At 38.5% G+C, this 118351-nt stretch overlaps 13 protein-coding genes and 3 long non-coding RNA genes across 26 annotated transcripts in view; 11 read left to right on the top strand and 5 right to left on the bottom strand.

Moving 5' to 3' along the window:
- LOC135607194 (uncharacterized) overlaps nucleotides 1-800 on the top strand; it is a 2387-nt gene extending 1587 nt beyond the window's left edge. The window contains exon 2 of the long non-coding RNA XR_010485109.1: nucleotides 533-800. This is a non-coding gene — a long non-coding RNA (uncharacterized LOC135607194). The remainder of the gene's footprint in view (nucleotides 1-532) is intronic.
- Nucleotides 801-3058: 2258 nt separating this feature from the next.
- LOC135607182 (phosphatidylinositol 4-phosphate 5-kinase 2-like) lies at nucleotides 3059-10107 on the bottom strand. The gene is made up of 8 exons (XM_065098788.1): nucleotides 10008-10107; nucleotides 8869-9020; nucleotides 8211-8376; nucleotides 7500-7610; nucleotides 6160-6326; nucleotides 5207-5340; nucleotides 3838-3943; nucleotides 3059-3572 (listed from the first exon to the last, which is right to left on the bottom strand). The coding sequence occupies exons 2-8, from the start codon at nucleotides 9012-9014 to the stop codon at nucleotides 3269-3271; spliced, it is 1134 nt and encodes a 377-aa protein (XP_064954860.1). The 5' UTR covers nucleotides 9015-9020; nucleotides 10008-10107; the 3' UTR covers nucleotides 3059-3268.
- A 2706-nt stretch (nucleotides 10108-12813) lies between these two features.
- On the top strand, nucleotides 12814-17604 carry LOC135607187 (serine/threonine-protein phosphatase PP1). Its single transcript, XM_065098792.1, has 4 exons — nucleotides 12814-13265; nucleotides 15297-15856; nucleotides 16133-16339; nucleotides 17344-17604. The coding sequence occupies exons 1-4, from the start codon at nucleotides 13082-13084 to the stop codon at nucleotides 17356-17358; spliced, it is 966 nt and encodes a 321-aa protein (XP_064954864.1). The 5' UTR covers nucleotides 12814-13081; the 3' UTR covers nucleotides 17359-17604.
- Nucleotides 17605-17922: 318 nt separating this feature from the next.
- LOC135607189 (large ribosomal subunit protein eL37z-like) lies at nucleotides 17923-18870 on the top strand. The gene is made up of 4 exons (XM_065098801.1): nucleotides 17923-18076; nucleotides 18181-18316; nucleotides 18417-18518; nucleotides 18617-18870. The coding sequence occupies exons 1-4, from the start codon at nucleotides 18074-18076 to the stop codon at nucleotides 18658-18660; spliced, it is 285 nt and encodes a 94-aa protein (XP_064954873.1). The 5' UTR covers nucleotides 17923-18073; the 3' UTR covers nucleotides 18661-18870.
- A 2304-nt stretch (nucleotides 18871-21174) lies between these two features.
- On the top strand, nucleotides 21175-23431 carry LOC135613068 (uncharacterized). Its single transcript, XR_010487182.1, has 3 exons — nucleotides 21175-22074; nucleotides 22201-22279; nucleotides 22359-23431. It is a non-coding gene; the product is annotated as an uncharacterized LOC135613068 (long non-coding RNA).
- A 3639-nt stretch (nucleotides 23432-27070) lies between these two features.
- Nucleotides 27071-30332, top strand: LOC135607176 (sulfite exporter TauE/SafE family protein 3-like). The gene is made up of 12 exons (XM_065098782.1): nucleotides 27071-27425; nucleotides 27512-27671; nucleotides 27828-28028; nucleotides 28121-28185; nucleotides 28267-28294; nucleotides 28381-28463; nucleotides 28537-28623; nucleotides 28713-28766; nucleotides 28865-29086; nucleotides 29499-29592; nucleotides 29702-29842; nucleotides 29964-30332. Exons 1-12 carry the CDS (start codon nucleotides 27213-27215, stop codon nucleotides 30047-30049), a joined length of 1434 nt encoding a protein of 477 aa, XP_064954854.1. The 5' UTR covers nucleotides 27071-27212; the 3' UTR covers nucleotides 30050-30332.
- A 2009-nt stretch (nucleotides 30333-32341) lies between these two features.
- Nucleotides 32342-35032, bottom strand: LOC103975471 (transcription factor bHLH68). 3 transcript variants are annotated; one of them, XM_065098771.1, is made up of 8 exons: nucleotides 34604-35032; nucleotides 34025-34325; nucleotides 33754-33837; nucleotides 33534-33599; nucleotides 33331-33396; nucleotides 33042-33092; nucleotides 32914-32964; nucleotides 32342-32829 (listed from the first exon to the last, which is right to left on the bottom strand). In XM_065098771.1, the coding sequence occupies exons 1-8, from the start codon at nucleotides 34816-34818 to the stop codon at nucleotides 32803-32805; spliced, it is 861 nt and encodes a 286-aa protein (XP_064954843.1). In that variant the 5' UTR covers nucleotides 34819-35032; the 3' UTR covers nucleotides 32342-32802. The 3 variants fall into 3 exon arrangements, with proteins under 3 accessions (XP_064954843.1, XP_009388717.2, XP_018677094.2); XM_009390442.3 differs by having other exon boundaries at nucleotides 32342-32833; nucleotides 34604-35027; XM_018821549.2 differs by lacking the exon at nucleotides 33754-33837 and having other exon boundaries at nucleotides 32342-32833; nucleotides 34604-35029.
- Nucleotides 35033-39772: 4740 nt separating this feature from the next.
- LOC135607161 (auxin-responsive protein IAA17-like) lies at nucleotides 39773-43759 on the top strand. The gene is made up of 5 exons (XM_065098751.1): nucleotides 39773-40569; nucleotides 41421-41650; nucleotides 42480-42621; nucleotides 42964-43025; nucleotides 43430-43759. Exons 1-5 carry the CDS (start codon nucleotides 40109-40111, stop codon nucleotides 43477-43479), a joined length of 945 nt encoding a protein of 314 aa, XP_064954823.1. The 5' UTR covers nucleotides 39773-40108; the 3' UTR covers nucleotides 43480-43759.
- Nucleotides 43760-49727: 5968 nt separating this feature from the next.
- On the top strand, nucleotides 49728-51239 carry LOC135613059 (protein SPEAR1-like). Of its 2 annotated transcripts, none has more exons than XM_065110011.1 (4): nucleotides 49728-50213; nucleotides 50302-50403; nucleotides 50482-50637; nucleotides 50731-51239. In XM_065110011.1, the coding sequence occupies exons 1-4, from the start codon at nucleotides 50013-50015 to the stop codon at nucleotides 50824-50826; spliced, it is 555 nt and encodes a 184-aa protein (XP_064966083.1). In that variant the 5' UTR covers nucleotides 49728-50012; the 3' UTR covers nucleotides 50827-51239. The 2 variants fall into 2 exon arrangements, with proteins under 2 accessions (XP_064966083.1, XP_064966090.1); XM_065110018.1 differs by having other exon boundaries at nucleotides 49752-50213; nucleotides 50524-50637.
- A 107-nt stretch (nucleotides 51240-51346) lies between these two features.
- On the bottom strand, nucleotides 51347-53628 carry LOC135613054 (uncharacterized). Its single transcript, XR_010487179.1, has 3 exons — nucleotides 53411-53628; nucleotides 51909-52212; nucleotides 51347-51715 (listed from the first exon to the last, which is right to left on the bottom strand). It is a non-coding gene; the product is annotated as an uncharacterized LOC135613054 (long non-coding RNA).
- Nucleotides 53629-53872: 244 nt separating this feature from the next.
- LOC135607141 (tRNase Z TRZ3, mitochondrial-like) lies at nucleotides 53873-63522 on the top strand. 3 transcript variants are annotated; one of them, XM_065098718.1, is made up of 14 exons: nucleotides 54251-54403; nucleotides 55182-55353; nucleotides 55662-55710; nucleotides 56332-56376; nucleotides 56670-56724; nucleotides 56889-56932; nucleotides 57061-57286; nucleotides 57399-57568; nucleotides 57848-58116; nucleotides 59163-59310; nucleotides 59409-59459; nucleotides 61022-61530; nucleotides 61620-62283; nucleotides 63041-63522. In XM_065098718.1, exons 1-14 carry the CDS (start codon nucleotides 54391-54393, stop codon nucleotides 63350-63352), a joined length of 2727 nt encoding a protein of 908 aa, XP_064954790.1. In that variant the 5' UTR covers nucleotides 54251-54390; the 3' UTR covers nucleotides 63353-63522. The 3 variants fall into 3 exon arrangements, with proteins under 3 accessions (XP_064954784.1, XP_064954790.1, XP_064954797.1); XM_065098725.1 differs by having other exon boundaries at nucleotides 54264-54403; nucleotides 55264-55353; XM_065098712.1 differs by lacking the exon at nucleotides 55662-55710 and having other exon boundaries at nucleotides 53873-54403; nucleotides 55264-55353.
- A 749-nt stretch (nucleotides 63523-64271) lies between these two features.
- LOC103976246 (cellulose synthase-like protein D5) lies at nucleotides 64272-67857 on the top strand. 2 transcript variants are annotated; one of them, XM_065110000.1, is made up of 4 exons: nucleotides 64388-64870; nucleotides 64954-66322; nucleotides 66365-66570; nucleotides 66658-67857. In XM_065110000.1, the coding sequence occupies exons 1-4, from the start codon at nucleotides 64419-64421 to the stop codon at nucleotides 67610-67612; spliced, it is 2982 nt and encodes a 993-aa protein (XP_064966072.1). In that variant the 5' UTR covers nucleotides 64388-64418; the 3' UTR covers nucleotides 67613-67857. The 2 variants fall into 2 exon arrangements, with proteins under 2 accessions (XP_064966069.1, XP_064966072.1); XM_065109997.1 differs by having other exon boundaries at nucleotides 64272-64870; nucleotides 64954-66570.
- Nucleotides 67858-68421: 564 nt separating this feature from the next.
- LOC135607152 (zinc finger protein CONSTANS-LIKE 1-like) lies at nucleotides 68422-78074 on the bottom strand. 2 transcript variants are annotated; one of them, XM_065098740.1, is made up of 4 exons: nucleotides 77699-78074; nucleotides 70165-70665; nucleotides 69620-69706; nucleotides 68422-68743 (listed from the first exon to the last, which is right to left on the bottom strand). In XM_065098740.1, exons 1-4 carry the CDS (start codon nucleotides 77999-78001, stop codon nucleotides 68654-68656), a joined length of 981 nt encoding a protein of 326 aa, XP_064954812.1. In that variant the 5' UTR covers nucleotides 78002-78074; the 3' UTR covers nucleotides 68422-68653. The 2 variants fall into 2 exon arrangements, with proteins under 2 accessions (XP_064954812.1, XP_064954806.1); XM_065098734.1 differs by having other exon boundaries at nucleotides 69620-69787; nucleotides 77699-78048.
- A 4222-nt stretch (nucleotides 78075-82296) lies between these two features.
- On the bottom strand, nucleotides 82297-93146 carry LOC103975477 (uncharacterized). 2 transcript variants are annotated; one of them, XM_065098697.1, is made up of 10 exons: nucleotides 92992-93146; nucleotides 92686-92832; nucleotides 90612-90882; nucleotides 90256-90409; nucleotides 88562-88784; nucleotides 86608-86699; nucleotides 86342-86477; nucleotides 84115-84446; nucleotides 82794-83047; nucleotides 82297-82693 (listed from the first exon to the last, which is right to left on the bottom strand). In XM_065098697.1, the coding sequence occupies exons 1-9, from the start codon at nucleotides 93039-93041 to the stop codon at nucleotides 82797-82799; spliced, it is 1656 nt and encodes a 551-aa protein (XP_064954769.1). In that variant the 5' UTR covers nucleotides 93042-93146; the 3' UTR covers nucleotides 82297-82693; nucleotides 82794-82796. The 2 variants fall into 2 exon arrangements, with proteins under 2 accessions (XP_064954769.1, XP_064954775.1); XM_065098703.1 differs by having other exon boundaries at nucleotides 90256-90406.
- A 725-nt stretch (nucleotides 93147-93871) lies between these two features.
- Nucleotides 93872-101618, top strand: LOC135607122 (RNA-binding KH domain-containing protein RCF3-like). The gene is made up of 9 exons (XM_065098671.1): nucleotides 93872-94768; nucleotides 95512-95976; nucleotides 96465-96713; nucleotides 96861-97121; nucleotides 98472-98554; nucleotides 98708-98816; nucleotides 98899-99025; nucleotides 99120-99264; nucleotides 101344-101618. Exons 1-8 carry the CDS (start codon nucleotides 94010-94012, stop codon nucleotides 99152-99154), a joined length of 2088 nt encoding a protein of 695 aa, XP_064954743.1. The 5' UTR covers nucleotides 93872-94009; the 3' UTR covers nucleotides 99155-99264; nucleotides 101344-101618.
- Nucleotides 101619-101763: 145 nt separating this feature from the next.
- LOC135607128 (uncharacterized) lies at nucleotides 101764-108947 on the top strand. Of its 3 annotated transcripts, none has more exons than XM_065098678.1 (9): nucleotides 101764-102678; nucleotides 102783-103442; nucleotides 103836-103976; nucleotides 104326-104418; nucleotides 104516-104642; nucleotides 105227-105333; nucleotides 107467-107547; nucleotides 108157-108242; nucleotides 108339-108947. In XM_065098678.1, exons 2-9 carry the CDS (start codon nucleotides 103248-103250, stop codon nucleotides 108553-108555), a joined length of 1047 nt encoding a protein of 348 aa, XP_064954750.1. In that variant the 5' UTR covers nucleotides 101764-102678; nucleotides 102783-103247; the 3' UTR covers nucleotides 108556-108947. The 3 variants fall into 3 exon arrangements, with proteins under 3 accessions (XP_064954750.1, XP_064954762.1, XP_064954756.1); XM_065098690.1 differs by having other exon boundaries at nucleotides 108132-108242; nucleotides 108339-108480; XM_065098684.1 differs by lacking the exon at nucleotides 103836-103976.
- Nucleotides 108948-118351: the final 9404 nt, after the last annotated feature.

The following is a 118351-nucleotide window of genomic DNA, read 5'->3' as shown; positions in this document are numbered from 1 at the left end:
CTTTAAGGTAGATGATTGCACTAACCAACCTCACTCGTTTACGGAAACATCATCACATATGTGAGCTTACCAAGAGAATTGGAAGGGCAGTTGATTTCTACTCTCTAAATAAGAACTTGAACTTGCACTTTCACTGACCAATAAAGTCACTATACCATCGTCTTCTTTCTTTGGTTGTTTCCATGTTTTATCGAGCAAGTAATTGATCCATTGCCATGATTTTTTCCTTTTCTTTTCTTTTCGTTACTTGTATCAATCAATTTGCATTCTCTTCTCTTTTAAACGAATCACTGAATTATGGACTGGTTAGCAGCACAGCATCTGTTGGCTTCTCTTAGTGCTGCCATATGGGGAGATCTTGTGCTTGTCAGATGATGCTTTAAGCTCAATGTCTGCTGCTTTTTCTTTCTATAGAATGGCAATTCTAGTCAGTCAATTAAAAGTCAGCACTTCGGTTTTGCGTCTTAATCTAGTGTTGCACATCCTTGTTCTCCTCTGAAATGGTGTCAAATTTTGGCTGGTCTTCCTACAGGTAAATCTATCTCCATCATACTGCGATTTGAAATTTCTCCAGCTATGAAGCATTGGTGAACTTGAATTGCACTACCGATATCTTAAATCTAGAAGGAAGATCCCAGCTGACAGTAGAATTTGACGAACCAAGAGAACGTGCTCATAGTTTGATGCTTGCTCACATACAGACTTTTTGTTCTTCTCCAAATGATGGTAATAATGTATTCGGAGCTTATGTTAATGTGTATATATATATATACAAGTCATGATCCTAGTTTTATTGTGAACATTACTCCACATTTCAACTTTTCTTGCCTGCTTGTTTCTGGCTATTGAATCCTGTTGGTTATGCTTGCTGCTATATTTCTCGTCTATCCATTGTATTGTTGTGCTCAAACCTTTGGTGCTTCGAGGATCAGTTGTTCTTTGCCTATGTTCTTCCGCCTACTGAGGGAAAAGTGGGGGATGTATATAGCCTTCCCTCTTTAGCTTGACAAACGATTACAGGTAAATGTTCTAAAAGGTTACGTGGGGTTAACCTTGCAGCCAGTTCTACATGATGCACTGTGCACACCTACAGTATCTGCCCTTCCTCTTCTGTACGCAACTCGATGCAGACTGTAATAACCTACTCTGACGTGTTCTTATGAAGAACATGAACATAGGCATCGCCTTGTCATCCTACAGCAAGGTCAGCTGTAGTCTCTCATGTTGCGCTGGTAGCTGTCATCAATGGCATCGCGTGCTAAGTGCTACCCCTCCATTCACTGAATTGAAATGACCGGCGCAAAACAAGGCAAGCCTTCTACCAAAAAGCGTTGCCTTTTGAATTTTGAGTAGCCCACATCATTATCTTCCACGCAGCAGCAGCAGCTGCATCACCACTCCAGAAAAAACCCTAACCCTAACCCTAACCCTAATGCCTCAAGTGGGCGTTTCGGCTTCCCTACACGTGCTAAAGCTGTTGCCCACGTTTGAATCGATTCTCTTCGTCATCCTCTCTCGCTCTGTTTATATATCCACGCAATTAACTGAGCTTTTGTTCGCAATTAGGCATTTGTCCCACTGGTCGGCACTCCGCAAATTCCAACGCCCCCTTCCTTTCCCGATGCATGCCATCGATGTTGCACAGTCGAAGAGTGATAAAACAGCCATCGGTACCCAATCTGGAGTTGGCGTTGGCGTTGGGAAAAGATGTCTACGTCCATGCGTCACAACCCTAATGGGGCGAGCTTAGAGTTCCAAGTAACAAGGCGGATGCACTGACACACCCATTCTGAAAGCTAGCTCTCCTCGCAGCTCTTCCACTGTTCTTTAATGCAAAAGTATAGAAGAATAAAGCTGGACCTGCGCACACAGTCGCTCAAAGAAAGGATATCTTTCAGCCAGGAACGAGGGTTTCAGAATGGTGGCAGCAGAACCTGAGGATTATTCTGCTGCACACGATACAGTTGTGTGTACTTTGTTGTTGGGGTTTGGATCATCCACAACTTAAACAAGCAGTGGGAATGGAACACAACAAAGCTGCACACAAGTTCCCATTGGTTCTCACTGCCAGCAAGTACAGTTTAGGAGTTCTTAGCGGTGGGAACATCGCACGGCTCCCACATGGGAAAAGGTTGTTTAGGCTAATCCTCACTCGCATCAACTCTTTCGTAGAGTTGGATTATTTTTATTGTGCTCGGTACTGTGTTTTACATTTTCTGGAAATGTGTGTGCGGCTGCTCTTTCTTCCACATATTAATATTAATCTTTACAAGTATTATATATATATATATATATATATATATATATATATATATTATTTACATATTAATTACGGTGAAATTATGATATTCTATTTAAAAAAAAAAATAAAAATAATTTTATCCTTTTTGTTTTTTAACCTAAAAGAAAGTAAGTTAATAGGAAATTCAAATTATATTTTGATTTCATAACCAGAACATCATTCTAAACCTCATCCCAGCAGTCAATTGCAGTCTCAAGGAAGACGATCAACAAGAAAGACGGTAATGCTTGATGGGAGATTTCTCCAATCAAGCATTCAAAATTTCTGAATTTAAATGGCTTAATTTCTATTGTTGTCTGTGCCAAAAAAATGGTCATCAAGCGGAAAACTAACTAATAATCAAAATATGTAGAAAAGAAATAATAGAAGAGGCACGTATTATTATGTTTTCTTCCGCAGTTCACATCGTGCAGTCACTCTCAGTCCGTTGGACTGCAGAGCTTTGTTTCACTGTCCATACACTAATAGATCTCCACCGACATGAGATCTAATCCTGAAACAGCTAAGAGCAAAAGAGATCCTCACATTTAACATGTTCAACCTTTGTGATTCTGCAGACTCAAAATAGGTCATTGTGAAAAGACCAAAACCGACAGTTTGATTAGATTTCGACGTTCGACTCTGATATCACAATGTTCATCTGACTGCACCGAGTTTGACAAGTACTATTGTTATCAATTTCTACTTTTGTGGATGATTCATAAGTCATAACAACAAATCCAAAACATGTTATCTCCAAGATCTCATACCAGTTCGTCCAGAGGCATAAATAAAGCTCAGCCATATTGTAAACCGATTACATGCAGCGTTAATGACCTAACACAGTTTATTATTATGAATAGATCCTCCAGTGCCATATACATGTGCATAAAATAATTTTCAAAGTAAAATTTGTCCACATGTAATGAAGGCTGTTGTAGCATTGTATATACTTTCTCCATCTCGTGGTTGTCTCAGATAGATCATCTATAGCATGTTGATATCAAAATCATTTTCTGGAAATATTTTGGAGACGCATTCCTGAAAATGAGTCGAATACCCTTTGGGATTTACTCCTGAGACTGATGGATGGTCCGTTTGCAGAGACTTCAAAACGTGTTCTATGTGCTTACGCACGCTGTAATGTTGAAGAATATCAGTTATCCCAAAGAATAGGTTCACATTGTTGGGTTGCACTGTCCCTGCCGTATGAGTTGATACCACATTGCTTTCCCTTTTCCGGAAGCCAACTGCCCGGGCTGCCATCTTGACACCAAGTCTATCTTCAGTTCTGCAACAAAATCACAGCTAACATTAGAGAGAGCCTAGCACAAGTAGAGCTTAGATACACCAGAAACAAATCCATCTAACCAGTAGGCCACAAAATCCATCCAATTCCAATAAATAGCTTGCATGCTCTAAAATGCTCAAAGAGAAAGAAAATTATCACATAATCAACAAACAATCTTCCTAGTCCAGAAAAAGAATGCTCGACTTGAATTGAAGAACTCATCGATATATTCCCTTGAAGGAAAAGAGTGGCAAAGATAATTTACTCTGTAGAGCAGGATGATGTTGTATCATCATCAGATGACAAATCTTGATCTGCATCACCATGCTCCGATTCAGGTCCATCTGAACTCTCACTGCAATCAGCTGAACCTGCATAGAGTATCCGCTGGACCTCTTATTTCAACTGTTTATGACTACAATATGATTATGCATGGTTATAATTCCCCCATCAAAGTACCAAACTAACATTAATCTGCACAAAATGGAAACTTGTAAAGATAAGCAATCAACAATTATCCAAGTTAAAAAGTTAACTGCAACTAAGAATTCCAGATACCGATCAACAAGGACAGGGAAGTGGCCCAGCCAAAAACGGATTTGACAGCTGCCAAATATTGAACTTGATAGTTACAAACGTGATTCGTATCATTTGAGCTAATATAACTGAACACTTTTATAATTCTTTGATTTTTTTTTTTTTAGATTTTTAGGATGTCCAACTCTTTTTAAGTTTCTATTACTGTTTTACCATATGGTTCATTTCTTTCTTGTTTCCTCTCAGTGTTTTCTTTGCTTATTTCCTTTCATTTGTTTCAGTCATTATACTTTAACACCTAGATTATTTGAAATATTTGGTAACAAGGACTTGGTACAAGATTTATACTTCAAATATGGACCAAATCTAAACCATGGTCAACTTGAAACCAATGTTTTATAATCCAAACTTTTATCTGTTTTGATGACCTATGAAGCTGATACCTATATGCTAGATGGTACACCAACTCATACCATCTGATATCGTTGAATACAGTAAAAAAATAAAAATGTGTACATGTACCACTACTGTTCAGACTGGTAATTAAATACTGGTCAGCACATATGGGAACATTTGATATTTAATCTTGCTTGAAACTAAAGGCAAATCTAGCCCATTGACTCAATCTGACATAAAATGGTTGGTCTATGTTAAACTCCATGCTCATGATTCGATATGGGTATTTTTAAATGATACCTAAACCCAACTAGGAGTGACATCATCACTTGCATATGAATTTAACCCAGTTGTGTGCATATTGCTAAGCCAAAAAGACATCAAAGACTCCGGCATTGGGCTATAGTATCTGCTCATATTAAAAGGATTGAGGTCACTAGCTATAACCACTCTATTCAAGACAGTTAACTCATTTCACTAGACCACTGATTTCTCACCAATAAAGGTGGTCCAGATGAAGTTAACCACATTTCAAAGAGCTAACCATACCCTTTTGTTCTGCCCTTTGCTTGGCAAAATCATAATGCCCTTGCATGATCTTTTGAGAAAGTCCACTCAGAACAAAGGTTACCCTTCCAACTTCTTTTTCTTTTTTCTTTCCCTTTTTGTTTTGTGAAAGAGAACATACAACATAAGTTTACCTGTTGAATATCGCGGAGAGTGGCGAACTTGAAGAGCAGCTTCAAAAGGTGTTGAACAAATATGCATTCCCAGCAAAAGAGAGTAATGTGTGATGCCTGCTTCTTCCAAAAAATTGCAGTCATGCTTTAATTGCCTGAAAATGGGAAACTAGATGGTAAGCAAATTAAGAAACACCACATATAGCAGAAGATCGGTGAATTTTATGAGCTGGGTGTGCAAGTGAGACACATCTTCAGTCAGTTCAAGCGAATAACTGGATAGCACATGCGTTCTAGTTGTGAGTTAATGGAATGACTGCTTAATGATGATGTAGCACTATATCACAATAAGACTTAACAAATGTTTTCCCTTCATAAATGCAACATAATGATCAACCTGATAAACTTAACAAAAGGCTTCATATCTAAGGATCAGAGTTCTCATAAGAGGCAAGTCTCATTATTGTCCAAGCCAATAATATCCTGGTTATAGAAACGGATACATGGGGGATTCGAGGACAGATGGGTTAGAGGTCTGTGCAATAAGAATAGCCTGACACATTGGACATTATGATGATAGGTCATGACCTATAAAATCCAAGAGCTTCTAAATGGTGGAAAAAGTACCATTTTGAGGACCCTATCATACTAGTTGAAACTCAAAAGCACAAAGAAGGATACTGTCATACTCATCCATGCGAAAGTTGACAAACATGACCAAGAGGATATTTAAAGGATAGAAAAATAAATAGCTATTCATCCAATAAAAAGGAATCACTTCATCTAAAATAAGTAGACTTACAATATCTTGTCTCTTTCTTAATCACTACCATTTATCAGAGGAAGAAATATAATCAATTACAAAAGGTCAACTTATCAGGAAATCGAAGATCATAATCTCTCTTAAAGGAATAACAAGAATTTTTTGGTCAAGAAAAGATATGTTTCAATTCATAAACAGCTAAGGAACTTACATCAGAATTTTATTCCGATGAGATGTATGTAGATGGAAAGTCATGTTCAGATCTTCCTCATCTCCAGCTTTGTTCACATGGTAGCTATGTGGTGAACCTCTGATAACAAAATGCTTGTGAATTCTTGAATCTGACTGAAGAACGTTTCTGGTTACTATAAAGCGAACCTGATGAGGTTAGCATGTCAGATAATTGACCTATTAATATCAAAAATTTGTACAAAACATAGATAGTATAGGCCAATAAAATGTTTAACAAGAAGAAGAGTTTAACCCTTCAAACGTCCAGAGAAAAAAAAGATTAATTTTTGTATAAAAAACTAAAACAATACAACAAAGAGGTCTGGTTATACTGCCAATCTGCCAAGTTCACTATAACGAGAAGACTTTTAATTTGTGGCATCTTGCTCTCAGTGCTAATGAATTTTAATGTTTATGAGAAATAGTTGATGCTACACTATAGCCCTTTTTCTTTTTTCTTTTTTTTTTGCATATTTGAGCTACTGAGTGATTTTTTTAGTCAGATTACTAGAATGAGTAATGACCAGCCCCCGCACAACACAACAACAACAACAACAACAACAACAACAAAAACAATAAAGCCGTAAGTCCCAATTATTTGGGGTTGACTATATGAATATTTTACCGTCATTGAGATTTATAAAAAATCATATGCCTAGTTAAGTTCAGAGTACTTAAATCCTTATTTATAGTTTCTATTAAAGTTTTTTTAGATCTTTAATTATTTTAACTCTTCTGACTATCGTATCGAGAGGTCTCCTTAACATATGCCCATACCATCTTAAATGATTTTTTCTTAACTTATCCTCTATCGAAACGATACCTAGTTATTCATGAATAAGAGTACTTCTTTCCTATCTTTCTTAGTAACTCCACATATCCATTTCAACATTCTCATCTCGGCAATACAAACTTTTTATATAAGTTTTTTTCTTAACTGCTCAACACTCAGATCCATAAAACAAAACCTTAACAAACAAAAACAAAAGGAAATGTTTACAGATTTCTACTTTACTCTCTTTCACCAGTCCAAGTTATCTTCCCCATTACTGCTTTACTTTTTGCAATATGCTTGCTACAGTAAATATCGGGACCATTAAGCTTATACATAGATATTTCATGTTATTTTCTGAGTATGGATCACTTTACTAAATATCATGATAATAAATTAGCCAAGCGGAAAAGATAGATTCTAGGGTATTTGTTATATAGATATGAGAACAACTGCAAGCCAAAAGAATCAAATAAAAAAAGAGCTAGATACTTTTACTATTACATGAGGCCAAAGGTTGTAATTATGTCAGATATATAATGGGCTACCTTTTGTCCACCACGTGGCTTCACAACATGAATCCCATAGAAGTTTGCAATTAAAGTGTTCATGTATGACTTCACATGTTGATAATATTTTGGTAGCATTTCCAAGAAGACCTGCAAGAATGGTGAATATAAAAAATATCATTTATACAGCTACAAGAAAACTTAAACACATACTAGATGAACCTTGTATTGAGGCTTATGATAATGTCAATGAGCAACATGTTGATCTACAAAATGCCTGTAAAAGTGCCAACTAGCATGAAAATTGCCATTGGAAAAGAATTCATGTAAATGATTTACAACTAATATGCAATAGTAACTATGGTCGAGTACAATATAACAAAAAATCAAAGCGCTCTATTCTTCTCCACAGGTTTTATTAGTACATTCTCATATTTTACTTACTTTCACAAACTTGTCCTTTTCTTTTCTCCATCTACTCCCAATTTCAAGTACCATTTCCTAGTCAAGTGCCTGAATTAATTTCCCGTCATAACTTTGAGGTGAAGTACTCTGTGATGAAATCATGTGTTTCTTTCCAATCATTAGATTGATCAAAAGCTGGTTTGGAAGGTTATTGAATGTTTTAATAGAAAATAGTATTTTAGCAACCTTTATCTGTTCTAACAACTGTTGTACAGTTCAAATGATTGGTAACAAACAGATAAAGCAACAAATATGAGGAAAGAATAACGGAGATCATGAAAGTACCTTCATTTGTGATTTGCTTATGATCTTCAAGATGAACCTATCATCATGGGGTAAACGGAGAGAAGTGACATTCTTTTTATTTGAAAAAAGAAGCTTTAAGGTTTCACGACGACGCATTGAATCCGAATAGTCATCAAAATTAATTTCATCAAACTCTTGAAGATTCCTACAAAATTTTCCAAAAAGAGTACGTAAAACAGTAAGTTTATAGAAAAACAACAACCTAGGCAACTAAATGGTAAAGTGTGCATTCAACATTATACGGTGTCCTAAGATGACAACAAACGTCTGTTACAATCATAGCTAGCCAAGAAAGCTTATTCAATAAAAATAAATTTCCCCTTGTGTTTGCAGATATAAGCGAAGAATATAGAACCATGAAGATATAGTGAATGTTGTACCCTGCACTTGATATGCCGTGGCCTCTTACATTCAACAATTTCACATTAGAAAATGAAGATAAGTTGCATATTTGGTCTATTTTTCTTTATAAATGTTATATTTGAATTACAACAGACATAATATTTCTGAATGCAGTATTTAAGTATCTGATTGCAATTATTGCAAAGAAAGGACTCATCAGTATTTATTCAGAAAAGGAAAATTAGCATGCCCTGCTTAATAAGAAGAAAACATTTCGGTAGGAGTCACTTTAAACCTGAAAACTGCAGCACTATAATCAGTCCACTGAAACTCAGTATGTGTGCCTTCAGAATCAATAGAGCACCATAGCAAAAGAGATGAAGTGGAAGTGAAATCAAGATATGAAGGTTCCTGCTCTGAAAGCACCAGTTTTCGCTCCATGTGTTCCTACAAGCCATATAACTTATGCATAAGGTAACATGCTGTGCAATGCAAAGGCAAAAGGTAAACAAGGAGTCTGAGACTAGAATCATATGGCTTGCAAGGTTCAGCTTGAAACGTTGATTTACATGAACTGATAACAGGTTTCCAAATTTTCAGTTGATTTGTGAATAACCAGTTTCAATTGATCTATCACCTCAACATGTGATTCAAGAATGGAATCATCCCAAGAAATTTACTTCAATAGTTGGTAGTTGCATTTTGGTTATCTTTGCGAGCCAAATATTCCATACTAGCAATTTATTATTCCAATGTGTATCCCTGTTTGATAGCCAAGGTTAATATCCCCTTACAATTATTACTAGCAGCAAATTCAGAAGTACAATGTGTATGTTACATCGTACCAAAAATTATAGAAACCAAAGGAATCAGATGCAGCTTATTTTGTCCGAGTTTGGTGAATTATCTGTCTATTTTAACATGGAACATAGAAGTCACAATATGCACAGTCATTATAAGAACAAACTAAAGTAAGACTTAAATAAAAGAATTGGCATGAAAATCTTTCTTTTAAGTTGGTTTTATGTGCTTGGTGCAGTCCATCTTTGATGCATTTGTATAATTTCTTCTCTCAGAAAAATAGGAGAAAAAATTAGTTAGAGATTTATCCATCTTACGGGTTCACTTTTGCAGGGAACAAACATATACCGAGGATCTTCGATTGAACAACCAAATTTCATTTGGACTTGCCCTCCCATTCTATCAACTCGATACCTCACCCGCCGGATCAAAGAACCTACAGCACTCCCGACTCAAAGGAGGACCAAATCCAAGCTACGCCCATCGAATCCGAGGAAACCCCGGCGAAACCATCGAGCCCGTATTGGGATCGTCCAATCGGCACTTCAAGATCCAGTACCGGACGTAGGGAAGCGAGGTTGCAACGCGGGAAACGAAGGGAAAGGAAAAGAAACAGAGTGGGCAGGGACGTACCGGTGGCTGCGGCGTCGTCCGGGATCGCGAGGGGGAGCAGAGGCAGGAGGCAGGAGGCGAAGACTTGGCTTGCTTAGCCGAACAGTGTGCAACAGTTTTTAGTTTCGGAAAAGACAAATAATTTCTAGTATAAATAAATATACACACTCGATATTTTTCTTTTTTGGACTTTTCAAAGGATGCCGCTTTGTTATTATAATCCATTAAATATCGTCTTGACAAAGGTGGCTACAGCAATTTCTATTGGACACAATTATAATATTTTTTTAAATAATTTTTAAATAGTTTAATAATTATCAAAATATATTATAAATCTATTCAAAAAAAATGTAATCGATATAATGATAAACTTATGATGATAGATACCTCAATATCACGAAGATATCGACATCTAATCGCAATGTGATCGATATCTCATCCACATGTGGCTATCGATGCTTTAGCATAATAAGATTGACACCTCAGTATTATATAGTCGATACCTCGATATCATATGACTGATACCTCAATATAAGATTGAATGAATTAAATATTATTATATTCTAAATTTGATATATTATGATAATATTTGAATGTCATTGTTCCTAAGTGATACATATTTAAAATTTTATTTTTTTATTTAAGCTAATCTCTATTGATTTTGAGTTTATTTGTATCCATTGTAATATTTTTTAGTGCCACAAACAGTATATAGAAGCCTACTATTCAGTTGTTCTTGTTCCTAAGCTAATAAGCATACCTATTTGAAACATTATTTTGTTAGATAGATTGGTTTTTATTGAATTATGAGTCCCAATTATAATATTTTTTAAATACGCTTATAATATTTTGATGGGGCGTTAAAAACACCATATGCCCATTCAAAAATTCTAATTAACAATATAAATATTATATGTAGGGGATTAGATCGATTCACCCTATGAACTAATTCATACATGATAATAAGTTACTATTCTTATATATATATATATATATATATATATATATATATTCGAAATATATACTGTAATAAACTTATTTTTTATTTCTTATATAACATAAATAGAATATTAAAATAACTACCTCATTTGGCAAACATGTTGATCGTTGATATCATATCAATTTCTATCTTCCTCATTTCTCTTTGTAAAAAAAATATATTTATAATTAAAAAATAAAAGAATACAACATATTGTAGATGGAGAAGGCAAATAACATGATAATGGGTATTGAAGTATACCTTCAAGGTTGATGGTATTTCTTAACAAGAAAAAGGGGAATATAATTAAATAATAATAATTTGTAGCTCATTGGGTTCTTTGCCTCATCTGTTATTCATTATGGAACCTATGACTAAATAGAAATGATGCTAATCAGCCCTATTATTTTCTTTGAAAAGGCATTGGCTTTAGTTAGATCGATGAATAATCCTGATATTAATTATGATTACTTCGATTTCACATCATATTAGAATGCGATGGTTCTAATAAAGGGCATTAATGCACAGCTTGTTAGCAGTCGTGTAAAGGGCACCATTTTTGTCTCTTGATTTTTACTTGACTTAATTTCTTATATAAGGGTTTTATTGTTTCAAATTTTAATTTCTGCTCTATGTATAATATACATAGGATCTGGAACCGATTAATTTAAAAGATGAACTAATTTTGGAAGAACTTTGCTACTTGATAGGACATATTTTAGCGTAACGTGCTAACGGGCGAAAGTCATCTCATGGTCGACGTGGTGCACGTGTGCTAACAAAGCACCTTGGAACCAGGGGCGGTGGGAGCCATACTCGTGCCGTTTGGATCTGTATGAGGTGGCGCTGCTCTACCTCGAACCATCTATGATAACGCAAGGCGATGCAGAGCCGTGTAAGTCAGCCCGCATCACGCGAAAAGCATGAATCGACCTCCCGAGGTATCATGGATCATTAACGAGCCTCGTACGATCGATCATTCGACAAACATATATAAAAGTTAATCCTCTCATTAAGAATAAGGAGGAAGAAAAGTAGAAAAATACCACATGAAGCTAACTTAAGCTTTGGATGGGTTAAGTCAGAAATCCTACTCCTGATGTCGACCTTTTTTTTCGTATGGAGGAGTAGAAATCGAAGGTCTACCTCGACTCGACTGATGAGGCTTCTCCCCAACTCGATCCGGTCCTCGTGCGAGTTATCCTGCACATACGGGATGGAATCTAGTCGTATCGACTCCTATGCCACGACCTTTAAATTCTACGACCCTACTAATTTTAGAAGAACCCAGAAGTTATTTATTTGGTTGGAAATTTTGAAACTGTAGCGGTAATTTTTAGCATGTAATCTATGCATCGAAATATAATGATATTAAAAAGAAAGAAAGAAAGAAAGATTATGATAAGGTTGTAATTGTCGTGATGACTTGGAACCATATATCAATGTTCTCATCCTTTTGTTTATATCTTTTATTCTTTGGATATATATGGCTATTATTTTGAAGCGACTGCATGACAAAGAAGGGTCACTTTCTCTTGTTTATCCTCCACGCCGATGATTGCCATCACAGCAGTTATTGTACAGCAGAAAATAATTATTAAATGCGCTAAAACGAGTAAATTATATCGTTTTTTATACTTTCCACATTGAGATACTAATATTTTGGAAGCATCGTAAACAAATGTAATATAACGGTTTGGAGGGATACGGTATTTAGAGCGACTTATCACATTGTAACTGTTTCAATACAATATAACGGTTCAATGGTTCTCCTGATACCCACTACAAGTAACGATATGTAACGCAGTTATATAGTTATATAACGCATGCGGTGAGCGATACAAAGGGGAGGAGGAAAGAACGGTGTTAATTAGGGCTTCAGAGACGGGTCGCCCCTCTTCTCTCCCTCCGGTCGATCGATGAACAGATTGGCAGACGCGGGAAGATGTCTCTCTTTCGGCCCCCTACCCCACCCTCTCCAAACCCCCTCTCGTGTCGTCTCAATTCATTGCTTCTCTGACCATACGAGACTCCGATAGGGTTTGATTGTCCCTGGACTGAAGCGAGGTCAAGCTCGTATCTATTCTCGATCCCCTTCTTCCTTCTTTTGCAATTGATGCCGATGGATGCGGCAGTGCTGGATGACATCATACGGCGGCTTTTGGAGGTCAAGGGCGGTCGGACTGTCAAGAACGCGCAGCTGACGGACGCAGATATCCGGCAGCTCTGTGGTGCGTCGAAGGAGATCTTTGTCAGCCAGCCCAATCTGCTGGAGCTTGAGGCGCCCATCAAGATATGCGGTGAAGTGGCAAATAATATGATTTTTTTGCTGTGGTTTCGACTTTGGAGTAGGAAAAAAGTTATCTTTTTCTTCTATCATATCTGTTTTCTCGCCTATTCCGCTTTCTTGCGTTTTCGAATCGGAGCACTTTTTTGTTAGGGCTTGCAATACACCGAGCACCAAGATTGATTGACCCTGATAGCCGAAGTCGTAGTTGGTATGCTAATGCTATGATTGTCACTCTCGCTTAACGCGTGTTTAGATTGTTTGTTATCGGTAGCTTTGCCATGTCAACTTTAGTTTTGTTCTTTACGATCGAGCGCCTTTTGAGTGGAAGAATGACTCTTGACCAAACTCATTTCTTTTATTTGACACGTGTTGTTTGGCTGATGGCTGGAAGTTTGACTTGCTGGTGCTAATGGTTCGAGAATCTTGATGAGTCTAGATCAGTCACAGTAATTAGGTGTTAATGGATGTAACGCATCATGGTACGTACTGTATACATGAAGTCTGTAAGCTAGTGTCTTTGTGGTCGTTTCGTCTTCTACTGCTGCTTTCAAACTGCAGCAAAATGTGACTGACACCATGTCTTATCTCGGTGCCTAGTTCCTACTGCTGCTTCCGAAGCATGTTCCTACAAATAATACTCCATCATTTACCATAGGAACATTTCTTTTTTGTGCACATCTGGGAGCATTTATAGAACAAAGTTTTGCCATGAACGTGACTTGCAATGTATTCTACTTTTCAACTGGTTAGGCTAAAATAGAAGCACTGATCACAAGCAATATGCCTGTCCAGGTGCATGAATCTCTGGGTATGACAATTGGTGATTCAAGATTACAAATAGATGTCTCTGTTAAAAATTAAAAATCTGACGGTATGTAGTCTTAATGATGTAAAAATGCAAGGGATTCCAAAGTTCGGGCTTTCAGAATTCGATGCTGGTAGTCAAAGGTGTTAATTGTTAGAACCAATCAGGTTTGATTATTTTTGTGACATAGTTAGGAGCTTTAGATAGACTTAATAATAGACACATAGCTGAATGACCTGCGTGCTCTTTTCCTCTCTTTGTTGTGCCATAAGAGTTCTCTCTCCTCACTTGGCTTGTATGCCAAGATAACCAATATCCTGTCACCTGGTGTGTAGCTCCTACTTTCTCCGAGTAAGATTCTAGTCTAATATTATTCAATCTAAAGAAGATGGGCCTAAGTGTGTTAATTGTAGGATAGCAATGCCAAACTTATTTTAATGTATTCTTATGACATGCTATTATTTTTGTAAATTGAATTATTCTAGATAGGTCTTTACTGGTCTTAGTTGACACAAAGTTGGAAACTTTATTCATCTACATCATAATAAAAGGATTTATATGTGGTGGCAGTCTGTCTGATAATTTTAAAATTAGAAGTTTATTATCAAAGGTGGGAGCATAAACCATTTTGAATAAAAAAAAATTTCAAAGCCAAAATTAGCATGAAACTGTGAGATGCTCTTTGATGATTCTGTTGATACAGGAGCCATCGTAATTGTGAGAACTTACAATGGTAATAACAACCTTTCTTTTGTTATGTGACGGAGAAGATATGGTCTACTCACAATTAATATGTGGTGGCTAAACATTCAACAGCACCTTAGAGTGGAAAGATTCTAAGTGATCATTTGCTACTTTTTCAGTATGTTTGATCCATTTCAGTATTGATTTGACTTAGTTAACTTGGGGTGCTAAAACTTGTAACTGTATCAGTCTTTTTCATGATGATGAATTTGAGGTCTGCATAATTTTGTCCTAGTTGGAATTAATAAGACGTCATGGTTTGCCCTTTTTTGCTTCATTCTAATTAGGATATTTTTTCTTATGTGTTGGCTATTGGTGCTATTACCATACAAAATGTTCATGTCACAAGAAGTTGCACGCTCATCCTGATCGAGCTGTATTTGTGTAGTGTGTCTTACGATGCCATTTAGATCTATAGAATGAATAGTTGCCTGTCTAAGGACTTTGAGTATAAATTATAATATACTAATTTGTACTTTCTTCTTGCTGCAGGAGATATTCATGGCCAATATACTGATCTTCTACGGCTTTTTGAATATGGTGGGTACCCACCTGAAGCAAATTATTTGTTCCTTGGGGACTATGTTGATCGTGGTAAGCAGAGCATAGAAACCATATGTCTACTCCTTGCATACAAGATTAAGTACCCAGAGAACTTCTTCCTTCTAAGGGGTAATCATGAATGTGCTTCGATTAATCGTATATATGGGTTTTATGATGAGTGCAAGAGAAGATATAATGTTCGTTTGTGGAAGGTTTTTACGGATTGTTTCAACTGCCTTCCGGTTGCTGCACTTGTTGATGACAAAATATTATGTATGCATGGGGGTCTATCTCCTGAATTAAATAGTTTGGACCAGATCCGAAATATTGCTCGTCCAATAGATGTTCCAGACCAAGGTCTTCTTTGTGATTTGTTATGGTCAGACCCTGACAAAGATATTGAGGGATGGGGAGAAAACGATAGAGGCGTCTCTTATACTTTTGGGCCTGACATAGTAGCTGAGTTTCTTCAGAAGCATGATCTAGATCTCGTCTGTCGAGCTCACCAGGTTAGCTGTGCTATCTTGAAACTTCATTTTATTTTATTTTTTACCATTTTTTGTTGAAATAAATACGAATTGATGTTTGATATAAGCTACACATGTTTTGCTGTCTTTTCAATCTAGTATCTTTAGCAATGTGATCCTGATGGCATATTGCTATATGTTGACGCAACTGAATCCTAGGATAATGATTTTCAGTAAATGACCACTTGTTTTGAACTTGCTCTTTCGAGTTAACAAAACTAGATAATTGTAATTCATAAAGCGTTTCTTGTTTGGCAGGTTGTGGAAGATGGTTATGAATTCTTTGCAAAGCGGCAGCTGGTGACGATATTCTCTGCCCCAAACTATTGTGGGGAATTCGATAATGCTGGTGCTATGATGAGCGTAGATGACACTCTGACATGTTCATTTCAAATTCTTAAACCAGCCGACAAGAAAAAGGGGTTTGGGAATAATCTGTTAAAACCAGGAACACCTCCCAGAAAGGTATAAATTAGAAATTTTAATTGGCCTTTCACAAAGTCATGACTTCATGCTGTATTTATTGATGGATGATCATGCCTGTGAGAGCATGATATTTTGTTTTAATTGTTATTTGTCGGATATTATTTGGTTTTGAGTGGAATTTTCTCTTGCACATGTTACTGTTTTGTTTCTTACATTCTGCATAATTGTTGATGACGGAGACTCCTAGTGGTAATGCGATCATGATCATTCATGCATCAAAATCCATCATTGGTGAAGTGTCTTAGATAAAGCTGTTGAAAGAATGCAATCTTCACTCATTAGATCCATTATCTTCGGCTATCTTTATATGTCAACTGTCATATAAGATATTTTTGTTTTTCATTTTTCTTCCCGCTATATGATAGGTTTGGGCTCTTAACATTTTGGGAATTTGAATTTAAAGCGGGTGCCAAAGTTGAATGATTCTAAGGCAAGCTGACTTAATAATATACAGTGATTATATGTATCAGGTGTCCTAAATATGAATCTTATGAATGAGAAAATCTTACATTGTCTTCTGATTATCATCTAGGTTGGCAGAAGGTTACTGCTATTTGGACTAATTTATATGGAATAGACTTGGAACTTTTTAAGGCCTGATCTATAAAATTTGTTTCTGATCCAACCTGTTCTTAGAATACCTTTGGCATTCATTTGTTTTCTGAAAGCTGGATTAGTTTGTTGCTTCATCTGCTTATCCTAGTACTAGTGTATAATATTCCTTACATAGAACACACTCCACACCATGCATTCATCCATGCCTTATGAAATGTCATTGCAGGTGGAGCTTAATTGAATCTTCAAAAGGCCTTAGTATTTACGAAAACATTGTTCATTATTTATGCCCCCAAAATTTTATTTTGGTGCTACTTATGTCTATTTCTTTATGTGAACCATTGTGGTTAATTAGAACTGGAATCTGGGTTTGGATTAAAAACCTTTGCGACCTTTTAGATGCTTATATCTATCTCTGGGTTGTTCAGGGAGGGAAAGGTTGAGATATGAGGTCATTCAACGTGGGTTCTACGTTTGGGATCCCCAGAAGCTTTGCCGGAGGAGACGACTGCGTGCCACTCGTGGAGGTGGGAATTGGATGACAGATCTGATACATTTTATGATTGTTATGACTTGCCCGAGTGCTAAACGTGTAAAGTTATTTGTTTGTGTTAGCACATGTGCTTTTTACTACTGTTGTTACGACTCATCAACATGCCAATCATCAGCATCTGATGTTGAATTCTCCATTTGTTTCGGTGTACTCTGATATCTGAATGCTTTTTTTTATTTGTCGAAAAAATATCCGGAATTCTTTGATTTCGAAAAATTTTGATGTCCTCTGAAATGAGGCATCCTTTGTTCGTTCCCTTTTTAGTCGTCATCCAAGTGGAGGCGCAACCGTGGCCTGCCGTTCCCGCCATTCGTATGTCATCTGCTGCAGCAATTTTTCCCCTCAGATGTCTCCCGCACGTCGATCGAAATGGGGAGCGGGACCTACCCGCGTAGCCTGCTCCAAGTACGACGGGATGGTCACAAACGGGTAGATGAAAGAAGGGTCCGGCCCATTAAAGAAAGCCCAATAGGAATCGAGGCTCCACAGCGTCGGTTTGGTGTGGAAGGACTCACACCTGAAATCTCCCTATATAAACCCCCCGAAGCAAATGCCCACGCTTCGGTCTTTAACTCGCGGCTAGGGTTTTATCGAGGGCAACTGCGATGGTGAACGCCTCCGCCTCTTCTCATCTCTCCTCTTCCTTCCCCTCCGTCAATTCCTCTCTAACCTTTGCTGATCTGTGGAATTTGTTCTTCTTTCTCGATTGCAGGGGAAGGGAACCGGGAGCTTCGGCAAGCGGCGGAACAAGACCCACACCCTCTGCATCCGTTGCGGCCGCCGCAGCTTTCACCTTCAGAAGAGCCGCTGCGGAGCCTGTGGCTATCCTTCCAGCCGGATCCGCAAATGTGCTCCATTCACCCTTCGATTTTTTCTTTCCTTGTTAACTTTAGAAACCCTTTCTGTGATTTGGGCTCTTATTGTGAGTCATTGGTACGATTGGATTAGATAATTGGAGTGTGAAGGCGATCCGGAGGAAGACGACGGGAACTGGGAGGATGAGGTACCTCCGCCATGTCCCACGCCGCTTCAAGAGCAACTTCCGCGAAGGTTATCTTTTAGATCATTTCATAAAATTCCTCTTTAATTGCTTTCGTTGTGTTATGCCTGCAATTTGTTTGATGTCTTCCTGTTCTTGATTGTGTTAGGTACTCAAGCGGCTCCCAGGAAGAAGGCAGTGACTGCAGCGTAGTCATAAGACGTGGGGAAGAGTTAATTTCTATTTATGATATTTTGCTTCTACTACAAACTTTAGATATTTGTTTTGGATGCTGGAAATGAATTCTGTAGTTCTATTGTTTATGGGAGATCTTTGAAATTTTGCGTTTGATACTCAAAAAGTTTTGTCTGTGGATTTACAACTTTCCTAATAGTAATGTGGTTGAAATTTCATGTTTCTTGATATCAGTGTCATTCGCTGTGCTATTTTCTGTTAGTTGTGAACGTACAAACTTGTTACCAACAAGTACTTTCTGCTTTCAGATGATTGAGTTTGTAGTTGTTGGCTCCTTCTGATAATTTTTTGACAAATATTAAGATACTATATGATTTCTTTTCGTGGAATGAACCATTACTTTTTTGGGAGACTTAAATTGCTTTAATTTCTGTTATCTTTGATAATTCTTATAGTCATTGGTGTTTGGACTGAAGGTATTTCTGCCATTCTGTAGTGGGGACTGAAATAGCATAAAGCATGATTCCATTATCACTAATGCATCAAATAGTTAAAGGTTGTTAACAAGTGAAGGTGGATGGTTTGGTGATATGTGACATTTATTATGTGGCTGATAGTTCCGAAGAGTATGATCACATGGTATTGGGGATGAGTTCATGAATATAGGATAATCAGACATCAACCATCTCGTGTTATGGTTATACGCTTGATAAGTTAAAATACGGGTTGCTTGAGATTTTATAGTTTTAAGGTACATTGGTACAAAGATAAGATCACAGATGAATGATGGCTGAGAAAGTATGTAGTTGTTTTGACTTATAATATGCCTCAGTTAAATACATATCATGACCTGCAAGAAGTTTTAGGGTTTTGTTGATTGTGGGAACAACTGGTTGACATTGTTTCTTGAGTTTTTCAATATAATTGTTGAAATTCATTGAAATTAGAATGAACACAACTGTCTTTGAAATGTATCTGTGATCTTGCTTTCCTGTAAGGACTAATGGAGAATCTAATTATTAAGGGATTTGGTCTTCTTTGTGTTGGTATTGACAGTCCATGTGGGGCAGTAATCCAGTGTTTTGTTTTCTAGATTCATCTGTTCTATAGTTGTAACTTTGTTCAGCTTTATCGAGCAGGATTCTTAATATGGTTTCACATTTGGGTTTAAATTTGAGTATGTTAATCATCTTCTATTTGCAGTGAGTCACTTGATCTTTAGTAGAACTGATGATATCAGAATCTACTTCCTGAGCCAAAATTGTTAAACCTATTTGTGCGCTTCAAAATATATTTCTTAGTGTAGTGCTTTAAATAGCCATGGCTGTGGTGCATTTTGCTCACCATTGGTACATGTCAATTAGCTCAAGGGTGTGCCTGGCTCTTATATTGCTGGTGTCTTCTATTGATCTTTGATCTTTAAAACTCTTGAATTTTTTTATAAAAATGTTTCAATGTTCATATTTTGTTATTATTCTGTAAAAATCTTACACGTGGTGCATATCATTCTTTCTGCCTATTCAAAAATTTAATGGTAGGTATAAGGCAAATGTGGAGTTGAAATTACTCTCGTACTTAAAATCAGACACTTGGAATGAGTAAGATATCACCATGTGAACTTTCAAATATTCTAAAAGATAGATTCTTCAAGAACTTGAGACTCGGATAGCCAAAAACAAGCAAATAATGAATATAATGAGAGATCCTTTGAGTATTAGAAAGATTGGGCTAAGCCTTCACTAGAGTGGTAACGATAATAGGATTCTTGTAGAGTTGGCTAAGATTTTGAAGTTCTTGGAGGGTCAATATTGGATGTTGCTATTTTTGAGCTATTTGATGGGATTACTAGGATGGAAGTGTGGTTGTCGAAAAAAAGTGTCCATTAAAAAAAATGTTGCCATTTATTTTGATCTTTGCAACATAGGGTAAAGATTCTTAAAGCTCTAATAGTGTCCATAAAAAAAAGTGTCCATCAAAAGAATCTTGCTCTTAATAGTGTACGTGTTAACAATGGAGACTGGTTTGATCTAAATAGCGTTGAAACTTATGTTACCATTTATTTTGATCTTTGCAAAATAGCTAGATGCTAAAGATTCTTAAAGCTCTATTTGGAGAACGGAGTTGCAATGGTAACTATCACGTATGAATTGATTTGCTAAGGGAACTCTTTGTTAAAACTATAACATTAGAACTTTATTTTTTATTAATATGGTGGAAAATTATTTATTCAGAATGATTTTTTTCTCATCACATAGATTTATTTTTTGATATGATTAGTGATGTAGTCATTCCATTTCATTACGAGTCACTTTGATACTAATGCTAAATTGGAGTTATTTCTAGTATTTCGATCCTTATATTTTAAAAAGTTACATTGGCAAAAGTAAAACATCTAAGTTTATTTATTTTATCTTCTTCTGTTTTACTAACGAAAATATAAAAATAAAAGAATAAAATATAATTTTAATGCTTCAGTTGGTTGTGACGGACGACGACATCGTTAGTCTGTTGTGGACGAGGAGAGTAGCGACGAGAGGTGAGGGTCGTTCTGCGTATGCGTCGGCGTCGATGTAGTTATCAAGCGGTGTCGTTAAGCATCTACATCGGTGGCTCTTTCGCTATTCAACAATTGTGTCGAAGTCGACGTAAATACAGAGTGGCATTTATCTCTCGTCGTCATTTTTCTCATCCACAATATCTATATGTAGCTTTCAACAGCATCGTTGTCCGTCACTATCAATTGGAATGTTAAAATTATTTTTTTATCTTTTATTTTCATATTTTCATTGATAAAATCGATAACATTAGGGTAAATAAAGTTTTATTTTCATAATTATATGGATATCATTATAATTTTTCAAAATGTAAGGATGATAATTTATAATTAGCTCGTTAATTATGAGCGGGTAGATCGGTGGTGGGTACGATGGTATGGGTTTTGGTTTCTTTCTCTGTTATTTTCATATTTGAATTTGCAAGGCTTAAGTTTGTTCTTTTTTATGCTCTTTCTTTTTTTGTTACTGTGCTGGTTTTTTAAGGCAGTGTGCGACTATCCTTGCTTCTGATGGACAGTTCCCTGTTAGAACTGTATTGCTGACTTACAAAACTTTGTTGTAAATCTTTCACTAAATCTATCATTTGCATATTTTTTTATTTTCTTCTTTTTGTGCAACTATAATTTGAGAAAATACTGTTTGCAATGCATTCTGATGCCCAATCCCTCCTTTTTTAAAAAGTAATAGAACCATTATGCACCCATTGTTTTTGTATGAAGGAATTATCTGATAGAATACTTGAATGGATACACAGAGAACATTGCGACAAAAGCTTTATATGCTCTTAATTATTGGAACGAGAACAGGAAATGGGAAACCAGACGAGCATAAATCGACCATGTCTGAACGATAACTTTGTCGTACCCACCAAGACAAAGTGAGTCGGCGTCACACTCAGCTTCCTCTCGTGTTCAATGAAAACTGCTACTCGTCTGTGACGGGACTGTTTTATTATTTACCTGTGAGATCCATCAAGCATAATGATAAGAGCTTGTTGAACCAGGAAATACAGCGCTCTGTCTTCGTCAAACTCTCATGAAACGATAACGAGCTCTCTTGTTGAGGATAGCAGCATTACTGAGGTATGGCTTCTCCTAATGGGATAAGAAGAAGACCCTTTTTATATTTTCAAATCTGATAAGCTCTCCCGGTGTGCCAAAGGTCACGAATGCCGACCATGAGAAGACGTGGTCGCCTGCACCTGCCTTGCCTCTTTGCGTGCAGAAGAAGACCTCACTGGTTTTGAGCGAGCCGCCCCACCGTGATGCGACTCTTCCGTGGCCGCGTCACCTCGTCAACATCCAGTATACAACACGCAATCAATAAACCAACCACGCATCAAAGCCGGAGGAATGGAGAGGACACACAGAGAATCGCAGAAAACGTGCAGATCCGAGATTAGGAGACGTATCGTCTCATCAGTCTCAGCGTTGAATGGCAATCAATCTACTGAGAAAGCTCTGCGGTGCAGTGGGGAAGGCAAGAGGCGTGAGCACCACGTATTCCTCTTTCCAAGGAGGCCTCCCCAGAAAAGAACAAGGACCTTTCACGGCCATGGGGCATAGGCCGGCCGCCGCCACAAGTGGTGCACACCTTCCTCTTCCTTCCATCTCAGGCTTTATTTACGCTTACCATGTGAACAACATTGCTCTGTTGCAGAAACAAACATATGAAGTGGATGTTAAACCCATGCGATTCATTACTGAGGTTGCAGTGAATGCGGGGAAGAGCCTAAATTAGAGGACAACAGTGGAGGTGTCGGCCTCATGTCCGTAGCAATTATTTGAGGGTCGACATCACTCTTCGGGTGTCCTTTTCTTTCTGGTGATATAGCTGAGCTGGGTCTCATCTTTGTCTCTAGCTTTTTAACCATCATATGAGGGAGAGAGAGAGAGAGAGAGCAGTTCAGGGAATGCTCGAGTTGATTTCCCCAGGGACGGAAGACAGGATCGAGGTGTAACTCTAATCATGATCTTGGAATGGTAGATGAGACGGAGGCTCGTGTCATGGTTACACGACACCAACGTATTAAATGCTTAGCATTTTCCTGATGAGACAATGATGTTAGCAGTGTAGTTAGTAGTAGAATAGCAGTTGTCTGTCCACGTTTTCCATGCGGTGATAGTTGCAATATCAGACATTGAATGCACCTGAATTCCCCCTCTAATCCTAAGCTTAGCATTGATCCAGTAAGATAATAAATACATGAAACAAGCATCCTCGCATGATGGAGGAATCAGACTCCGACTCTGTATCTTAAGCATGCTTACTTCATTTTCTGTCATCTGTATTTTGGAAGATGTGAGAGATGCTTATCCGAAGTTTAAATTTAAAATGAAATGCTTTCCATTAAAATAAATAAACATTCTCAGCTTTTACTCTCCTTGTGTTATATTTTTGTGATCTCGATCATCAACATAAATTACATTAAAAACACATGCAAATTTGTAATCAGTAGGATCTATATATATGTATGTATACACAAATGTAAATACATTAAATCCGCCTCAAATCATGTTCTTGATTCAACTAAAAATTCAAGAACCATACTACCAACCCATGAAGGGACAATGTCCACATCACCTAAAAAATCCATCAGAGTCACTGAAAAGAAAAAAGAAAGAAAAATCCAGAAACATGACAAGACTGAGTTTGTGGGCCTACCTCTGATTTATGTGGTCATTCTTGTGTGCAATGACAATTATTCTCAATTGTCAATTTGGTGAATTATTGGCCATCATCTTCATCTCCTTCCCCCCCTCATTCCTGTGATGGTGCCAAATTTGTTGCGAATCCACTCGATCAATTTAGCTACTTGCAAGGGTGAGTTGAGCACCAGATAGAACCTTGGAAAATAATTTGGGGCCAAATCCAAGTATGTGGCAAGTATACTTATACAAAACCAATCTGCTTTTTACACTCGATTATAGACACAATGAAATTGTTGTATGAGGGTTTTCTGACACACTATAAGCTTTTCTCGGATCAGAAGAATCAAACTATTAGTTTTGGTGGTACCAAAAAAGAGAGAAAAGAAAGAAATGGTTGTGGTATCTATTGTGATGCAGAGATCTCTCCAACAAGCATGAATGAATGTGAAAGGGCTCACAAATTGAACCATAGCACAAGATGAGCATGACATGTTGGCAACATCCAATTACTGGTTCTCCTACTGATGAATAGTTTATGCGATGGAAATGATTCCAGAATAGAAAGAGGTGGGCTTAGATTTGTGGTTTTCTGTGACCCTACAATGAATGCAGCCTCTACAGACATGTCTGGATTCTGTTGTCCCAAGAATCCTTGGTATATGCTCTATGAACATAGAAAGTTGCTATTAAGAATGTAAATTAAGATCATATCTCGTATGATCAAATGGGAAGGCTATTCAGTTCTTTTTATTAATACCTTTTTTTTTGCTTTTTTTATATTATTGACGGTCGAAAAATGTTCTCTTTTGCTACTAATTTTGCAACTTGACTTCATCAATTATTTATATATATATATATATATATATATATATATATATATATATATATATATATATATATATAATTGATGCATTTTGATAGTGATGAGCTTAAATGTTGCATGTGAATCTCTTTCGGGTCGCGTCCCTTTAGGCGTCGTGAATCTTCTTCCAAAGATGGGAGGTTGTGGAGATGGGAAGAAAGAAACGAAGTATGGGCATAAAGAGTCCACAACAACCATTTTGATAAGCTCTTATCACCTCTCATGGCCGTCAGCACCCATTGTGGTGGTCTTCGTCAACCCTCATGTTCCTATCGAGCTTGGATGTGCACTCCAATTGCGTGGCTCTTAAGAAATGTAGACCATTCGGATCCCATCTCTCACCACCCACATAAAATAGCCTCGAGAATATATATATATGTATGGATGATATTTGCAATCAGAGGGCATTCGTGTCCCAAATTGATATGAATCTAACATCATCTGTTCTTCCCTCGTCATAGAGTCGTAGAAAGTAAAAGTGTGGGGAAGATAAAAGTTAGACAGATGGGTTTGCACATGCATTAGTTTGGTGGGACTCGATTGATTGCACTCCCATTGAATCCATGTTCGACATGCATGGACTTGGAAAAGGGGGGGTGGGTTCTCCCTTTCATATTGCTTTACCGAATTATACTGCTCTTTTAATGATGAGATTGGTGATTGCAACGCTTGCAAAAGGTGTCCTTCTTTTGTGAGCATTGGAGATGAACGAGTTTAACTTGTTTTAGGCTTCTCTAACTATGACATCGATCTTTTTCTGCCTATCAAAATTATAATGGATATGTTTAATTACTTCTCAATTTGATCTGTGATGAATTCAGATACCAACTTTGAATGCTTATATAATTAGCTAGAATTATTGGTTACCTATTTATTGTGACTCTAAATCCCATAAAAGTGATTCTTTTGAGACAAATATACGTATACATATATATATATATATATATATATATATATATACTATTAACTCTTCTCTGAAAAAAGGAAAAGAATATTTTTTGTCTCTCTACATATAACTTTCTTCAATTCCACCTTTGAACAGATGAAATATTAAAAAGAAAATGAGACAATCCCAATCAGATGGATGAGAAAGAATATGAAGATGTGGAGAAGCCACTCTGACCTTTTATTTTTTGCTCGATTCTCCTTCCAAGACCTGTGGCAGGATGTCATTGGACGTTGAGGTACTTGCCTTCTCCTATCAATCTCTACTGAACACACCAAATAATACACGCAATCAGATGATGGTCAAAGTTTGAGTCACAAAATTAATCACTCATCTCATCTTTTCATGAAAATGCATTAATTAGGGGTTATTCTTAAGACAAGTAGCTTTGAGGAGCCAGCCACGATCGAAACCAATGGTAGCATCATGTGGTGTGAGCTATCTTCGATAGAACAACCATTCAACATTGCTCCGTCGCAGAGGTGACAAGAGATGGCGAAGAAAGCTGCAGCCTCAAAAGCCATCAGCTTCCGGAACCAATGATGAGGTCCGCGATCGCCTGTCCTGCCCCGACCAGTTTCAGGATTCCAGCCCCAATGATAGGGTCTCTCGTGGGCCCCACTCGTCGAACCACATGCGACATCCCCCCCGACCGCTGCCTCGGCTGCGACAGCAGACACGCGCGGTGGATATCCGTCGACGCTTATCGCTTCACGTGGCTCGGTCGCTGCCCACGCGCATGGCACGTGATCGCAATCATTGGGAGCCTTGTAGGCCCAACCCGCCTCCCACGCGAGGCAACCAATCAAAGAATTTCTATCATCCCTATACTACCCCCACTCTTCACCCCAAAATTACGTGCAAGTCCTCCGCGTTCTCCACAATTACTGTAGACGCACCACAACGCTACCAATTATTGTACCACCAATCCTGGGGATCTCCTTACTTCACTATGTCGATTCAGCGTCAGTGGGTCAAATGTTTTGAACATGGTTTGCGAAAGCCAAATTAGCACTGTCATATATAATATGTATCGCGATCGGTGGCTTCTCTTAATATAGTTTATTTTGCTGATAAGGATCTTATCTTTTTTCTTTAGGAGAAGATAATCCAACAAGTGAATCTAAATCGGTCCATCTCCGTGAAGCTTCGTCAGCTATCATTGTATACTGACTGTATCACCTCGGTACGTGATCACGATCTTGACATGCACATCATAATATACGGTTCTTAAATCAAGATCCAAGGCTTAATTATTTTTACTGGTAAACGAAGCATCCAAGGTTAAGTAACAAAAAGAAAATGATGATGTTAATGCAATTTTGGCCACTGTTTTACGTGCCCGTAAATACTGCCGTTGCTAGGGGCATTTACGTACCGTAGAGTCATAAAAGCAGCGCTGCCTCCTCGCCAGTCGAGGCCTTTATCGGATTCGGAGCCACATTCTGCACAGAATCCGGAATCTCCCTTCTCCGGCTCCGGTTGACGGGAACGGGCAGAGTTGGGCGAGACGTGGTTGGGGATTTGATCTCCGGAGTTCTTGATAGAGAGGGAGCATGGAGCCCAAGTGGCGAAGCGGACGGCTGTGGTCGGCGGTGCTGGTCGCGGTAGCTGCGGCCGCGGCGGTGGCGGCGGACCGTGGACTGAGGCCTGAGGCGGTGGCAGCTGAAGCTGTTGAAGCGGAGGAGGTCGGGCTGTCCGATTACCTGCTGAAGGTGGTGGATTTCCTGTGGCAGTCGGATGGATCCTCCTACCAACACGTTTGGCCGGTAAAGATGTTTACGCCTTCTTCTTGTTGTGGCCTCTCTGTTTCATCGCTATTAAGTCGCTTAAAATGTTTGTTACTCCTCTAAAGGACATGAAATTTGGGTGGGAAATCGTCGTCGGATCCATCATCGGGTTCTTGGGGTCAGCTTTCGGGAGCGTCGGTGGTGTCGGCGGGGGTGGGATTTATGTTCCCATGCTGACGCTGATCATTGGTTTCGACGCCAAGTCCTCCACTGCTATATCCAAATGTAAGACCAGGCACCGATTGAGATCATGAAGCCAAATTCGAGCATATACACCTCGCTGAAACTTCTATGGAAGCTTATCGAAAGAGGAAAAAACATGTTTTTGCTGGTAATTTCTGCTTCCTGTTCCTCTGATTGATCTCTGAAAATTTTCTACAGGTATGATCATGGGTGCGGCAGGATCCACGGTTTGGTACAACATGAAGATGAGGCATCCGACCCTGGACATGCCCATCATCGACTACGATCTGGCTTTGCTTTTCCAGCCAATGCTCATGCTGGGGATCAGCATCGGAGTCATCTTCAACGTCGTCTTCGCCGATTGGATGGTCACCATTCTTCTCATCATCCTCTTCATAGGTAACTCAGTCGTTGCTTCGCCATGCGACTCCGCTCGTTGCAGGAGTGTGTGTTGGGTTTAGGCACTTAAGGGTTTCTGGCGCTGTTGATAGGTACGTCAACCAAGGCGTTCTTGAAGGGTGTTGAGACATGGAAGAAGGAGACCATAATGAAGAAGGTGCCAGTTAGCTCATTAAACAATCGTTCATTGTTGCTGCTTCGATTGCATCCTAACTAATCTATGTTTTCTGAATCGTAGGAGGCGGCGATGCTCAAAGAATCGAATGGTAAGCAGATCGATTTTCCTGTAACTCCACATAGGCAGAGGCAACAAATCATCACGACTAATTGCCTGCCCGTCTATTTCAAGCAGGAAGGGAAGAAGTAGAATACAGCGCTCTTCCTTCTGGCCCTGGGAGTACGAGTACAAAGGAGAAGGCAGCCCTACGACGAGAGGTACATAGGCAGCACCATTTCCAGTGGCACCATATACAACAAGAAACAAACATAATCGAAACAAACATTGCAGGTCCCGGTCTTGGAGAATGTCTACTGGAAGGAGCTTGGCCTTCTTTGCTTCGTGTGGGTGTCTTTCCTCATCCTGCAGGTTCTGAAGGTGAGCAATTCTGTTGTGAGGCTCATAATCAATTCCACGATGTTATGTTGTGATCGATGACTGATGCATCTTTGTTCCTCTCTCTTCAGCAAAACTACACATCGACCTGTACTACGTGGTATTGGATTCTGAACTTTCTTCAGGTGTAGTCCCATGCTTTGGTTCTATAACTACTATTACTTCGTTCGGTGGCCTGTGGCTGAATTCTATAGTTACATCTATAATGCCAAAAACTTTTCAGATCCCGGTATCACTGGGAGTGTCAGGATATGAAGCAGTTAGCTTGTACAGAGGAAAGAGAGTAATCTCATCAAAGGGAGACGAAGGAACAAATTTCACAGTTCTTCAGCTCGTTTTCTACTGCTCAATTGGTGTCCTTGCTGGTGTTGTTGGTGGATTGCTTGGCCTCGGTGGAGGTTTCATTTTGGGCCCTGTTTTCTTGGAGCTTGGCGTTCCTCCCCAGGTTCGCGCATCGCCTGTTCTTTCTCTGTTCTCTTTGTGATTTCCGACATTGCTAATCGCAATTTCTAGCTGCTCTTTATTGCACCGATGATAACCTGTAGGAGAAAATTTTTCTGAAGATTCCATTTGATAATTATGATCCGATCAATATAATTCTTGTTCTATGGGAGTGTATGAATCAGATTGAAAAATTTAGGTAGTGTAGAGCGTATAGAATATGCATGGCGGCTCTGATGTTGATGTCATAACATATGTCTAATTAGATTTGCGATTGAAGATTATGACATTGGTTGAAATATACATTTAAGGAATGCATAATTCTGTCGACATTGGATAATGTGATACTCATCATTTCTGGATCAACATGCTTACATCTCGTTCAAGCACATCTCAATTTCGAAGTCTTTCTGCAGGTCTCGAGTGCCACTGCAACTTTCGCGATGACATTCTCTTCATCCATGTCCGTGGTGGAGTATTACCTTTTGAAGCGATTCCCCATCCCATATGGTACTGTTGCTCACTTCTCATTTGCACCGAGTTACTAAGCTTGAGTTCAGCATACAACACACAAAAATTGCACTAGTCTGGCCCTAATTGTACTTTCGATTATTGGCAGCACTGTATTTTATTGCTGTGGCATTAGTTGCTGCCTTCGTAGGCCAGTATGTGGTCAAGAAGCTGATTGATATACTGGGAAGAGCTTCTCTCATCATCTTCATTCTTGCTTTCACAATCTTTGTCAGTGCTGTCTCTCTGGGTAAGGAGAAATCTCCCTTGTTCATCTACTTCATTTTCCGATATCAGAGCTGAGGGATCATAGTCTCTGCACTCTTTGTTGTTCTCTTTATGCTGAAACTTTGTGCTCCGATCCTCAACAGGTGGAGTTGGCATTTCGAACATGGTTCAAAAGATCCAGCACCACGGCTACATGGGATTCGAGAATCTCTGCAAATATGAGGTGTAGTATCAAAAGTGAACATGGAGATAGTTTGTTGGCAATCAGTGGAATCTTTTTCCATCACCCTATGGGCAGAAGAACCTCAGTGACTGTGCATTCAATAAATCTCTCGGAAAATACACTTTGTACCATGTTTTCGAAAGTCCTCTTAGTCGGACTCTATGCAGCAGGTCTCGGTTTTATCTTAAGCAACAATATGTAGTTTGTGATCGTCTTTTCCGCGGTAACCTAATTTGTAATGATATTTTTGCATGTTATTGAATTCACCATTTTGTCTTTGTTGTCATCATATTTCCTATGAGTAAATTCCAGTCTGAGAATTCTGGAGGTTCACATTCATCGCAAACAATCTTGCTGCAGATGCAATTTGGTCTTCCATGAAGATGATGAAGGTTATCAGAAATGGGTCAGCACTGATAGTGATTTCTTGATTCTCAACCATATTATATGGGATTCATAATGGATGATAAAGTGTTAGGTATCAAGTGGATAATCTTGCTGAAACAAGAACCAAACTATATGATGTGGAGTTGACAGTGGCATCAACCATCTTTTGTCTATCTGCAGCTAGTATATTGTTCTTGTGATGCAATCAAGGGTTGTCTGATCTGAGTTAGGCAAACTGGACTTGCACAGAAAAGTTCATCATGAGTGACTGATGACAACAGAAATCAAAATTGCTGTCTAATGTACATGGCAATAAACAGAAGATGTGGAATGTAGAGAATCAATGTATGCAGCAATATGAACTATCCTTCAGCACTGCATCTTTAACCAAAGTTATATATATCAACATCAAACTTGTGGTGGCACCATTAAGTCTCCAATTAGATCCAAAGAATGATCTTGTTCTCAGGTAGGATGCAAGACCATCAAAAGTTGAGGTAATTGGAGCCAATGATTCAACATGTATACACCATCAGCAATTATTTGGTGGAGCCATAATTAAGAAATAGGTGATGTCAAAGATTCCCCATTTGAAAGCGGCATGATGGATTGCCACACACAGTTGAAAGAGCCATCTAACCTACCGTCATATTCTTTTACTTCTTAGATAGATCACTAAATAAGATTTATTGCCCATTTCAAGACAAATCAGTTGATAGTTACCACTAAATAATGCACTTTGTACTGCCCAAATAGTAAGCTTTAGGTTGACTTTAACCAATGTGCACTAGACAACTAACTTTACAAGTATCATTTTGATGACATACTACAAGGTGAAAAGAAAAAGGAAAACAATTATAAGAACAGGTATTACATGTTTGGTAGTTTAAATTAATTCCATATGTAAGTCTACCAAATGAACTATGTCAACATGCTGTTGGAACTGAGACATCAAAGCAGAAAAAATGATGATGATTTGTTGTTCTCTGTCTAAGGTTTCAGAGAAAGAAAGGACAATTGTAGTCTTATCCAAAACAGCTACAACCATATATATCACCTGCATTGGTGGATTTCCTTAGTCTACAGAGCTATGTATGATAGACTTACATAGATCTTGTAGACATTGGCACCTGCAAGTATCTTGTGCTGGAACAATAGAAAGGCTTACACAAAGGTTTAAAGCTCGGACAAACTTAGAAAAGGAATGTGCAGATGTTTTGAAGTGCTCTAAAAGGATTCAAATTTATAGGATCAGTGACTGATTAAGACACTGTCAGTAGTCCTTTGTTTCATGGTTTTTCCTTCTTCTTTTTTCTGCTAGTTAATTTTATTTTCTCAGACTTTTCTCATCTTTTATATTCATTTTACCTCTTAAGAAATTACAAAATTTAGTTGAAGAACAATGCTAGGAATATAAAATGGATTGAGAAAATCAAGAACTAAGGATGTTTAAAGGGGAAAAAATACAATAAATTCAAACTATACTTGTCGAGAACTAGTTCAAACCTGATCGATTCATTGTTAGTTCGATTATGAAGTCATAAATGGTTTTGATCCGAGAATACTCTAATTTAGTTTAATTAATCGGTTCGGACTAAACTGAACCGATCCGATGACCTAGTTTACTATCTCAAGTCTTTAACTAGCTCAAATCGGTTAATCAAATCGATGCAAAGGTTCAATTTAACCTAATTTTAATGCTATAATTTTACAAATGACATAGAACAAATTTCATAGTGCTGATCTAATTGGACTAATCATCTCTTTATCAAATCGAATTGATTTCTTTAAAAATTATATATTTTTAAGAAATTTAAATTATAAATTAATTAACTTAATCGGATTAATCAGTTTTGAATCGATTTGAATACCTGCAAACAGAAAGAGGAAGAACTGTATAAAGAAAGGGCATAAATAATAAATACCTCGTCCATGTTAAAACTTGGGCAGTTCCAAGCATGAGAACACTCAAGCTTTCAGGCAATTCTCTGGGAGAGATGACCATCTAAACCCTAATATATAGTTGCATCCGGATGGCGTTCAAAACACTTACCAATGATCAATCTCAAACATAGTTTATAGAGGTTAAACAAAGGATGGGAACTCCCAAAGAGGAGTTTCTCGTTATTATATGTGATGCTTTGCTGGTTCTCCACACATCTGCATACTATCATGAGCAATCAGCCTTCAGTTCCCAACAGAGTGACTGCTAATGATGATATGCACGTCAACTGCAGAACCTTCAAGCAAGCATGGCGTCCATCAGAAAGCCCCGTGAAGCGTCGGCGCCCCCCAATAGTGGTCTCCCCCGGCATCGCTTTCGTCGGCATGCAAGATGAGGGAAACTGGAACCAGGCAAAGTCCTCTACTCCTCAGGTCCTTTTGTGCCTCATCACTGCCTTCCTAATGTCACCAACAATACAAGGAAATCAATCACTCCTTCGACATCTCAGAAGAATTAGATGCTTCCAAGTCAAGAGTACCTGATCAGGTTGTCCTCCTCCTCTTCTCTTCACTCCACCTTCATTCGACAACTGCACAAGGAAAGTAGAACCTCAGCCCATATAATTAATTATATAGGGAAATGGGAATGTGAATCGCAGTTACTCACGGGCTGCTTCATGTTCCCTGATCCACTGCTCAAGTACGGTGAGCTCAGAGCCTACACGAAACAAAGGAAAGGGTGTGAGCGAGAAGGAGACTACAGAGAATAAATCTCTCCAAGACAAACACAGAGCACTACAAGACACCACCAAGTAAAAGATACTGCATAAAACTACACTTGTTCTGCCACCAGATTTAACTGCGTGCTCTCAGACCACCCTATATATCCTTTGTTTAGCTATTCTCTTCTATATATATATATATATATATAGAGAGAGAGAGAGAGAGAGAGAGACCTCAATTTGACTCTGCAGGAATCTGATGTAGCCAATGGCTTCAAGCAATACAGACGCAGTGTCAGTCTGGGAAGGGAAGCTCATGTAAGTTCTGGTTCATATGAGTACCAAATCGAGAGAAATGGATGACAAGCAGAGGTTTCATCATTAAAGCGGACAGGAACAGTAAAAAACTGTGCATTGCCCACAAAGTGTGGTGATACCTTCCCGAAAGGGGAAACAAGCTGGTGAAGCGCTGTTATTCTATCCCCTAACTTCTCCTTCCTCACCTGAAAGCAGGCATGACAACAGTATTAGTTTTCTCTGATGATAAATCTTGCTTTCAGTTTAGATATAAAAGGGAATAAATATGTTAACAGTCAAGCATTTTATTCTGCATGCTTTTAAGTCCACTTTAGAGAGTAAATGCCAGTCGAAAGCAACCTTCAAAACAGATTGAGAGGTGGAGGAGGAGGAGCCCAAAACCCTAGCCTTCTTGACAACTGCACCAGTTGCAGTGCCGTTGCACTTGACAAATGGAAAATTAGAACAGGTTAGCTTCATGAACAGTGCCATAAACAAGTTGAAGTCGAGGACCAAATTATGATGAGGATTTCTGATGAGCAATGTATTATTGTTGCATTATAACCAGCAATTGTGGTAAGAAAGAGCAACAAAGAACTCCTGAAAGAACAACATGCTAGATATTTCTCACCTCAGATAGATTCTCTGGTTGATTCTCCGCTCTTTCTGATCTTTTGTTTGAGAAGTCCACCATGTTCCTGCTGAAACTAGTCGGGACACAAGATCTAGGAGAGAAAGTTTGCAGAAGTTGATTCCATGTATACTTGGATTCCTGTGCATCTTCAACCCCATGGCCACCAAAGTGTTCTTGCTTCATATCAGCCATATGTGCAGCTGTTGATGGGCACAATAACTGGGTTTCCCAGTTAGCTATCATTTTAGTCTGGAGATGTGCCGAGATGTACTTTTCTTCGTCCCCCACATATCCTCCCCTGAAAGATCGCCAAAGGCAAAGATCATTGGAAGTGTCAGCAACAAGTGATCTAGATATGCATAAAATATCAGATGAAGTGGAAGAGAAAATTGAAATTCCATAAGGGCATCTCATCATATAATTCAAATCCCTCCTGCAACTGACAAAATTCCCTTTGTTTACGAACCTTGAAAGAAAAATTACAAGAGAGAGAGAGAGAGAGAGAGAGAGAGAGAGAGAGAGAGAGAGAGAGAGAGAGAGAGAGAGAGAGAGAGAGAGAGAGAGAACGAGTTTTACATCAGGAGTTGACTCCATGACTCCGGCAGGTCTTGGGTATCATGGCAAACGGTCATTAATGGGAGCATACTGGAGGGATGTAAGTACTGAGGGTGGACCGAAGGAGATGAAGAGGAGGAGGAAGAAGAAGAGGATAGGAGAGAGGAATTATGCTCAGGATGTGGCCTTATAATGCTCCAACAACTAGTGCTTCCCTCCATCGTATGCTGCACCATCTGGCTCTGAAGCAATCTTCCACAGATGCTTGAACTCTTTGGGCTCACTTATTTTGTCAGATTCCTCGCTCCTTCTACAACCTTTCCTTACAACTCCAAGTCAACCTTTGGAAGCTATGCTTCTTTTGTTCCTATGGATTAGGTTTGGAGAAGAAAGCAAAGGCCTCTGTAGAGGAGGAATCTCAGTACGTGGAGTAAGAAGTGACCTGTTTATTATTTCTCTTCCTTTCCCTTCTTCAGTAATTTTGCTCACTTTTTTGATCCTCCTCTCCTTTTCTTTCCCCCTTTCTTTTGCTTTATCATAAGGTGGGGATGAAGAAGATGGCTCAGTTGGGGGACTTGGGAGGTGTTATGTTGTGTTCCACTTTGTGTCATGCATTAATCCTCACCCGCATCATGAAATTTGTGTATGCAATTCTTTTGTGCTTTCTAACATTCTCTTGGGTGCATAAACAACGTCCTTAAATCCTGTGCTAGGGATGGGTTTTAGACTGCACAGGTTAATTGTGAGAGAATGGTTCCTAATTAAATGCCCTACCATGCTCAATATCTTTGTCCTCTCCAAAGCCCACTTTTCCCACATACTGCTTTTTTCCTTTGAACTCTTTCCTGGAAGCAGCACTCCTCTCGCTTGTCTTCATCCTCTCACCAATATTCCTCTCCAACATGTGGCCTCCCACGCTTTCTTCTTCCTTCTTTTGGTGAGTTGTGAGGGTTCCAATCACACACTTTTGGCAGCTCCAAAGTTCTTACTGGGGAGTCGAACCTGAAGAAACCTGGAGGTCGCAAAGAGTTACCATCCGAAAAGGACAAAGTATGTTATGTGCCCCCATCCCATGGCCACGAGTTGTAGAGACATAAGGGTGGTAATGACTCCTCGATCAGCTCGTGTTAAAGAGTTACAAGTTGAGATTTCATGGTCATTGAGTTTTCCTAGATGAAGTATCACTAGTAGAATTAAGAGCCATAGCACCATTAGGTTTTCCTTCCAGGCTTCCTTCCCCTTCATTCATTCATCTTAGAACCATCTCGCACGATATACAAGTCGTAGCTTGAGCATTTATGCAGAAACATTATGGTTCGGTGATGTCAAACAAAGGTGATTAAATGTTGATCGAGTCAATTTTCTGAATCTGACTTGAGCTATTTGTAATCATGATGGCTCAATCATTCTCACATGTATGGAAGAACATATGTGTTCCTGTGCATCATCATTCGTTGGACTGCTTTGATGTAAACACCCCTTCTTCGTTTTCTTTCCCCCGCACTAGATTTGGCAGAAAGAAGCCAAGCCTACAAGGTTTTTTATGAGAGAGCTACGGGATTCTTTGATATATAGCGTAGGGAAATAATGATGCTGATCTCGAGAATCACACGAACAGTGTAGCTGAGAGGTAGGAGAAGAAAAGGCAAAAGAGGAGGGAATGGTGGGGTCTCGCGTGCCTGCCGTCCGCTGGCTGAACTGATAGAAGAAATGAACACGTTGACCCTATCTATCAACCCGAACAGCTCTTCTGTGTTCTCGGTCGATGCTCGTCTCCAACACACGCACGGAGACGGACACATGTCCGATCGTAATCATTCCACCACCCCTTTCTTCCTCCCATTCCCACCCCTTCTCTCATTGCTCGTTTCCAGCTTCTAGTTGATGCTGCAGTCTCGGACGTCATGCGCTCATCACAGGCGTGTCATCAGTCCCCGCTAGCTGCTACTCCGTTACCATTACCTGCGCTGCAACAAGATGAGACGTAATGCAACATATTAGTAGGCATCGCTTTACCGATCATGATGATATGCTTCGAAAGATGTGATTCTATTGCTGCACTTTGTTTGATGTTTGTTAGTGCCAGCAAACCACAGCATTTATCCATAACCTACATATGGTTAATCTCTGTAGCTTCTTCTTCTTCTTATAGACTGAAAAGACTCAATACAGAGAGAGAGAGAGAGAGAAGGAATTGTGATTGTTACGTAAGGTGATAATTACACACCAAAAGGACCACAGTATGGCTCTTTCTTCATCTTTTCTTATGCAGATCTCTTCATCAATCTATCAACAACACTTTCCTTCCATGCGTCTGTCCCCGACCCTACACCTTTCGTGTTGGGTTTTCCATTTAAAATCTGAAGGCGTGCTCGTCATTGGAGCGGACAGAGGACGGATTAAGGCTGACTTTTGTACTGCCACTTTGTTCTCTAGCACTTGAGAGCTTCTTGACCTCAAAGCATCATCACATCCGATTCTACACGAAGTCTTCATTAATCCATCTTTCCGGGTAACTCTTTCTCCTCGTTAATGATGCCTTTTCCTTGAATACTGATGTAAGGTTTTGATGTTTAGCTACGGATCATGAGCTGACTTCCTCAGGATCAACGGTGATATGATTGGTGATGATGACCTGCAAGTCACGGATGACTCCAAGGAAAAATCTTACCAGGCAATAGTCATGTTGGAGTCAGCTACGAGTATTTCATCAGCCAGCCAGCCAGCCAGCCAGCGTAGAACTTAGGGTTTGTGCTCCTGACAGGGCTGGTTCTAATGATGTCCACCGAGACCTGCGCAAATCTCAAAGCAGATAAAACTCTGGGAATTGGAGGGGACAAAGAGAAGGACGTGGTGGAATGCATGTTGGCTCCACCAAATGGCATGCGATCTGCCATGTCTGCCGAAAGTAATAGCTGATGGTAACACGACGAGACGTGGTTGTTATGTTTCCTACACATAGCGTTGTTATGTGGCCATTCTCAATTCTTGAGATGGCGATTAGATTGTGTTGCTATTTATTTGAGACTATGAGGTACATGCTATGAATTTGACATTGCCTTGGTTGGCTAAATGAATATAAATATCAATTTTAGGCTTTTACGGTTTGTGTGTCTTATTTTTCATTTTTCTCGATCAATGTCACATCGGCCCAAAAGCACTTTTTTGGCCCATCTCGAAGTAAGGTAAATAGAAGGCCCGATAAAAGCCCAACAAGGCTCCAAACATACGAGCCACATAAGCTCAACCCGAGCTCGGGGTCCACTGGAAATCAGAAATCGTGACCAAATCTGACGAGCAGTCATTGACCCAATCCGAGACCAGACACAGAAATTGCAACCTACATCGGGCCCAATATGAGGCTCAACGATAGGCCCATTCTTAAGCTTGATAATAACTCAAGGCCCATTCTTAAGCCCGATCAATGAACCATGAATTGCTTCGGCCCAATCAATGAACCTAACAAAGCCTTGTCTCATATGAATGATGGGAGAAGCCACTGCTACCGCCGCATGGGTGCCGTAAGGAGGAGGAAGACGAGGCCTCTGCTTCGCAACCCACCTACAAGGAGGCCATCTTCCTTCCACCTGCGCAATTCAACAAACACTTGGTGCTCCTATGGGATAGCCCAGATCTTCCTCCAGATTGCGCTGCCCACCATCGGTAAGTCCATCCATCGCACCGCCGATCTCCATTATTGAATCCGTAGCATACGCACGCCATTGAATCCATGGCTTCGCTGTGCCTTCTCTTGTTCGACCACGGTGTCTTCTCTGCTTTGTTTGCCATAAGGACGGGCAAAAAGAGGGTCGCCGGCGAGTTTATCGTGTGGGACCCAATGGATCCCACCGCACGGATGGTAGGCCCACAGCGAGGGGGCAGAGAGCATCAAATGGGGAGACGAGCATGTGTTTCCGTTTTGGGGGCCAATGTTTCAAGAGAACATTTGCAAAAGTTTTTCCTCTTCTGATATGACAGTATCAAATCAAATCAAAAGTCTTATATTAGAGAGACTGTATTAATAATTAAAAGATAATTATTATATCTGAGTGTTGAATAATTACATGTTACTTTAATAAATAATAAAATAATTAATATAGTGATACGAAGAGAGGTCAAAAAAATTAAAAATAAAAATTAAGTAAAAAAATAATTCTTTATAGATCTATGCAGCCTACCCTAAAAATATTGTTCTTCACTTTTGCATGCAGTAGCGGCACACTTGACAGCTTAAACATGCTAATACTGTATACTTTTGGAGATTTGAGATCTGGTAGCACTGTGAGCACCAATTTAGATTTCAGCTGTCGATGAGCACCTAATACAATAATAATAATCCATGATATGACCATAATACTTCCAAGTATGCCTACGAGAATTTTTGTGTTGCAATCCCTCATTCCAATAAATTAATGGCTCGATCGATGCGAGCCGTACAATCTCAGCCGTCGGATTCGATATGTTTACCGACATCCTTATGCTTTAATCGAGGTTATGTCGGGCGTAAAGCTTCTTTTTATGCCGACAATTATACATTAATGCCCTGCTTTAAATTATGATTAGCATGCTTTTAGGCCTAATGATTTCCCCTCATGTTGCTGCAAATGGCTCCACTCATAGACCAGCTAGCTTAGAGCAGCCACTCTTTGTGCTAATCGATTAGGCCAACCTAAACACAAGCAATTAATTGATGGATCACATTGTCACAAGTATATGCCAAAAGAGGAGAAGAAGATTTTGGAGTGGTAATTGGCTTTTATATATTTTGATTTTCTTTCAATTACATAAATCCCTGATTTTGGTGTGTTTTTATCCTAATTAAACTTTGGAATCCTCCTCTTTAAATCTCACTTCTTTGCCACATTCTTTTGGTCTTCTATGTGGAAAAAAAAATTCTTGCTCAGATCTGATATGCTTCCCTTTTTCACTTTCTTAGCTTTTATCACAAATATTTGTCCTCCCTTTTTGCTAACAGAGGGATAGGATGTCATGTATTTTGTGTCATAAAATAAGAAAAAGGAGAAAAAGTCATCTGAGATACTGCCGGAAACTTACAGAGAGTTGTCGGTAGATTGCTTCATCAATAAAATATTACTGTTTCAATTCTGTTTTATAATAGTATTGTCATTATTATCATATTTTCATTAACTTCCTTCTTCTATCTATTCCATTTCTAGGACAAGTTGTGCTGCTGACAAGTAAAGCAGATGATGATGGATCAAAGGTTTTAGATAATTTCGATATAAAGATCTTTTTAGGCTTGTCTAGAAATGATATTTGATGTATAAATAAACATTATTATTATTATTATTGGTATTTTGTGTATACAAAGTGTGGAAAAGTATTGAAGCCAACCAGCACAAGCTTTAGATTTCCTTCTCCCCTTCATCTTTATTTCCTTCTCACCTTCACACCAATTGGGATATTCCATCAGCTCACGCTTACCACACTCGCACTCTGTCTTGCTCTGTTCCTGTTCGCAAGCTCATCACTTTTAACGGTCGCTGGTGCTCCTCAAGGAAGTTAATGTCACCACCTCTCGAGCATGATTACATAGGCCTGTCGGAGCTCCCCTTCTCTGCTGCAGCCGCTGCCGGCGCAGCCGAGGATGGGGCGCTTAACCTGAAGGAGACGGAGCTGCGGCTGGGCCTCCCCGGATCGGAGTCACCCGACCGGAAGGAGAAGGTGGGCCTCACCCTGGGGCTCCTTCCCAAGGTGTTCGGCTCCGGTGCCAAGCGCGGGTTCTCCGACGCCATCGACGGGGCCGGGAAGTGGGAACTCGCCTCCGGGGGATGTGGATCCGAGGTGGAAGGCGGGAAAGGTGGCGCCTTGTTCTCGCCGAGGGGGCAGGACGGCGGCGGGCAGCTGTCCGGGCACGGGAACGCTGGCAAAGATGTGGCGCCGAAGGCGGACGGGCAGGAGAGGAAGGCCGCTGGACAGGTCGGGAACTCCGCTGGGAATGATCGCGGCGTGGCGCCTGCTGCCAAGTAAGTGCTTCCAACTTGTTGGAGTTTCTCGGATTGCAAGAAAGCTGGAATTTTGAGCGGAAATTTGTAATCTTTTTATTCCTCCTCAGCATTTGGTGAGTGCTTTTCTTAGAAGTATGTTTGATTTGTTCAAACTTCTAGGATGGTGATGCTTTTTCTCTTACATATGTCTCTTTTAATTATATGTCTCTTAAATACATCGAAAAATGGAGAACGAGAAAAAAAAAAAGAAAAACTAATTTTCGGCCGTAGATTCTGTGAACCATTTTGTCCACAGGCTTTGTTTGCCGTGGGTAAGAGTTCTATCATTTGTAAACCCAAGCAATCCTCGATTTCCAGTTTCGCTATATTGTTTGATCTTGCTGACCTTCTTTTCACAATCGTCTTATGTAATCGAACTTTATTTTCCTCTTTTTAGTTTGATTTGCTACTTACTGACCCAACACGATGATCCTGGTGCTAGATTAAACTGCATACAGTTTCTTTTATGTTTAGCTGACAATTCATCTGTTTGTCACAGATTTGTGGGGAAAAAGAGGGATTCCATTTTGTATTGCTTTTCTGCTGGTTCAGGAATCATGGAAGTCTTTTATTGTTTTATTATTTCTTGTTCTATGGATTGCATCAACTAAAAACCTTAGATTGCTTCCTCTTTTGCTGTTATATTTTAGGAGTGTACAAACTTTGTTGATTTTAGGAGTTTATGAGCTATGATTAACTATGCTGCCTTTTAAATTTGCCTCCTTGAGCTTTGAAGGATCACAAATTTTCCATATCGGGAACAAGATTCAACTTGGCTAATTTTTTCAGATCTCATTCGCATGTCTAACAATGTGAATAAACTGTAACAGGGCACAGGTGGTCGGTTGGCCACCAATCCGTAGCTACCGTAAAAACACGATGGCTACAAACCCATCAAAGGACAAAGAAAATGCTGATGAAAAACAAGGTCCAGGATGTCTTTACGTTAAGGTCAGCATGGATGGAGCACCGTACCTCCGGAAAGTCGACCTAAAAGCATACAACAACTATAAGGAGCTCTCCTCGGCACTCGAGAAGATGTTTAGCTGCTTCACCATTGGTGAGCTCTGGCTTTTCTTCACTATTTTTGTAATAACTCAGAAAATATTCATGTCTTTGTAATCAGTTTGCCTTAATTGATTTCTCACTATTTTGAACTCATTCTTTTATTGTGATATACATGAAAGAAGGATTATTCTTTGCCTTCAGCTCTGCAATCTTCGTTGTTATTTTTCTCTAGCGCCATTTTGGTTATGCATAAAAAAAAATGGAGTTAGATAGCCCATGATAATTTTGTATGGTTGTCTTCTTTTCACGATATGTACATATGGGAATTTAGGATCATATATTTCTGTTCCATTCTCCTGAGTGATAATTGAACGCAGTACACAAGTAGGGGTTTTTTACGTTTCACTGTTTTTCCTTTTGAGTTGGAATTCTCTCCAATTCTCTTACTGATTCAATTATAATCAGACTGTTTGTATTTTAAATAGAAGATTAGATCCCTGCCGGATGAGATCTATATGTGGATGGCTGATGTGGGATTTGGATAGTTCTATTTAAAAGGCACCGTTCGAGAGGATCCACAACCTTTTCTATATTGTTAAAGAAATTTAGTTCAAATATATCCCTGATGTTTTGGCAGTATTCTTCAAATCAAATGACCATTTAGCTTTCTCCTACAAGTTCCTTTCTTCGTTTGACAAGTCCTTCTAATAACAGTGTCATACCAGCTTTATTTCATAAAATGCTCTGAAAAATTGTGTTAATTCTTATTACTGAAGTAGAATTATTAATCTTTCTTCTTTCTTCTTGAGTTGAAAATTATGATTAAGATTGTATCGGCATGTGGTGGAGTTTACTTGTGTTTATAATTGGTGCTACTCCAGGTCAGTGTGGTTCTCATGGAATACCAGGCCGAGATGGATTATCTGAGAGCAGGTTGACGGATCTTCTGAATGGATCTGAATATGTGCTCACTTATGAAGACAAGGATGGTGACTGGATGCTTGTCGGCGATGTACCATGGGAGTAAGTAAAGAAAATACCTGGTGTCGTTGGCTATAGTCAAAAGCTGTGTGTGAGCTTCTATTATTATTGCAAAATTTCCCTTTTTTTCTGTATATTTTATTGGTGACCACTAACTTTAGATAAATGTAATTTGCAAAACATAATATGCATACTTATAAAATAGCACCCAGCGTTGATTATGGTAATTTAATGAACTTGTTCTTTTAGCTTCATACCTCATTATAGACTTCAAGGTTGAGAATTCTTTATGCCAGGATTGTTTTGACTTTTGTGCCAGATTTGGCATCTCATTTGTTGAACGATCACCGACTCTGGTATTTTACTTCTGACTTTAAATTTCAGGATGTTCACCAACTCCTGCAAGAGGATGAGGATTATGAAGGGTTCAGATGCAATTGGACTTGGTGAGCACAAGTAGACATGATTAATATACTGAATTTCTGTATCCACAACTGTCTATTTGAACTTTTTTCAAAGTGGAATTTTTTAGCTTGCATGCTATAATTTTAGTGTATTTATTAAATTCTAACTTCTTTCGACTTTATTATAACCCACTGATCAAAACTCGGGTGTTTTTTTATCTTGCCCACTATCTTTGTTGTCAAGCTATGCTAGGTGATGATGCACCGGCACTTATTCACTAAAAAGCAATATATATTTTCTCGACGGAACTGTCACTTGTCTTAGTCAATTTTGTCGGAACTGTCACTTGTCTTAGTCAATTTTGTTTTGCATCTATCGTAAATTTATATATGCTGGTGAAAACATGGGTTTTGGACTAACCAAAGTGTGGCTTTTTTCGTTGCAGCTCCAAGAGCCATGGAGAAATGCAAGAACCGAATTAGGATCAGCTTCTGACCCTAAACTGAAATCAGAAGAGCCCTCCTTGAGACTGAAAGGGTTAACAAGATCACTTGGCTACTCTCTTACATCTACCATGTGCCATGGCTTTCTGCTTTATATGGACTAAGACTTCGTGCTAGCTTTCTAAGATTCCCTAGGGACATAAGCTCTGTAGTTTGTAAGATTGCGTGTTCAGTACTTGCGCATGTCTCGTTATCACTGTCTGTCTAAACATTTGGCTTGCTGTCTGCAACTGTTATAGTTGAAGTTCCCTATTTGAAATTGTAGTTCTCAAGGCCCTATTGTCTCTTGTCCTAATCCTAACAATCAAAGTCAAAGTTACCCAACAACGACCACCTCTGGTTGGAACAAAACTATCGAAAGGCAGCTTTTTTTTGTGTACTTGTTCCCAAATCAATGTCAGTGAATGAATTGGATACAATTGCCTGTTGCTCTTATCTGGTCAGTTTGATGTTCTTACTCTTCATAATCCACACACCTAGTTTCAGAACCTGCCACTTAACCTCAGATGGTGCAGATGCTGCTGCTGCATGTCTCGGGTTGGAAACTTCTCAGGGATCGTAAAGACAACTTTGCAGTGCACTCGGGTCACTGTTCATCTGTAAGTCCTCATGACTGAACTCTCTGTTTCTGGTCCTTCCAGTTTGGTGATCCTTCCATTCAGGCATTTTTCTTCGCAGTACTACTGGACATGCATGGTGACCAGCTTTATAGGAGAGCTGTTTCTTCGTGGGGACCTGCATTCATTACCTTCTTGTCTAGGGTTGATGATATTGTCCATTGAATAATTCACAGGTTCTGAAACCATCATTCATCCAGAATATAATATGGCATAGTGGTGGTGGCGGTGGTTAATGAGGCTTTCTTCCTCCACCGGAATGATGCTCTGCTCCACTTTCGATGGCCATTTGAAGCATTGTAACGTGCTGTGTTGTATGCACATATTGTGCTCTGGCAAATTACATGAACTTCTCATTGCCTACCAGTAGGGTCCTCTGAAGCTTCTAAAACGAAGCTGCACATCAACCACACCAAATACTGGCATCCATTCGTAGCAGTCGACGTAGTTAAAAACACATTAGAGAAAGGATTCCACAGGTAGTTGAACCCAGACTAATTCCATGTCCCTCACAAAGCATGAACAGTGGGGATGGGAAGAAGAAAACGATGGTGTAACTGTAAGATGAAGCAAGGTGCAATGAACGGGGGAGAGAGCCAATGTGAGGGTGAGGGAACACCATTGATAGATTCTTACAGTGGCCACCAAGGGAACTAATGCTTTCCCTGTTGACCATACGGCGACCTTGTTTCAGAAACAGATGTTTGATCTGGTTCATTGCTTTGCCAAAAGATAAGCACGTGTTCCACCTTATTCATCATTGTCTAAGAACTGTAGAGAGACAGAGACAGAGATTAGGGAGAGTTCTTATCCTGACGACGAAGATTTGATGGTGTACAAAGGTGAATCTTTCTTCAGCGGCTTCAAGTTTCTTAAGCTGTAAAGGGAGAAGTCATCGTGAGCACTTGGGGATTCGCAGAGTAGCCATGATGGGGCACCTGCCAGCCGTCAGATCATATCAAATCAGGCCAGGGCCCAGTTGCCATCATGCTGTCGGATGATGCCAGAAGGGGGCGTTACTGTGGACGCATGACCCGACGTCAGATGCGCGCAGGGCGTACGTACATGTTGACGTGATGCGCGCATCATTACATTGCGTCCACAATTCCGGGGATTGATTCGGATTGGGTTCGACCACGACCTCCTTGGTCAAGTGGTCTGTCTAATAATAGCCCGAATTCAATTCGACCCAACCTGAGCCCAAACCCATAGAGCCCATTCTATAGAATCTAATCTTATATCGACCGTAATCCGACCCGGCATGATAAATCTAATCTTTGTAAGTGCATGTAATATTATCTAGCGATGATGACATGCCTTCACTTTAATTTACCAGCCCCTATCTAACTGGGTTCGATCGATCAATCAAATTCAATGCAATCTGGCCCGTCTAAACCCAAATTATGACCCAATCTTTAATTATACGAGTTTAATTAGGCTCGCGATAGGCGGGTCGAGTCAAGTCAAACCACAGGCATATGTTACTAGCCCGAGCTGGACAACCCAATCCAACTTATTTCTTATCTAAAGTATATTAATGATTAATTTAAGCTGTATAAAGTATTAACTTTATACCATCTAGGGTTTATCTAACACTGAATCTATGCTGCATTTTATATCCAATCCACATTCATTTTTCTAATTAGAATTTTTTAATAAAAACTTCATGTTTTTATTTTTTTTCATGCAGCATTCTATTTTGATTTATTCCTATAAAATATCCTTTATTTTCTAAAAAATAAGAATACCCTGATCTCCATTTATCGATCGTTGTTGTTCTCGCACCCTCATTTATATCTCCACTTTTGCTTTGCTGTTTTCGTGTCTTATCGTTGTCGTCCTCCTTTGTCGCTAATGTCATAGAAGTCTTGATCTTGAATATAACTATCGAGGGACCTTGATCCCTAGCCCACTTGATAACATTATTATCATAATCTTTGCGTCAAACTCTTACTCCTACTAATCCCACGTACATTCCATCGTTTAGTCGTGGGGGTGTCTTCCTTATCTTGTGTGCCCTTCTCTCCCTTTGTCATAAGCTTCACCCCTTCCATTATCACCCTTTAACCCTCTCTCCAACTGATCTCACCCTATTTCCTTGAACCCCCCATTATCGAAACCTTTTACTTTTGATGCTCTATTTTAACAAGATGATAGATGAGGGCATGCAACAAAGAGTATACGAGAGGTGAGGCGACGAGAGAACGTACGGAGGTAAAGGGTTCACTATCTTTTTAGAAAATAAGCTACCTATGTAAAGTAAACAAATGGAAAAAAAATTGAAAGTTTTTGGACGAATTGACCCTTTTCAGTTAGTCGTAAGCAAAGAACAAATCAGGCTATCACATCACATCATAAATGCACAAGATTCTGAGAAGGCCGTCAAGTCAACGCACTGCTCTCCGCATGAGATGTCGAACGGCATGTGTTAATTTTGGGAGGCACGTTGTCTTCTACATGCGACTTTGTTTCACCCCATTCAAGGATCTTCGCCATGAAAAGTCAAACAACTCCAGGTGGGAGGATGGGCAGAACACACACACTCTCTCTCTCTAGATATATTGGCCAGATTGAAGAGCAAGAGAAGCACTGATTGGTTCCTACTGTTCCGATGCTACATGGCGCAAATATATTATGACCAGTTGCTTGACCTGCATTAAACTACATGACCATGCCATACTCGTTAGGCTTTAAAATAATAGCTGCAATAGCTTCATGGATCGTTCCATCAATAATTCGTCTATAATACACTTATGGAACCTTTTCTCTTTTTTTTTTTGAGAGAAGTAAATCTATTTACTTGTGGAGCAAGAATCAAGTGTTTTTTCATGTTGCAAGCATCAGCTGATAAGATCAACTGACAGAACTTTGCTGTCATGAACAACCTTGGTGGCTTAAAGTCTTGCCTTGCGAGACAATTGAGGTTCATATGATCTCCTTCAGGATCAAATTCATGTCTCTATTTCTTCTTCTATTCATTCGACTAAAGGTTTCCCCCCTCATTGCAGTAAAACAATAATCTTGAGGAGCCCATTTTGTCTGAATCCAACTTGGTATGATTCATGCCAAGCCTCATCACTCTAACTAAAGTTGCATGGAACTGTTTTGGCTTGTCCAGTGTATACACTTCCGTTGATGTGGCTATTTCTGTATCCTATGTAGCATCTGTGTTAGTACAGTACACTTATTCTGTCAGAAGCTCACCATTAACATCTCAAAGATTCTAACTATTCCTGATTACTACACTCCAGAAGATATTGCAAGCATGAGATTTACCTGATAATTATTTATACCGAGGTTAAGGCAAAGATCTTATGAAAGTTGGCGGCACATCGTTGTTAGATCTGCCATGCATGAGGCTTGTACACCCTTGGCAGTAGTTTCCGTAATGAGTTAGTTCATTAGGAACCTGGATAAGATCAGCAAGGTCTCAAGGTCTCAACAAAGATTGCATAAATATACAAGTATAATCTGGGTTGGATACTATATGCTTCCTCTACAACCTTTTATATCTTCATGCCCAGTGTCTTCACTTTGCTGACATCTTCTGGTTTGAACTAGCATCCAATTTCTAGTTGACCAGATAAATTTGATCTGGCCATTAGTTGTTTCATTTATAGTTTAGTCATCTAGTGAATATATATAATGATGAGGCAATCTCTTATATTTCATACACGAGTCAAAGTTTAGCTATTAAATTGCCAATCTTTAAAAGAACATTGGTCAAACTTTGATTCTGTGTGAATGCATGCTTAAGATGGTGCTGCCAATGTCAGAATTGAAACCTTGACCCAAATGTCAATAAACTCAAGCTCTTAATAAAATTATATGCCATGCATACGTTGGGATCATAACCTCTCGAATATTTTCTGCTTTTAAGGTACCATCATCTTGGAAGAGGATCACAGTAAGCTATCAATGGTTGGCTGCCACAGAGGAACAACCTCCACACCATCATCTCTTTGCTTACTCGGCAAGGGAACCAAGCTTTTCTGCAACAAGACTTTAAGTGTCAATATGAGATAGAGTCGTAAGGAATCAAGCAGTCCTTCCGTTGTTGTGTTGTGTTGGTAATTTGAGGACCTACCACATGCATGGATGATTTGAATAAGGGTATTTATTTATTCCACGCTAGATGTTGTCTGCGTGATGAACACTACTCTGGATATGGTATATAGGTCACTGATTTGACTGTGAACACGTTGACTTCCTTAAAGAGGACATGACATGAAACCTCACCATGGTTGGATCCCATTTTTCATTGGGATGAACCAAGATTGAATAGAGAACGAACGAGACTTTATTGGGGAGAACAAAAGTAGTGTTCAAAGACAGCTCCATCAGGTGTTTTTTAGTTTCTCGGAATCTTAATCTAGCACAACCCCATAGATCGCTTCAGAAGCTATCTTATCGACTCATCTCATGGGGAAAAAGGGACTTTTCTTGATGTCTTTCTCAAGTTAGATTATGTTGAGTTAGATCTAAACCCTCAGATACCAAAATATAAGGTTGTGTTTCGCATTCTATTCCTCTACTTTGCCTTGTAATAATCTACTTACAGTGTGGCATGGATTTACAGTGTCGAAGAAGATCGAGTTGTATTCTGGCTGCAAGAAGGTTTAAATTCTTGTGTTTTCTTCTTTGTTTACTCGAAGACCTTAACAACATCTTGCCATTGGTTGACTGCTGTGACTTATATCGAGCACAACTCAGATAGATCTGCCACGAGGAGTAAAATAGACCGGTCAATCTATCTAGTCTTTATTGCATCGATGCATCCTCGTAGAAGCCCTTCATGAAATCACTCGGTCTCAAACTTTCTTTATGAACCATGCAAAGCCACGAGGAGTAATAACCTAGTATGCAGCGTGAACAGTGTTGCTATTAGTTTATTATGGAGGATTTAGATTATAATTTGGAGCCTGAACAAATCTAATTCCCAACATATTATATAGGACTTCATGTGGGTATAATCTGGATTAGATATCATGTCTCCTCGCCAGCCTGCCATATCTTGTGTATCCACTTTCCTACTATTCTATGGTTTTCTCCGTGCCCTTGTTTTCCCCACTTTCCTGCTCTCAAACCTTAAGTATGCTATATGTGATGGTATCAATGTCTTGCAGTAGTTTATGAGGCCTTTTTTTGTGAGTAAAGCGAACTTGGAATGATCTATTAGGCATTGTTACGTGTGACAGCTGAACTCATCCAAGTACAATAAAAATCCTTTGTTTGACTCGAAATGTAGAATCTTGATTTAGTTTTCCTGTGAGACTTCCTATTGGTCAAAGATAATGCAACTCATATTGCCCCACATGAAATGAGCCGTGGAAGGAACTCCCAGCGAAGCTTCTTGATGCTGTACTCATCGGGGAATGTGTCAATATTTTGCGTCTGAGTGCTTTTACAAGAGAGGAAAAAAAAAGGATCACTTGGAGCTCAACTTGTTTGTGGTTTCATCAGGCATGGATCTTATGATAAATCTTTTGCAAAGATTGTGGATTTTTGTTGATCTTTCAGTGACATAATCCTACAGGATCATCTTTGGCCACTCAAACATATGAATCTTGATTTTTATGTGCATGACTGGGCTCAAAGTAAGGATCAACTTTGGCATATCGTGCTTCTTGGGACTGCTGCATTCAAGCTTTTCTACTAAAGAAAGGGAACGCAGCAGGAGAAAAATATATAGATATTACACTTAGATCTTCATTCAAGCAATGAGTTGATTGATTACCTTTGGGGCATCTTACGTTAATAGGAGACTTGAGTAGCTGTCTTTACGTCTCCCTTCCTCTCTCTCTCTCTCTATCTATCTATCTATCTATCTATCTATCTATCTATCTATCTATATATCTATAAATACACTTCTGTTGTTCATAGGTTGGTGTTGAGTGGTGAAGTACTGATGGGAAGCAGGAACTATACACAGCAGCTGGGATTAGGAAGTGGGAGATCTGCTGGGTCCTCGAGGAGGGGAAAGAAGAACAATATGGAGAAGCCAAAACAGCCTCAAAGAGGCCTTGGTGTGGCTCAGTTGGAGAAGATCATATTACAGAATCAAATGATGGGAAGCTACCCTTCTCCATTGGACTGTGATCTCGAAAAGGTCTTCCTCGATGACAACTACCTCACTTTTCCCTGTCTAATGTTTTGTTCCCTTGTCGAGTAGTTCCTTCATGCTTGTCTTCGAGCAGGTCGACAATGGTCAAGTGCAAATGGGATGTCCACCATCTCCCTCTTCGTCATCGGTTGCCACCCCATCATCTTCACTGTTCGATCTTCGCCCCAATTCAGTGGTATGCCAACCTTCGATAGAAATAAAGTGAAAGAAGACTAATTTCTGCACCCTCACTCCACAAATTCTACTTTCTTAGATCTTATGGGAAGATCGAATGGATCGGTTTGTTCTCTTTCAGATCGGCTTTGGAGACACCGCAGTGACGGACACCAGATATAGTGCGTATCATTCTTTCTTTCATCGAGCAGTGAGACCGACTACAACACTGCCTCTCTTGGAGCCAAGCATGGAGGTGTGGCTTACATATCTAGCTGGACTCAGATCATTTATCTTCCTCCTCCATAAACATTTCGTAATCTTCTTGCTCTCTTGGAACTCAATGCAGACCAGCAGTCATCACGATAAGCAATGCAACTCCATTGGTTCAATCAGTCAGAACTCATGCGATTCCCAAGAACTCGATTTAGAGCTTAAATTATGACTGTCGGTGATTCAAGTGGTGCAATGTTTGCAATAGATTGATCGATAGATTGATACAGGTGGTGGTTTATGGGATCGATGCCCAAACTGTGTCATTTCAGGTGAGGAATACATGTCATTGTAAATCTCAAGTAATTAAAGATATTAAAGCGGTTGGGTCTTCATGGAAATGTTATCTAGAAGAAATGTAGTGTTTTGAAGAAAATATTTCGGAAAAAATAGATGAATACATTCGAGTATAAAATAGTTATATACAGCTCACAAAATGGTGTAGTTCTCTTCCTGTCCTATCCAATTCCTGAAGTCTGTTTTGGAACCCTAATTCTCAGTGTTGCATGACTGCTGAACAAATCAAACAAATGTGTTGTTCACTATATATTTGGATGACAATAATATTTTCATTTCGAAGCTTTACCATGCTGTATAAAAATCTATGATATTGGTGTTCACCAAAACATATGTTTCTAAGGAATTTAGACATTCATGAAGCATCAGCTAGAGTTGGCTGAACATTCTTAAACTGAGAAAATGCTTGAAATTTTTTTTTCCAATGCAAGTTACTTGTTCCTTTGATCTTTACATAGACTCCAACAGACAGGTAAATGTATGACAATCCAAAATATAGAACATCCTCCATGATTGAACTTTCATTGTACTTGGCTAAGAAACTGCAACTTTACAACCGATAGCAAACCATATGCAAATTAGAAGTATATACAAAGACGATCCATGTACAAAGTGAAATCTGATGCAGATGCTTTGCAAGATTGGTCCAGCACCGGCACTGTTGAGTGAGAGGCACTCACTTGAGATGTAGATACAGCACTAAACTCATTCATGGCCATTGATTGCTCTGTCTCTATGGCAAAATCTATATTGTCAACAAAGCCCTGCAGAACAATATGATCCTTCATTCTCAAGCCCCTCTATGACAAGCTAGTAAATGTATCGTGATGTTACTGATTTATGCAAGCAAGGAAAGTTGTTAACCGCGAAGTTAATACTAAAACATCAAACAATTTAGTCTGGACAGGATAGGATGTTATTTCTGTAGACTTCAGTAAAGTTGGTGCAACAAATTACCTTGAATTCAGCATTCCCTTGTTTGCGGAGAAGCTCCAAACTAAGTGCCATGAACATAGCCAAGGATCGAACATTTCCTCCCAAAAAACGACATGCTGATCTAGAAATAACCTTAGCTTTTAGGGAGAAGTACGGTGATTAAAGTCGACACAAGGGCTATGGTGTTGAGGTCCTTTCCAAAAGCTCAAACTTATAATAATCAGGATCTTTGATAAAAACAATCACTGTTTTGCCACCTTTTACAAAGTCAGTATCCCTCATTGCTGTTCCTCTGGCCTCTATAAGATCCACTGTCTTGGCAAACCTGTTCCCATGAAACAAGAAATTATCATTAAGGTAATATGACACTATTCAGACAGATACTGTGGCATGTATATTGGTCAGAACACATTTTCAAATTGAAGCTTTTGTACAGAAACCTTGTCATTCAGAAAAGAGGGCCTCAGTGCTACACCATGGTTTGGTTTGCATGTTTATAATTCTTGCATACCCTAGGAAAACAAGGATTAAAATAGTCTGTCCATCAACATATATTAAATTGCATGGTTAAAGCATTAGCTCATGTAAGAAATGGAAAACAAATATTTTAACATGAAATAAATTATGTTCCAGCAATATATTCTAGTATCCTTTTTGACTCACTCTAAGGTGTCTCATCTTCACCAACAGTGGTGCTTAATTGTGCCATGTTGCTGGTAAAACTGGCCTTTATACTAGTTGCTTTTCTCATCAATCTTGGTGCCTTTATCCCAAAAAACTGATCCTGATGTATAGGTGAATGATACCAGAACAATAGAATTTACTACGGACGAAGACAGGAAATAGCATGGAAGCACAGAGAATGTAATTTCTGCTCCAGTATTAACAGACATCAAATTCAAGTTGATGCTGATGATGGTGCAAAAAAAGTATTAGTTCTGGTGACATATATGACCTAACGTTAGGTCCCGTAGAACCCATTCAATTAAGCAAAGAGGCTCAGTAAAACCCAATAAGAAGACAGAAGCAGCACATTTAAGTGCTGAATTTAACAACGATGGCTTGCTTCAAAGAAACAGTCCATCACATACAGACTTGTGATCAAAGAGCAAGGACCAGCATTCTCAACCCAGCGGTGGTGATTTCTGCTAAAGACACCAACCTACCGCAGAAAGATGTAATCTTGAGTTGAAATCTCTATTTCGGCGTGCATTACCAAACAAATACTGCATGCAGTGTGTGAATTCAGTAATTAAAAAAATAAATTGCGGCATTTCAGAGAAAGTCAGCGAATGACAGACCGTTACCCAAAAAAACAGTAAGAACGCCTGATTTAATGCCATCTTCCAGCCCAACAATAATGCACACGCTTCTTTCGGAAAAAGATGTAATCTTGAAGCGAAACTAATGGCCGAGATTAAGTAGTTCACCAAGCACACGAGCAATCGGAAGTCTCCAAGTGATCAAGAAAAATGCGGAATAGAGAGCTAGAGGTTTAGGATATCACAGAACTCAGAGCTCACCGCAGCCACGACCGCAGGGAGGAGAGGGCCCACGGAGAGGAACAGAGCAGAGGCCAGCACCGGTGGACAGGGGGACGGCGGAGGAGGAGTAGGAGAGGAATGGCGAGCGGAGGCCGGCTAGTTCGATGGAGGCCGCGGCGGCGGCGGCAGCCTTGGGGAGAATCCTCGCCATCCGCCGGTTTCTCAGCTCCAATCCTCTTTCAGTGCGGCCACTGACACGTGACCTCCACGTGCTTTACCCCCTCATGATCTCCACCATACTAATAAAAAAAAGCTTATTCTTTAATTATTTGAACAGTATGAACCTAACCCGAATCTCTTTTATCAATTTAATCTAATCGGGCTCGAACCAACCAAGCCTAAATGGTGAGGTTGGACCAGATCAAAATTGTGCGGTCAATATTAACAGCCAGTTTAAATGACACCTTAAATTGGGTTGAAATCAGGTCTTAAATCGACCGTCAAATCGGCCTTGCCGCGTCCCCAATCCGTTCCTGCTTGCCCTCTCCATGCTCCGAACGCCGACCCTTGAAAAGGAAGCAAGGAAGAGAGCAATAGAACACAATGCCACCACCCAGCCTTAGGCTCCTCTTCCCTTCCTCCTCCCCCCTCTCCAAAAGCTCCTTCCTTGGGTACTCTTTATCCCGTTCCCTCTTCTGCATTCCCAGGCCGCCCCTAACCCCCCGTTCCCCTCTCACTGCCCTCTGCTACTCCGGTGCGAGGCGTAGAAGGCCCACCGGCGGCGGCAGCGGCGGAAGAAAGACCTCTGGCGGTGGAGGTAGCCGTGGTGGAGGTGTTTTCCATCAGAGGCGTCGGGCAAGCACGCTAAGGGAAGAAAGAGACCGGGCGAGAGCGCCTGAGATGGAGGGGAAGGAAGAAACTTTAGGGTTTAACAAAAGAAGGGCGGAAGGGCGGGACAAGAGCGACAAACCGAAGGCTCTTCAACTCAAGACCCGGAAGCTGAATCCTGTTAACACAATATGTTATGTTCAGGTAAAAGGATTTGATTTTTCTTTTCTTTTCTTGTTTATGGGTTTGACTTTGATTTGTTCATGAGTTTTTGAACAGAGGATATCGTAAATCTTGCTTCCTGTTACTCTCTGGTGTACTTCTTGCGTGGCAGAAAATATATATATTTCTGTATTGTTTTGGCAATTCTTGAAAGCCGAGTTTTTGAAACATTTACTTTTCTGTACTATTGATTGTTCGAGGGACTGGTGGCAATACAATTCAAGAAACAAGTTGCTTGGTTGTCATTCTCTTTCATTTAGATAGTTGAATGAAGAAGTTAGATGTCTGGGTTTTTGTCGTGGATTGTGGGAAGGATGGCACAAGAGCACCGGAGTCAAATCGGACCACGTGACCAATCTTCATTGCTATTTCTCTTTCTCTAATCATTATCCATATGACCAACAATTTTTTAGTTAGAGATCAAAGCAAACGGTATTAGCCTATGCTAAGTCACCTAGTCAAATCAAATCAGGTGATACTAACCTAATTGGATTAGGATCTTCCTCCAAGTTATAGTTGAGTATGAGAATGATGTGATTGCTTAAATGGGCAGCTTTCTTTTGTTCTTAGGGATTTTTCTTTTTCTTCCCTTTTCTAGTGCTATTGCATGGATGATTCGAGTTTTGATCTGTTATTGTCGTTGTCAGACAATGCTATATTTTTGGGCTATTATATGTTGTTGATTTTGTTACATTGAGATATTCATACATTTGTTCATGTTTTAGGGATTGAAAGTTCTTTAATTTTAAAATTTCCCTAGATATTGCCATTATGGATTTCTGGAACCTGATTGACAACTCGGCATGCCTTTTTCTCCCTCACTTTTGGATTTTGTTTCGTAGATTTTGGGAACTGGGATGGACACACAGGATACATCGCCATCAGTTTTGCTGTTCTTTGATAAGCAGAGATTCATCTTTAATGCTGGTGAGGTATGGTTGACAAAAGTGTGATGTTCAAAATTTACTTAAAACTTATCTTTGCCTCTAGTTTAAGAGATTTTTTTTCTATGTTGATGTTGAATCTTATAAATAATTATTGGATTCAGAAGAAATATGTTGAACCTTTCATGACTGTATGCAATTTAGAAGTAATACATTATTTTCAAATGGAATACAAAGATTGCTACATACTTTCAAGTCATATTTTGAAAAGGTGGGCCTTGGTGTTATGCTAAGGTTGTTCCTTTATTATTTAAGTTATAGTGTTTGATTCATGAAAACAATTTCTCTAACTGCAGAGTAAGACTGCAAATGGAAAAAAAGGGACTCTTCCTAAGGCCAGCAATGGTGGGATCCCTGTGCACCGTGGCACCTTCTTTTTTTACTTTAAAGTCGCATTTTGTATGCTAACTTATCAAAGTAGAGACATATTGGTAGTTCTGCAGACTAGATGCAATTTTCTCCCCTTCTATATAATCTGACTTGTCTAGGATACCATTATGAGACATTGGTTTGCTTTCTTAATGATATTTCAACTCCTGTGCTTAAAATATTTGATGTCCTCATGTATCGGTGTGTTGGATAAAACTTTACAATTTTAAATGCAAGTTTTTAGTCAAATTTTACTGAGAAAAGGCTTTACAAAGTTGTTCTGGATATCAGTGTTTCTTAGATGTATCCTAACTAACAAATAGTGTTAGAACTGTAACTGTATGTTATGATGACAGAAATAAGTGGCATATGATATTCATGTAGCATATCGTTTGCAGGACTTATCAATCACAATTACCTTCATTTTTTTTTATCTTTTTTTTGCTTGAGATATTATTTTCTGTCCTTTTTTTTAATGAAAAGGGAAACTGTTTCTTAGATGAGCTGCTCATAACTAAATTCTCCTGTATATCTGGACTATTTTTTTGCTATTTTTTTAATTTGACTTATTCAGAATCAAATATGTATGGTTATCAGGGATTACAGAGATTCTGCACGGAGCACAAGATAAAGTTATCAAAGGTATGGAATGTTCATGATAGTTGGCTTATGTTGCTGTTTGAAACATGTAACTTATACATGATTAATTATACTAGTTTTCCTTCCTTTTATCCACATCTTTTATTTCTGTTGCCTGATTTTCTTTTGGCTCTTTTTCCTTATTCATCTGGATAATTTTGTTTTTTTTATCTTGAGATTGTTAATAACTTAAAACTTAAGATAAATAAATTAGTACATCCAAATATTTCACTTATGGTTATAGCAGTGTGTTACTGTGTTCTGCATTTTTCTGATTGGATTCCATCTTTACCCAGATAGATCACATTTTTCTTACACGTGTCTGCTCAGAAACTGCAGGGGGACTTCCAGGTAAAGGATTGATTATTTGGAGTTGTTAAATTTTTTCATTTTCTGAGAGGTCATTAAGAAGAAATTCTGTGAATGAATGGATTATAACTGAAAAATTCAAGTAGCAGATCATCTAGGGACAGAATCTAAGACTGAAAGTTTGTTTTCCCTAATCCTATATACAGGTCTTCTGCTCACTTTAGCAGGGATTGGAGAAGAAGGAATGTCGGTGAGCAGTTCATTTCCAATTTCTCCATTAATTTTGTTACACTGTTAAATGATTCATTTAGTTTCATGGCAACAACTCCAATTTTTTCTGTTCTTAGCAACTATTTTCTTGTGTGCAAATTTGTATAGGTCAACATATGGGGGCCCTCTGATCTTAACTATCTAGTTGATGCAATGCGTTCATTCATACCAAATGCTGCGATGGTTCATGCACATAGCTTTGGAGTGACAGTGAATGGTGATGGAACTATGCTCTCAAGTTCTCAGTTTGGCAAGTTTCGAGATCCAATTACTATAATTGACGATGAGGTTGTCTGTATATCTTCCATACCCTTAAATCCAAACTATTCCAATGGTATGATGTATAACTAGGTGTTCTAGATTTGGTTTCCTCGGTTATTGAAGAAAATTGTACATTAGTTTTCAAATTTTTATACCCATGTTTACAAAATTTTCAAAATAAATAGGATCAATTCCGAAGCCTGGTGACATTGCTGTGATTTATGCGTGCGAATTACCTGAAATAAAGGGAAAATTTGATCCTGTTAAAGCTGCAGCTCTTGGGCTGAAACCTGGGCCAAAATATCGTGAATTGCAACTTGGGAACTCAGTCATGTCAGATCGCCTCAACATTACGGTTTGACCTTATTGAACTTGAGCATTTGTAGCAAAATTTTGTATCTGATCAACTAAATGTACCTTGGTTTTACTTGTGTCTTAGATTTTTGCCTTCCTTTACATGATTCTGTAGATAACTCTTTCTTCTTTGCCTTGCAATATTATTGAATACACTAATTAATCTTCCTGAGAAGACCAATATTTGTTTGTTCCATTTTGCTTTTGACCTTGTCTTTATGTCAATTATACATGCTTTATGTATATAGGGTGTAAAGCTTTTCTTAAATTTCTTGTGTAGGTTCATCCAAGTGATGTTCTTGGCGCATCATCCCCTGGTCCTATTATACTTCTGGTGGATTGCCCCACAAAGTTTCATATGGCTGAACTACTGTCAGCAGAATCGCTTAATTGTTACTATAGAGATTCTGACCATCAGCCAAAAGAGAATACTAAAACCGTGAATTGTGTGATTCACCTGGGTCCAGCTATTGTGACAAAAAGTGCAGACTATCAAAAATGGATGAAAAGATTCAGCACTGCACAACACATCATGGCAGGGCATGAAATGTAAGATATGGTTTTGTGAATAGCTTTTCTTAAGAACATTCACTTGCAAACATACTCATCAATAGGCTTAATAGTTAATACAAGATAGTGTGTTGTACTAAGAAACAGTTCTCTGTGTTGTTAATCCTGCTTTAGTGCCCTCTGGCTATATGATGATTGGGAACAATATGATTACGAGAATATGTAAACTTAGTGGTGAAAAATGGAGCAAGAACAATATTTTGATGGCTCTAACAATGACCACTAAGCCCTCTCTTAACTGTCAACGATTTTGATCTTATTAGCAAATTACTTATGAGTTTCCATTGTTTTTTTAAAAAATCATCTCCGGTCCTCAATTTTACCTTGACATAGATGAACAACAAACTTAAATATTCTCTTTATTTTTTTGTAGCCAATGCTAGTAATATCTAGACACGAAGATTTATCCAGGAACGAGTTTGACAACAAAGCTAATTATGTAGTTTGATGAGGCCAACTTATGGCATTTACATCATGATATTATATTTGAAATATCTTGTTATTGGCACCATTGAGTCCCTTTCCATGTATGACATTGTCCTCTATACAATGACATTAATATTTGAAAGATGCCATTTCTTGTCAGGGTTGTTAGGCTTATGACATGCATGCCTGACCAATGATTATATAGATTATAGAATATGCAATGGGTTGATGATATGTAAATAGCTTGCATCAGTATAACATCCTCCAATCTCTTTTTTTATAATCCTAAAAGCAAATTTGAGGATGCAGGATGTAGCTAAGCTGCATAAACCGATTATTGTACATAATTTTTTGCCATGATGAAATCATTGGTACTAAATACTCTGTGTTGTCTATGTGACTAGCCTTACACTTTTCAATTGGCATCTCCATAGTTTGAACTTTTCAGTTGCACATCAAATATTTTCTTAGATAATTGTGAGCTTTGCGTTTATTTTTCCAATTTTGCATTTCTTAACATCTTAGACTTGAAGGGCTAACAATTGGTTGCATGGATTTATTTGGTTCTAACTATCAAATATTTTATTATTCCTCTACAGAAGAAATATGGAAATTCCTATCTTGAAATCTAGTGCACGAATTTCATCACAGCTCAACTATTTATGCCCTCAACTCTTTCCAGCTCGTGGATGTTGGTCTTCTCAGCAGACAAATGACCTATCTTTGGAATCCAATGAACTATGTGAGGTATATTCAGAATATATTAGTACAAATTGTCCTCCCAGGTTTCAGTTTTTCGTTACTTTTAACTTTTTCAGATTTGAATTGCGGGTTTTCATTACCAGGATTCTTCTTCAACACTATGTGAAATCATTCAAGCTGAAAATCTTCTTAAGGTATGGAGTAGTTTGCATCTATGAATAATTATCAACCTAGATTATCATTTCTCAATCTGCATATATAGCATCTGGAGGGAAGTCGTTTGAATCCAAAAATAACTACTTTCACATTGGTTTATGGTCATCAGCAAAGCTAGAGGAAGCACAGTAGCAATGATTTTAAGGACTTGATTTTTCATGCAGAGAATATATTAGAATTTAGATTGAGTGCCAAAAATATGGATTCTGTTGGTTGTTAGAATAAAGATGCATTTATAAGAGGACGTTTCTCTGGAGAAATCAGATGTGATTTATTTTTACCAGAATTTAGAGAAGTTGTGAATAACATCTTTCCTATTGGCTTGTCTTTAAGATTCTGACTCTTGGTGTCATTGTTTAAAGAGTATACTAAATTCTTGGAAAAGAAAATTCCTTAAATAGGCATGTTTATGGTTTACAATTGGATGGGTCCTCTCTTTGTAATTGAATGCATTATCTTTGTCATCATTCAATACTTTTTCATATTGACTATTGGGCAAAATGGACATGTGAGATTGAAAAGCCCTTCTGATGTACTACAAGTCGAGAAAAACCAGCAACTATGTTTTTCTTGGATTTCATCTTCATGTTTCATTTGTTAGACTTCCAAACATTTTCAATATACATAATTATATAGTTACTGGAAATTCTATAGTTCTATTGGGTGAAAAAAGAGGGATGAGGAAGAAGTCAAAAGAATGGCAAGTGGTAACATGGGCACAACTCCTAGTTGACCTTTATGTACTTTTAACAATATATATATATTTATTGTTTAGCTTGAAACAATGCTACTTTTCCTATGGTTTATACTGCAATATATCTTAATTGATTGCTAGCAGTTCTGTTTCTTTTTATGCTTTCAAGAAAATCTAAGTTGCTAATGTCAAAGTTGTGATTATGGCATTCTCATTAAATTTTTATTTGTTGGTAAGTATACTTCCCTAGCTGAAATCAGCTGTCATTGTTTTTTATGACTCCATGGTATCTTTGGCTACCCATATATGTCTAGTCTTTTGTATTGGATAGATCTTCCGCAAGGTGCAAAATTGCAATAGATGCCTCACCATTCATTTATATTTTTTTATGTGTTAGCTAAATGCATCTAAAGGCTTCTGATTGCTATCAGATAATTGTAGGTGCATTGAAGCCACGTGTTGATACCAAGACCATTAAAGCGACCTTTTATGTTTTTTTTTGTCCCACTTGCACATATCTGTTGAATGTTGGTTCCTAATTTTAGGTATCCTTGATAATTGATATGTCTTACTTCTGGATGTATCTTTTTAAATTAATTATCTTAAAAAAATTGATAGGTGATATATGATGATGCATTTGTGAGGAATATTATTGTTGTTCTTAAGATATGTAGTGCTTTTTTTTCCTCTAAATTTTCTGCGTTTCCAGCCACTTTTAAGTGTTAAGATTTTGCATTTCTTTACACTGTCAGCAAGTTTAAGAATTTTACAGTATATAAATTACAGGAAAGATAATCTTTATCAATTATATAATATTGTAACATATCTTTTTCATTTGTTTCTCAGTTTCATTTGCGTCCATACTCTCAACTAGGTTTGGACAGGTCTGCTATTCCAGACTCCCTCAATCATGAGGAGGTTATTGCACACCTTCTCTCTGAAATCCCTGAAATAGCAGATGTTTCTAAGAATGTCAACCAGTTTCAGCAAAGTTCTGCTGAAGTTAAACTATCTAAGTCTGAAAAGGATGACAATTGTATCATGGTGGAAGAACCGTGGTTAAGTGCAAGTTCTTCTGTTAATAATGTTCATGCAGAAAAACAAGGGAGAGATTCATCTGAAGAGGATATTCCTTGTTTGAATGATAGATGGAATGATAATCTTAAAGATGAACATGATATTCCTGCTTGCTTGGAGAACATATCAAGGGAAGACATGGAGATAGTCCTTCTGGGTACTGGTTCATCACAACCATCCAAATACCGTAATGTCAGTTCCATATTTGTTAATCTTTTCTCCAGGGGAAGTTTACTTCTTGATTGTGGTGAAGGAACTCTAGGACAGCTGAAAAGAAGGTGGGTTCAATAATTTTTTATGCTTGCAATTTAATGTTGTTTTTATAGTTTTTGAGAGTGGAGATTGTTTTATCCTATTTGTATTTCAGATTTGGCATAAAAGGGGCTGATGATGCGGTCAAAGGTTTGAAGTGCATATGGATTTCCCATATCCATGCAGACCATCATACTGGCCTAGCCAGAATACTAGCTCTCCGGTGTCAGTTGCTGAAGGATATTCCCCATAAACCTTTACTCGTGATTGGGCCAAGACCATTGAAGAGATTTCTCGATGCATATTCTAAACTTGAGGATCTTGATATGCAGTTCTTGGATTGTAGGCACACTTTAGAGGCATCGATGGATGATTTTCATGGTTCTCTTGATTCTAGAGGTCAATTTCCTGAAAATTCAGATAGAGGGGGTTCAGAAGCAGAGAATATTGCATCACGTCATTTTGAATCTAGTTTATTTGCTCCACATAGTAAAATGCAGAGCTATTGGAAGAGACCTGGGAGTCCAGTTGATACTGCTGTTGCTCTGCCAGTTTTAATGAGATTGAAGGAACTGCTCTCCGAAGCAGGTCTCGAATTTTTATACAGTGTCCCTGTTGTACACTGCCCACAGGCATTTGGTGTTGTTTTAAAGGCTGCAGAGAGGCCTAATAGTTTGGGAAAAACTATTCCAGGGTGGAAGCTTGTCTATTCGGGTGATACTAGGCCTTGTCAGGCACTGATAAATGCATCTCGTGATGCAACACTTCTGATTCATGAGGTAAGCATGCAAAGATTATGGATATTCTTGCTCGCCTCTTGGTGGGTCAACAACATGCATTCCTGGTTGCTTAATTATTATGGTCATTTGGCTCATAATTCTTTAAGAATCATATATTTAAATAAATTATTTGTGAGATTGCAATATGCAAATTGCAATTACAGCGATAAGAAATAGTAGTAGCTAGACAAAGATTTTCTTATGGGCATCATTTTTTTTCACACAACTTATGTTTGCTAGATAAAGAAATAGTAGAAATTACGTGCTTATGTTTGCTCGAAAATCATAGACTTGTAGGATTTAGAAAAAATATATTCCAGCATGATGATCAATCTTTCTTTGAAGTATATGCTTCTTCGATTATGATGACAAGAAGCCTATCCACTATGTCTAAATCCACATGTAAGATTTGTAACTTATCTTTTTACAATCTGTGCTCATGCCCAGTGCCCATATAGCAACTTGTCTGTTTTATGCATGTAGTTACCTGATAGTTTGCAGCCTTTTATCACTTGTGCATGACAAATTACAACTCTCCGCTACTTTTTTGGTCCATGACTGATTCTTGTTATCATATTTGTTTAATCAATCTTTCGTGACCAATAATCAATCTCAAAACTTACTTTTATTGATTATATTTCTGAATTTAGGATATCCTACATCATAATCCAGTTGTTGTCACCATTATTGTCATTATCATATCCATATTTCTCAACAGAATTACTTTCCCGATACTTATTATACTCTATTGCTACAGGCAACATTTGAGGACACCATGGAAGATGAAGCGATTGCAAAGAACCATAGCACAACAAAGGAAGCGGTTGGAGTTGGCAAATCAGCGGGTGCATTTCGTGTTGTCTTGACCCATTTTAGCCAGAGATATCCAAAAATTCCCGTGTTCAATGAGGCCGACATGCAGAGAACTTGTATTGCTTTTGACTTGATGACTGTCAACCTCGCAGATCTACCCATGCTTCCAAAGTTCCTTCCTTACCTCAAAGTACTATTTAGAAATGAAATGGTGGGTGATGAATCCGATGATGTTCATGAGTCTTTCATTTATTAAAGACTTTTGTAAGTTTATGCTGGCCTCATTTATTTTATCTAGGCTTATTTAAGCAATTTGATTTGCATGGTTCCCATTTTCTAGAGCCACAGCATTGTCTTCAGTTTCGTATTCTTGCAAGGGAAACAGCTAAAATATTTTTAATGATAAAAGCAGCAGAAGTTTGATCATGGTATGTGTTTTCCCCTATCTTAATATTGCATTGTTGCTTCCGTTCCTTTTATGTGCAAATGGGAACGCATGTTTTCACGGAACTTTGGTGAACGGTTGCTTCTGAGCAGAAATAATATAAAAATTGAAGGCTTTTAGTATGTTAAAATAGTTGGGAAATGTGTGGTAGGAGATTTTGAGATTGTATACAAATGAGATTGTAGTAGCAAACATAGTGATCGTTCCAAAATGATGCAAATGGTCTCAATTATTATCCAAAAAAATGGCAAAATTATATTCATATAAAAAAAGAAAAAGTGATTAATTTGTTAAAAAAAATTTTATGTAGTGGATTTATTAAGGAGTCAGAAAGAAAAATTTTAAAAATATTACAAATCACTATGTTTTATCACATGAATATATTAAAAAAATGAAAACGATATTTCCTTTTTTTAATTAAGATGAGATGACTTCCAAAAATTGTCATATATATATATATATATATATATATATATATATATATATAGTAGAGAATGAGAATTCTAATTAGTTTTAACTATCTATGTGTCTCATCTGATTGCTATTTCTGCACGTCCCGCTATTTCCTCTTCGCCACTGCACAACTCAGGTGATCGACGCATTTCCCTCATCGCCATTGCTCAGCCCATTTCATCATCCGACACCCCTTCCTCTAACACTCTCATGCAAAGAAGACTTGCGAAGAAGGTAGATAAAGCGCTCCATCGATGCTTCTTCTATAGAGAGAGAAATGTCGTCGCCGACTAAGAAATCACCGATCAAGTTCGCGCGGCGTACGTCGAGCGGCCGCGTCGTCAGCCTCTCGCGTGACGACGACATCGACCTGGGCGTCTCCGGCGAGTTCACCTCCGCCTCCTCTGGTGGGCCCAATGACTACATGAACTACACCGTCCTCATGCCCCCCACCCCGGACAACCAGCCGTACGCCGCCCCTTCAGGCTCCTCCGGCTCCCGGCCCGACGACCTTCCGCCGCCGGCCTACGGCACCACCACGAGGCGCGTGGGCCGGCGAGGCGGCGGCCAAGGGGAGGAGGGCGGTGGCGGCGGCGGCGCGGGAGAAGATGCGGCGGCGAAGTTGGACCGTAGGATGTCGGTAATGAAGTCGAACAAGTCGATGCTGATGAGGAGCCAGACGGGGGATTTCGACCACAACAGGTGGCTGTTCGAGACGAAGGGGACGTATGGCATCGGGAACGCCTTCTGGCCCAAGGACGAGGTAGAGTACGACGACGACGGGGTCGCGATGAGCATGTCAGATTTCCTGGAGAAGCCGTGGAAGCCATTGACGAGGAAGGTGAAGATCTCTCCCGGCATTCTCAGCCCCTACAGGTAACCCTAACTACATACACGTAGTATCAGCCTTCGCCTTCATGTCTTGGAGATGATATGATTGCGTGCGTGCGTGCATGCAGGCTTCTGGTGCTGATACGGCTGGTGTTTCTGTCTCTGTTCCTGACATGGCGAGTACGCAACCCGAACCAGGACGCCATGTGGCTGTGGGGCTTATCCATCGTCTGCGAGATCTGGTTCGCCTTCTCATGGCTGCTGGATCAGATGCCCAAGCTCAATCCCATCAACCGCGCCGTCGACCTCGTCGCCCTCCGCGAGAAGTTCGAGAGCCCCTCCCCCGACAACCCCCTCGGTCGCTCCGACCTCCCCGGCCTCGACGTTTTGATCTCCACCGCCGACCCCGAGAAGGAGCCGCCCCTCGTCACCGCCAACACCATCCTCTCCATCCTCGCCACCGAGTACCCCGTCGAGAAGCTCTTCGTCTACATCTCCGACGACGGCGCTGCCGTGCTCACCTTCGAGGCCATGTCCGAGGCCGCCGCCTTTGCTCGCGTCTGGGTCCCCTTCTGCCGCAAGCACAACATCGAGCCGCGCAACCCGGACAGCTACTTCGCCATCAAGGGCGACCCTACGCGCAACAAGAAGTGCCCCGACTTCGTCAAGGACCGCCGCTGGATCAAGCGCGAGTATGACGAGTTCAAAGTCCGCATCAACGGCCTGCCTGACGCCATCCGCCGCCGCTCTGCGGCGCTCAACGCCCGCGAGGAGATGCGCGAACGCAAGCTGGCCCGCGAGCGCAGCGGCGGCGATTCCAACGCCTCCAAGGCCTCCGAAGCGAAGCCCGCCGTCAAGGCCACTTGGATGGCTGACGCCACGCACTGGCCGGGCACCTGGGCGGTGCCGTCACCGGACCACTCCAAGGGCGACCATGCCGGGATCATCCAGGTGATGATCAAGAACCCTCACCACGAGCCGCTCTACGGCGCGCCCGGCGACCATCCCTACCTGGACTTCACTGGCATCGACACCCGCCTTCCCATGTTCGTGTACGTATCCCGCGAGAAGCGTCCCGGTTACGACCACAACAAGAAGGCGGGCGCCATGAACGCCATGGTGCGCGCCTCCGCCATCCTCTCGAACGGCCCCTTCATCCTCAACTTCGACTGCGACCACTACATCTACAACTCGCTGGCCATCCGGGAGGGAATGTGCTACATGATGGACCGCGGCGGCGACCGCATCTGCTACGTCCAGTTCCCGCAACGCTTCGAGGGCATCGATCCCTCCGACCGCTACGCCAACCACAACACCGTCTTTTTCGACGGCAACATGCGCGCCCTCGACGGGCTCCAGGGTCCCATGTACGTCGGCACCGGGTGCCTCTTCCGCCGCTACGCGGTCTACGGCTTCAACCCCCCGCGCGCCAACGAGTATTTGGGCCTCTACGGCCAGCACAAGCGCCCGGCCTCGATGCGCGGGCCGCCGCCCAACGTGGGCGCCATGGACGAGGCCGACCCCACCGCCTCCCCGGAGGCCATGCACCCGGACCTCTGCACGCCCGTGAAGTTCGGCAACTCCAAGATGTTCACCGACTCGATCGCGGTGGCCGAGTTCCAGGGCCGGCCCCTGGCCGACCACCCGGGGATCAAGAATGGCCGCCCGCCCGGGGCACTGTTAACGCCCCGTCCGCCCCTCGATGCGCCCACCGTCGCCGAGGCCGTGTCTGTCATCTCTTGCTGGTAATGTATATATTTGTGAATCTGATATCCTCCAAGACTGCACTTGCTCCTCTTGGTTAAACGTTTTTGGCTGGCAACAAAACCAAGGTACGAGGACAAGACGGAATGGGGGCAGCGGGTGGGGTGGATCTACGGGTCAGTGACGGAGGACGTGGTGACAGGATACCGGATGCACAACCGGGGGTGGCGCTCTGTTTACTGCATCACCAAGCGGGACGCCTTCCGGGGAACGGCGCCCATCAACCTGACGGACCGGCTGCACCAGGTGCTGCGCTGGGCCACCGGCTCCGTGGAGATCTTCTTCTCTCGCAACAACGCCTTCCTGGCCTGCTCCCGCCTCAAGTTCCTGCAGCGTATTGCCTACCTTAACGTCGGCATCTACCCCTTCACCTCCATCTTCCTCGTCATCTACTGCCTCCTCCCCGCGCTCTCCCTCTTCTCCGGCCACTTCATCGTGCAGACCCTCAATGTCACCTTCCTCGTCTACCTCCTCCTCATCACCATCACCCTCACCCTCCTCGCCCTCCTCGAGGTCAAGTGGTCCGGCATCGGCCTCGAGGAGTGGTGGCGCAACGAGCAGTTCTGGGCCATCGGCGGCACCAGCGCCCACCTCGCCGCCGTGATCCAGGGCCTGCTCAAGGTCGTCGCCGGCATCGAGATCTCCTTCACGCTCACCTCCAAGTCCGCCAACGAGGACGAGAACGACATCTACGCTGACCTCTACGTGATCAAGTGGACCAGCCTCTTCATCCCGCCTCTCACCATCATCGTCATCAACATCGTGGCCATGGTGGTGGGTTTCTCAAGGACGATGTACAGCGAGATTCCGCAGTGGAGCAAGCTTCTCGGGGGGCTCTTCTTCAGCTTCTGGGTGCTGGCGCACATGTACCCCTTCGCCAAGGGGCTGATGGGGAGGAGGGGGAGGACGCCCACCATCGTTTACGTCTGGGCCGGCCTCCTCGCCATCGTCATCTCGCTACTGTGGATATCGATTAGCCCGCCCGACAGTAACTCGACCACTAGCGGCGGAATTGAAGTGTAACTGAAGGAACCATCCACGCACGCATGCATCAGAAAGGTAACGTGGACTATATATTGTCATCTATGGTAAGACAGAAAAAGATGACACAGAGATGAGATCAACGGAAGCTTCTGTTTCCTTGTTTTCTGACGTCAGAATGCAGCACTGTAGAACTCTGTATTCTTTGACGGGAGTAAAAAGGGCACAGCATTAGGTAGGATTTTTTTTTGTCTCTGATGATCTTGTTGTTAGAACAACGAGTATCAGTTCATGTAAAAGGGCATATATTTCTGTTGAGTAGTTTTTGGTTTCTCTGAGTTGATGAATTACTTCAAAATAGCATCTGATTAGTTGAAACTTGACTAATCCAATTGCTCCAAATTGATGAATGAAATCACTAAAAGCTTATATATCTTCACATTTATTTGGTTCTCAGCAACTGGCAAGACCTTCATGGATTGCAATGTTCAAATCAATTCCCGGATTCCTCTAAGAATCTGATCCATTGCACTTTGAGCCTTTACAGACTGCTACTTGTTCTTGTTTTCGGTAAGAGTTGCAGGTACCAAAAGTTGCAGAGGGACAGAAAAAACCATGATTGCTGTGTTCAAACTGCTCATGCATCTCAGTGAATGTAATGAAAATTTTCTTGATTCCACATTTGTTGCTTGATTTGGCATGGCAATCCTAATGCGGATACCTTCTCACCACAAGAACATACATAATTTTTCCTACAACTCAAAATTACTCACTTAATGAGGAGAAGAATCTCCAGAAAAAGTCGATATGTGTAGCTTAAGATCAAACACATCAGAGATAGAATCATCATCTACATAACTACATCAGATCTACATATAAATGTTAATTAACACAGACTAACAGTACACCAAGAGATGCCAATAACTATAGGTTTATTCTATGTAACTCATAGTCCATAAACAACATTAGACCATAATACTGGGAAAGCATACATTATCTACAGGGGTGATCAGAAAGCAGGACTAGCTGCAAGCTAGTTATACACTTAACCTATATTTCACAACTCTAGTTTGCAACTTCGTACTACTCGGTTTTTGCGTATCTGTCCTCCATTCTCGCGAACCTTCCTCGTATACGAGGCTGGCTGTCAGCTAAAGCCTTTCTGCAAGCATACTGCAAAAATGCAGAGATATGGTCAGTGTGATTGGAATTAAATTGAAAGAGGAGAATTCAAAGGAAGTGCAGATGGTAATCTGTTGTTCAACAAGTCATTTTAAGTTTTGATTATAGCAGCTGAAATAGACACAATGTTTTTTTTCGAAATTTTGTCCAAACCATCTGATTGTTTATACATGAAGCCATTAACAGGATGAGATTTTGTCTCAGAAATCTTTTGTGACAGCTTATTTACTAGGCAACTTATTGCAAATAATTGGAGTTAGAAAGTCCGTCTGAGATTTAAGCTCTGCAACCATTATCTAAATCGAAAGGATAACCTTCTTGATTTCATTTTTCAAGTAATGTTTGATGAAGAAAAAAAAATAACTCTAAATTAGCAAAATCTTGAGACGAAATATTTCATCCTTATAGTTTCTGGCAAGTTTATGAAAAGGCAAGTTAAAAGTGCATTTAATAATCAATACTGTTGATCTCTACTAAAGGAACTTTAATGATCTAGATGCTAGTTTTGCTAACTACAGGTGCAATGTGGATCAAAATGATAAAACAATAAAATAAAATGATAAAAGAAACCATTTTTGGCATGTGCCATTGCTGAATAGCATTCACACTTTTATATCTTTGGTTATATTAAGTACAAGCCTTTTCAAATGCAAGGGGTTTTGCATTATAACCTTCCAACCTAGATACGCATGTAATTCACATGAGCTCAGGAACACATTTTGAACACTATTGGGGGGTTGTGCAAATTTAAAGAAAGGAGATACTCCGATAGCATGTTCAATGTCAAGAAATAAGTCTACATTTTCCCTTATCGATATCAAGAATTTAGCCCAGAACTATTTTTGAATAAGAAGAAAGGAAATTCACCTTGATCTTTCTGCCATAGTTTCTTTTCTTCCTTTTCGTCCTGTACCTGGAAAGTTTTTCCCTTCTTTCTTCAATCTTAACCTCAATCTTGACATCCACAATGGTTGCTAGATTAGAGGAAGGAACAATGTTCATGTTACCATGAACTAAATTATCAATTCCAAGAATCTGCCAGAACAAACTAAAAATCAATGAATGACCTGCAACATCATGTGGAAATTGCCAGAGCCACCTAAACATATCTTAGTGAACATAATATTGAGTATAAGCAACTGTCATCATTTAGCTAATGCAGCTATGCAGCTCAACAAGTTCAAGGTGCTTCCTACTCACTGGAAACTACTACCAATTCTTCGTGGTAAATTTGACTCTATCAGTCACATATGATTGACATCATCAGTAAAGCTAAACAAATTCAGAAATTAGAATAATTGAAGGAAATGTTTCTTCCGGTGTGGTTTTATCAATCTGCAAACCAGCCAAATAATAGATGATTACTAGAGACGATAAGCCGTATAGAAAATCATGTAACTTTTTAGTCTGACCTGTATATCTCCTTCACTGTATACTCTCCTCATCCCAAATGCAGCATCAAGATTCATGTCATTAACACCAAGAAAAGATGATTCAACACTGGAAATGTTAAAACAATCCACTGAGCTTAGACATCCGAAACTGATACTCTTTGGTAAAAATCCCTCAGCAGAGGACCTTTCTCCAGCTAAATTTTCTTCAGTCTGCACTGCAGCAACTGCAATATCTAATGCCTCAGGAAGTACACCTGCAGCAGACTTTGCAAAAAGATCCTTTTGGCAGTCATAGAAGGCATCACCCAGAAAATCTTCATTTTGGATTGATTCCATATCTGCAATTTTTATTGTTTCTTCTGTTACAGTGCTTCCATAACCAGACATCACTGACATGGCATCAGTTATTGGATCTAATGCAAGTAACAATTCCTCTAGAATGGGTTCTGGAGCTTTGAACAGATCTCCAACTCCTCCCAGATCATACTCTGAGATAGCAGAACTCTGAACCAGGTTACCCTGTAGAAAATCATAACACAATAAAATTTCACATGAAGTCTTAAAGTTCTGGAACTTCTGAATCCTCCTTGATTATATTTTATCTTTCTGGTGTTTTCTATCCCATACATTAGAGACAAAATGATTATTCTAATCTTTTTTTGAATTTGAGGATCATAAGATGACCAGAATAAAGAAATAGTTTGACTAACATAAATCAAAATCATTTTTAAGATTTAGAGACTAATTAATTATGTTTAATTTCTTCAGTTCCATGGAGTGCTTCTAGTTGTTCTTTCAAATTTTACTGATATGAAGGGCAAAGGCTAAGAAAGAGATCCTGTGCAAAACATCAACAAAAAAAGAAAAAGAAAAAGAACCAAAGATGAATTTTCCTGTAAAATGAATGAACAATACCATATTGACAAATTGGCAGGCATTGTAGTTAAATGCTGGATCTGGTGAATTTTTCCAAAGAAGATTTTCAAATGAAAGGCAGTTGTATTCCCTTTGGCTCTGTTCCTTGGAATCATAAACTTCTAAATATACACTTAAGTATACTATATTTTTTTTTCAGAACAGAAATGCAACAAACTATTTTTCTTAACTTATAAATGCCTATGTAAAAGATTTCTTAATCAGAAATGCTAATAGCTTTTGCAGAACCAATCTAAAAGGAATCATGTAGAAGAGGAAGCCCATTCTATATGCATTTAACAACATCAGACCCAAATCCTAGCGGTTTACGTTTCTTTTTCCCATTTTAGTGAATGTAACAAGAATGTTGAAACTTCTTTCCTCGACTAATGAAGCATTATGTCCTCAAATTACTGATTATACAACTTAAATTATTAAGTTGATGACTTAGTCAGAAATAGTTTATAATATGGATATGATTCCATGAAACGTTCTGGGGCCTTTTTATTTTAACAACTTACAAATATTTAGCTCCACATTCTCTAAAATATTTTACCAATCATGACCAACACTAATCTTTCTGGATTAAGTAAGCATATAAAAGGGGACAATCTAGAACATTGATGAAGAGAAAAGTATCATCATGGAGTTATTCAGAAATTATTTTGAAACATGTTAAAATATGGAGATATGGCATCGGGGAAGAGAAATATGATAAGTGAAATAATACTATTGTTATCTCTGTGTTTTCTGTACATGTGAACTTGGCTGACCTTATTACATAAAAATCCATTAGAATTTAGTTATGAGGAAAAAAAACCATGTTCTCGAGAAAGGGATGTTTGAAATGCATTGGGAACCATGTGCTTATGTTAAAATCCATGTTAAATCTGTTAGTTCACAAAGCAGTAATGCAGTATATAACACCTTTCTTGAGAACAGTTTAGACCGTTGACAATTAGTAATACAGGCAAGCTAGAGCAAGCATTTAGTCAGGTCTTGAGAGTTATTCATGTTTGAGAACTCATTTAATGGAGGTGGAAATTTATGTTAAAGGGCACCAAAACTCCAAAAAAAAGATGTGATGAGAATAATAAGATAATAACCTCCAATATGATAAGTTTGCGATTCTATGAAGAAAATGCACATTCTTATTTGAGAATACCAGAGTATAATCATACCCTGAATTACCATTAGATAGTGGCTAATCTCTGGATGTGTGCATGGGAAATTGTTGATGTAGTTAGCACGGTGAAGAATGAGAGCAACTAATTAATAATCTCTTGGATGCACAGGACAGGTTACTGAGAATTCACTTACATGGCTGTCTATATGCAGATCTACTAGCATAACCTGAACAGAAGCAGATTCGAGTTGAACGAGCAAAAAAAGTTGTATGATAAAAATAGTCACCTCTAAGATTCTAAGTCAAAATTCACATTATGTACCATATGCAAAGAAATTCTGAAACTCTCATTAACATCCAAATGTAGACAATAAAAAATTACCAACGTTATCTTCCAACTGGCTTTAGCTTCATGGCTAGAGATGGGAATTTCTTCAAGTACTCTGGTTCTCTTGCAAGAACATCAAGAATGAAGATAGCATGTAAGAGAACTTATTACAACTTGCATATATGTGGTCCAAACTATGGTTCGTCTTACCGGTCCATATTGGTGTATCTATCAACTATCGGTACAATACATACCGAACTGTGTCGAGCCATACCAAGCGTACCGACACAAGATACATGATTACAGTAAAACTTCAAACCCTTCGTGAGTTTAAAATTTTCTTCATAAAAAGCAATTGATCGATGCAAGATTTTCTTTCTCGAATGACTGAGATTGTTAGTCAAATAAAATCTTATGGTGAACATCTTTATGATCATATAATTGTTATAAAATTTTTGAGAAATTTAACTCTGAAATTTGATCATGTTGTTGTTGCAATTAAGGAGGCAAAAGATTTATTTACCTTTTTATTTGATGAACTAATAGGTTCCTTGCAAGCACATGAAGCAAGATTGAACAGGTCACTTGAGAAAATTGAAGAAAAAATATTTCAGGTTAAAGGGGAATCTTTTACTTTAAAAGAAGAGAAAAAAATTAACAAGAAAAAGACGTGGCAAAGGAGGATTTCGTGGTAGAGGAAATAGAAGAAGAAGAGGAAAATGACACTTTGATGGGCATGATAAACAAAAACAATCAAATTATGATAAAAAAAACTACAAGAATGGAATTCAATGTTATTATTATAAAAAGTTCGATCACATGAAGGTAAATTATTGGAAAAGAGAAAAGCAAGCAAGCTATGTGGAGGAAAATGAAAAAAAATAGTGAGTTGTTTATGATTCATTTATAAGTTAATGATATCTCAAATGATATTTGGTTTTTGGATAATGAATATTCTAATCATATATCAGAAATAAGATTAATGTTTTAAGATATTGATGAAACTCACAAGTTAAAAGTTAGACTTGGAGATGACAAGCAAATCCAAGTGGAAGGGAATGGAACAATCGAGGTGAAGACAAGTCAAGGGAAGGTAAAACACCTTGATAATCTTTTTTTTGTTCCTAGTTTATCACATAACTTGTTGAGAATTGGACAATTGATAGATAATGAATATTTAGTTATATTTGATGATGGTTCATGTACTATTAAAGATAAAAAAAATCTGGTTTGATTATAGTAAATATTTGCATGACGCAAAATAAGATGTTTTTATTTGATGTCTAAAAGCATGCTCTTATTGCAACTCAAAAGAATGAGTCAAATTTATGGTATTTAAAATATATACATATTAACATTAAGGGTTTAAGGTTATTAAATAAATAAGAATAATTTTTTAATTGTCTAAAATTAATACACTTGATGATGCATTTATAGCAAACAAAGTAAGAAACCATTTCTTGTTGAAAAGCATAGAGAGCATCTATTCTCTTGATTTAATTCATGCTGACTTATGTGGACCTATGAATACTAAATCATTTGGTGAAAATTGATATTTTCTATTATTTATTATAATTATATCTGCACGAGTTAGGTATATTTTCTAGAATTGAAATATGAAACATTTGATAATTTTAAAAATTCAAGGCACTGTAGAAAGGTAAAGTGGTAGATGCATAAAGACACTTCGGACAGATAAAGATGATGAATTTTTATCTAATGAGTTTAGTTCTTTTTGTGAAAAAAATGATATTCATAGGGAATTGATAGCACTACAAACACCGGAGCAAAATGGTGTAGTTGAACGTAAGAATCAAACAATCGTTCAATGACAAGAAATTTGCTTAAAGGAAAATATCTTCCAAATCAGTTTTGGGCAGAAACAATTGTAATAGCAGTTTATTTGTTAAATATTTCACTAACAAAGGTTGTTATGAATCGAACTTATTTTGAGACTTAGTATAGTATAAAGCCAAGTGTAAGCCATCTAAAAATTTTTGGTTATATTGCTTATACTTTGATAAATTCATAAAACCATCATAAGCTTGATGAAAAATACATCTTAATTAATTATTCCTTACAATCCAAAGCATATTGATTGTATAATCCTGTTAGTGGCAAAATTATTATTAATATAAATGTTATGTTTGGTGAAATAATAAGTTGGAATTAGGAGACCAATGGAGGTCAAACACAAATTTAGATTCCAATAGAACTAGACACTCTATAAAATCAAGTGACAGATCATGTTCCAACAAGTTCATCTTCAATCTCACCCAGTAGTAATTTAAATTCATCAAATGATTCCTTAGATGAAACCCCTACAGGAAAATTCAGATCACTAACAGAAATTTATGATTCAATATTTGCTTTATTTATTTCAAATCTTATAGGTTTTGAGAGAGTAGTTGAAAAAGAGGAATGATGAAAGACAATGAAGGAGAAAATTAAGTCAATTAAGAAGAATGAAACCTAACAGCTAATGGATCCACCGAAAAAAAAAAAACTATTAGATTAAAATGGGTATTCAAAACAAAGTATAATGTAGATGAAAGCATCTAAAAGCATAGGGCTCAACTTGTAGTAAAAGGATATTCACAGTAACAAGGTATTGCTTTTGATGATACTTTTTCTCCAGTTGATAGATTTAAAATCGTGAGAACTTTTTTTGCTTTAGCTGCTCACTTGAAAGCTTTTTAGTTAAAGGATATGAAGAAAATGTATATAAGCTAAAGAAAGCTTTTTATAAGTTTAAACAAGCTCTAGAGACATGATATAGTAAAATTGATTATTATTTTCATCAAAATAGATTTAATATGAGCAATAATGAACCTACTCCTTATCTAAAAAAGGAAAGTAAACATAATATTATTATAGTTTGATTTTATATTAATGATATTATATATATGGGTTCATCTAACTCTTTTGTGGTAAAATTTAAAAAATACATAATGAATAAGTTTGAAATATCAGATCTAAGTCTAGTGCACTATTTTTTTGAGTTGGAAGTGAAACAAGAATCATATGAAATTTTTATTTCATAAAGAAAGTATACAATAGATCTACTCAAAAAATCTAACATGATTAATTGCAAACCTGCAGCAACACCCATGAATGTAAATGAGAAATTGAAACTTGAAGATGATACATGTTTGACAAATACAAGATCTTATAAAAGTTTGATTGGAGGTTTGATTTATCTAACTCATACTCGACCTGATATTATCTTTTCTGTTAGTATAGGCGTATAGCATCCAAGTTTATACATCGCCCAAGCAAACATCATCTCGGAGCTTTTAAAATAATTCAACGTTATATTACTGGAGCTACAAATTATGACATTTAGTATTATCACAATTTAAAATATAAATTATTTGGTTTCACTAATAGTGATTGAGCAGGAGTTTTGGATGAGAGAAAAAATACTTTAGGTAATATTTTTAACCTCAGATCAAGAGCTATATCTTGGAGTTCAAAGAAGCAAGTAACAACTATATTATCGACATCGGAAGCAAAATATGTAGCTGCAACATCAGCAACTTGTCAGGCAATATGACTTAGAATATTTTTTGAAGATCTTCATCAAGAACAAAAAGAAGCAACTGAAATATTTTGTGATAATAAAGCCACAATTGTAATGACGAAAAATATAATATTTCATGAAAGAACGAAGCATATAGAGATACACTATCACTTCATTTGGGATTTTGTAGCAAGTGGAGCCATAACAATGAAGTATTGTGGCGCAGATGAACGAGTTACAGATATTCTCAACCAAGTCATTTCTAGTTCAGAAACATGTTTATTTTATGTCTCAAATCGGTATATGTAATTATGAATCAAGGAGAAGTGTTGAGAAATGATTCATAGGTAGTTATCTAGGTCGTTGTCATGTTTTAGGTAATTATAGGCATGTTCTAAGTAGTAGCTCATGATTTAGAAGTTATGAGGGTAGTTCTTACACCTAACTCAATCATGAGTGATATGATGGGGTGAGGTAGTTACCATTAGGTCCTATAAATAGGACCATAATTCATGAAGCTAAGGTAGTGTGCACTTGAGAATGTCTTATAAGTGTTATAGGTCTTACCTCTTGTTTAATACTACTTCGATTTTTTTTATTGAAAGCATTTTCTTTTAATTACATCGTAGTATTCTGTTTTTATCGTTTCCTTGCTCCTCCATCCCCAACAACCGATCCTCTATTGGACAGGTACATACCGCTCGTACCGAGCGATATACTGTGGTACGACGAACCTTAGTCTAAACACATGAAGGTTTATAATAAATTATGCTTCTCAACATCAGTGACAAGTATGTTGACCGATAAATTCCTCAAGAAATTAAAATGTAATATTAATTAAACTACTTTAGATTTTTCTTGAGCCCTTAACTCAGAATAGTTCTCAGTTAGTATGAGACAAAATGGATGTGTCTCATACATCTTTCTGCTTCAACACACCTACAATGCTCAACATGTATATGAAACTTTATGGTTAAAGAAATCAAAATAATAGTGTTTATGAAAATTACCATTTGCAATGGTTTCAAGGTAGGGCATGCTTTCTTATGTGTTTTTAACAATAAAAAGTTCTTGATTTCAAGGACAAAGTGCAGTAGTAGCCTGTAAAACAAGACTTCGTATAGAATTCTTTGTTTCCAGTCTGAAACAGTCAAGAAGAAGAAAGAGATGTTAGTCAAAAAGGCAATGGTCAGGAAATTGTTGCTTCAGATAGCATATAGATTACAGTAAACATGGAAGAGGACCATCCAATGGTGGTTAATAACACCTTTCAAAAAAAAATTAATGACCCCATTTGAAATGCAAAGAAGGGACAAGAGAACAATGCCCAAAACCAGAAGTCTAGTTCTTGTAATTGATGACACACCAGAATCCACATGATCAATGGGTGTGAGTGGCGAGGAGGTGACATGTTCCCACCACCAAATATCCCAAGCATTTGAGTAACCAGCAGTAATATTTCTCATTAGTCAAGACTATATATATCATGGAAGAAAGAAGACAAGTGAAAAGGAATACAGGAGAAAGTCACACTACACAGATCAATGATGATCAATCAGAATTAGATTTCTGCAGGAAAACAGGTTATATGAAATCTAAGAAGAAAAATAGAAGAGAAACAGCAGGTTAGAGCAGAAAAGAATTATGGAGCGATGCATACCATGTAGGGATCAAAATTAGGGAGGTCTGTGGAGACCAAGTCTTCACAAGCTGTAAATGGAAGGAGATGGTGATCAACTCCTGATACTTCTTGTGGAAAGCCCAACATGTAAGGCAGCAGCAACCCTTGCTCCGCATACATCTCTCCGACCCTCGTTGGTTGGAACTCGAAGAACAAGAAAGCAGGAACCACAAGAACAATATAATAACAAGAAGAAAGAAATAGGAAAGCAACAGACAAATGTATGCATGTAGAGGGCAACTCCCAGAGCTCTCTCCTTTCTTCTAATTGGACTCGGAACATCTCAGTCTAGACCATTTACTAATAAGACAGTAACCATTTGGTGATAAAACATGTCCTGTTTTGTAGTTCTGTGAAATATGTCACATGTCCAAGTTCATAGGTAGTCAGAGAGTTGTCTGCATCACCTACAATTTTTCACTTTGGTGCTCATAAAAAGTTCGGCTTTGACTTTTACTCCTCTCTCTGAGAATTGCCATCCACCGACTTTGGTTACATAAATCCAATGCACAAATTCAGAGGATATGATCATAAGAATATCGTAACATGAAGCAGAGGTCCTAACTACAGGAAAAAGATAGGACAACAGGGTATACATCTCTTGAATTGATGTGATAAAAAAATGGTCTGGAATCTTTTTCGTTGAATTATGATCATCAGCTTAGGAAGGAACCAACTTTTAGTGTGCACCTTGAATGCTAGTGTTCCATTGGAGCCACTGGTCCAATTTGTTGCAGCATCCATCGGTAGCCTATCAAGAAAGCACAATTGGACTGATGTCCAGAAGGAGAAAAGAAAAAGAATGAGGAAATGGAAGTTGTAGAGATGGCTCCTCCTGTTCATCACTCACAAGCCTAGGAGTTTGGGAGGCATCTCAGCTGCCCATTCTATCTAGGGTCTGACTGCCCAAGTGACTAGATTCTCCACTTCAAAATAAGAACAAGAACAAGTATTTGATTACAAAATTATCTTAAAAGTTCTGAATGTATAAATATATACTTGAAAATATTTTATTCAGGGTAATGTTGGTTAGGTATCATTTTCATGAACATTCAAACCAATGTCTCTAAAATATGAAACAAGAGAAGAATGATTAGTCACTCGATAGTGCTGAAAACAACAGAGGTATACAACAGAAATTTTCACTTCAGTATCTCAGATTTGACTTGGAATGAACAAAAACAACAAATGAAGTGTAGTCACTCACAGCCAAATGCATCAATGTCAGCGGAGACATAAGCTCAGCAATCAATGATAGCTGTTAGACTTCACTTGTTTTGCACAATGGGCATATTCTGTCCCCCAGTTTGTCCCATTGCTTGATTCCTTGTCATGATATCGATAGGTCCTATTTGTTCATATGCCCTTCTTTTAGAATAATTTGCTCATGATGTGACTGCACCATCTCCCTGACCTTAAATATTTGTCATGAATTGTCTGGGAGCAGTGTATAAAATGCACTGATGACCATTGTCTCCAACTTGCTGTAATAAAAGCCAGTGAGTGGCTGCATTCATTCATTGTTCAGCTAATGCTGCTGGTTCATAAGGTGGAATGAAGAAATGGGAACTGAGAAGGGGGATCTGGGTGGGTTGACATATGGGAAAGTGTGATGATGAAAAAGGCACGGAATCAGAAACAAAAGGAAATGCCACTCTGTCGAGCAGATCAAATTCATTGGAAGGGGTGGTGCTGTCATTGTCAATTAGCTCAACATAAAGTTCACTGCAAACATTCTCCTATGCCCACAATGAGCTCACACTGATTCATAGCTATATTTTAGTAGTAATGTGAAAACTGGACTTCTTTTACCCTTCTTCTCAGGCAGCTATTTCAGGTGCCTAAGCCAAAAAAGGGCACTGCAGACAAGTAGTACTCCCAAGTGCAGGACAAGCAAGGTCATATCATTTATTGTACTGAGTCACCTGGTGATGCATCTGAAACAACAACGACTCTCAATCATCACAAGGATGATGGTTTTACCATGATACATTCCCAATCACTTGTCAATCTTATGATATATACATGAGCTGTTCTTGGTGAGAAATGTCTCCATGTCAAACCCTCAATGATGAGCTCCATGCCATTCTCAAAACCCCCCAAAAATGCAACATGTCTACGATGCTATATGTTACTGAAGCATCTCATGCAAATCGTTCTCGTCCGTGGGATGCCGATCAGGCGACAATCTCGTCGTGGTCATACAGAAACTTGTTGCCTCTTCACAGTCGTCGAGGGTCCCCCTCTTCACAATGGCTCGTCCAGATGAGTGCAGGTCGGCCAGGTCTTGGTTAGGCCTGTGTTGGAAATGCCATGGATATCACATCATGGGGAGAAGTTTTGGGGAAGATCCAATCAAGCAAATAGTGATTTGCTATTCGAGTAGAAATTAGAGATACTGCCCGGTCCTGTTAAAATTAGAGAGAGAGAGAGAGAGAGAGAGATGTGCGTCTGAAACAAGACAAGTAGATCTTTGTTTAGATGTTGAAGCAGTTATAGAGTTGCATCCGCGTCGTGCAGTGATAAGGTCTCTCTCTCTCTCTCTCTCTCTCTCTCTCTCTCTCTCATGATCAAAATCTACTGTCTGGTGTGTAACATGGTTCGTAGGGAGAGAAAGAGAGAAAGATGCAGCCAAATACTTCAACCAGACTCCACTATCTCCGGCGGGTAATACTGCAGGTTCAATTATCATGCAGAGAAAACGAAACTGCAGTTCTTGAATGAGAAAGCAACTCACCACAAACCTTCTCCCATGGCTCAAAATTAGATGAAACTCAAAAGTGAGTCGTTCTGCTGTTACTTACTGAAGCTGAAGGTACACAATGGAGCCCAGAGAGTCGATCTATCTTTATCACCCTCATACAAGATGCACAAACCATGAAAGCTTCCAATTCCAGCACAGCCTTTCTTCTAGAAAAATATCAGTCTGTTTGTTGTCCACTGCACCACCTCCAACATCAAATAATGTGCATCAAGAAGAATGGTCAGGTCGAAGCTGCCCATGGTTCTTTACTCAGCAGGTGGTCACTCTCAGAAGCTGCCAAATCCCTAAGCTTGGGTGCTTCTGAGGGAATCAAACGTCCAAGTACGTCAATTTGGCAGCTTGTCAAGTGATTTGTCTGTGGATATAATAACGCTTTCTTTTCAGATCAACTAATGGCTCCTGTCAAGTCTCGATCCCTTCTGAGACACTGAACGATGAGTTCCACATATGACCAAGTGTCTAAGGCTGTTCATCCCCGTCGCTTTTAGGTGCAATTATGTCCGTGTGGCCACCTTGTGCCGCTTCGTTCCACCATCGTTCTCTCGGGTCCCCTCCTCACAGTGGCTTTTCCAGATCATTTAGCTGCAGCATCACGAGGAAAAGGCAAATATTTCTTGCCATGTTAGTCCCAGGTAACATGTTTCTAATAAGATAACAACAATAGTATTGTTTGCATCATCATTGACCGTAGGTTACTTCAGCAGTGGCTAATCATTCCATCAAGTTCATAAAATCTCCATCTTCTCAGAAGTAAAACCCTACTACAAATACAGTTCTTCTGCTGCAGTAGTTGCTGGTGTCACAGTGTCATCTTTGTAGGCCTTGCATTGGCAAATGAGAAACATAGGGAGAATCCACTCCCAAATGTATGCCTGCAAAGACAAGTGAAGCAAATTGGCCCTCAATCTGTCATTTGTATACATGATCATGATCTTCAACTGCATGCTTGAGAGAGAGAGAGAGAGAGAGAGAGAGAGAGAGAGAGAGGGCCTGGTCAGGCCAATAATATCAGTGCCAGGCAACCCATCCAGTCTTTGGTTTATGTTTTCCCTTGCAAGATAAACAAAATGAAATTAGAGTTGCGGCTGATAAGTATTTGGATGTCTTTTAACTCAAAAAGTATTAGAAAGGAAAATTTTCTACATGTAATTCTTTTTACCTTTTCCATTGTGCAGTTGCATGCACGTTGGTTCATCATCGCAAGATTCATTTCTTGCAGAATTTGGAAACCACCTCTTCTTTTAATACTCAATCAGTAGTTTTAGCCCACAAAGTGCATAATGGGAAGAGTAACAACCTTCCCTCTCATAAAACCTCTACGCAGGCAGACGGGTGGTCTGGGGGAACAGTTCAAGGGGAGATCTAAATGAATCCTTCTTAACTGGTTGAAGCACCATGTGTAAATTAACAAGCAATTAAGGTTAATAATGGTTTTAGTGCCATTCCTATGATTACAAACAAACATTACCTACACCTACTAAAAACTGTGTAAGTGGGACTCAAATACATAGGAAGTCCCCACCAAAGTACTAACTACATGTCTTACACCAATCAGTAACAAGATCAATAGACTGTCAGATGGTATAATTCCAAACAAACCTTGTAGTATATGCATAACAACATGATGTGCAATGAATGAATCAGAAGAGCCAGTTTCCTTTCCATCATCTACATCAATCTGGCTATCACAATGTAATGTGACAAATCTACATATACAGGAAAATTGTTGATCCTTATCATCACCAGCCTGACCTTCTTGATCACTAAACTAACAAAAACAAATGATTCAATCACAATACCTAGTGAGAAACAATCACGAAAAACTTTGCATGTTAACAAAAATCCTCTTTGGAGAAAAAACTTTGCTAATAACTAAACATCTCATCCAAAGCATGTTATAGATCATCCATCTAAATGGAAACCTCACTTGTGAATAGGACAAGGCAAACTGTCGCTCAAAGATAATATTTACCAAAGACTTAAACTTACTGACTTCAGGTAAAATAAGCCAAAGGCATCATTTACATGCTTGACGGAGACTAGTCAACTTGTGTCCTATTCCTTCACTGGTACCAAGTTGGTAGGCACCACTGTAGTATCAGTTTTCTGATTCTGCAGAGACTGAGCTAAGAAAGATTTCAGCTGATCAATAATGAGGTGTAGATAGCTTTTGCACATGAAATGACTTGAGCCACTGCCCAGCCACAAACCTGAAAATGTAATTGCATCACAGCAAACTAGTGTCATAGTTGACATCAATATATGAGAAGGAAAATAGAAAAGATAAATTTTAGGGCCACAGTGGCATGCCTCTTAAACCGAAACTTTCTGCTTGTATTTTCTTCTGAGCAAGGACAATCTTCTCTGAAGAGGCAATTTCTCATCCCTCTTTCCCATTTTATCCAAATAAAAGACAACCTTTTTTAAGGTTGTCAAAGCCTCTTCACTCTCAAAACCCATCTCTTTCTCTTGAATGTTCAACACTCTTTTCAGTGTTGCCAACACGTCGTTATCATCCTTTCCTAGTCTCATCTGAATGGACACTAGGCAATCAAGGGCTTCACCTGCAAATGAGCAATTCCATACAGAAATAATGAATCCTTGGAGTAGATATGACATGAACTTAACACATGGAAGGGTCCTTAATTAAGAGCCACATTAATGCTAAGCAAGTTCTAAATTTTGTTATCATTAAAGATAGGCAACAATGGCTAAAAGATACAAAAACAATGACGCTTGGATAGGACCCTCAATGTGGTTGCACAATGCAGTGACAAGAAAAATAAACATATACTACTGACTTCACAATTTCTTTACTACCATATATTTTCTAGAACCATCTCCAAAATCAAAATATGTTTCCTACAATGACTATTTTGACTTCTTGAGATAAAAGCACTCTCATCAGATATCACAAGAAAACATGACAATCTTGGCGTTGAGGTCCTTATCCACTTTATGGGTAAAATCAAGGTCTGTCGTATCGTACCATACCGGCGTTTCGACCTGAGCTCGGTACTGATACAGTACGGTGTACCGAGCACTACACCGGTACGGTACGGTGTACCGAGCGATACACCGGTACCAGGCGGTTCGCGTACCACTGGCTTGTCGGACCGGTATGTACCACCCGTACCGGGCGGTACGATCCGGTATGACAGATCTTGGGTAAAATATATAGATTTAAGACAGATACTGCAAGTTGTGGTATGCTATCAACAGTATGACAGGAAACCTGTCCAGCCTGATAATAAGAAGATATACACATTTACTTTTGGAACTTAAATCACTGGTCAAAGTTCCAATGAAGAAGGGATTAATCCTATCACAAAAATGATTGATTATAGATTTAGGCTGCAGCACATGGTTTCGCAAAATCTGTATGATTTTTCACTAATTATACTGGCTTCGTCCATCAAAAGTACCACCACCCAGTAGAACATGAGGCATAAAGCTTCCAGAACTGGAATAATGCTCGAGTTTCTACTACAGAGTACAGAAGGCCACTTGTGCTACTGAATTTCGAATTTTTAGAGTACATGCAGCAATTCAGTTGCATAAGTTCCTGCACAAACTGTAAACTGAAGAGCTTTATATTTCCAGAAGAAAAAAAAAAGTATAACAAGCTCACCTACTGGAAGAGATTCCTTTCCAAATGCATCCTCACGGATGCGCACTACTTCTAGAGCGAGTCGCTCAGCTTCTTCATCTCTATCCAAATTGTATAATGTGACTGCAAGGTGTAACATAGGGACCGTAATTGACTGATCCTTTGGGCCTACTGTTCTCAACATAATGTGCCAACATGTCCTTAGCAAGCGTTCTGCCTCAGCAAAATTTTTGGAACGAGAATGTGACATGGCAATGTTTAGAACGTGAGTCACTGAACTAGGATGTTCTAACCCTTTGTGCTTTTCAGATATAAGCAAACATTCCTCAAGTAATTCTCTGCTCTCCTGCTCCCTAAGCACAATAAAGACACAAACATGGTGCAGAGTTATGTCCAGACAACAAAACATTAATTGAAACCAACATATCATAGTGCTTACCTTGATGGAGAACATTAATAGTATTTCTGATCTCTATTTGAAAAGATGGTGTTTAACCAAAAAAGTTGCATGACTCAAATGAGTCTGCTAAGCAGCAGTGACATCATAAATTTTGATGTACAGAGAAAAATATGCTTGACAGAAATGGATTCCTTTTTTCTAATATTGGATAGATCATGGCCTTGGGATATAGTAAAACAAGTAGTTACATATATTCAAGTTATTCTTTACACTGTGTAGCTTATCAGGATACAACTGCTCATTAATCATGACATCCTTAGTATTCTTCAGCAAGGTTCTACATTTCAGGTACTTTTTATAAGTAGATTGTCTTATCTTTTTCATACTTGGCTTGATAATGTTTTATACTTCATGGTTGAGACAATTGTCTGTACCTTGTGCTTCATTTTATGATTATATATCTCAATGTTGATAACATCATCTACATTTTGTGTCTGATATTATGGCTGTAATTTATATATGATTTTGTTGCAAATCATATGACCTGATAATGTTTTATATTTCATGGTCCCAGTTCAGAGGGTTTATCAGGCAGTAAGCCCTGTATCATATCTGGACTGCCAAAAACGGGTAGTTCACATTCCGTTTCAAGTCTGGACCAATATGTATTACCCAGTACATAGTGGTCCAGACAACACCAAACCATGTTCTTTAGTAACTCCAAATAATAGTTTTCCACCACATTCTTTTACCTGTCCGGCGAAACATTTTCTGATGGGATGAGTCTATTTGGGATCATTTTAATTGAACAATTAACATTATACGCACACTCACACACACACACACACACACACACATATATATATATAACTGTTAACTACAGAAACAAAAAAAAGAAGAAGAAAAGGCAATGAATTCCATGAATACCATCACCCAAATAAATAGTTTGTGGTTTTCTGTTTGGACAAAATAATTCTACAACATAATATTAAAAAAATTAGAATACCAACTTTGGCAAATACAACACCCACCCATAACTCATCGGATAGAAAACAATGTGGTGAACATGTTTAAGCCCATGAAAACTTCGATGATGATGATCTTGTTGATATTACTTGATTATAACTTTTTAAAATTTCCAAAACAATTTTGAATTTTGATATAAACTATCTTAATAAAAACACTCTGGATTCTGAATTTTGACTCCATAATATTTTCACATCTACAGATGAAACCAACCAACCTTTCAAATCTCCTTATTTTACTATTTTTCTTTCATATCTCTCCTTTCCTTTTCTTCTAAAATTAAGGGTCCCTGATCACAAATAACACAAGTACCAAAATCCCCTAGATGATACTGCAGGAAGCAACAAGTGGACTTTGTAAGAAACTTATTCTCTTTCCTTAAAATTATTTAGTGACATTGCACATAAAATTTTTGTGGTCTGTGGATTAAAGATAATCATGGTGATGCTTTTAGGTTTTAGGTAGGTCCCACTGTTGCTCAATATTTGCTTCCATGTCATTTGAGACAATTTGTAGTGTGTTGCTCAATATTGCTCAGAAAGTATTAAACACTATCTACTGCTCCATGGAACTCAGAAAGAAAGGGAAAAGTCTGAAATCTTTTCATAGCACAGTAAAGACAGTCGGGTTCAGAGATTAATCTTAGGCATACTGCATTTGAAAATAAAAAATTAGCATGAATATGGCATCATATATCAAGAGAACAATGGGTAAAGCTATCATAGACTTCAGGAATTATGAACACAATCCATATATAAAAACAATGAACATTTTCCATGGGTCCTACACTGCATACAGAATCCGATATATTGTGCAATTTACCTTCCTGCAACATGAAGCAGTTCTGCCAAATCAGTCCTCATTTTCTCAAGTAAGTCATCATTTACAGCCATATACTTTGCATCTTTAATTACTTGGAGACCACTTTTATACATAGAAATTGCTTCATTAATATTTCCTACAATATCAATAGATGTTTAGAATAGACTAGAGCAGAGAAGAGACAAAACCAAGGCTATAAATATTCTTTTGCCTGTAAAAGGGAGTTCAAATTTAGCATACTTAAAGAAAGTTTTGGCACAACTTACCCTTTGCACACACAGCATGTGACAAGGAGCACATAGCCATTCCCACCTTTCCATTATCTTCTCCATATATTTTTCTGTATATATCTAAAATTCTAGAAAGTAGAAGAAAATAGTCAAGAAAACTATTATTATCCTGATGTTAAAACACAAACTTAATACTTATGAGAAAAAAAACTATTTTTTAAATTATTTTATTACCCACAAAAGTATAGGATGATCCATATGGAAACTGGCATTTGCTATTACAGGTACCAAGGTTGGGGGCAAAATTTGCAATATGATGAAGAGGAACTGGAAACAACTTATTAGCATCTTATAAGTGAGAACATTTTGCCTTCCTCAGTCCAGCTTAGTGCTTGCCATTGCTCATACGAAAGCATGAAGTCAAAAGCAGTTTTTAGTTTCCTTTCATAACCAAGGACTGATTAAAAGGAACTCAGACATTGTCTAACCAGTAATTCTTCTTCTAGCAAATGGACAATGTTATATTACTTGCTGAAGCTACATAGCAAGGGGACTGCCAACTCATAATGCCCATTGGAAAAGTCTAAAAGGTAAGTCATCAAGCTTCACCAACAATGAAAGTGAAGGAGAATCCAAGATCAAATTGAAGTGTCCAAAAAAACTGAAAGCTAGAACAATGTATTGATGACCAATTTTGTTAACATCCTTCTAACACTTGAACCTCTCTGCATGCATCAATTTCATGTCCTTTCATTTTGCCAAATATTACAGAAGGTATTTCGATTGACAGGAAGAATATTTCAAATCACATTTTCTGTCTCCCTAGAAACAGATTAGCAATTAAAGACATTATTTCCTCACCAAACTGCTTACTATTTAGTATTTACCATATAAGCCAACTTCCAGCTTTGCATCCCTCAGCTCTTATAATATTATCTATTAATGAACCAAGCAGATTTTCTAAAATTTATTCACTCAATTAATCTAAGCTAGTTAAACCTGTATATATACAGCCATCTGCACCAATACGATCCTTTGGTCACAAAGAGAAGGGAAGGTGATAAATATTTACCAGTACTAATTAGGCTAAAGCTGATAATTGTTTTTCGAGTACCTACCGAGTATGTCAATTCTTATGATGCAACAAGTTGTGATCCTCGATATGGCATGCATCCTTATTAGCACACCAGGGACAAATGTATTATTAACGCTGCATAGGTGACTGATCACCTGGGAAAATTTCAGGACAAATGCCACTTCCCACAAATCTTATGAGTGGGACCCATATGTCTAGGTTCCATGCACTAGGGACCCCACAACATTTTGCAGTCTACCTAAATAGTTTTTTCCATTAATCATGGATGTCCAAAAGCAGGAACCTGTTAAATAAATTAGAGCTAAACTTTGAGGAAAATTTTGAGTTTCACAATGCAAACTGTCAACTGTAGTCTTCTACAATCAGACCAAAACTAAAAGACTCTTGATTTGCCGGTTTGTATTAACATGTTCTGATGTTAGTATATTAGGTGAGGATGACAAACATATGTACATGCACATCTTGTTGTCAAGCTGTGTTGCCAATTACAACTTTGACAAATGAACAATTATAAGAAACTACGCTATCAGTTAATCTTGAGATTCCTGTACTTCTAAGCTATGGAATTGTAATATTTAGTTCTAAGAATTTGAAAAACTCAAGCAAAGCCCATCTGTCATCAGGTCAAGAAGATCCTGAGAGCAAGAGTATATGTCCTTAAGAGTAATCCTCAACATGGAAAGGTTCGGATAATTATAAGTCAAACAGAATTATAATTGATCAACGATAGTGTATCTGAGTTAACAGAAAATACACAAAAGCCTGACTGCCACTCAAAAATCATAAAGCCACAAATTCAAGTCAATAGACCACAAGACATGAAATACCCAATAAATATTGCAAAAACATGCAGTTACTTGTATGCTTTTTTTAAAAACCATACATAGCACTTACCTCTTAAAACAATCTTCAGCATTTGTTGCCTTCCCTTCACTGATAAAAAGATTACCAAGAGCAGATAAAGGAATCACAAGATCTTCATTTTCAGTGCCTCTTGCATTCTCCAAGATATCAATAGCCCGATGATAAAGTGTTACAGCTTCAGAGACTCTTCCAGTAAATCCCAAGGCTTTTGCCATTCCCATAAGAGGTGTTATGAGAAAAGGACTGTAGGTTCCTGCATATAAATTGTATTTTTTAAGATATCCAATGTAACATATTATTTAATATTATGTATTTTGCTGCAATACATGATTTTCTGCTAAATCTGTTGAATGTCATCGTTAATTAGTCAATTTATTCGTAATTACTAGGAAATAAAATAATACAGATTATAGACTCTTAAAACACTTCTAGTAAGTCTCATATACATATACATGTATATATGTATATACAATTTATACATGTATATACATATATATATACACACACACACACATATATATATATATATATACATATACATAATACATACATACATACATATATCTATATACACATATATATATATATATATACACACATACACACACACACACACACACACACACACACACACACACACACATATATATATATATATATATATATATATATATATATATATATATATATATATATATATATATCATAATGGTTAATACATGTGCCAGTTGTTCCTTAGCATGCTGCTTGTCAAAATTGTATAAAGACACTCAATTTCATATGCCAATGCCCTAAACATGTGTAAGCAAGCTGAATATGTTTAATGTTCTTTTATGATGTTCCCATGAAATTTGATGTCAACAGATTTGGTAAAGATGGGAGTGCTACATCTTAAAATTTGTGCTTTAGATATTTATAGGCCTCATACCAAACTAGTGTTTAACCTGTGGCATATAGGGTTCAAATGGTTGTCAGGCACAGATTCCAAAAAAAAGTTTGATATTATTGTATATCCAAAAGAAATGCTCTATCTTCAACAAATTGCAAATTTTGATTCAATAATTAAACCATCAACAAATCAATTGGCCCAAAGGTGGCTTACAGGATGAAAAGTTCAAGAAAGACCTAAATCCTATATCCTTGTTTTCCCTCTCTGTTCCAACCAAGCAAATCATGGACTGGATCCAGAATGGGCCACTGTCCTTGCTACTTAAAACACACTCAAAACAATGTAACAAAAATCAAATACCACTGAGATATGACAATAACTATTACCCTAATCAGCACATACAATACAACAGTAAGTAAAAGATTCTCAAGAAAGATGTCTTTTGTTATAACCTATAAGCAATTGCCTTGACGCTTACGTGAATGTCCATGAGAAAAAAATCATCACGATCTAAAGGCTACAGTCACTTGGAACAGCAATATGTACAGTGCACAAACTAGCATGTAAGTGAGTTAATGACTATGCACATGAACATCAAACTAGTTACATCTTTTGTTAAAAGAAAACAAATAATATTAATTATTAAGTAGTTTGTTGCCTAGGCTATTGTCCAGGCATGACACTAGCTCTATCATCTAAGGTCACCTAACATATGATGCAACAACACAGACATAGTTAAATCTCACATCCTAGAGCATAACTACAAACAAGCATGTCAATAACAAAGAATTGTGATAGTAAATTTGACAACATCAACCAGTTATTGAGTTCTTACCAAACTCTTGCTCTATGATTTTGATACCTCTTGCATATAAACAAATTGCTTCCTCAAACTTCCCCATAGTGTTACACATACTTCCCATGTGCATCAATATCGAATCCATCAATGGTATGTCATCATGCAGTTCACCAACTATATCTTTCAGCTGCTAGTCATTGAAAATATATCACAAAACAACAGCATGAAAATTCATTAATAACTAAATGCTTTATGAAAGACATCAAACTTCCACTTTACATTCATAGAACATGTATGGTCTGAACAGTTTAAAGAGTACACAGATTGACAAACAAAATCCCTAAAATGAATACAGATTAATCATATTTTTATTACAGCGCAAGTCAACATACCATATTTAGCAGATGCTCAACAGTTCTAAAATCGCCCATGCCCATGTATCCCAAAGCTAGGGTGTCAAGAATAGCAGCTTGTTCTATACCTTTAAAACCAGCATTTATCTGCTCTTTTACTGCTTCAAAATTTGCTTGAAGTAGATACACAGCATCATCTTTATTCCCCATCTCAAGCTTCGCTCTGACTTCAAGAAATAAATTTTTAAGCTGTCCCTCAAAATCATCCATGTCATTCGAAGAGTTAGTTGTACCATCAAGCATATTTGACCTGCTAGTAACCAATTTAAAATATTGTTTAGTCCAACTTACAAAAGAGTGGTTTGGAAACATCAGCAGCTATGCTTGCCACACGAGCATCATATGACCCCATTTGAAAATTAATATGCATTTAATGCTTATGCTCGTCATATGCTATTGAGACAGTGACTTCTAAGTTTAAGGACACTTTTTAAGAAAGGAAAAAAAAACAGATAAATTTGGAACAGAGAACACCCAGAAAACTTTCAAAGGGCTTATTCTTTGATTGTGGCTGAGAGTGTTGGCTGTCCATATGTCAAACAATAGACTGTGGTCAACAATGTCCAATCAATTTTTTTCCTTCATTGAAATTGTTGTTTATCATTGTCTATGTTTAGCATTATATTAAAATAGCAATTCTTCATCTTCATTCTTAATACGGCCTGCTCATATCAAGCAACAACACTACGTATGTACACATGAAATCAGCATCAAATACATAATTATCTAACTATTTCTTTCCATGCTGTAAAACTTCTTAATGTATTAAATATTCAAAAGACCCTATATGCGCATTCCATGTCCCTAATTATGTTCTGTATAAGTTATTATAATATTGTCTTATGTCATGGGATGAACAGGAGAATTGAGAAGCATTAAACAAACCAACAACTGAGAACATCAAGAATAATAATATAATCAAAACTCACCCGAAATGCATCAAAATTAAGAAAGGATAACCAAATTTAATAAGATCCTAAGGTGTAGATATCGAATAAATACAAAAGGAAGCAAGCTTGAACAGCAGACAGTAGGGTGAAGCTCATAGTTCATACTATAAGATTTTAAATAAATGTACCAACATACACAGGAAACTTACCATACTAACCAGTACAATCAGCACAGTAACATACCCATATGGGACCAAAACCAGTACAGTATGGACAATATACCACAGAATCTGAAACTATAAAATAGATAAAATATTTGTGTGTGTTCATGATATGCCTTGATTATTTTCACTGGATCTAAAGAAAATGGAATGTTTATGTTAAGGATCACCCCATAATTTAAAACTGCAAAGAACAAGTGTGAACAAACGAGTTCATACCTTCACACTGATACTTCAAGGACAGTATAGTTCTCAGGATTAGGTCCTTTAAGTCTTGAAATACTAAATTTATCTGGAAGCCACTATACCATAATGCTGAAGAATTTCAATTGTAAAACTGGACCTTTCTAATTCACATACATGACACGTTGTTGAGATGCACATACACGGTTGTACGAGACTTCCTGTTTGGAGTACCATGAGGAATGTTTTGACTTTAAAAAGAAAGATAAAGCAATACCACATGCTAATAACACTCCATAGACAAAAATCAATTAGTTAGAAGATATAGAGGAAAATTCCTGCAAAAGGAGGTTCACTAGGACACCACTTAAACACTAAGCAGTGTATATCTTTGAACCTTGATTTAGTATACTTCTTCTACCTCTACTACTACTATGGATGCTGCTTCTACTACTTTTTCACCTCCTACTTCTTCCTCTTCTATCTTTTGGGAAAGTTATTTGCCTTATGGGTCATCATATTTTTGGACTTACATTTCATTCTTTGGTCGAGACAGTTAGATCCAAAGCCAGTCTGAAGTTACTGAATGAAACTATTCCTATAACTGTTGAGACCAACTAAAACTTGACCCACCTGTTCTTACTGTAAAACAATCAGGTACCTGATTGACAGAGATGCAGAACTTCGAGCGGCTGTCAGGAAAACGGAAAATAAAAAATACAAGCACATAACTTAGGAGAAGCAAGGAAGGTTACCCACCCCCGCGAATTTTCCACATCGCAGGAAACACACTCTTCTTCCAAAGCGTACCGCAGCTTGGGGAACCATTTTGCAGTTAAGCGTCGGGCCGCAAGCCTCGTGTAGACCTTGTAATCGCGTCCTACGCATCGCAGAGGAACCGACAAACTGAAGGAAAAGAAACGCGGGCATAAACACGACGCGATTAGAGCTTCTCTCCAGCATTCTAACAAACACATTGAGAGCAGAATTTGGTCTAAGAGAAATTCCCTTCCAAGCGCCAACCGATGAAAGGAAAACCGATTGGTGGTGAACTTTTTGGATTACCTATGGAGCGGTCGCGGAGGGAAACGGAGATGGATGAGCTGAGCGGCCATGGTTGCTGTTTCCGAGTGCGCCCGCGGCCGGTGGGGCGGTGCGCCGTCCGCGTTTGCGGGAGCCGACCCGGACGCGGATATAATTGTCCGTGCGTTACGAGACGATTATATCAGTGTTATTCGCGTCAATCTGGGCACCTCTTCTTTCTTAAAACATGTAATCTCGACCGTCCATGCAACTATGGACGGTCTACATCAATTCCAAACTATGTCAATTGAGAATAAGTTCTGATATCATGTGCTTGTGAGAATATGAAATGTACAGAAAAATAATGACATCGACAAATAATTTAAAAAGGTAATTTCCATCTACCAATTATTCTTTTACGTGAATATGAACGTGGAAGAGTAAACAAAATAATATTAGATAATATAAAATGATCATTTAGAAAATAATATTTCCGATGCGCTTTGTGTATATTGAGTATGAATAAAGGGCTCTGAATTCTATATATACATAGAAATTTTCATATAATAATACTTAACTATGAATGCATCAAGTTTATTTATTTATTTATTTGTAAGCGATGATTGGAATTCCCAACCTATATAATATTATACTTTTTGAATGATATCGAAAAGTTTTCGAAGGCAAGGAAGAGTTTGCATTTATGAAATTGTGGTACTTAACTTGGTGCGAGTGTAAAATATTGAATGAGAGTTTCTTAGGAGTCTTAAATATATCACTATGAACAGCATAAATCGGGGGGAAAAAAAAAAAGAAAAATCATCATCATGTTTTTATCATGTAATTTCCCATACAATATGATTATAACACCGTTATAAAAAGTTGCACGGCCGCTATTTTAAAGCCGACTGTTACAAGTTATGACTCCCGAGCTCGTCATTGGATTCTTGCACAGCGGCAGTAGACGAGAAACGAAGGAAGAACCCTAACAACCAAACCATCTCGATCGAAGGAAAACCCCTAAAGATCAGAAGAAATCACGAAGAAATTAGACGAAGCAATGGAGCGATCGCGGTCCAAGAGGAGTTATCACTACGACCCCGACGCCCACTCCCAAAGCCCTCCCCCTCGATCCAAACCCCGCTATGACGGCGGCGGCGGCGGCCATCACCGACGCGGCAACCACCACCGGCGCAGCGGCGACCGGCGTGGCCCGCCCCCGCCCCCGCCTCCCCCTCCACCCCCGCCCCCGCCGGCGCTCCCCTCCTCCTCCGCACCCTCCCCCTCCCACAAGGCCCAGGACGGCTCCCCCCACCCCGGTGCTGTCACCACCTTCTTCCGCATTCTCTGCCCCGACGCCAAAGTCGGCGGCGTCATCGGCAAGTACGGCAGCATCATCAAGGCCTTCCGGCAGGACACCGGAGCGTGGATCAACGTCCACCAGCTGGCCCCCGACGATGACGAACGGATCATCGAGACGTCGGACGACCGGAGGCGGGAGCCCGACGGCCGCCCGCCCCAGTACTCGCCGGCGGAGGAGGCGTTGCTGCTGATCCACGAGAGGATTGTGGATGCAGACTTCGAGTTCGGTGGTGGAAACGAGGAGGGATACGGCGGTGGAGGGTGGGGAGGTGGGGTGAGGGATCGAGGGAGGCTGACGACCAGGCTGGTGGTGCCGAGGTCCCATGTGGGGTGCTTGTTGGGCAAGGGGGGGAAGATTATCGAGCAGATGAGAAATGAGACCAAAACCCACATCCGGATCTTGCCACGGGATCAGTACACACCTCGATGCGTCTCGGACACCGAGGAGATAGTTCAGGTAGCACCAACACTCTTGTCTTAGCCCGTATTTTCCTCCATCTGCAGTTTTATTGGTGCAGAACTTATAGTTGCAATAGCTTCTGAAATGTTCTTAGATTTACCGTTTTGAGATTTCACCAATCTACGGTTGATCTTCTAATGCACTTGAAAGCTAATATGCTGATACCTTAAGTTCGCTGCTCCCATCAGTTTCCAGTTGGCGGAGAAGGTACATATATGGACTCTTATACAGTATTTGTGTCAGATACGCTTGACATGAGATTATTACAGTTTAAAATGACCATTGAACCATCATTCTAGAAGATTATTGGTGTCATTACTATCTTATGATGGTTGTGACTGCTGTCACTTGGTGCTTAATGTTAATAAAGAGTTTAACAGCACATAAATCCTTCAACATGATAATCGCATGTAACAAGCAGCATATCCTTAATATTCTATCGTATTTTAATAATCTGAATTGTACATATTTTCTGATGTTGCATCATTATTCCTATATGTATTTATTACATACTCTATACATAATTTACAGTATTAGATTGGTGACAGGCAAGCTGTTGGAATTTCTATGGTAATGGTAGTTTTACATGGAAATCCTCACAATTTTTGTGTCCTTACTAGTTCAACAAACTAATTCTATTCCTGTTGATGTACATTATTTCTTCATGAACTGAAACTTCATGGTTTATCTTTATTGCAAGTTTGATTGTTTTTCTTATACTGCCCCCACCTCTTTTTCAGGTTGTTGGAGAGGGCAATTGTGTGAAGAAAGCTGTAGCAATTATTTTATCTCGTTTAAAGGAGAGCTTGCATCGTGATCGTGGTCCCTTCCGTGGACGAGTGTATTCACCAGAGCGCTATGATGAGTTTGTAAACAACACACAACATATATCAGCTGTTGAAGAATCTTATTTGGCTTCACGTTCTTCATCTGGATTAGATAGAGCAAGAAATAACTCATATGGTTCGCTCCCACCTGGATACTCATTTGATTCAGATGGAAATCCCGTGAATGACCACTCGCAGGCATTTCCCTGTGAGGACCTTGTATTTCGTATTCTTTGCCCCCATGACAAAGTCGAGAGAGTTATTGGAGTAACTGATGGAATCATTGAAATGCTGCGAGCTGATATAGGCGTGGACGTGAGTGTTGCTGATCCTATACCAGGTTCAGATGAATGCATCATAACTATTACTTCAGAAGAGGTACTTAAAGAACTACTGTTATGATGCACCCGTACCAACTTTTCTCTTTGAATGACTCAAAACCATAACTAGGTTCACTTTAAGTAAATTAGGTTTGATAATGCCAAACTGTTTTATGTCCATCTTAAATATGCAACTAAGGAATATCTGTCTTTATGGTTTGCCAATCTTTTGTCTAGCGAACATGATCTCTCTATGAAGTTTTTTGCTTCAAGAAGATTTGTGATTGTCAGATATTTAGAGGTATATCAAACTTCTAGCTCCATCCAAGAAATTCAGTCGAAGAGAAAATTTTACTTCTAAGATTTTAATCTAGCTTCTATTATCCTCCTACACCCAAAATACTAATTGCTTTAGCAAGAAGAGATTGCTTACAACTTTTTCTGACAACAATCTAATTTAGTTCCGTTTAGTGATGCTTTTTTAGAGTAATTGATGCTGTTTCCCATGAGCTTGAATGATAGAAAATGTTTATGATTGTGCACCAGGGGCCAGATGATGACCTTTTTCCAGCTCAGGAAGCTTTGTTGCATATCCAAACTCACATAGTAGACCTTGGTCCTGATAAGGATAACATCATAACAACAAGGCTTCTTGTTCCAGCAAGTGAAGTTGCTTTGCTGGAGGGGATGGATGGGTCACTGTCGAATATACGAAGATTGACCTGTGCCAATATACAGATATTGCCAAAAGAAGACCTTCCTCCTTGTGCAATGGAGGCTGATGAACTTGTACAGGTTTGTGCCTTACGACATTAAAAAATTTGACACTTTTCTAGAGACTAAGTTTAACATATGTCTTGTCTTTCATATGCACAAGCCATTCTTTTCCTTTTTTGTACAAAGTTCATATATACTATATGCAAAATTGGCAATTATTTGCAGATTGTAGGGGAGATCAGAGCAGCGAGAAATGCTCTTGTTCAGGTGACTGCAAAGCTACGTGATTATCTTTACCGTGATAATTCTGTACCAAGGGATGCATTGCCACCTTCAATCTCTGCCCCAGTCCATGCTGTTACCGGTACTGGACGGGATTCTAATTCTCCTGTCAAAGTATCAACCAGTGAAGCCTATCAAGGAGGTGATCCTCAAGCAGAAGTCTATCAAAGTATTCATGCTACAATAGGTACCTGGCTGCCAAAGGTAAATATTTTTCAGATCTAAACTCTTTGCTTCCTGTAGTTGATTGCTGATAAATCTCTCTCTCTCTCTCTCTCTCTCTCTCTCTCTCTCTCTCTCGTGTCATTGTTGTTTATATTATTGAAAAAAGGATGATTAGCTTTGATGAAGTTGTTCAAGTGACCCTGTTGAGCTTTCAGAAATTGGTTTCATTATTTTTGCTAAAATTCTGGTAGTACCAATTGTAGAAATTGGTTGCTTTAGGGTGTTTTGTCGAGCTTTCCATTAAGGTATGCTAGTGTCCTGGACTTGCCCTCCTAGGTATCGGAAACACTTTCGGTCGATAGGTTTGTGAACAATCATTGCTGCCCCTCTTTCTCCCTAAGCAATTGGAATTTAAACTTACATCCTTCTTATAGATCTTATAAGCATCTGTCTATTCGTTTTCTTCTGTCATTTGTGTCCCTACACATCTAACGAACATCTGTACATCTCCTAGTTTTAACTTTAAACAAATGTATCATGCACTTCTCCATCATTATTTTTTTCGCATGTTATCCTGAATAACAATAAATCAGAAACTGATAGATCCAATTTTATTTTGCTTTAGATCCTTTTTCTATTATATATTAGATCTTGTATGGTGTTAGATCACTTCTGCTACAATTGTTTACTGTGACTTCACTTCTATGATAATTTTTACTTCTTATTGTAGTTTGCAAAAAAGGAAGCAAACTTACAATTGACAATGAAAAATGAGGAGCTATTAAACTTACGTTGCTGACATTACCATCTATAGATGTAGTCACACCTAAGCCTAGGCTTCAACGCACCTAATTTTATTCCAATCTAGATTGATGGGAGAATTCAGAAGCATCTTACAAAATTGGAAATAGCCTAGGTCCTTGTCAATCAACTAACCCAGTTGATCTATTTCTCTTTTACGAAAGCCAAAAAGATGTGGACATAGACACAAGTTACTTTTTTGCAGTATTAAAAGTTCATATATTTTTGTCACTTTCAAAATTCAAGGCTGCTGAATTGTTATATCCGCTAAAGATCTTCACTTCTATATTTGACTATTAATTGTGTTTTATAGATAACCTAACTTCTAATTCACTGCATATTTGTTATCCAAGGGTGTCTCCATTTTCCAATTGATTTTATCATGATCTGAAGTATCCAAGTCACTCATTGTCTTTAATGAGAAATTTTATTTCTTTATGGTTGCCAAGATAGTCAGGGGTCTGCCCAAAAGGTTTTCCTGACAAATTCCTGTTCTGTATTTATGATTTGATGATGTCTTCCATTTGTTAATAAGCTTCTAAAGATGTATCGATCAATTATGAGAAATTAGCTTTTTCTGGCAATCAGGACTCTGGAGGTTGTCCAAGTGGATCATCTGAACAGAAAGAGAGCAATGCCAGTGATGAAGTGAGGCCAAGTAGTGTGAGAAGGTAAAACAGTTCTGCTTTTCCTTTAAGCTTTGAGTTGTATACCATTTGTGTACGGTTAAGGCTGTATATATTATCCTCCCTAGACTCCGCATTGGCAGTAGCCTGAGCATTTATGCTATATGCTCAAGTTCTTTATCCTTGTTTTTTCATCAGATTTAATGTCCCTCTGGTCACCAAGAGTACGTTGGAAGTTATCATACCAGAGCATGCAGTTCCAAGTCTAATTATGAGATCAGGGAGCAAGCTTGCTCAGATCAGTGAAGTGAGCTCGCCACAAGCAACAGTTTTTATTAGAAGTTACAAAGAATGCCACTTAGAATTTTTCTTATATATCAATTGAACAGATATCTGGAGCAGCTGTTACGCTCATCGAAGATAGACCAGAGCAGACTGGAAAGATTGTTCAAATATCTGGAAGTCCGGAGCAGGCTGAGAAAGCCCAGAGTCTGCTTTTGGGATTTATATTAAGCAGTAAGGGGCCTTGCTACGTTTCTCATTTCAAGATTCAGTTAAAGTTTTATGATAAATAAACATGACTGACCCAAGTCTCGTACTTAAAATTCAGCTCAAGACGATATCCCTTCAAATCAATCGAAGTAATGCTGAAATTGTGGTGCCAGCTAAATTTTGACCTTTCTCATCTATGATTAGCCTTCTGGGCCATTCACTTCAGAAAAAATGTAAAGGGTGATCTTGTTTTGCATATTCAGGTAATGATGCCTTCTTTTACTGATTCAACACCAGGAATGTGACTGATATGTTAAACTAATCAGTCGAGTGCAATTTTTTCTGTTGACTTCTTCAAAATATGTTAATTCAACTTAAGATGTGATCCCTTAGCATATCTTTTCTATGCCTCAAATTGAGATATTCGAATACAGACTTTGCAAGCTTAAGTTGTTCTCCTATATGAGGTGCCTAGTGCCTTTTACCCATATTCTACTTCTTGGTCCAACAGCCTGCTAGGTTGCATTACTATGTGCAGGAACAGCTTTTAGGTGCCTCATTTAGCTTTTGAACCAGTTGCTTAAAGCCAGACCATCTCAAACATTCACATTACATTTATGGAACTAAAAATGAGGTGTAGTACCTTTTTCCTGAATCCCGAAGAATAAAAATAGGCAAATAATGTGGGGAATAAGATTTATGTAAATTTCCCAATTATTTTGCAAGATAGGCACATGATTAGTAAGGTTTAATACACATCACTTAATTCACAAAATGAAACATCACTAAGTCATTTAAGTTAATCATATATCGTGTGCTCACAAATCTTTTCCCTTTAGTGCTATATTGCCATATAGTTCAAGCTAAATTGCCATATTTACTTCTTGTCAACCAACCTAGCAATAAATTTCTAATCAAACAATTGATCAATACCAACTGGAGTAGAATTGATTGTAGATCTAGATCCAAAGTATATCAACTGCACCAAAGCGCTGTGAGTTGGTTACTTTGTTACCAATTTGCACCTCTGGGATATATGTCCACTTCAACTTAATGATGTTGGTTTATGTAGAATCGTGGTACAGAGCTTATTTTGCTTGTTCTCCAAATGATGGAGGTTGTTATTTGAACTTCAAGACTATTTTCTTCTCGGCAAAACAAATGGGTAACTAGTTTCAATGGCAATTAATGGCTGACCTAGAAATGTTACATTACACTTTTGAGCCTAAAGCTTCTTGATTTTTCTGTTGTCACTGTTGTTTTGTTAGTACATCCTTGACTACCTTCTATCCACAATGCTCAGTAAGAGAGTAGATTAATTGATATGCTTGATAAAAGTTTGATATAGAGAAAGACTTCTAAACACTGGGAAAGATAACTTGCTATCCTTGCATTACTTACTATTGTTCCAAAAGAAATCTAATCTATAAAATTTCTATTAATTATTTGCATAAATTCAACTATATTACTGACTCATATCAAGTCTTCTTAAAGTCTAATTCTTGATGCAAATTTGCAGTAGCTTAGTTCTAATCATTATGCAAGAAACAACCCTCAAACCTCTTAAAAAAGTGCAATTGCTTCGACTTCTTAGAGCATCCAGGATAACATATTTATTTTCGTCCCAACCCAGCAATTGGCTATCAAATTAGATTTCCAATATGTCAGTCGTGTTGTATAGTGGCAATCAAGGTTTTAAATGTCTAGACTGAAAAGAACCAATTAGTATTTATTAGTCCAACCAAGAATTAATATAAGATTTATTAGCTTGATCTGGTTGATATACATTTCCTTTGTGATACAACGTGAGACAAGTCGATATGCCATCAGATATATCACTACTGTACCAATCCAATAAGATGCCAAGAGTGGACCAATATTTTAGATCTTGTTACCAATAATTTGCGATTTACTGCAGTCTATCATGTTGGGCATGAGAACTACATGAATCCTTGAAAACTGCTAATTTTCTATATGACATGTTTATGACTTCCAATTTAGAAATCTTTATGTTTGTCCATTGCTTACTTTTCCCAATTTCAACATGACTGTTGATTGGTTTCTTCAATAAGGCAGATTGCATTCGGGTTGTTGCATGCATCAGAGGATTGCAGCTGAATTTATACCATTGTCCTATTTTCTCAATAATATGTTCCACATCATATATTCAATTATTCATGAGAATGACTGAGAAGAAAACTGTGGAGCACCTAAATAGGTCTTTGATACACTTGGTTCTTTTGGCTCCATGACATTCCTTTTTTCTCATGTTTGCAATGAATACTTTTGTAACACTATGTGCATTGATTCCTTATTCACACACATTTAATTCTTCTTTGCAGAGAATGGTCATGAAAGAAAGCTATACACTCTCCAAAGACGAGATTAAATTCAAAGAATGGTTGGTCTAATGTGCATTTTGAAGTTTTTTACTCTTTTGTTGTCTCACTTCCTAAATTGACTTGGAATCTTACTTAGGTAGGTGCTTAATTCAATGTAGGGTTACCCGATTGTCCATATTGAGTTCCTTTCTGTTTTTGGTGTATTCTGAATTAGTGATAGTTTGAATTTTATACTTTAACCAGCTCTGATTAACGGATTGTCATACTTATTGTGATGTTGGCCCGAATGCAGGTTAAGACCAAATCAGTGTATACTCTACATGGACTAATGTGTCCACATGACACTTTTTTTTTTCTGTAACCTTTTATCAGACTACATTGTGATGCTCTTCATATGTGGATAATTTCTGAACCTTTCATGGTAAAGGAAAAACATGATTAGAAGGATGAGGCTCTGGTTGGATTGACTGGCATAAAGACATTAAAACCAGCGCTATTACATTCACTAACCCAGATGAATACACTATTGTTCACATAAAATAATTTAATTTAACCATTGCATGCTTTTCAGAGATTCTCACAACATAGATAAAAGATTAGTTCTTTAAGTTGTTTCTCAGACATTGTCTCACCATAATGAGAAGGGAGCTTAGACAGGCTACATGAGAAGGGAAGCCTAAAGGTTTCTATTAGGCTCTTCTCTTTGGGGAGGCCTCAAGAATTAAGCAGAAACAAAAACAGGTACGTGTTTTCTTCAGTTTTTCTAATATGTCACATAGCTCATATTTGACCAACATTGATTTTCTTCATATTTTGGTTGAGGTATTCGTATCATTCTAAATTTACAGGAACAGTTTGGCATAATTAGTATCTGTTCACATGCAAACATATGCCGCTTCTGCCTTTGCATTTTATCAGGCTTCTGTGATGTCCTTTATTGTATGAACTTGATATTTGGAGTAATTCCATGGTTGAATTGGACTTCTAAAATAAGTTTAGATCATTCTGAAGTATGCTCGCCATAATTCTCTGGAATATTGCCAGCATCCAATATGTTGCATATATGTTCTCTTAACACGCTTTCTTTCTGAAGCTGGACGTGCCAAATTTAGCACGTTTGCATTGGCCAACACAACTGCCAGGTTATCGGGATGTTTCAGCGCCTCACGCTGTTATGTACTCTATTATATGTGGTCACCTTGACATGCATGCTCGAAGACAAATTAGAGGTCATTGGATTGTCAATTGAGGCCAAAGTACTACAGGCTTCGAAGAGCGGTGTTCACAATGGTTATTGGCTGAATCACCTCCTATCCAAATCTAAACAGACCAAAGGTACCAGAGCAGCAGCTTATCTTTCAATCTTACTAATTCTAATCATATTGGTTAAATAAATGGTCGGGGTTGATGACTTGATGCCCACTAAAATGTACCTGCAGCAGGTGCTTCGGTTCGACGTATGTCAATCATCTTGCATCGTGAAGAAAAGGAATGAGAAGCCAGTTTCTGAATGAAAACAAACCTTCTAGATCTATTGAGGTCTATAAGCTTAAAATTTTTCTTTCAGAACTGTCAAGCTCTAATAAATCAGATTAAATATCAACAAGAAAGATAATTATGGTACGGTCTGTAGCAGCCCATCACGATTTGTGATGTAAGCTTACTATTAGTGGGCTTTTATAGTCCGGGACTCATCAATTACTGGGCTATTTTTGCGTTGAGTCCGGCCCATATCACACCTCTCACGCAAACAGGCATCGAGAATTTATATATATATAGTTGTACAGTCGACGTCATCGCTTGGGTGGGTTGCGGGTTCGATTGCTTCCTCCTCGCCGCCCACCGAATCCAATTGGCGAACCAAGGCGGGATTGCGAGCGCGAATCCGCCCTCGAGACTACTCCATGGCGTCGTCGGCCGACGCCGAGAGGGGAGGTGAAGAAGGGGACGGGGCAGCGATTAGCGTGGTGGAATGGCAGGGTTGGGGCACCTCCTCCCCGGTAACCGCAACGGTGATGGAGGTGATCAAGGACATCAAGGCCTTGGCGAGAGATTCCGACGCCCCCATGACCTTTGGCGGCTTAGGTGGGAAGCTCAAGGTGATTAAATCCTCTCTTTCTTCCTTTCATATTCTCTTTCTTTTGATTTGAGCTTCGTACATGTATCTGCTTGAAGAAAAGCTTGTCCGCAGCGACGATTTCGTTAGTCGCAAGTGTATGCGTTAAAAGATAAGGAGGTTCGTTAACATCTGTGGTTAGATTGCAGAAATCACCAGTTGATAATATTACACTCATTTTATCCCACGTTGAAGCCATCTCGTTGTGGAAGAAATGGATATTAATGAATTCGCTTTAGCTAATGTATTAAATAACTATCCTCGGATCTGTTAATTGACGTACTTTTGGTATATCATTGCTTACAAGTGATTTGTTTCTACCGGAATGGTCCAATAATTTTATCAATTCAACTTACTTCTGAGTGGATATTTGTAGGGTACCTTCAAGGATCAGGAGGATAAAAAGCATAGGTCAGTTTATGAATCCATATGTGATTCTGAAAATAAGATGCAGTTCTTTTCTGCAAGGCAAATAGCGTGTCGTTTGCTTGGAAATCGAGGACACCTATGCCGGAAGGTACCAGTATCTTAGACTTTTGTCTCTTTCTACTAGAAAGTTCTATAATTGTGACACTAGAAACTCCATCTTTCCTGGTATCCAGGCGATCACCAGTATATGTTTATTTCCTTGCTGCCTGCTTCCACCGTGGCACATGAATATAAAAAAATAATGTTATTTTAATGGCAATTAATATTTTTCTACCTATTAAATTACTCATAGGTTTTTATTCTTTAACACTAGAGACTCTATCTTTCCTGTATAGAATTCATGGTGATAAGTGGTGAATGATATTCTTTGATAATTTCATTTGTTATAATGCATCTGAGACTAAAATCTTTGTTCCTCGTCTAATTTTATTTTGCAGTGCTGGCTTGCTATGGAAGATTGCATGTGTTCTAGGCTTGTTAAATGCTCATTATGGTGCAGCATTAAGTTTTGGCTCTATATGCATCCAAAGGTCTTATTTTTATTATCTATTATATGCAATGCTTTCTGCTACTGTCTTCTTTTCCTTCCCTGTAGAAATCCATTCTATATGTTTCTCATTCATACAGGACTTCTTGCGCCAAAATAACACTGGAAAGTTGTTATGGCAAATATTTGGAATTCAATCTGCAGCTTTGTGCCTTTTTGGCATCCGTGAACATGAGGATATCATGTGGAGTGCTTTCAGAGATTCAGGTTTGGACCTGCACTTTCTTCTGCTGAAAGAAAAGAACTAGCACAGAAGCTGTATAGATTGGCTGATAGTAGATTGTTGGCCACCACTAATGAAAGAATTTAGAGGTCTATATGTTTCTTGTTTCAACAATTTATTTGTGAAAATTTTATTATTTGTAGTGCTTCAACAGTGTTTTAACCTTTTTTATAGTTGGCATACCCTAGGCCGCCTAGGTACCTGCCTAGGCCAAGCAACAATCTGAATGCCTAGATGAGACCTAGGAATCTAATAGGTATATCTGAGGTTCATTTTTTCTGTTGAGAATTTGCTTACTACAGATAGTTTTATGCTTTGGAGCCATTATCTTTCAATATTGATGCTTCACAAAGGATCTGTTATTTTATTATCAAAATTCATAATATCATGAATTTAGGCATTCTAGCTATGGTTGTGATGGCAACAATACAATTTATTAGAAACTATGGATTCTGTTGGTTGGTATATAACCGTCTTTTGCAGTAATTTCCTTATTTCAAATTTCTTGAATTGTATTTTTAGTATCTTTGACTGCTTGACTTCAACTGAGAATCTGCTCCAATTTCAGGGAAAGGTATGGTATGGTTTGTTTATCCCAATCAGAATTCATCACCAATGTCTGTTGAGGATCTCTTTTCAAGTGGCCCATTTACTGGTCTTGAGAGTCAAAAGATGGTAATTTTTGTTGCTTTTGCTGAACCTCTTATCATGCATTCAACTTTATGAACCTCTTCTATATACCCGTAAACTCTTGTATGTAGTGACTTCATTATTGTTCTTTCGCTATGCAAATTTTCATGGAAAATTTGTAATGATTAAAATAATTTATTATGCTACCTTTTCAAGTTTCTGATAAGATTGAAGACCTAGTTGAGAACTTATCAAACAGGCATTAGTTTGGCAACAAAAACAAGTTACTTTAGCTGCATTTTTTAATAACCAAATAGTGATGTTCTTGTGGTTCTCAGGGAAAGTGCGGCATTTTCATTTAATGTTGTGATCTAGTATTGTGGTGTTGTTTTCTATTGTGAATTACTCAAACAAAGTCACTGATGTTTGGTATACACATGTGAACAACTTTGGTAGCAGCTTGTTATAGAAGTCGTGATAGATACTCCCAAAGCCATGTGCTTATGAAGAGATTGACTGCATTGGCTATACGAACAAAGTAGTTCAGGACATAATTTGTTGACTTGGTGACGGATCATGAGAATGTATAGTGGTGGCCAGTAATAACGAGTAATTTTGGTCTATAATTAAACTAGACACAACCATGAGATGTCTTAATCTGATTGGCATGGCCTTTTAGAGAAGGCATTTTATGGAGCTCGGCATATATGGTCCAAACAGTAGCAAAAAAAAAGAGATCCTCAAGGGCTATGTTTTTGATGGAAAATAAAAGTACAACCATAGAACTAAGTGGCTGAACTCTTTGTATATGCATTTTAAGTTTCTTTCAACTGTATATTGTGCTCTTTCTCTTCTCTGAGAAAACACTAGGAAAAATAATTGGTGTTCCTTAAAGACTGGTAAATGTTATATGAGGTTGGGTAACAGTTCAGATCTTTGTGATTTCTGATCTGTTGTCCTCCTAAAATACCTATCTTATTCATCCTATGATACTCTCTGATCTTGGTAGTCTTCACCATCGAATTTTCCAAGTGATTGGCATTTTGGTCTTCTACAGTATAGAATGGAATTCATTGTAGCACCAATGACTAAAACTTGTATCTGCCATTTTCCCAATATGTCACTGAACTTATCTATTGCATGAGATATACACAGAATTCTTACTTGAGCAGTAAATCACATCATTATGGAGCATGAGATTGTCTTTTATTCATCATCAGTTGTAGATCGAGATGAGTAAGAAAGTCTGAAGCAACCCAGTTGCTTATTTGTCAAGGAGAACAACTAGATCATCAAAGAGTTTTATGATATTATTGTAAAGTGGTTTGTCCGCAACCCAGGCTTTGTAACTTTGAAGTCTGTCCTTATAGGAGTTTTGCCTTCCATTTTACTGTGTTTCGTGCCTCTTTGACAGCCATTTCATGGACAATAATTAATGCATCTATAGTGACAGTACATAGGAAATTTGTATTTAAGTAGTTAAGATTTTAGCCAATTGACATATAGATCCTCCTAAGTAATCAAGCTTTTTAGCCAATTGTCATCTAGATTCTTCCTGTATGCTTGTAATTAATACACAAGTAATCAAGACCTTTAGCCAATTATCATGTTTTAAAGAACGCTTCCAAGTAAATATCCATTCTGTGGTTGTAATGGTAGATTGGTCCATCATAACATCCTCCTTTGGCTGCCCAACTCACTGTCACTTTTTCAAATCAATGGGAACTATTGCAGCGAAATAAATTAACTAATGTTTATTAGTAGACCATTGAAGAAACTGAACAGATGTAGTAAGCTCATCCAGAGAGAGGGGCTTCTTTGATTGATAATTAAGGAAAACAAGTGATGAACAACCTGCACAATTTTTTGAATCATAAATGTTTTCACTAATATAGTTGGATGTGTGATTTAATTGTCAGTTTTGTCAAGAATCAGGTAAAAGATCACTAGATGTTGTAAACTGTTATGCTAGGCATACATGATTCTGAGAGCAGGAAAAGGATGCCAATTTAAATGCTAATAATTAGTTATGCCCATTGCCTTCTCTTGGTCATGTGCCTTCACTTTGAAATCATGTATTTCATTTGCAGCATTTGTGAGCATCTTTTTGCCATAGCACATCTCCATAAGGATATTAAGGGGACCAAGTAATTTAAAATTAAGCTTCACTATTTCCAGGATCTTGGTGAGAAGCCATTGAATTTTGTTCTGATTGATGGTACTTGGAGCAACTCATCTGCAATGCACAGACGTTTGAAGGTATTTTGTACCATCTTTTTCTCTATACTTGTCCTTCTCTATGCTTTTCATTTTTCTCTGTACTTTTCATAGTCACTAACTTATAGTTGAGGACTGTTTGGATGTGCAAACATCAGAAGATTTTGTTTGCTTTCATTGGAAAACATCGTCTAAGTGATCATCTGATCATCATCCATTGGCAGCATCGTAACTGGAATTGACAATGTTACCCTATTTATTGTTGTTTGGTGAATGCAGTCATAATTCTCCAATATCATTGCCTAATTACATCTAAAATTTTGAAGGCATTGTCTACCAGTGAAAGCTGCCGCTAGGGTCAAGTCAAATGGTTGTTTTAGTTGTTGTGTTGGTAGGAATCAGTTCTTGTAAATCAATGGTTGGTTTGCATTTGGTCAAAGAGCACTGGTGGTGAACATTTGGTCAAAGAACACTCCTCATGCTGTTTCTGCTATTTGTGGTCTTCTCTGTGCATCATTAGACTCATCATTATCATCCTGGTCATACATTGTGTATCACAACCATCATTATGTATCATAATATTCTTTTGGTGAACATTTTCATAGCTTTGATTAAACTTTTTTCAGAGCCCCAAACTTGAATCTTTTACAGGAGAGGTGGGCATTAACATGGGGAGAGGAACATCTGCCTTGTATTTCTCTGTCGACCCTGGGTGCCTCTGTAATGCATAAGTTACGGTAAGGACTGCACCATGCTATATTCGCCTTTGCTCAGACACTATTCCTATATGTTAATCTTTTCAGTGTTTCTGCTTTCGAAAACTGGTGTAACAGGCCTCAACCATCATGGGATCGAACCTGTACAGCTGCTGCTGCTGCTGGGATTCTCTGGGAACTGCATCTTGTTCCTAGACTTAGCATATATGGGTTGGATAAACAGGCTGAGGCGGTAGAGAATGCATTGGATGTGTTGCTGGATGCTCTTGTGCAACGGCGCTTGCGTAAGGGTAGGTCCATCACACGGAAAGAGAGGCACAACAACTGCATATAAAGATGACTAGCTCATTTCCTTGATCAGACAGACTCAATTGGGATCAGAAGTTTAGATACCTGACACTTGGAAGAATCACATTTTTGTTGTTGCTGATGCTTTGGCTTGGCATACACTGCCGAATATTTTGGGGTAGAAATGGTTGTAATTGCAAGAAAGATTCTAGCATGATATACGGTAGTATGCTCGTCCTCCGAAGTCGATGTCATTGATTTTGTCCATGTATCTGTCTTGGGGGAGAAACAATTTGGTGCACAATCTGGCTACCTATAGTAGCTTTTTTTTTTTTTTTTGGAGAGACAAAGCTTCTTCTTCCAACCATTTGTACTGAAAATTTTCTGGATTAGCCCCCAAATGGGAGGTTAATACATACTGTGTCGCGGAATGGCCTACATGATGTTGCAGTGCATTGAGGACAATATCTATATTTATATCTGTGTTTACATTCCCAAGTTTTACATTAAAAAGTAGTCAGCAATAGGGTCCATTTTGTCACTAAATCTCTCTTTCTATTATGGAGTGCATTTACAAAAAAGGAAGAAAAGGAAAAAGAAAGTTGCAAGTAAAAATCCACTCTGCCACTGGAGGTGCACTCACAAGAATAGCATCATCTTCTCTCCTCCTTACTAATTCGAATTATCATTTTTTAATAAAAATTCGACGAATTTTTCTTTATATTAAATGACATACGCGAATTTTCATGCAACAATGTTTATTCAGATGTTTATCTAAAATCATCATGCTAATGATCACTATGCATGCATCTAGAATTTATAGGTGCCAACATTCATGCATTGAGAACTTATACACGAAGGGATGGGGAGAGAGGAACCGGTGACATCGCTTGGGTGGGTTGCGGCTTCCATTGCTTCGTCCCCGCCGCCCACCAAAGAAATCCAATCGGAGAACCTCCTCCTCGGTAACCACGACGGTGATCGAGGACACGAAGGCATTGGCGAGACACCCCTACGCCGCCATGACCTTTGGCAGCTAAGGTGGGAAGCTCCAGGTGATTAAATCCTCTCGTTCTTCCTCCGCGTGATGCATCATTCTGATTATGCATGATGCATCATAGATGATTGTACCATCAAAAACAATCAAAAAGAGTGATACATACCGATCCGATACGTTTTGATCGATGTGATACGGCCAAAGTTGGATGAGGTTGAAATTGTCCATCAACGTCAAAATTAATCGTCGAGGACGGTTTTGGGCTTATGGAATCCTCACCCTCACCCTTCTTTCAGATGCTTTGTTACGGAATATGACATTATATGTCTTCATATCTAGTGAAAAGGCCTTTTACATGTGATGTCTCATATTGGGAGGGAAAAGATGACGCGACATTATATGCACTTGTGCAACGACGCTGGCGCAGGGATAGGTGAAGTGAGTCACATCAACGTCTGCATGTAAAGATGAAGCCATGTTTCTGTTTACCTGATTGCTTTGGATCCAACTCGTTTGTTGATGTTTGTGACTGACATTTCTACCAAATATTTTGGGGTAGAAATGGCTGCGATTGCAAGAATAATTTTAGCACTCGCTGCACCGTATCATCTTCCACTGGCTTCCCGCCATCACCTTCGTGTTCCTCGTCGTCACGCCACGACGCCCAACTTCGAGGCGTTTGCCACCGGCTCCGACCTGTTAAGACTCTTCTTTTGCTGCGAGCCCACCGGAGCACCAGGAGCGGCTCTCGGCCACGACTTGGGCCCTCGCGTCGCCGGCACTGGTCGTCGCCCTCATGCCGGGGTCTATACGATGTTCATCTACCGGGACACGAGTCTGTCTACCGAAGACAACCGTGTAAGTAAAGCGAAGACAACGCGATGCGAGTGGTCCGTATCTGTTGTGGAGGTGATTTAACATCTCTCTGTCTCCCTTTCTCCGCCACCGACCGGCTATTGATCCTCGAAGGGCTATGCCTTGTCCGAGTTATGTGGTTTGTCCGGATAGCGCCTTCGACTGGCTTCCCCAACCCCACCCCCCCACTCCTCCTTCGCGTTCCTGTTCCTCACTTGCAACCCACTCGACTCCGCATCCTAGTCTCGCCATGACCCCTCAGCACTGGCCTTCGTGTCGGTCGCCTACTCCAACGTGTTTGCTCTTCTTCTGCCTCAGGCGGCTGGAGAAGCTGGCTCCCGATGACCCACCAAAGAACAAGAAGCGGGCTTTGGCGGCCGTATGGGTCCTCGCCACCGCTCTCGACCACGCGTTCGCATGGCTGGTGGCGGAGATAGTGCCGTCGCTACTGGCTGTTGCCATGGCCTGACTTTACGTTCTGATCATCTACCCGCATGCGGATTGCGATTCCGGCAGAAGCAGGATTCTTGACGTTTCAAACTCGAGTTTCTTAAGTTAAGTTGTAGTATTTCACGTTTGCATTATATGCTCATACACACCGATGAGTCTAAGGGGAGAATTTCATTATTAAGGTACTTGATATTTGTCTCTTTCGAAGTGATGCTGACGCACACCGATAAGTCTAAGGGGAGAATTTCATTATTAAGGTACTTGATATTTGTTTCTTCCGAAGTCACGAATTGCTCAGATAACTTATAAGAAGTCTTAGATCTTTTTATGCTGGTCAATATAACCATGTGTATCAATAGTTATCTTAGTCTTGATAAATATCATGCTGAGTTGATTGGATCACTCTCATCGCTCATATAGCGCGAGCTCAGCTAGTATTAGTGATTGTAGATAGTTTATTCTTCCTCATAGCATAATCAATATACATCCACACTAAACAGAGGTGAATCCTCTCCTTCTATATCTTATAATTATCATATTTATATTCGAAAATATTATATTAAATATCAAAGAAATTAATAATTTAAAAAATTACATTAAATCAAATATATTTATGTCAAAATTTGAGGTTTAATAATCTAAATTACATTTTTTACTAACGTGAAATATGCCAAAAAAAAATAAATCTCATGACATAAAAATTACTTGTGGGCTAAATTTTTAATTCAAATAGATTTAAATAGTCTTTATGATAAAACAATCAAATTATATTTCAAATCAAGATCGTTGGAGTAAATTATGAAAATAATATGATATTTTATCATGATTAATTATATGAATATAATAAAAGATCTTATGGGATAATAATTATTATATTAAATATAATCAATCATAATATTATGTCTAATTCTTTATGTGATCCTTATTTTAACTTTATATATAATTTTAATTAATTAAGAATGTTATGACTAATTCATAATTAATTAAGATTATATGAATCACTAGACATGTTGGATATATAAAATTGACTCGTAAGCATGAATTAATATAATCAAATATTCATATACGAGCATTTTACCGATAATGAACATTTTATTTTACTAAAAATACTAAAAATCTTATATCGTCATGATTTTCAATACCAAATGTATCAAAAAGTTTTCAAAGAGAAATTAAAATCAAGTCATATTCATGGTATAAAATGAAAACTTTTTCAGGTTAATTTATTCTTATACCAACTATTAAAAAATTTAATACTAAAATAAATTTCTAAACCATCAAAAGTACAAGGAAACTAATGTAAAAATAAAATTGTGTACATCCAGCTATTATTGTCGAGAATTTCAGCAATGGTTTCTCTTAGTATTTTGGTACTTTTCGGCTCAGAACTCTTCCTTTAAATGATGTAGGAAATCTTTAATACTTGAGAGAGATATAGAGCCCAAGGATCAAAACCCTTATTTATATAAGTGTTCTCCCGTCAAAAACATTTATTACCACTAACTTCGTAATGAATTAATTTAAGTTTATAACATTTGGACTATGATGAAAAATTATTAATAATAATAAATAAAAAATTAATAATAACGATTATAATTATAATAAATAAAAAAAATTAATGATAATGAACGATGAACGAATGGTTACAAGTTGAGCCCATTATGTTAAAAACAAAAAGCGAAAGACAAAAAAATATATAGATCACATTTAAAATAAATAATAACTATAAATCCATAAATCATGTAACAAATATATCTTCTAATATTTGTTCATCATCACTCAAAAATCATAAATAAATTAATTGCTTCATAATACGTTAAATCAATTAAAGAGAGAGAAAAGATCCTTACCGGTGATGTCGTCGTCGTCATCATATTTATACATTTATTTATGCAGTGATTGATAATCTTAGTCTTTTGAATCAAGACATAAGCTCTCATCCATTCTTCCAATTAGGAAAGGCTTCATCCGATACATGGAGTCGATCAGAAACAAATCCTCATATCAACAAAAAGAAAGGAAATAAATGGATGTGGCGGAGATGGTGCTCCGCCCGACCTGTTGGCTTAGACATTTTGTTCGGCTGATGGAACCATGCTTCTGCCGGAATCGCCATCCGCTTGCGGGTAGATGATCAGAACGTAAAATCCGGCCATGGCAACAGTCAGTAGCAGCGGCAATATCTCCGGCGCCCGCCATGCGAACGCGAGGTTGAGAACGGTGAAGAGGACCCAAACAGCCGACAAAGTCCGCTTCCTGTGCTCCGGTGGGTCATCGGGAGCCAGCTTCTCCAGCCGCCTGAGGCACAAGAAGAGCATCAACAGGTTGGAGTAGGCGAACGACACGAAGAACAGCGCGCGGGGGTCGTGGCGAGACTGGTATGCGTAGTTGAGTGAGTTGCAAGTGAGGAACAGGAACGCGGCGAGGGGATGCCAGTCGAAGGCGCTATCCGGACAAACCACCTGACCGGGATAAGGCACAGCGCTTCGAGGATCCATAGCCGGTCGGTGGCGGAGAAAGGGAGATAGAGAAATGCAGCAGTCCAGACACAACGGAGGGAAGACGGGGTTCTATGAGGAAAACAGGTCTCTCTCTATCTGCTTAAGGATTACGATTCAACGAAAGCTTTTTTCCTGCAGCACCGCAGAAGGTTCCCTCGCCAACAAACTTTGTGGGTCATTAAGTTAACGCACTAAGCATCAGTACGTGTGTATCTCCGTGACAAAATGGCACTAAGCATCAGTAGTAAAAGACAGAGTGTTTTCGTTCAAGTTGAAAAAATATTTATAAGTTTATTTTAAAAATTAAAAAAAAGATGTATAACTATACTGAGTATAATAATATATAAAAAAAATTAATATAAATATAATTATAATTATAAAAAAAATATTAATCAAATAAATATGGCTATCGATATTTAAGAGCAAAATTTAACCACTTCACATGTACATAAGAAGTTGTCTATTATATATTTAGTTTCGTTTAGAAGATGAATTATTGGTTCTGACTTTCTAAAATCAAGAACTAGAATCAAATTGCTCAGCGTTGGTTTTTTGTTTAATTTGGAATCGGTGAATCTGTCATACCAATTTGATTTCGTTTCTAATTTGATTTGATTTTGATTCCAATCTTATGAGGATAATAATTATGATAAGACTCGTATGACGTCAGCTGGCCCAAATGACGCTCCACGGGCTGACAGCACCTGGTCAACACGGGCCATAACGTCTACCAAGACGCATTTACACTCCGCTCCGGCTCGATCCCTCACGCCACGCCAACGACGATGTCAGACGCCACTAGGAGTACGATCCTGCTCCCTGCAGGCAAGCATACCGGGTAACGGTAATTCTCACCATAAAAACCCTCGCGCCCCAAAGGAAAGGGCGAGGAAAAAAAACCCCTTACTACTCTTCACTAACTTGATCGTCGGAGGGGTCGGGCCGAGCACTCCCGACCCGACCTGTGTACAGGTACGAAGACGGGACGCCACCCATCGAACGACTCGGCGAGGAGCTCCCTCTCGGAGGAAGCGACAATTCCATCCTAATCGGACCACCTCCGCAGTCCCGGAGAACCTTCCTGAAAGATCTCTCGTCATTCGGGCCCGAACCAAGTCGCATCGATCCCGAGGCCACGGCTTAAGGTTGTTTCCACGAACCGAATCAAAGGACAAATTATGAGATCAGCACCTAAATATTATAGATTAGAAAAAGAATTTGCTTGCGGTCAAAACCACTTGATACGAACGAGGTTTGCACCTCGGCCACCGATCGTTCATATCTTTTTGCAGCCAAGTTTGTCGGCTAGGGAACCTTCTGTCGTGCTGCACCAATTTGTTCGTCGATCGAACGTCTTTTCCTCGTAAGAAGCTCCCATTGATCCTTGGATGCCACCTTTCTCTCTCTCTCTCTCTCTCTCTCTCCCCTTCCCCTGCCACCACCCGACTCGTGGGGGACTAATGGGTCCTCGCACCGCTCTCAACCTCGCGGTCGCTAGCTGACACCTTCCATGCAAATTAGCATACCTAAGAGTGATTACTCGGGTCCATTCGAGCACGAGGAGCGACTCTTGGGTCCTCGAGACCTCCCTCTCTCTCTCTCTCTCTCTCTCTCTCTCTCTCTCAACTCCGCTTACTGGTACTGGCCGTCGCCCTGACCGAGAACTGTGCACTGTTCATATAGTAGGCTGCATCACGCCAGAAATCTAATACATTACTTATTGGATGTGACGTGTGAACCAAATCGTTACTTTCACAAGTCATATCAGAAAAATCAAGTTTGATATCTCTATTTAAATTATAAATAAAAGTCTGAACTTTGAAGTTAATGTACCACAAGAAAAACATAATTATTTTTTTGTTTAATAATTTCAGATATGTTTTATGGCCTAGGAACATCTTTCTAGGGTATTTATAATAGTCCTTTTTTATAGTAGTGATTTGCTCCTCCTTCGTCAGGTCAATTGATCGAACCATGTAAATCTCTTTTTGGTTGTCAAATTACTCTTTGATAAATTTCTTGAGACTAGCTCTAACATAGACTTATAGATGGAACAAACCGAAACGACGAATAAGTATGATGACTCGCTGCCGCCCACACAAAAATATACTCGCAATCTTTTTCAGGCACATATATCACCTCTACTTAAGTGAGAGAGAGAGGAAACGGAGTAAATGCATGCATCAAGAAATTATTCGGGTCAAGTCAATATAATTAAATGCAATGCATCGAGAACATGAAGGCCTTGGGGAGAGACTCCGACGCCGCCATGACATTTGGCGGCTTAGGTGGGAAGCTGCAGGTGATTAAAGCCTCTCGTTCATCATCTTCCTCTTCACTTTATTCTGATTTGGGCTTCGTACCTCTATTTATTTTTTTCATTTTAGGGTTTGTACTTTCTAGATCATTAAATTGTCATCGCCATGCATTATGTATCACAACCATGGATGGATTGTTGTATCATTTGAAATGATATAAAATATTATAGATTATATTATTTTATTTAATTAGATAAGATATATTACAGATATGATTAAATTTTTATTATCATTATCGATCAATCGAAAATAATTCTAATTATGATAAAATTTCTTATAGATGACCGATAAACTATCATAATTATTTTTAACTCCTAAGGTACTTAATTATTTTGCTCACGTAAGATTTCAATACTTTAACTTATCATGATCGCTTGTTATTATGCTTGTATACTTATTTCTAGCATCGTAGTAGTTTGTTCTCTTACTTTAACAATAAAGGTGGATGGCTCTTATAGACAAGAGTGCTTTATTCTAGCCCTTGTCTCACCTACGGTCTTTGAATTAAAGAAATAAATAGTATATTATATAATCTATTAACAAAACACCTATTTTGTTATCTTTCGCTCTCACCTATATATAAACATAATCTAGGATGATACGACTCTCTACACCATCAAATCAAATAGGAGAAGAAGAGTCTACCTTAACGACATTTAAGGTACCATAGTGATTAAAAGATAGATTTAGACCCTCTCGTTTTGAATAATATCTCATAATCATCGCTTAACAAGATTCCAAACTTTTTTTCTAAGGATAAATTATGAGATGAGAACGATGTGCCAAAAGAAAAAAATAGTTTGCTCTCACTTGCAAACTCATAGTTAGTCGTCGATCACTCACTCGCAAACTCATCGTAAACCATCGTCAGTCATCGATCTGATAATTTTAATATCTAAAACAAACCTCATAGATAACAACTTACTAATGAACAAAAGTTATTATTGGATATCGAAGAGCTTAGATAACACCTTCGATTAGAAACTAATCGACTATGATGGAGATTAAATAAATTTAATAAGAATGAGAAAAAAAAAAAAGAGCGAGAACGAGTGAAAAAAGGGTGAGGGTGAGGATTTTACTAAGTCCAAAAATATCTAGTGACATGTGAAGTGTCATGTCATCGTGATCAGTATAATCATCGAATCGGATCGGTATATATCACTCGCCGTTTTGTATTATTTTTGATGGTATAATACATAATGCATATCAGAATGATGCGTAATCTACTAATCTACATAAATAGTACAAACTATGAACAACAGAAACGACACGCGGAGGAAGAAGGAGAGGATTTAATCTCCTGGAGATTCCCACCTTAGCTGCCAAAGGTCATGGCGGCGTCGGAGTCTCTCGCCAATGCCTTCATGTCCTCGATCACCGTCGTATGTTCTCTAATTGGATTTATTTGGTGGGCGGCGGGGACGAAGCAATGGAAGCCGCAACCCACACGAGCGATGCCATCGTTTCCTCTCTCCATCCCTCCTCCATATATAAGTTCTCGGTGCGTGCATCGTGGCACCTATAAATTCTAGATGCATGCATTTCAATTTGTTTCGATGCGTGCATAGTGATCATTAGCCTGCTGATTTTAGATAAACATCTGAATAAACATTGTTGCATGATAATTCGTGTATGTCGTTTAATATAAAGAAAATTGAGAGAGAGAGAGAGAGAGAGAGAGAGGCGTGGCAGCTCAGGATCAATGGAAGCTTTTGACCGTAAGCAAATTCTTCTTCTAATCTATAATATTTAGGTGCTGATCTCATAATTTATCGTTAAAAAAAGAGATTGGGATCTGGTTAGGCGATGTTTACGATGAGATATTAAAAAGCCATGATGTTGAGGCTCCCAAGGTTGTGAAAACCATTTCTTTCGGATCGAACCGAGCCTTTTAAAACAATATGAAAGCTTCAATTCTTCAGTGACAGTTTTTAAATAAATATTTATATAGTTTCGATCATATTTCGATTCAAATCAAATTGGTCTAATGGTTTATCGGTTCCAAATTGAATCGAAACTAATTTAATTGTTGTTCTTGATTTTAAAATAAATTAAAATCGATAATTCAATTCCAAACCAACCGTTCTAACTTTAAATCGATTAAGTATGTGAATTTATGTATATGTGAAGCGGTTAAATGTTATTTTTAAACCTAATAAAGATAGGTTCGAATATTGAGAGCCACATTTATTTGATTAATTTTTTTTATAATAATAATAATAATAATAGTTATACATATTTTTTTTAATTTAAAAAATAAATAAATATTTTTTTACTTGAACAAAAATACCCTAAATCTTTTATTAAAATAACTTGGTCGCATATGCTATTAAAAAAATAGATGACTAATTATCGCATGATTCTCGAAAAAAAAAAGTGATACTAATCATCTTAGATTGATTATTTTTTTTTTAAGATAATTAATTATTAAAATTATTTTTTAAAAAAAATAACATCTATGATAAAATCGGTAAATGTATGAGAATATTTTCGTCTAAATAGAAAAAAAAAATACCCCGAGGTGAAAATTAATATGATACTGTTTTGGGGGGATAAAAGATCGACCGAGAGAGGCAAACTGATAAGGGTTATTTGCGAAGTGCAAGTCACCGATGATTATTATTATTATTATTATTATTATTATTATTTGCGAAGTGCAAGTCATTTTGTCACGGAGGTATACGCGTATCGATGCTTAGCGCGTTAACTTAATGACGC

Source organism: Musa acuminata, chromosome BXJ1-2, assembly GCF_036884655.1.
Source record: "Musa acuminata AAA Group cultivar baxijiao chromosome BXJ1-2, Cavendish_Baxijiao_AAA, whole genome shotgun sequence".
In the NCBI taxonomy this organism is placed as follows: domain Eukaryota; kingdom Viridiplantae; phylum Streptophyta; class Magnoliopsida; order Zingiberales; family Musaceae; genus Musa; species Musa acuminata.
This window is presented reverse-complemented; position numbering and strand designations above follow the sequence as displayed.

Coding starts and splice junctions, on each gene's coding strand:
- LOC135607182 (XM_065098788.1), bottom strand. CDS start 9,014: ATGGAGCGAAAACTGGTGCTTTCAGAGCAGGAACCTTCATATCTTGAT. Junction 6,327..7,499: donor AGCCACGTGGTGGACAAAAG/GTAGCCCATTAT, acceptor TAACCTCATCAG/GTTCGCTTTATAGTAACCAG. Junction 5,341..6,159: donor CATCGGAATAAAATTCTGAT/GTAAGTTCCTTA, acceptor TCCCATTTTCAG/GCAATTAAAGCATGACTGCA.
- LOC135607187 (XM_065098792.1), top strand. CDS start 13,082: ATGCCGATGGATGCGGCAGTGCTGGATGACATCATACGGCGGCTTTTG. Junction 13,266..15,296: donor GGCGCCCATCAAGATATGCG/GTGAAGTGGCAA, acceptor TTCTTGCTGCAG/GAGATATTCATGGCCAATAT. Junction 15,857..16,132: donor TCGTCTGTCGAGCTCACCAG/GTTAGCTGTGCT, acceptor CTTGTTTGGCAG/GTTGTGGAAGATGGTTATGA.
- LOC135607189 (XM_065098801.1), top strand. Junction 18,317..18,416: donor TTCCAGCCGGATCCGCAAAT/GTGCTCCATTCA, acceptor CGATTGGATTAG/ATAATTGGAGTGTGAAGGCG. Junction 18,519..18,616: donor CAAGAGCAACTTCCGCGAAG/GTTATCTTTTAG, acceptor TGATTGTGTTAG/GTACTCAAGCGGCTCCCAGG.
- LOC135607176 (XM_065098782.1), top strand. CDS start 27,213: ATGGAGCCCAAGTGGCGAAGCGGACGGCTGTGGTCGGCGGTGCTGGTC. Junction 28,624..28,712: donor TCATCCTGCAGGTTCTGAAG/GTGAGCAATTCT, acceptor CTCTCTCTTCAG/CAAAACTACACATCGACCTG. Junction 28,767..28,864: donor GGATTCTGAACTTTCTTCAG/GTGTAGTCCCAT, acceptor AAAACTTTTCAG/ATCCCGGTATCACTGGGAGT.
- LOC103975471 (XM_009390442.3), bottom strand. CDS start 34,818: ATGGTGCAGCATACGATGGAGGGAAGCACTAGTTGTTGGAGCATTATA. Junction 34,326..34,603: donor TCATGGAGTCAACTCCTGAT/GTAAAACTCGTT, acceptor GCGATCTTTCAG/GGGAGGATATGTGGGGGACG. Junction 33,600..33,753: donor CCTCTCAATCTGTTTTGAAG/GTTGCTTTCGAC, acceptor GCCTGCTTTCAG/GTGAGGAAGGAGAAGTTAGG.
- LOC135607161 (XM_065098751.1), top strand. CDS start 40,109: ATGTCACCACCTCTCGAGCATGATTACATAGGCCTGTCGGAGCTCCCC. Junction 40,570..41,420: donor GGCGTGGCGCCTGCTGCCAA/GTAAGTGCTTCC, acceptor AAACTGTAACAG/GGCACAGGTGGTCGGTTGGC. Junction 42,622..42,963: donor GTCGGCGATGTACCATGGGA/GTAAGTAAAGAA, acceptor TTTAAATTTCAG/GATGTTCACCAACTCCTGCA.
- LOC135613059 (XM_065110011.1), top strand. CDS start 50,013: ATGGGAAGCAGGAACTATACACAGCAGCTGGGATTAGGAAGTGGGAGA. Junction 50,214..50,301: donor TGGACTGTGATCTCGAAAAG/GTCTTCCTCGAT, acceptor GTCTTCGAGCAG/GTCGACAATGGTCAAGTGCA. Junction 50,638..50,730: donor TCTTGGAGCCAAGCATGGAG/GTGTGGCTTACA, acceptor AACTCAATGCAG/ACCAGCAGTCATCACGATAA.
- LOC135607141 (XM_065098712.1), top strand. CDS start 53,975: ATGCCACCACCCAGCCTTAGGCTCCTCTTCCCTTCCTCCTCCCCCCTC. Junction 55,354..56,331: donor TCATCTTTAATGCTGGTGAG/GTATGGTTGACA, acceptor TATGGTTATCAG/GGATTACAGAGATTCTGCAC. Junction 57,287..57,398: donor AAATCCAAACTATTCCAATG/GTATGATGTATA, acceptor CAAAATAAATAG/GATCAATTCCGAAGCCTGGT.
- LOC103976246 (XM_065109997.1), top strand. CDS start 64,272: ATGTCGTCGCCGACTAAGAAATCACCGATCAAGTTCGCGCGGCGTACG. Junction 64,871..64,953: donor GGCATTCTCAGCCCCTACAG/GTAACCCTAACT, acceptor GCGTGCATGCAG/GCTTCTGGTGCTGATACGGC. Junction 66,571..66,657: donor GTGTCTGTCATCTCTTGCTG/GTAATGTATATA, acceptor AACAAAACCAAG/GTACGAGGACAAGACGGAAT.
- LOC135607152 (XM_065098734.1), bottom strand. CDS start 78,001: ATGTTCCGAGTCCAATTAGAAGAAAGGAGAGAGCTCTGGGAGTTGCCC. Junction 70,666..77,698: donor CTAATTTTGATCCCTACATG/GTATGCATCGCT, acceptor GATTTTCTACAG/GGTAACCTGGTTCAGAGTTC. Junction 68,744..69,619: donor ACTATGGCAGAAAGATCAAG/GTGAATTTCCTT, acceptor GCATTTTTGCAG/TATGCTTGCAGAAAGGCTTT.
- LOC103975477 (XM_065098697.1), bottom strand. CDS start 93,041: ATGGCCGCTCAGCTCATCCATCTCCGTTTCCCTCCGCGACCGCTCCAT. Junction 88,785..90,255: donor AATCATAGAGCAAGAGTTTG/GTAAGAACTCAA, acceptor ATTTATATGCAG/GAACCTACAGTCCTTTTCTC. Junction 86,700..88,561: donor GCTGAAGATTGTTTTAAGAG/GTAAGTGCTATG, acceptor TCTACTTTCTAG/AATTTTAGATATATACAGAA.
- LOC135607122 (XM_065098671.1), top strand. CDS start 94,010: ATGGAGCGATCGCGGTCCAAGAGGAGTTATCACTACGACCCCGACGCC. Junction 95,977..96,464: donor TAACTATTACTTCAGAAGAG/GTACTTAAAGAA, acceptor ATTGTGCACCAG/GGGCCAGATGATGACCTTTT. Junction 97,122..98,471: donor TAGGTACCTGGCTGCCAAAG/GTAAATATTTTT, acceptor TCTGGCAATCAG/GACTCTGGAGGTTGTCCAAG.
- LOC135607128 (XM_065098678.1), top strand. CDS start 103,248: ATGGCGTCGTCGGCCGACGCCGAGAGGGGAGGTGAAGAAGGGGACGGG. Junction 103,977..104,325: donor GAGGACACCTATGCCGGAAG/GTACCAGTATCT, acceptor TTTATTTTGCAG/TGCTGGCTTGCTATGGAAGA. Junction 107,548..108,156: donor CAATGCACAGACGTTTGAAG/GTATTTTGTACC, acceptor AATCTTTTACAG/GAGAGGTGGGCATTAACATG.